The 144,179-nt window shown below is 34.1% G+C and overlaps 1 long non-coding RNA gene across 2 annotated transcripts; it reads left to right on the top strand.

The window, feature by feature from the left end:
• The first annotated feature begins 71,590 nt into the window (after window positions 1–71,590).
• LOC111093622 lies at window positions 71,591–139,588 on the top strand. Of its 2 annotated transcripts, XR_005382604.1 has the most exons (8): window positions 71,591–72,950; window positions 77,597–77,663; window positions 78,287–78,439; window positions 82,068–82,150; window positions 133,839–133,887; window positions 134,042–134,186; window positions 134,862–134,988; window positions 139,005–139,588. It is a non-coding gene; the product is annotated as an uncharacterized LOC111093622 (long non-coding RNA). The 2 variants fall into 2 exon arrangements; XR_005382603.1 differs by lacking the exon at window positions 139,005–139,588 and having other exon boundaries at window positions 134,862–135,785.
• Window positions 139,589–144,179: the final 4,591 nt, after the last annotated feature.

Genomic DNA, 144,179 nt, shown 5'->3' with positions numbered 1-144,179 from the left:
GAAAGTTTTGTTTTCAACTATTATATCTTCAAGTGCATTTTCTGCCTCCGTCTCTATCTCTTTTTCTGGGACCTCCAGATGTGAATGTTTGTTTGATGCTGTCCCAGAGATCCTTTAATGTAGTCTGACTTTTTAAAAATTACTTTTTTCAAAAAAAAAAAAAAAAAAAAAAAATTACTTTTTTCTTTTACCTGTTCAGCTTGGGTACTTTACATTGCTGTGCCTTCTAGATTGCTGATATATTTTCTGTATCCTCTAATGTGTTTTGATTCCATCTAGTGGATTTTCCACTTCAGTTATTGTATTTTTCAACTTTTACTGATTCTTTTTTTTAAATACTCTGTATCTTTGTTAAAGTTTTCATTGAGTTTATCCACTCTTCTCAAGTCTTCTGAGTGTCTTTATTATCATTACTTTGAACTCTTCATCAGGCATATTGCTTATCTCTATTTCATTTAGCTCTTTTTCTTTCCCCATAATTTTGTCTTGATCTTGCATTTGGGACATATCCTCTATCTCCTCATTTTATTGAACTCTCTGTGTTTGTTTCTATGTATTAGGTAGGCCAACTGTATCTCTTAGTCTTGAAAGTAGTGGTCTTGTGTAGAAAAGGTCCTGTGGTGCCCTATAGCACAATCCCTGCTGATCACCAGAACCAGGCATTTCTGGGATGTTGTGGTGAGCCACGATGGCCTTCAGCTCTACCTGCAATGACCTGTTTTGCCTGCTGTGGATATCCTGGGCAGAGTTTGCTCCCTGCCCTCTTGAGAGGCCTGACTGTGGTGGCCATTGTCTTCTTGGTGTATGAGACTGGCACTCAACCTAGCTGTCTGCAGTTTGCTTTTGACACAATTGGAAGCATACAGGAGGGCAGGGCTAGTGTCCTTGTGCTGTCAGCTAAGAGCAGGGGCTGCAGGACTTTCAAGTATGTGTACTGCTGTGTGGAGATCTCCACTCCCTGTATACCCAGGGCAGGAGTTCCTTTGAAATGGTGCAGGTTCTTCCTGGGGCTGTCTACTGGGTAGGAGTTACTTGGAGGGATGCCTCTGAGGTGGGCACATTGAGTGAGGCAGGTCTGCAGGGAAATGCCAGGGTGGAGCACATAGTGATGGAAAATATTTTGAGAGTGTTAGAACTGGCTTCTCTATGTATCCAATTGTTTAGCCTGAGTGATGGCAAGAAAATGACACTAGTCAGCATTTTTGTTCCTGGAAATATCTTCTGCAAATTCCTGCTCCTCCAGCACAGGTTCTAAGATTAATCTATAAATTTTCTTTGTATACACAAAGGCACTTTGTATACCTGAGGCACTTTTCACACTGTTTCTGTGTTGTTTTGGCTTCAGCTATTTAGTTTGCTGGCTTTTTAAGGGAAAGTACTCAATTGTCTATCACTCTGGATCTCTACAAGTTAAGTCCCACTGATTTTCAAAGCTAGACATTTAGTGACAGTTCCCATAGTCAGGGGTGCTTGATGTGGAGTATGATCCCCTCATTCCTCTGTTCTTGGTATGTCTCTCCTGTTTATGGTTAGTGTGTAGATTCTGACCACTCCTCTGCTCCTCCTACCCTTCTCAGGGTGACCTTTTCTCAATGACTAGCTATGAAAAGTTTGTTCTGCATTCTTCAGATCATTTTCAGAGTTGGTTACTCAGATGTAATTGTTGCCTTGGTGTGTCTGTGGGACCAATAAGCTCAGGATTCTTATATTCCAATAGCTTCTCTAGCTCTTTCTTAAGAATAGCCTTTTTTTTTTTTAAATCAGAAAACACTTATAAATATCAATTATCTACTAAAAATAAAATATAATCCTGGAGGAGGACACTCTTCTATAGCATTATCAAATCAAAATAATGAATCCTGTTGTAACCAACATGTTGTTGTAAAAATTCAGAGGGAAATTTGCTATTAATGATTTCTATAACATGTTTTAAAAGTTGATACATGTCAAAAAACATTCAGATAGTATACCATAAATCTACCAGTAGGCTGTAACATTCGTCATAATGAACTAACTATATGGAAATTTATTCCTTCTTTACTATGCCAGCTGGAAAAAATCTTACAATCCTGGTTAGAACAAGTTTTCTGCCAGAAATAATTTCCTGTTACCCGTGAATAAAAATGAATCTCCTGGATAATTTAAACAGAGTATGTTTCACAATATTAAGTTCTAGCTAGAAATATTGAATACATTAAGGGTTCATCTATATCAATTTACATGTTTAATGTTTTCTCTATGATTTAAGAAGGAACCTATAATGCAATATATCAGATCACTGAAACAGGTAGATTTGAGGGGAGAATATTTATACCGACCTATAATTTTCAAGTACTAATATATGCCTAGCTAACAATCTTTAGGGTTAATTTATAATTTAATACCACTTTACTTACTCAAGCCTGCAGATTTAATGAAATGAATAGAATGATATTTGTGTATATATATGCAGCTACCCACCTACCTATAGATGGTCACTGAGAAATGAACATAACCAAATACATATATGTGTCTATGTGTTCAATATAAATTCCCAAATCTGAACACCAAAATCTGTAAGCTTTACCCACTCACCATCACTCTTCATGCCACAAAATAAAGAACACAGTTAAGGGAAGGAAGGAAGGAATTTTTTTTTTTTTTTTAATGTTAGTCACACAGAGAGAGAGAGAAAGAGAGAGAAAGGCAGAGACACAGGCAGAGGGAGAAGCAGGCTCCATGCACCGGGAGCCCGACGTGGGATTCGATCCCGGGTCTCCAGGATCGCGCCCTGGGCCAAAGGCAGGCACCAAACCACTGCGCCACCCAGGGATCCCCAAGGGAAATTTTTTTTATGTGAATCTAATCAGATTCTCCAAACTCTGGGAAGATAATGGATACTGGAAATTAGAAACTGGGCTTCTATTTGCGATAGCAGTAGAAAAATGTCTTAAAGATTAAATCTGTAGTTTAAAGATGGACCAGCCTTCTTCTGGTATAAAACAAATAGTTATTCAACTTCTATTTTTGACACTGCAGACAGACAAAGACAGAGGGTTTGCCCTCAAGAAACTCTCCCTTAGCAGTTTTAAAAGCACTAGCATTTCCTGGAATAATAGTGTACCTCCCTACTTTTCTTCCAGAAAATAAATTCTAGAATTTTCCTTGGGAAACCACTTATCACTGTTATCTCATTTCTTTTGAGTAGAATTGACCACTTCCTTCTTATTTCTAAGTATATCTCATATTTTCTTAGTAAATGTTATATAAACTGAGCCATGGTAGGTGATTTAAGATATGAAATAAGTTGATCTCATTTGAGTGAAACTTAAGATTTTTCATTATAAAAGAAGGTAAAGCTCCATATTCTCTTTGGATTTGTTGGCATAAGGCTATGAATTTTTAAGTTGTCTTGCCTATGGAGAAGAAGACTTATACCTTTTGATATGGAAGAAAGGAACTAGCTTCAAGAATATAGAGCTGATAATGACTTTGATGTTACAAGGTGAGTCTTACTATTTTCTCTTTAGTAAAAGGTATTGGCTTTCCTGTGGAATATTCATTTCTTGAACAAATGAATTTTCTTTTGTTTAAGCCACTAGATGGATATCTATCATGTATATCTAAAAGAATATTGACAAGGGAAGTTTTCACCTGGGAGCCTGAAGAAGTGAAACATGCATAAAATTAGCAACCGAGTCACTCCCCACATAGTAAAATGTAGGGGTTAGGATCAATGAGCAAATGGAATATATATGCTGTTGTATAATAAACTTAAAATTTGGGATCCCTGGGTGGCGCAGCGGTTTAGCACCTGCCTTTGGCCCAGGGCACAATCCTGGAGACCCGGGATCGAATCCCACGTCGAGCTCCCGGTGCATGGAGCCTGCTTCTCCCTCTGCCTGTGTCTCTGCCTCTCTCTCTCTCTCTCTGTGACTATCATAAATAAATAATAATAAAAAATTTTAAAAATAAATAAATAAACAAATAAACTTAAAATTTATATAGAAAACACCATGTAAAAGGCAATGTTAATGAAAATTCTTAGGCTCTTGTTAAAAAACAAAATTCAACTGAGTCTATTTTAAAGATTGTATTACCTTTATTTAGTGATTCGTGAATTGGGCAGTATTCCATCTAGCAGATAGAAAGGAGCCCTGAAAAGCCCTACAAAATGCAAGGCTTATAGGCAAAAGGGAATGACACAATGAAGTCACCAGGAAAAAGTGAATCTTTTTGGTAGGTCAGCTTCCTTTAGAGCACAACAGGAATCTATCAGACAGATTGTTTAACTAGTGCTGACCAGGGGAAGTTTGAAACTGTAAGCTAGGTATTAAGTTTTGATTTAGTGATGTGGGCTTAACACAAGTGACTTTATTTTGTGTTTGTTGTCTCTTTTTAAATACACCAACATACAACTGGATAGATAGAAAAACATAACAAAAGAATCTCTACCACTTGTGCTATAAATACAACAAAGAAAGGAATGATCAGAAATTTTTTTTAAATATCCAGAAATAGACCATACCCAAGATCTCCTAGAACACAATGTGCAATTATATTTTGTTATTGAAATAGAGTAAAATATCAGTGTTATAAGAGAAATAGAAAAATTGTATATGTACAGAGTGAATTTCAAATTTGGAAACACGATTATGGAAAATACTGAGATTAGTGATTTATGTAGAGGAAGCAAAGTAATTATCCCTCTAGCCTTCTAGGTTTTTGGCTGAACCTGCCCCCACCCCCAGTAATAAAACATAAATTTCTAGGAAAGAAAATTAAAAGCATGTATACCTCCTATATGTAGGAGGCCATTTATGAGATATTACCAAGAAAAGCACAGTAAAAAAAAAAAAAAAAAAAGTATTGTTGCTATGCGGTTTAAGTCTTTGTCTTTTCCATTCATAAGGGTTTTTACCTAATCCTTACTACCTGGTACAGAAAGTCATCCCTTCTTCCTGTACAGAAAGGGAGATCTGCTTACAAATGGAGACTATTCTTATAAATCTTGAAAGTAATTACTGTTTTTCAGTGCTTTTTTTTGGTCTACTCTTTCTTAAAAGCAATATGCTAAAAATAATTCCTATGCCAAAGAGGCATATTTGGGGTGGCGTATTCTGCTCCTCTTCGTATATTTTAGAAATTCCAATCAAAATGGGGAAACAGTTAATGATTCTATTTAATAAAAGTCCATCATATATACGGAGATTGGGAGAAAATTAAAAGATTATTTGAATCTATATTTTGAGATAACTAAGTGAAGCTGAAGTATTTATATATTAGTCACAGTTTGTTTTTTAGGAAAATTGTGATGAATACTATTAAAGTATTTAATGCAAATATTTTGAGGCGCTTCCAAAGTCTTTGACAGGAGATATGCTTATGTGGTTATCTGGGGCAAAACCTTAGGTAATAAACACTAGTTCTGCATGTCTGTGTGTTTGTATTTATGGGAGTAATTATCTTTTAGAAGGATGAGATTTTAACCATGAGTAAAACACAGGGAAAAAATAAAAGATGAGTGCAAAATACTGCTTCAGAGAACACTAACAAAGAAAAGAAGGATAGAAAAGAAGACCTATAAATAAAAATAGGAAATATCAAAACTTAGGAAGAAATGTAGTTGTGATGTTTTGAGCAGATGTTGGTTAATATATTCTTATTTTATTTCAAAACATAGAAATGTAGTTCAAATATATGGCTATAACATAATTGTCAATGTACTTGTTTATGAGGCACTTAACTCTAAAATACCTTTTCAGGAAACTCTATAGGTAACTCTGTAGAGAGAGATTCTAGTGAGGTATGACATATGTTATTATTGACTAGATAATAGGGATAATTATAATTCATATATAAAATCTCTCCTAGATTTTTAGGAACATTTAATTAGAAAAATGTGAAGATGCAGAAGTTTATCACATCATAGTTATGTTTTTACAAAATATCACATGGATACTGCATAATAATTAATGCAAGCAGTTTGGAGTCTGATTATTAGTTACAATAGCACTAAGTTCACTACCAGCCAGAGAATAATTTTGATCTGACTTTTTTTTAATGATAAGGCACTTAACTATATTCTAACAATGCAGTATTATACACTTAACATTTATATTTTATGCACAGTATTATAACAGATCTCTAAAATATATTCATCTTTTATAACTGAAACATTATATCCCTTGTAAAGCAACTCCCCATTTCTTTCTATCACTAGCCCCTACCAAGCAACCACCATTCTATCTCTGCTCATATGAGCCTGACTATTTTGGGTAACTCATGTAAATTTCCTTTTCTGTGACTATTTTTTTTCTTTTTCATTTAACATAATGTCCTTCAGCTTCAACCATTCTGTCACATATCGCAGAAATCCTTTCTTTTTAAGACTTAATAATATTATCTTGTATGTATTATCATTTTCTTTACCCATTCATTTGTTAATGAACATTTAGGTTGTCTAATTATTTGGCAATTAGAATAATGCTTCAGTGAACACAGATATGCAAATATTTTCTTCAAGATCTTGTTAATTTTTTTAACTGGGATGGCTGGATCACATAGTTCTATTTTTATTTTCTGTAATTTTTGTTTCAAATTTTTATTTAAATTCTAGTAAGTTAACATAAAGTGTAATATTGGTGTAAGGAGTAGAATTCAGTGATTCATCACTTATATTTAACACATAAAATGCCCTCCTTATCACTCATTTAGCCCATCACCTGCCCACCTCCCCTCCATCAACCCTCAGTTTGTTCCCTACTGTTAAGAGTCTCCTGTGTTTTGTTCCCTCTGCCCTTTTCCCACCTTCCCCTGTGTTTCACTATTGTGTTTTTTAAATTCCACATATGAGTGAAATCATATGGTATTTGCTTTTCTCTGACTTATTTTGTTTAGCATAATATGCTCTTGCTCCATCCATGTCATTGTACATGGCAAGATTTCATTCTTTTTGATGGCTTAATAATATTCCAATGATATATAATTAATATATAATATATAATTAATCACATCTTCTTTATCCATGTCAAAGGACATCGTGGCTCCTTCCACAATTTGGTTATTGTGGACATTGCTGCTATGAACTTTGGGTGCAGGTGTCCCATTTTTTACCACATCGTATCTTTGGGGTAAATATCCAGTAGTACAATTGCTGGGTCATAGGGTAGCACTATTTTCAACTTCCTGAGGAACTTCCACACTGTTTTCCAGAGTGGCTGCACCAGCTTGCCTTCCCACCAAAAGTGCAAGAGGGTTCTCCTTTCTCCACATCCTTGCCAACATTTGTTGTTTTCTATCTTAATTATAGCCATTCTAACTAGTGTAAAGTGGTATCTCATTGTGGTTTTGACTTGTATTTCCTTGATAACTAGTGATGTGGAGCATTTTTTAATGTGCATGATGGCCTTGTGTAGGTCTTCTTTGGAGAAATGTCTGTTCATATCTTCTGCCATTTCTTTCTTTTTTTTTTATTTTCTTCTGCCATTTCTTGACTGGATTGTTTGTTTCTTGGGTGTTGAGTTTGATAAGTTCTTTGTAGATCTTGGATACTAGCTCTTTATCTGATCTATGATTTTCAAATATCTTCTCCCATTTTGTAGGCTGCCATTTAGTTTTGTTGACTGTTTCCTTAGCTATGCAGAAGATTTTTATCTTGATTAAGTCCCGGTTCATTATTACTTTTGTTTCCCTTGCCTTTATAGATTTATCTTGGAAGAAATTGATGTGGCCAAGTTCAAAAAGGTTGTTGCCTGTGTTATCCTCTAGGATTTTGATGGATTCTTGTCTCACATTTAGATCTTTCAACCATTTTGAGTTTATTATTGTGTATAGTATGAGAGAATGATCCAGTTTAATTCTTCTGTATGTGTCCAATTTTCCCAACACCATTTATTGAAGAGTCTGTCTTTTTTCCTTCTTTGTGGAAGGTGAGTTGACCATAGAGGTGAGGGTCCAATTCTGAGTTCTCTGTTGATCTATGTGTCTGTTTTGGGCTAGTACCATACTGTCTTGATGATCATAGCTTTGGAGTACAGCTTGAAGTCAGGCATTGTAATGACCCCAGCTTTGGTTTTCTTTTTCAACATTCCTCTGGCTATTCAGGTTATTTTATGGTTCTGTACAAATTTTAGGATTATTTGTTCCAACTCTGTTAAGAAGGTCCATGGAATTTTGATAGGGATTACACTGAATGTATAGATTGCTCTGGGTAGAATAGACATTCTCACAGTATTTTTTCTTCCAGTTCATGAGCATGGGATGTTTTTCCATCTCTTTGTGTCATCATTTTCTTTCAGAAGTGTTCTGTAGTTATTCAAGTATAGATCCTTTACCTCTTTGGTTAGGTTTATTCCAAGGTGTCTTATGGTTTTGGGTGCAATTTTAAATGGGATTGATTCCTTAATTTCTCTTTCTTCAGTCTCATTGTTAGTGTATAGAAATGAAGCTGACTTCTGTGCATTGATTTTTTTTTTAATTGCTGAATTGCTCTATGAGTTCTAGCAATTTGGGGGTGGGGTATTTGGGGTTCTCAAAATACAGTATCATTTTATTTGTGAAGAGTGAGAGTTTGACTTATTCTTTGCCAATTTGAATGCCTTTTTGAAACAACTTTCCTAAAATGTTATTTCTTGTAAAAATGTTTGGTAGAATTCCCCTGGGAATGCATGCGGCCCTGGACTTTGCTTGTTGGCAGGTTTTTGATGGCTGCTTCAATTTCCTTACTGGTTATTGATCTGTTCATGTTTTCTATTTCTTTCTGTTTCAGTTTTGGTAATTTATAGGTTTCTAGGAATGCATCCATTTCTTCTAGATTGCCTAATTTGTTGGCATATAGTTGCTCATAATATATTCTTAAAACCATTTGTATTGGTGGTGTATTTGTATTGGTGACCTTGGTGTCAGTTGTGATCTGTCCTCTTTCATTCATGATTTTATTAATTTGAATCTTTTTTTCTTTTTAATAAGTCTGGGTAGGGGTTTATATATCGTACTAATTCTTAAAAAAAACAGCTCTTGTTTTTTTTTTTTCTTTTAATCTGTTCCATAGTTATTTTGTTCCCTATTTTATTGAGTTCTGCTCTAGTCTTTATTATTTCTCTTATCGTGATATAGGCTTTGTTTGCTGTTTTTTTTTTTTTTTTAACTTCTTTTAGGTGTAAAATTAGCTTGTGTATTTGGGATTTTTTTTTTCCAATTTTTTTTAGAGAGGCTTGTATTGAAATTTGCTTCCCTCTTAGAACCACCTTTGCTATATCCCAAAGATTTTGAACAGATTTCGAACATTTTAATTAAGTTGAATTTTGAACATTTTCATTAAGATTATCTCTGAATCTTTTAAATTATTCCCTAATTTCGTGGTCACCCATTCATTTTTTAGTAGGATGCTCTTTAACTTCCAAGTGTTTGAGTTCCTTCCAAATTTCTTTTTGTGGTTGAGTTCTAGTTTCAAAGTATTGTGGTCTGAAAATATTCTGGGGATAATCCTGGTATTTTATTATCAGTTGAGACCTGATTTATCTCAACTGGTATTAGAATAGGCCCAATATTTGCTCTATTCTGGAAAAAGTTCCAGGTGCATTTGAGAAGAATGTATATTCAGATGCATTAGGATGGAATGTTCTGTACATATCTGTGAAATCCATTTGGTCCAGTGTGTCATTCAAAGCCCTTGTTTTTTTGTGTGTGTGTGTGTGTTCTTCTGCTTAGAATATCTGTTCCTTGCTGAGAGTGGAATGTTGAAGTTTCTTACTATTAATGTATTATTATCTATGTGTTTCTTTACTTTGATTATTAATTGGTTGATATAATTGACTGCTCCCATATTAGGTACATTAATATTCATAATTGTTAGGTCTTCTTGTTGAATAGACCCTTTAAGTATGATATAGTGTCCCTCTTCATCTCTTGTACAGTCTTTTGTGTAAGATCTAATTTATCTGATATAAGGATTTCTACCTCAACTTTCTTTTGATGTCCATTAGCATGCTAAACAGTTCTCCACCTCATTTTCGGTCTGAAGGTGTCCAAAGGTCTAAAATATTTCTCTTCTGGAGGGCATATAGGTGGGTCTTGTTTTTTATCCAGTATGATACTGTCTTTTGACTATAGCATTTAGACCATTCGCATTCAGAGTACCTATTGAAAGACATAAATTTAGTGTCATTGTATTACCTGTATAGTCCCAGTTTCTGCAGATTTTTTTTTGTGGGGGGGGTGGGGGAGGCTCCATCTTCACTTAATATTTCTTGCAGGGCAGGTTTGATGGTCACGTATTCTTTCCATTTTTGTCTGTCCTGGAAGCTCTTTATCTCTCCTTCTCTTCCGAATGAGAGCCTTGCTGGATAAAGTGTTCTTGGCTGCATATTTTTCTCATTTAGTGCCCTGAATATATCATGCCAACCCTTTCTGGCCTTCCAAATCTCTGTGGATATGTCTACTGTTAATCTTATATTTCTCCCCCCCATGTGTTAGGAATCTCTTTCTCAAGCTACTTTTAGGGTTTTCTCTTTATCTCTGATATTTGCAAGCTTCACTATTGTATGTTGGTGTGTTGATTGGTTTTTGTTGATTTTGGGAGGGGTCCTCCCTATCTCTTGGATATGAATGCAGGTTTCCTTTTCCTGATTGTGGAAGTTCTCAGCTATGATTTGTTCAGACATACCTTCTGGTCCTCTCTCCATGCCCTCTGGAATCCCAAAAGACAGATGTTATTCTTTTTCAAACTATCACTCAACTCTTAGAGCCTCTCCTCATGAGCTCTTAGTTGTTTTTTCTCTTTTTCCACAGCTTCCTTTCTATCAACTTTCTTCTATGTCCCACATTGTCTCTTCTGCCTCATTTACCCTAGCTGTTAGAGCATCCAGTTTAGACTGTATCTCAGAGTATTTTTAATTCCTACCTGATTAGATCTCATTTCTGCAGTAAGAGATTCTCTAGTCTTTTTTGCTTTTTTTTTAAAGTCCAATTAGTAATTTTATAATTGTAATCCTGAATTGTATCTCTGACATCTTACATAAATCCATATCCATTAGATCTGTGGCAGATAATATTACCTCTGGTTCTTTCTTTTGTAGTGAATTTTTCCTTCTAGTCATTTTGTCCAATGAAAAATGGCAGTACAAGTGAGCAGAGTAAAAAATATCAACCATGACCTAAGCAAAATACACAGTAGACAATTCTATTGAGGTCAAGTACCAGAAAATGAAAGAGAAAAGAGAAAGAAAAGAAAAGATAACAAAACAAAAAATAAGGAGAGGGAAGTAGGGAGGGAGAGAGAATGTAATCTCGCAGAGTAGACAAACATGGTGATCTACTTGGTTCTCAATGTATTTTGGTCTCTATGTTAAAAGGTACTAAATTTCAAAAGTATAAAAAATATATTTTGGGGCAGCCCGGGTGGCTCAGCGGTTTCGTGCCACCGTCGGCTCTGGGTGTGATCCTGGAGACCCGGGATTGGGTCCCACGTCAGGCTCCCCGCATGGACCCTGCTTCTCCCTCTGCCTGTGTCTCTGCTTCTCTCTCTCTCTCTCAGAATAATGAATAAATGAATAAGGTCTTTAAAAATATATTAAAAATATTTTTTATCATTTAAATTGAGAACTTCAATTACCTACGTTGATATTTCCCTACCCCAACTTTATTTTACTGATGTTACAAGTTGTATCTTTACATATTGTGTATCCATTAAATTTTATAACTTATACATTTTTCTTATTCTATACCAAAATAAATAGTGCCTTATATACCAGTGTTATATTCTCACATTATTTTGTATTTATCTAAATTTTTACCTTTACCAGTAAGCATTATGTCTTCATATGCCTTTGGATTGCTCTCTAGCATTGTTTTCATTTCATTTTGTAGAACTCCCTTTAATTCTTCTACAAGGGGTCTAGTAGTGATGAACTCCTTGCTTTTATCTGGAAAGTCTCAATTTCTTCGTTTTTGAAAGATCATTTTCCAGATATAATATTCTTGATTGGAAAGTTCTTGTGTTTTCTTTCAGCACTTTAGATATATCATCATATTTTCTTCTAGTGTGTAAGATTTTTGTGGGTAAATCCATTGTCAATTTAATTAGAGCTCCATTGTATATGAGGAGTGTTTTTCTCCTGCTATTTTCAAGATTTTGTTTTTGTCTTTGACTTTTGATAGTTTGATTATAATAATGTATCTTAGTACAAGCTTCTGTGAGTTCATCCTTCTTGGAATCCTTTGGATTTCTTAAGTTTTCATGTCCCTTTTCTTCAGATTAGGAGAAGTTTTGACCACCAGTTCTTCAAATAAGCTGTCCCTTTCTTTTTTTCTTCTCTTTCCAGAACTCCTGTAATGGTGTATATTGATCCACTTGATGTGTTACTGTAAGTCCTTCAGGCCTTCTTCACTTTGTTTCATTCTGTTCTGTTTTGCTTTTCTGACTGGATAAATTTAAGTTACTTGTTGATGAGTTCACTGATTAGTATGTTTCCTTCATTAAGTTTGTTATTGAACCTCTCTAGTAAATTTTACAATTCAGTTATTGTTTCTTGCTACTCTGAAATTTTTTGGTTCTTTTTTTTATAGTTACTATCTCTTTGTTGAACTTGCATTGTTCATATCATTAACTTGATTTCATTTAGCTGTCTGTTTTGTTTTTAGTTAGTTATTTTTTTGAAGACTTTATCTCCTACTCCTCTTCACCCATTTTGCACATTTCCTGACCCAGTTACCCTCTAGTAACGATCAGGGGTTTTTTGGTATTTATGAGTCTATTCCTGCTTTCATATATTTGTTTTGTTTTTTAGATTTCACATATCAGTGAATTCATATGGTATTTGTCTTTCTTTATCTTATTTTGCTTAGCATAATACATTTTCAGTCCATCTTTGTTGTCACAAATGGCAAGATTTCATTCTTCTTTATGACTGAGTAATATACCTTATTATACACACACACACACACACACACACACACACTACATCTTTTTTATCAGTTAAGGTCTTTGTGGACACATAAGAGGCTTCCATATTTTAGCTACTATAAATAATGCTGCAGTAAACATGGGGTAGGTGCATATATCTTTTCAAATTATTGCTTTTGTTTTCTCAGTAAATATCCGGTAGTGGAGTTGTTGGATCATGTGGTATTTCTATTAGTTATTTTTTGAGAAAGTTCCATACTGTTTTCTATAGTGGCAGCATTGATTTACATTCCAACAAAGTGCAAAAAAGCTTATTTTTTTCCGTATCTCCAACAATTATTTCTTATATTTTGATACTAGCCATTTTAAGAGGTGTAAGATGATATATCACTGTGGTTTTGATTTTCATTTCCCAGATGATTAGTGATGTTGAGCATATTTTCTTGTTTCAGTTGGCCATCTGTATGTTGTTTTAGAAAAAAAAGTCTTTTGCCTATTTATAATAGGATTATTTGTGTGTATGTGTGTGTTGAATTGTATAAGTTCTTTATGTATTTTGGATATCAATCCCCTACTGGATATATCACTTGCAAATATCTTTTCCCATTCAGTAGACTGTCTTTTTGTAATGGATGGTTTCCTTTGCTATTTAAAATCTTTTCAGTTTTGTGTAATCACAATAGTTTATTTTTGTTTTTGTTTCCCTTGCCTGAGGAGACTTAGGGAAATGTTGCTAAATCCTATGTCCAAGAAATTACTGCCTATGTTTTCTTTGGGGGAGTTTTATTGTTTTAGGTCTTACATTTAAGTCTTTAATCCATTGTGAATTTATATTTGTATGGTGTAACAAAGTGCTCTAGTTTCATGTTTCTGAATATAGCTTTTCAGTCCTCCTAGCACTATTTATTGAAGAGAGTTTTCCCTCCATTGTTGGGAAATGAGTTGCCTCATTTGTCATAGACTAAGCTTGGGTTATTCCTGGTCTCTCTCTTCTGTTCCGGTGACCTATGTGTCCATTTTTTTGCCACTATCATAGTGTTTCGATAACTATAGCTTTTGTAGTATATATTGAAATCTGGGATTTTGATACCTCCAACTTTTTTTTTTTTCAAGTATGTTTTGAATATTTGGGGTCTTTTGTGATTCTGTATATCTCAAGACTATTTTAATTTTGTGAATTTTTTTTTTTTTGATATTTTGAATAGGGATTGCAGTTACTCTGTAGATTGCTTTGGGTAGAATGGACATTTTAACAATACTTTTCCAAACCATGAGTGTGGAGTATCTTTACATTTATTTGTGTTATCTTCAATTTCATTGATCAGTGTTTTACAGTTTTCAGAGTATAGGTTTTTTTACCTCTTTGGTTAAGTTTATTGTTAAGTATTTTATTCTTTTTGATGCAATTATAAATTATTTTTTTCTTAATTTGTCTTTCTGCTATGTAATTATTAGTGTATTAAAATACAGTATTTTGTATCCTGCAACTTTACTGAATTTATTACTGCTAATAGTTATTTGTTGCAGTCTTTAGTGTTTTCTTTGTATAGTATCATACCTTCTGCAAATAATATCAGTTTAAGATTTTTTCTTATCCACTTGGATGCTTTTTATTTCTATGACCAGAACTTCTATATTACTATATTGAATAAAAGTGCTGAGAGTAGAAACCTGTATCTTATTCCTGATATTAGAGGAATGGCTTTCAGTTTTTCTTATCCACTTGGTTGCAGTTATATCCTGCAACTTTACTGAATTTATTACTGCTAATAGTTATCTGTTGCAGTCTTTAGTGTTTTCTTTGTATAGTATCATACCTTCTGCAAATAATATCAGTTTAAGATTTTTTCTTATCCACTTGGATGCTTCTTATTTCTATGACCAGGACTTCTATGTTACTATATTGAATAAAAGTGCTGAGAGTAGAAACCTGTATCTTATTCCTGATATTAGAGGAATGGCTTTCAGTTTTTCATCATTGAATATGATGTATGTTAGCTGTGGATTTTTCATATACATTATATTCGAAGTAAAAATAAACCCACTTTGTTAAGAGGTATTTTGTTTCTGTTTTTGTTTTGTTTTTCCCTGAACAGATGTTGAATTTTGTGAAATGTTTTTTCTGGCTTTATTGAGATACATCATATGATTTTTATAAATTGTGTTAATATGCAAATCATGTTGATTAATTTGCAAATGTTGAACCATATTTGCATGCTTGGATTAAATCCTACTTGAGGGAATGTGATGTGTTGAAGATATTTATTTGCATTTGTGTGCACCAGACATATTGGCTCTTTAGTTCTCTTTTTCTATATTGTCATTGTTTTTGATGTCAGGATAATGCTGACTTCATAAAATATTTTTGGAAGTGTTCCTTTCTTTTTTATTTTGCAATAGTTTGAGTAGAATAGGTATAAACTCTTCTTTAAATGTTTGGTAGAGTGGAGGAGGGGCAAAATGGCGGAAGAGTAGGATCCCCAAGTTACCTGACCCCACCAAATTACCTAGATAACCTTCAAACCATCCTGAAAATCTACAAATTTGGCCTGAGATTTAAAGAGAGAACAGCTGGAATGCTACAGTGAGAAGAGTTCACGCTTCTAGCAAGGTAGGAAGACGGGGAAAAACAGAAATGAAACAAAGGGCACTCAAGGGGGAGGGGCCCCGCGAGGAGCCGGCCCGGGGCGAGTGCCCCCAGGACAGGAGAGCCCCATCCCGAAAAGCGGGAGCTTCACTAATCTTCCCGGGAGGAAAGGCACTAGCAGGGAGGTAGAGCAGGAACCCAGGAGGGGCGGGGATGCCCTCAGGCTCCCTGGGACACTAACAGACACCTGCGCCCCTGGGAGAGCCCCACACCCCGCAGCCGACCTTCCTAAAGGGCTGCAGAATGCACACGGCTGGACCCGGGAGGGGCTCGGGCGGCAGCTCCGCGGAGGGGGCTGCGAGGCCATGAGCGCGAATCCAACAGCGCAGGCCCGCGAGCACAGGGCGCCGGGACACAGCCCAGGATCCGGCCTCCCCCTGGGACAGGCAGAGGTCAGGAGGGCCCAGGACAGCAAGGACACTCCTGTCCCGAGCTGAGCAGATCAGCGGCCCCGCCCCCAGAGCATCCAGGCCCTGCAGATGGAGAGCTCCGGAGTTACTGCGGGAGCTGACTCCAGGGCTCCAGAGCTGGCCGCCGCCACTGGGGTTGTTCCTCCTGGGACTTCACAGGGTAAACAACCCCCACTGAGCCTCACAGTGGCCTCACCGGATAAACTGGATAAACATTACTCACTGAGCCCTGCACCAGGCAGGGGGCAGAGCAGCTCCCCCAAGTGCTAACACCTGAAAATCAGAACAACAGGCCCCTCCCCCAGAAGAGCAGCTAGATGGAAGGGGAAAACAAATTATTGACCAAGCCGCACTGGAAGGTTCCAGGGGAAGTCAAGGGACTTACTTACAGTATACAGAATCAGAGGATATTCCCCCGTGTTTTTTTGTTTGTTTGTTTTTGTTTTTTTTTGCTTTTTGATTTGTTTGCTCCCCCCACCCCTTTTATTTCCTTTCTTTTTCTTTCTCTTCTCTTTTTTTCTTTTTTCTTCCTTTTTTCTTTTTCTCTTTTTCTCTTTTCTTTCCTTCTATCTCTCCTCTCTTTTTCTCCTTTTCGAATACAACTTGTTTTTGGCCACTTCTCACTGAGCAAAATGACTAGAAGGAAAACCTTACCTCAAAAGAAAGAATCAGAAACAGTCCTCTCTCCCACAGAGTTACAAAATTTGGATTAAAGAAATTTAGGAAGACACAAAGAGATGGAAAAATATTCCATGCTCATGGATTGGCAGAATTAATATTGTGAAAATGTCAATGTTACCCAGGGCAATTTACACATTTAATGCAATCCCTGTCAAAATACCATGGACTTTCTTCAGAGAGTTGGAACAAATCATCTTAAGATTTGTGTGGAATCAGAAAAGACCCCGAATAGCTAGGGGAATATTAAAAAAGAAAACCATAGCTGGGGGCACACAATGCCAGATTTCAGGTTGTACTACAAAGCTGTGGTCATCAAGACAGTGTGGTACTGGCACAAAAACAGACACATAGATCAATGGAACAGAATAGAGAATCCAGAAGTGGACCCTCAACTTTATAGTCAACTAATATTCGATAAAGGAGGAAAGACTATCCACTGGAAGAAAGACAGTCTCTTCAGTAAAGAATGAAACTAGACCATTCTGTTACACCAGACACAAAGATAAACTCAAAATGGATGAAAGATCTAAATGTGAGACAAGATTCCATCAAAATCCTAGAGGAGAACACAGGCAACACCCTTTTTGAACTTGGCCACAGTAACTTCTTGCAAGATACATCCATGAAGGCAAAAGAAACAAAAGCAAAAATGAACTATTGGGACTTCATCAAGATAAGAAGCTTTTGCACAGCAAAGGATACAGTCAACAAAACTCAAAGACAACCTACAGAATGGGAGAAGATATTTGCAAATGACATATCAGATAAAGGGCTAGTTTCCAAGATCTATAAAGAACTTATTAAACTCAACACCAAAGAAACAAACAATCCAATCATGAAATGGGCAAAAGACATGAACAGAAATCTCACAGAGGAAGACATAGACATGGCCAACATGCACATGAGAAAATGCTCTGCATCACTTGCCATCAGGGAAATACAAATCAAAACCACAATGAGATACCACCTCACACCAGTGAGAATGGGGAAAATTAACAAGACAGGAAACCACAAATGTTGGAGAGGATGGGGAGAAAAGGGAGCCCTCTTGCACTGTTGGTGGGAATGTGAACTGGTGCAGCCACTCTGGAAAACTGTGTGGAGGTTCCTCAAGGAGTTAAAAATAGACCTGCCCTACGACCCACCAATTGGACTGTTGGGGATTTACCTCAAAGATACAGATGCAATGAAACGCCAGGACACCTGCACCCCAATGTTTATAGCAGTAATGTCTAGAGTAGCCAAACTGTGGAAGGAGCCTCAGTGTCCATCGAAAGATGAATGGATAAAGAAGCTGTGGTTTATGTATACAATGGAATATTCCTCAGCCATTAGAAACGACAAATACCCACCATTTGCTTCAATGTGGTTGGAACTGGAGGGTATTATGCTGAGTGAAATAAGTCAGTCGGAGAAGGACAAACATTATATGGTCTCATTCATTTGGGAAATATAAATAATAGTGAAAGGGAATAGAAGGGAAGGGAGAAGAAATGGGTAGGAAATATCAGAAAGGGAGACAGAACATGAAGACTCCTAACTGTGGGAAACGAACTAGGGGTTGTGGAAGGGGAGGAGGGCGGGGGGTTGGGGTCCCTGGGTGATGGGCACTGAGGGGGGCACTTGATGGGATGAGCACTGGGTGTTATTCTGTATGTTGGCAAATAAACACCAATAAAAAATAAATTTATTATAAAAAACAATAAAAAATAAAATAAAGTAAGACTTCAAAAGAAAAAATACATGGTAGAATTTACCTGTGAACCTGTCTCGTCTGAACTGTTTTTGGCTAAGAATTTTTTATTACTGATTCAATTTTTTTACTAATAATTGGCCTGTTCAGATTTTCTCTTTCTTCCTGATTCAGTTTTGGAAGATTGTATGTTTTTAGGAATTTATCCATTTATTTAAAGTTGTTTAATATATTGGCATATAATTTTGTGTAGTTTTCTTTAATAATCCTTTGTATTTCTGTGGTGTCATTGGTTGCTTCTCATTTTTCATTTCTGATTTTGTCTCTTCTTTTTTCTTTGAGTTTGGCTAAAGATTTATCAATTTTGTTTATCTTTTAAAGAAACAAATCTCATTTTCATTTATTTTCTCTATTTTTTATTCTTTATTTCAGCTCTGATATTTTTTAAGATTTCACTTATTTATTCATGAGAGACACATAGAGAGAGGCAGAGACATAGGTAGAGGGAGAAGCAGGCTCCTCAAGGTAGCCCGATGTGGGGCTCAATCCTGGGACTCCAGGACCATGCTCTGAGCCAAAAGCAGATGTTCAACTGCTGAGCTACCCAGGTGTCCCGTGCTCTGATCTTTATTGTTTCTTTCCTTTTCCTAACCTTGGGCTTTGTTTTTTTTTCTAGTTCTTTTAGGTGTAAGAGTAACTTGTTTGAGATTTTCCTTCTTTCTTGGGATAGACCTGTATTGCTATACATTTCCCTTTTAAAACTGCTTTTGCAGTGTTACAGTGATTTTATGCCATTGAGTTTTCATTTTCATTTGTTTCCATGTAGAATTTGATTTCCTCTTTTATTTTTTTGACCTATTGGTTACAGCAGCATGTTTAGCCTCCATGTGTTTGTATTTTGTTCAATTTTTTCCTTGTGATTGATTTCTAGTTTCATACTATGTGGTTAGAAAAGATGCACAAAATGATTTCAGTGTTCTTAGGCTACAAAACCAGTCTCAATAAATTTATCATGTGACCTATCCTGAAGAATATTCCATGTGCATTTGAAAAAAAATGTTTATTCTGTTGTTGAATGAAATATTCTGTATATATCTTAAGTCCATCTGGAAAAATGTGTCACTTAAAGACACTGTTTCCTATTAATCTACTGCTTGGATTATCTATTTATGCAAATGGAATATAAAGTCCCATACCATTACTGTCAATTTCTCCTTTTATGTCAGATAATATTTGCTTTATGTACTTAGTTTCTGCAATGATAGGTGCAGAGATATTTACAATTGTTGTATCATCTTGTTGGATTTACCCCTTTATCATTATGTAATGCTCTTCTTTATCTCTTCTTGTAGTTTTTCTTTATGACTCTATTTTATCTAATGTAAGTATTGCTACTCTGTGTTTTTCTTGTTGCTCCTTCCATTTGCATATACCATTAATTATGGTATATGATTTCCATCCCTTCATTTTCACTCTGTATGTGCCTTTAGGTCTAACAGTAGTCTCTTGTAGGTAGTATGTAGATGAGTGTTATTCTTTTTGTCACTCTGTGTCTTTTGATTAGAGCATTTAGACCATTTATCTTTAATTATTGATAAGTACGTACTTATTGCCATTTTGTTTATTGGTCACTGTCCCTTTCTCTCTTCCTTCCTTGTAATTGATGACTTGTTTTCTTTTTAGATCATTTAGCTTCTTTAAAACTGTTGAGTTATTTGTCATGGAATCATAGATCTTCATTTTGTTGGAGTTAGTTTCTGGATTATTTTGTCCCTTTGTTTGGGTCATGTTTCTCTATTTTTTTTAATTGTGTTTTGTGATATGTGTATGTGTTTTATGCATTTGTAAAAATGGTTATTTATTCCACTTTTTATAGACTGGCTTTTAATGTACTGTAAGTACTTTCCTAATCAAACTAGAAATTCTGTTGGCCTCTGAAACCTATTTTGAGGAGTTTGGGGTTCTCTGGGCTCATGCGTGTAATTTCCCAAAAGGAGAGGTTTGCCAGTTTCTTTTTCAAGAGCTTACAGTCTGTTGCTCCCTCTGATATCTGTCTGTGGTACTGACAATTTTCTGATGCTACAGCAACAATTTGCCATGCTCTTCTTTGTTCTCAGCAGGCCAAAGATTTCCAAAGTATGCCAGCTCCCCATCAGCATAGGTAATCCAAATACCAATCCTTTGGGAAGTTTTCTGAAAATCTGAAACACAAGATGTCCCCTCCACTCTTCTCTCTCCCTTCTGATGTTGAAACCAAGTTGAGTGCCTTCTCCTGATCATGCCAAAGCCCATCAGCCTATGTTTATGGCACCACAGGCTCTCTAATCCTACAGCAAGCTGTCCCTGCTCTTCTGTGTATGCGTGTATGATGAGTTACATTATTTTGTCTTTATTTTTGAAATGTTATACCACTGAAAATTAATTTTGTACTATTAATAATTCTTTTTCATGCTATTCTATAGATTTTTAACAAAGCGTTGGGAACAGTGTTGGTAGTGAATAAAGCATGCAACAAAAAATGCATGAAGTAAAATTTTATTTAAAGAACTGTTAGTCAAAAAAAAAAAAGAACTGTTAGTCAAAATTTAGCATTCTGATCTTGTTGAATTACAAAGTGAAAATAATAAGTGTAAAGATGCTAATACCATCTTGTTCACTAAATAATTCAATATTTTTGTAAGTGAGAGATGAGAAATGTCAAAAGCTAGTGTGTGTGGTTGCACAAGTGTTATATTTCTGAGATACTGCCAAGATTTGAGTACTTTGAACCTATGACTATGGGGCTAAATAGAATATTTTTGTAGTTAAGAATAATACTACTACTTAAAGCATAATTGTATAAATACCTCCAATACTAAGGATTCAAAATACAGCTCCTAGTACTTGTTGACTGGTTTTAATTCATGAGGAATATAAAATGATGATGCTTGGGGTTTATTTTTTTTAAAAAGTTCCAAAAACAATTCTAATGGATATGAACAAGTACATTGCAAACTCTATTTTAGAAAAGATTATAAAGATAATTCATTTGCCACTGCCTCTCAGGATAAAAAATGCTGTATTTCAACTCATGAGAATGATGGGATTATTAACTTAGCTGCTTAGTATATTGCTGAAAGTAGTCCTCAATGAAAAATGTCTCTATAATTTTTAGATCTGTATTCAATTAACATATGCAGGATTTATAAGTTGTCGAACATTTGCCAACATTCTTCTGGTACACACTTATAAGGTAGGATATTACAATTTAATAGAAATGATTATTTAAAAAAACAAAATTAATGATTGTAGAGCCTTCCTTATAATTTATTTTTCATACCATAAACCAGATTTCTTGTCTGTTGATTGCACACAACTCTTTCACTTATTGATGTGACTTAGGTTTATTTTTTTAATTGATTTGAATCTTTATAAAATTTCACAAAATTATTAGCCTATTGATACATTAATTCAAATTGAGTGTTCTGTGCATGCCAAAATCTAAAATAATAATTCATTACTTTGTGAATTATATTACCTGAGGATAACAGGATTCATTCTGTTCCTCTTCGCAAAAAGCTGACATATTTTTGGCACGTAGTACTTTTTAAGCATTGCTTGAAATGCATCTATTTGATTTGACTAGAAATCTAATGAGATAATGAAAGGTTGAGGCATTTTTCCAGGAGAATAAATTTAAAAGAATACCTCAGTAATATAAAATACGTGTTGCCATATAGGAAAGTTTAGAGTTTATGTCATCATGCATACAAAAAGATAGAAAGCCTTTCATTGGCTTTAGGCAGAGTTTCTAAAATTATCAATCTGATGCAGGGATGTACAGGAAGGTAATAGAAACATAACATATATAATAAATATATAATCTCATGGAGGTTAGCTTGAATGACATTTCACAAAGACTTATCTTTGTATAGATAAAAAAAATACATAGGGAAAAAAAGGACACAGTGATGGTCATTACTGTCAGAGAGTGAAAATAAGGTCAATAAGGATTTTTGGCAGATGAAGACTTTGGCATACTCATACCTTTATTTGACCAAGTTATTAACGTATCATCTCCTTTCTCCTGGTGGAATTAGGTATCCAAATCTTGACTGTTTATCTATGCCAGACCAACATAAGGCACTGATTATACTTTCTATTCTCAGAAGAAATGTTGAATGAATATTCCGAAAGATTTATCTAACATTGAATAGGTCATAAAGATAAATAATTCCAATGGAGTACTTCCATAAAGCAATAGAATTATCTACAATACATTATATTTAAAAATATATTTATTTATTCATGGGAGATACAGAGAAAGTGGCAGAGACATAGGCAGAGGGAGAGGGAGAAGAAGATTCCCTTCAGGGAGCCCGAACCAGGACTCGATCCCAGGACCCCAGGATCACAACCTGAGCCAAAGGCAGATGCTCAACCACTGAGCCACCTAGGCACCTCAATACATTGGATTTTAAAATTATTTGAATAAATATGTATCTTGTAAATACAACATACATAAAAATAGAATTTAGCAGTATAGTTACTTAATCATGTAAAACCTAGAATTGTAATTCTTAAATTTTTAAAAGTAACATGCTCACCACAAAATAAAATGAAATGCAAAGGTGAATGAAGAAAATGTATAATAACTACTCATCCTGATGCAAACTCATCCCATCCAGCAACTTCTACACACCAAATAATAGATGCAACCGAAACAAATAATAATGAAACTGAAGGAAAAAGAAAAAGAATTTCCTAACAGCATGCAGTTACCAAAGCTGGTATGTTAAATCTGAGCAGTTTTTAAGAATCATGTTTTTTTTTTATAAACCTAACTCATTTGTTTAGCTGAACTATATGTCGGGTATGCATTTTATATCTTAGTAGATATTAGAAAATGTTTAACTCCACCAGAAGTGCCCACTTCTCCCTGTATCTATTGCTGTGGTCTGTTCAAAATCATATAATAGAGGACAATGATTATAATATACACAATTTAAGTATTTAAAACTTACAAAAATTTAGACAACTTCATAGAAACACTAACCAAAAAAAAAAAAAAAGGTTAAAAATATACTCTTTCACAGGCAAATTTAAATAGCTAAAGTACATCTGAAACAATGAGATATGACTTTTATTCTATTGGATTAGTAAAGATGAAAAATCAGTAATGGAGTCTGAGAATGTAGAATACAGAATTTGCCCATACATTATTGGTGCAAATATAAAAATTTTCCCCAGGAACATGTAGTAAACCTTTTCTATCATCTGCCTTCATTGGTATATGTAATTAATTGCAAAACAATCCCATAGAAACTTTAAGAGAAAAATTACTCTATGCGTATAGACCAACACACAACCTGTTTGTTTTTTTCTTATAATTTATTCAAGTTGGACAATGATGTCTTTTCCTGCTATGACAACAAACTTTCAGGTCATTTCAACATGTTTCAGGAAAGGAATGGTTGAAATTCAGAAGGGGAATTAGCCTCAATGCAAGCCCTCAAATAATTTATATTAATACTAGCCCAGAGGGATCTTTTAAAGTTGTTTAAAATATGATAAAGAGAACAAAAATAGATAAGATTTTTGTCCACCTTTCATGACAAGAATTATTTTTTAAAAGATATTATTTATTCATGAGAGAGACAGAGAGAGAGAGAGGCAGAGACATACATAGGCAGAAGGAGAAGCAGGCTCCATTCAGGGAGCCCAATGTGGGACTCCATCCCAGGACTCGAGGATCACACCCTGAGCCGAAGGCAGATGTTCAACTGCTGAGCCACCAGGCATCCCAAATTAATTTATTTTAATGCCCCCAGAGATATATATTGAATGCAATAGGTAGATATGTTCGCGATATTTTTGATAGGCTAAAGATTTTTACTAATGGCAATGTGGAACTTGCCATTAGTGAATATTCCTAGAAATATTTAACTAAAATTTACTTTTCTTGAAATATTAATTCCTGGGACAAAAAGGTATACAAATCCAAACATCTAAGTACAAGCTTTTTATTCAATCTTAAAAGTTTTCAAACTTGAAAATTTTAACATTGATAATTCAAAACCTTCCCTTCAGGTTATATATTAAGTATAGATTAGTTTTTTCACTGAATTTACTTCAATCAATTAGTGGCATAATTTGTATCTTTCTCACGAATATCATAAAGGAATTTGAAAATGTCAAACATTCATTAGGGAGTTTTCTAAGTCTTTTTGTTGCTATGTTTTATCTATACCTTTTCAATTATTTCTCATTCTGCTCCCTTAAATTTCTTTGGGTTTCTGACTAAAATCCAGCCAGCTGTAGGAAGAAATAGTTGATAGAACTGAATTGGAATGTAACAGAAACATCAAGTTGGAATGGAGAATGACAAATCTTTGAAAGTAAGACTTCTACTCTGGTCCACTTTCATAAACAGACTGGACTCAAATTAACAACAGATTGTTTATAGACATTGCTTTCTTAGCATGAACTGTGACATGTCTATATCAGATAAAAAATTGATGTAGAAATTGTCCTATAAATGATGACAACTGATACAAAATTGACATTTGTGAAAATAACCTAATTCAATATGAGCACATAAATTCAGAAGTTTGTCAAAAATATCTCTAAAATAATTCAATATTTGTTGCATCTTTCTCTTTGATTGAATATTAAACAATAATTAAAAATCCACTTTTGAAAAAACTATGTGTTTAATTATTTTGTAGATTCCTTATAATTTAATACATAATTTAGCTCTGCATCTAATAAATACACAAACTTAGTTATTTTTACATTATACAAGTACTACCAATTCTGGTAATGTCACTCTTGAGTTTCCCACATATAAATATACATGATTATAATATTGTTAGGATGACATTGAGAAATTAGGTGGAAGCTAGTTCATGAAGTTGTTCTCTCTCATTCTCCACTGTATTTTTGTCAGGTACCTTCCTGCCATTTGAAGAGAGTAGTTTTAGTTAGGGATTGAACTGAAATTTAATAACTTCAGAGAGAAATTTGATTAGTCTATAATGAACATTGAGGTCTGTGTATGTGATGCCTCGGCACAAGGAAACTTCAACATTTATTTCATTAGACATAAAATGATGGCACATGTAAATACCTGCTAATAGAGTCTGGATTAAAATGAGTAAAATTTTACTTTATTGCATTTCATTCCCTTTATTCACACTTTTCTAAGCTTCTGCTGCGTCTATCTAGCAATAAAAGCCTGCTCCTTTCTGATAGAAGTCCTCATTTCATGTCCACAAACTTATCCACTCACTCTCTTTTCAAAGAACTGAAAAGTTGTATCTAAAACTTTTTACATCAAGTCTCTTCCAAAGACAAGATTTTCAATTCTGTTTGTGTTTAATATTTGCAAGTTTAAAAAAAAATATTTGCAAGTTTAAAATCTGGTTATTTTATTAAAGTTACACAGATGGATGAATGTGGTTTAATCCTCCTTGGGTCTATCAGAATGTTTCAAAGAAGTGCTTTTTAGTAAAATGTGAGGAGTGAGGATTAATAGGCATAAAAATGGCAGCTCATGATTTCTCCTGATTTGTCTCTTAAATATTTCATTTAACAGAAAAGTATGTGGAATGTGCATATTATTTCAGAGTTTGCATGTAAGTATCATTTCTTTCCTAGGCCTCTCATTAATGTCCTATAACCTTAATTCCAGGGATTCTTGGAGGTAAAGCTCTGTGTAATGATGAACTAATAATAGTTAAATCTAACTAATATAAAAAACAACCAACTTTTCATTTTTAGCTATGATTATGATGTCTGTTCCATCATTATTTCTTATGACTTATAACTGTGACTATTCAAAAATTAAAAAGTAAGATATCTTTAACATAGCTGACCTAAGAAAATAATAAGCAAAAGAACTCAGCTTTCTCAGAACTATTTCAGAAAGTATTCACTATTTAAAGTTTAATTTAGATTTTAAGTTCTCGAATGAAGACCAAAACTGAGAGGAGAATCAAATCCATACTTCATTGAAAAATATCAACAAATGTTAGGACTTGTGGGAAAACTTTTAGATACATGAAATTGAATGATAGTAATTTTCCCTTTGAAGGAATACAAAATCTGACAATAGCAATTTATTATTCCATTTGGAAATTGCAGAAATCTGTTTTTTCTTCCCAAATAAGATCACTTTAATTTCAGAAAGTTAAAAAGGTACATGTAAGCCTTGATCTAAAAATATTGATAAAATATCATCCTTCATTAAAATAAATTATATTAGTAGTCCCACATTTATATCTGAGATCTCAAAATTTAATTTAAAAAACTGCAACAAGTAGTAAATTAAATCTCCTTAAACCTTTCAAGGAATATGTCACTTAAAAATAAATCTAATACATTAAACATTCCACAAATAATAAGGATCTAAATATTTAATTTTTTATTTTTTAAATTATAGCATCTGGCTATTAATATGGCTAGAAAATTAGCACTAGAAATGGCTAGAATTTCTTCTAGCACTAGAAGAAATTAATATGGCTAGAAAATTAGCACTAGAAATGGCTAGAATGTGCAAAATGTTAATTGCATGGGGCCAATACCAATACTATGCATGCAATTAACATTTTGCACATTTAGTAAGCTTCAAATATGCTAATGACCTGGAACAGTCTATACACTTTAGGTCACATTGGACCATCTATTTCACCCATTAATATTGATTTTTAAACAATCACTTCCTGTGTGTTTAGAATTTCCCTCCTAGCTCTTGAGATCTCCTTTTGGTGTCCTCTGCTACCTGCTTATTATCTGAACATTTCGTAAATATTATGTTCTGCTAAGTTTGATTCTAGGTCATTGTCTTCTAATTCTAGGTAGTCCTCTTGGATCATGTAATTCTTCCCAATTAAATTGCCTCTATGTGCTAAAATATTTTCAATTTCCATTTCTAGTGCATAATGCTTTCCTGAGTCCTAGACTCCAGACAGTTGTGTCTTACTGTCACCTAAGCACTTAGGCTGTGAGATTCCACAGGCAAATATCTAAAATGCCTTCGTTAGTGTCTTGTTTTTCTCAACCTCTGCCCATTTCTCAGAAATGCAAATTAATTCACATGAAACCAAAGTCAGTAGTCTTGCTGTGGCCCTTGATCACTTTGTTTTCCTCAGACCTAGGATTGAAACCGTGTTTACCAAGTAGTATCAGTTATAAATTGTGGAGTTATTTTGAGAAGTACTGCTGCTACTATCCTCCATATTCTGTGCCTATCTATCCTTTTGGCAAAATGTGGGAGTAAAACATGAAGCCACACTAAAAATTCTTTAATTTCTTGCCTATAGACATCCCATGGATCCTTTCTGCACAGCAGGCATGCAGAAAGTTGCTAGTCCATTAGCTCTACAGCTATCCTACATAATCATTTTATACTTCCTCCTCTCCACTCAAACCACATTAGCTGTTTTACTGTTGTCACTCACCAATTGCTTTTCTTCCTACTTCACTGAGAAAATTGAAGCCGTAAGAATTTCTGCAGACTCTAATAATTACAACTATCCAGTTACCACCATAGGCAAACGTTCTCTGCTTTGTAGCCTTTCGCTGCACATGCCATTACCATTCTCTAATGAAAAAAACTCCACTTGTGCAAGAGAGTCAATCTTCTCTTTACCTATTTAAAGACCGTGATTTAGGACTTCTTCCTTATCTTTACTACAATAGGAAAATTTCATTTTCTACCATATAACCACGTAAGCGCGTATAAGCTCTTGGTAACATGCTCCTGTCACAAAAAAAAAAAAAAAAAAAAAAAAAAAAATTCTCTGGTCGCTGTGCTGTTTTCTGACTCTTAGCAAACTTCAGGTGAGGTTTTTTGTTTGCTTTGTTTTGTTTTGTTTTTAGATTTTATTTATTTGCTTGATAGAGAGCAAGCAAGCAAGAGAGCACAAGGGCAAGGGCCAGAAGCAGAGGGAGAGGGAGAAGCAGACTCCCCACCCAAAAGGGAACCTGACATGGGGCTTGATCCCGGGACCCTGGGACCATGACCTGAGCTGAAGGCAGACGCTTAACTGACAAAGCCACCCAGGTAACCCCGGGTGGGTTTTTTAATACATTCTTCCTCCAGTTTCTCTCATTTCATGCTCTCAAACCCAATTTACTTTATCAGTCTACAGAGACTATTCTTGTCAAGGTCAACAATTACTAACTCTATTTTGGAAAATCCAATAGTCAATTTTCAGTTCAGATTGTTTGAACTACAGGCAGCCATCAACACAGTATAGAGCCTATTCCCCCCTCTTTCATCCATTTCCCCATTTGGCTTCACTTTATTTAAGTGTTCACTTTACCTCTATTTCCTTTTGGATTCTCCCCTTTACTCAATATGTTTCATTTTTGTGTATTTTCTATATATATACTTTCTAATATGCTAATATAATAAGGCATTTTCATGAAATATCCTTTGAATACTTATAATTAATATGTCAAAAGTTGCAGTCATTTATTAAATGAAAACATGTCAAGGTTAATGAGGAATTAAAAAACTAAATGTTATCTTAGAAAATGAATTTTTATGACCTTGTCATTGCCCTAAATAAAAAGTTAATTTTGTAACATAATCATGAAGTAATTCAAAATTGCTCCATTAACACATCAAAGTCATTCAATCAAACATATGCCCAAACTGTTTCCAATATAAACTGGACTGAATTGATAAATTAGGGCTTGAATGCCTTGCTTTTTAGTATCAAATCAATTCATTTTCCCAAGCTTCACCAACAATAAAATCATGTTCTCAAAACATTATATGAGTGGGAAATATATTTGAACTCTACCCACTGGGACTTCATTTAATGGTATTTGTATACTTAAAATAATTTCCATTGTAGCATCCACATTTAAAGATGAAACAGGAAATTTATTCAACCCTTGACTATTTATAAATTTTTTCAGTGATATAATCCATCCATGCAAATTAGAAGGCAGTATTTCTGAATGTGTTCATCAATTCATTAATTCAATTCAGTTCAATTCACCAACATGCTGGAACATACTGTGTAGTGAAATTCCATGTGTTTCAGATTCAGTCATAACTCCCCACTCGTCAAGAACACATCTTCTGGTGAAACAGACTCCATTTTAAAAAATTCTTTAGGGAAATATTGAAAAATATTTCAGTTATCTTGGTATGATATCACTTCTGTAGGCTAACAATCTTCTGGGAAAAAGGTCCTGCTAAGGTCTTTTACTGCCTTTTTTATATTCTTTATTTATAGGACATACAACTTTTACATCTACAATCTCCAGATATGTTTCATACAATGCAATATCTTCTGAGGTTTTGCAGCTCCTAATTAGAGCAATTTTGCAGGAATAATCCAATAACCAGATTTCTGTTTGTAAGTGGTGATTCAGCAGACTGTACCTCACACACTTCAGAGGGTCAAGGCCTAGTATATACAACCTCTGGACCCGGCTTACCCCACCTCTTTCCTGCCTCTCAAAGGTGACTTCTGGCAAAGAAATTATATATATTCCTGATCTTTTGTTGTTAGAGGTCCCTCATGTCTTGGTCTGTCTCCATTCCCTTAGTTGATCTCAACCAGTCCGTATCTCAATATATGTGCTGACTCCTAAATTTATATCCTTTGACAAAATGTCCCTCTTGAACTTCATACTCATATGTCAAACTGACTAGTTGACATCTCTTCTAGACTTTGAAATAGACACTCAAATTTGTCATATCCAAAACTAAACCTATGATTTCTTCCTAAAACATATTTCACATGCCCCCTTAACGACCTCCATGGGAATGTACAGTTGTACAGGCAAATAGAGCCATTTTTAACTACTCTTTTCCATACCACTTACCATACATCAAGAAATATTTGTTACTCCTAATTAACTTCAAAATAGAGGCATTGTCTAATCACTGTTTACTACCTCTATTGTTGTCACCTCTATCTACAGATTGGAGTTACTGTAACAGTTTCTTAACAAGATCCTCCTGTTATGAGATCTACCCTCTCAGTTTCTTTCCAAAATATTACAGTGATTTTTTAATACCAATTTGCCAGTCCTGCTAGAGCTGCAATGATTCTCCTTCTCACTGAGACTAAAAGCCAAAGTCCACACAATGGCCTACAGCCATCACACTGTCTACCTAAACCCTAAACCCTGACCTATTCTAGTGTTTCCATTCACACATTCATTCCAGCTTCATTACGTCCTTGTTCTTCCTTGAACACTTTAGGGAAGCTCTCACCTTAGGACCTTGCTCTAGCTGTTCTTTTTTTTTTTTTTTTTTTTTTTGTAGTTCTTGTGTTATTTCCAACAGAATATGCAATTTATTAGTTAAGTGTACTTCTGAAAATTCCTGAAGAAATGGATGATAGATCTCTCCTAGTTGATAGGTAAGATTTAGGTACTATTAGACATAATTAATTTCAGTTAATATATATAATAAAAATTACTTCAGCACTGACAAGGCTAATGCCTTACATGTAAAATAGAAGGAGAACCTCATTTCTGTGAATAGTCACAGCTAACTCATTTTTTTCCAAAAGAAAGAAAGCATATAAGGTCTTGGTAACATTCTCCTGTCAGTTACTGTTCTGTTTCTGTCAGTGCTAACTTTGTCTACAACTCCCATTTTGCGTCCCTCCATACCTCTGCCTGACTGCCTCTTTTCCAACTCCCCCCAAAAGTCTGTTTTGAGTTAGATAGGGATTTGAGGAGGTATAGGTTTTAAAAAGGAAAAATTTGGGCACAGAAGATAAAGTGACAGAATTTAGGGTTGATAGGAAAGAAGGAAGGCTTAGTGCCAAGTTCAAAAGTAGTTCTGTATTATCATGCCTATAGGAAGGAAAAGAGATACAGTCCTAAAAGTGGAAGATGAAAAGCCAGCGTTTTTGTGTTTTGTTTTGGAAGGGAAACAGATGAAAAAACTTCAGGTAGAGCTGCCAAGAGTGTTGAAATGGATGAAAGGTAAAATAGAATTTTTTAAGATGCTGTTATTGACTAAGAAGTTGGCTCACTTACGAGGAGTTCTTAAAAATACCAGTAAGGATTATTATAGTGTAGCATAATTTTGAGTTGTAACGTTTATTTTTGTATTTTAAGTAATTTCTTGATATCTTGGATGTAGAGGGATTAATTCATCTCATAATTCAGCTAATAAAATTTTATCATCAGTAGTTTGTATAGAATTCCACTCAGGTTTTATTTACTTATTTTAACTTTTATTAATTTTATTCCCAATTCATAAAGCTGGAAATCCTTCTATCATATATATGCTTAAAATAAGGAGCAGATTAATGTGTGTTGTGTAAAAGTGATTTTTTATAATAAATTTATTTTTTAATTGGTGTTCAATTTACCAACATACAGAATAACACCCAGTGCTCATCCCATCAAGTGCCCCCCTCAATGTCCGTCACCCATTCACCCCCACCCCCCACCCTCCTCCCCTTCCACCACCCCTACTTCGTTTCCCAGAGTTAGGAGTCTTTATGTTCTGCCTCCCTTTCTGATATTTCCCACACATTTCTTCTCCCTTCCCTTATATTCCCTTTCACTATTATTTATATTCCCCAAATGAATGAGAACATATAATGTTTGTCCTTCTTCGATTGACTTACTTCACTCAGCATAATACCCTCCAGTTCCATCCACGTTGAAACAAATGGTGGCTATTTGTCACTTCTAATGGCTGAGTAATAAAAGTGATTTTTGTATGGATTTTATACATCCAGTGACTAAAATGTGGCCATATAATCTTTCTGTATATCATCTCTTGTGCATATTATATATTTTATATTATACATGAATACATATGCATATTATACATAGTATTAATATACATTATCTATTATATATAGTTATGTATATTACATATTCTACATGTTTTCATCAACAAAAATGCTATGATTTGAATTTTCTGCTTTCTTTTTAAGTAGATTACTCTGAAATCTGTTTCCTTTTTTTCTGTCCCTGTACTTCTTGAGGACAGTCTTTTTTTATGTTCAGGGTGTCTCTTTTCAGTCACTATAGTGAAGTACAATTTCTTTACTGAACAATTTGGTGGTAGGTAGTAAGAGAATGGCTTGGCCTGTATTCTATTTCTTTTATATTTTTGCAGGATGCTTACATTCTCTCCATCCTTCATTGTCATTCTTTTTCTACTTATTTAATTATTCCCCAGAATAAAAGTTTCTATCAGGCTGCCACCTTCATTCCTGGGCACTTTGAAGCTTTTTTTCTCCTACCAAGTCCTATTATCTTCATCTGACATTCAATCCTCATCTTTGTCTTACCGGAGGTGGGTTTTCTGGACTTTTTGAATTCATTCTCCAACCTTAATCCCCTCCCCGACTTTAAAAACAGCCTCTTAAGCCTCCCTTTCCCCATCTGCCTTGCAGTAAGACTAGAAGTTCTGCTATAATTTAAGGTTATTTTTCCATATACAGGTAATTTTAAGTTTTTGGTATTGTATCTCTACTATTGTTGGAGTTATAAATCATGTGTGCACTTGGATTGCTCTCAGGCTTAGATATTTTGAGGGATGGATACATAGAATAAAGTTCAATTTAAGCAGCTACCATTAAACTCTAGAAATTATTTTCAAAACTGTGTATGTCAGTATTTAAAGATTTCAACGTGACAAATGAGCTCACTTCTCGTCAAATTATCTACTCTAGGCTACATTAATGGCAAAATGACTCAGAGAGGATAATACATACGTTGTGGATTGAATATTTGTATCCCTCCAAAATTAAGTTGAGGCCCTAACCTCAGTGTGGCTGTATTTGGAAATGGCCTCTCTGAGGAAGTAGTTAAGGTTAAGTGTGGTCCTAAGGGTGGAGCCTTAATTAAGTGGATTAGTGTCTTCATAAGAAGAGATACCAGAGCTCACTCTTGCAATTTCTCTCTGCACATGCACAAAAAACAAAAACAAAAACAAGACACCCCAAATTAAGGAAATAGCAAGAAGGCAGCCAACCACAGGTCATAGAGAGTTCTCACTAGAAATCTATCTGGCCAGAACACTGATCCTGGACTTTTAGACTTAAGGATTAGGAAAAAATAAGTTTCCAAATTTTATTTGGGAAGCCAAAGAATATCTAAATTATATATTTATTTTAATAACAGCATGATAAATCATTCTCCAACAGTATACTGAAGTGAACAAAAGTTTTTAAAGAAAATCAAGATCAAGATATTTATATTTAATTACTAAAAATATAGCATGTGATGCTGTTTTCAATATTCATTTGTAATTATTCATCACTTGCTACTTATAAAAGTTTATTTTCTAAAGGTATAGTTAAAAGTAAGTGAAAATCCAATTAGATAAAGGGTTTCCAAACCTGGAAATTTTCAATGATGTATCTTTTTCATATAGAAATTAAATATATTTATAAAATTATGTAAATTGTTACTTGAAATTTTTTGTAGTTGAAAAGTATCAAGATTATCACCTATCACATTAATAATTATTGCTAAGTTACTTATGGTGTCATATAACATCAGTAGAAATAGAAAGATTTTTTTCCAATTTTTTCTTTAATTTTTGTACTGCCATTGAGAAACACATTGCATTTATTCTTTTCATGCAGTGTTAAGATTATTTTCTGATGTATTTGAAATTTTTTTTATTTTATTTTATTTTATTTTATTATTTTATTTTTTTTTTGTATTTGAAATTGTTAACTCTGCTGCCCATATTACACTTTTTGATAGTTGGGACCAACCTGGCTTCTTATCTAGCAGATACAATTAATAATCTATTGGTTGATTAGCTTATATAGTATGGATACAATGTCAATTTATTTATTTTTAAAAGATTTATTTATTCATTTGAGAGAGGGAGCAAGCAAGCAATCACATGGGGAAGAAGGGCAGAGGGAGAGAGAAACTCAAGTAGACTCTGCGAAGAGCATGGAGCCTGATGTGGGGCTCAATCCCAGGACCTTGAGATCATGACCTGAGCTGAAACCAAGAGTCAGTCACTTAACTGACTCTACCACCCAGGGGCCCCACAACATCTATTTGTAAACTGCCATTATTCAACACCTTTTTTATGTTAGCATGAATTATAAGTGAGGTTATGAAGCTTACTGCTTGTTAAATCAATTATATAGTTTCAAACAGAAATAAATTTCAACTATTACAAGTTTCATGAATAATGAATGTCATTTGAAAAACAAATTATTTCAAATTTAAAATATTCTACTTGCTACAATTTATGCATTTTTGTGTGTATATATGCATATTTTTAAATATAATTTGTATTGCTTTTTAAAGGAACAGCATTAAACAAAATTACAAAAATAGAAGTAGAAAAAAAATTTTTATACTCTTCTCCACTGTGGAAAAAGGACTTATGAAGCCCTCACCATTTTTTTTAGATAGAACTTTGGGTTGGATATATTGTAATAAATAAGACTATTACACTCCTTATGGATTCCACAGTCTATGGGAAGAAATAATTAACCTTATGCCTTATGCCTTATGCCTCTGCTAACCGCAGTCTGATCTTTTTTTACGAGTCCAGTTTTTTTTTTTTTTAAGTATATATAAGTGAGATGATAAGATATTTGCCTTTCTCTGGCTGACTGATGTTACTTGGTATAATGCCCTCAAGTTCATCTACATTGTCACAAATAGCAAGATGTCCTCTTTTTTTATGGCTGAATAATATCCCATTATCTATAAATACAACTTATTTATTCATTTATTGATGAACCCTTAGGTTGCTTCCATGTCTTGGCTATTGTAAATAATGCTTCTATGAACATGAGCTTGCAAATATCTTTTGAAATATTCCCAGATGTGGAGTTGCTATGTCATAAGTAGTTCTACTTTTAATATTTTGAGAATGCTCCATAATGTTTCCCATACTGGGTATTTTAGTTTATAATCCCATTAACAGTGCACAAGAGTAAACTTTTCTTCATATCCTTGCCACTATTTGTTATTTTTTGCCCTTATGATAATACTTATTTTTAAAAGGCATGAAGTAATATCTCATTGTGATTTTGATTTACATTCACTTAATGACTAGTGAAATTGAGTATTTTTTGTGTACTTGGACAATCATATATCTTCTTTGAAAAGTGACTATTCAGGTCTTTTGCCTATTTTTAATTGAATTGTTGTTTTATTTTTTTGTTTGCTTGTTTGTTTGATTTGGTGTTGAATTGTATGAGCTATTTATAACATTAACCCTTACCAGATATATGGTTTGCAAATATTTTTCCTATTCTATAGGTGATCTTTTGACTTTGTTGATTTGTGTGTGTGTGTGTAGTTCCACTTATTTGTTGTAGTCATGCTTAATTAAAAAAAAATTATTGCTTGTGATTTAGGTGTCAAAAAAAATTGAAAAGACCCTTCCAAGGTGATTTTTTTTTTAGGTTTTCATCTAAGAATTTCATAGTTTCAAGTCTTACATTTAATTCTTTAATCCATTTTAAGTTAATTTTTCTGAGTGATGTGAATGTCCAATTTTCCAAGTACCTTTTTTTAAAAAAAATTAATTCATGAGAGACAGAGAGAGAGAAAGAGAGAGAGAGAGGCAGAGACCTGGGCAGAGGGAGAAGCAGGCTCCATGCAGGGAGCACCCATATGGGACTCAATCCCAGGACTCCAGGATCACGCCCTGGACCGAAGGCAGGTGCTAAACCACTGAGCAACCTAGGGATCCCCTCCAAGCACCTTTTATTGAAGAAACAGTCTTTTCTCCATTGAGAATTCTTATCTCACCTATTAAATATTAGTTGATCAAATTCACTCAAGTTTATTTTTGGGTTCTCAATTCTGTTGCATTGATCTGTTTTGCTACCTTTACACTAGCACCATACTGTTTTAATTACTATAGCATATAGTATAGCTTGAAATCAGGAAGTGTGATGTCTTTCACTTTGTTGTCCTTAGGATTCCTTTGGCTATTCAAGGTCTCCTGTGGTTCCATATGAATTTTAGAATTGTTTTCTCTACGTCTATAAAAATTGAATCTTCATAGGGATTGAATTGATCTATAGATGGATTTGGGTAGTATTGACATTTTACAGTACTGATTCTTCTTATCCATGAACATGGAGTGCCTTTCCATTTATTTGTGCCATCTTTGATGTATTTCATCAATGATGTGTTTCATCAATGTTTTCAGAGTAAAGTTTTTTCACCTCCTTGGTTAAGATGATTCTTAAGCATTTTATTGTTTTAGATGCTACTATAAATGGTATCATTTTTTCCAGATAATTCATTGTATAGAAATGCTACTTATTTCTGTATATTAACTTTGTATCTTGTAACTTTACTGATTTAATTGATTAGATTGAACAGTTTTGGGGTGGAGTCTTAGGTTTTTCTCTATATAAAATCATGTCATCTATATATAAACATTTTCACTTCCTCCTTTCCAATCCTGATGCTTTATAGCTCTGGGAAGGACTACTAATATTATAATGAATGCAAGTGGTGAGAAATGGGCACCCTAGTCTTGTTCCTGATCTTAGAAGAAAAGTTTTCAACCTTTCATCATTAAATGTGATATCAGCTATTTGCTTGTCATATATAGCCTTTATTATGTTGAGATAAGTTCCTTCTTTACATAATTTTTTAGATTTTTATTATGAATGGGTGTTGAATTTTGTCAAAGTTTTTTTCCTGTCTACATTCAGATATTTCTTTTTTTTTTTTAATAATGTGATGTATTACATTAATTCATGTACATTGAACCATCTTTTCATCCCAGGTATAAATGCCACTCAATTGTGGTGAATGATAATTTTTTAAAGATTTTACTGAGAGAGAGAGAGAGAGAGAGAACATACAAACAGGGAGAGTAGCAGAGGAGAGGGAGAAGCAGGCTCTTTCCTGAGTAGGGAGCACAATGAGGGGCTCCATCCCAGGACCCTGGGATCATGATCTGAGCTGAAGGCAGATGCTTAATGGACTTAGCCACACAGGTGCCTAAGTGATTTTTTTTTTTTTAATGTACTGATTCGGTTTGCTAATATTTTGAGAATTTTTGCATGTATATCTATCAGAGATACTGCAGTATGGTTTTCTTTTCTGGTGTGTCCAAAATTTTCTTGCTTTGATATTAGGATAATGCTGGCCCCATTGAATGAATTTGGGATGGTTTCCTCCTTTTTGATTTCTTGGAAGAGTTTGTAAAGAATTGGTGTTAATCCTTCTTTCAATGTTCAGTAACGTTAATGAGTGAAATCATCTGGTCCTGGTTTTTCCTTTGTTGGAAGATTTTTGATTACCGATTGAATCACCTTACTAGTAATTGGCCTATTTGGACTTTCTATTCTTCTTGATGAAGTCTGGTAAATTGTATGTTTCTAAAAATTTTTCCATCTTCTAGGTTACGCAGTTTATTGGAGTATAGCTGTTCATAGTAGCCTCTTCTAATCTTTTGTATTTCTGTGGTGTCATTTGTCATGATCCTACTGAATTTCATTTATAATTTTGTTGATCTGTATCCTTTTTTTCTTCAGTTAATCTAGGTAAAGATTAATCAATTTTGTTGCCTTTGTAAAAGAACCAACTATAAGGTCGGTTAATCTTTTCTATTTTTTTCCTATTCTCTGGTTCTACTCTAATCTTTATTTCCCTCCTTCTGCTAACTTTTAACTCAGTTTATTCTTTTTCTAGTTCCTTAAAGAGTAGATTGTTTATTTATGAACTTTCTTGTTTAATATAGTTGTTTATTGCTATAAATCTCTCTTTTGCTTTTGTTGCATCCTATAAATTTTAAGAGTTTCATGAGCTTTTCCATTTTTGCTGTCTCCACACGCTTTTATAATTTTTCCTTTAATTTCTTCTTTGATCCATTGGTTGTTCATCACAGCGCTTAATTTTCATGTGTTCATGAATTTTCCAGTTCCCTCCTGTTATTTTTAGTTTCATACTATTGTGGTCAAAATAGATACTTCGTATAATTTCAGTCATTTTGAATTTGCTGACTTGTCCTGTGGCCTAACAAATGATTTGTCCTAGAAAATGTTTCATGTGCTTTTTAGAATTTGAATTATGCTTTGGTTAGATAGAATATTCTGTATGTATCTGTCTGTATGTATCCATTTAGCCTGTTGTGTTGTTCAAATCCCTTATTTATTTGAATGTCTGGATGATCCATATATTGTAGAGAGTGGGAAATTAAAGTTCCCAATTATTGTATTACTGTTTAGATCTCCTTTTTGTTCCATTCATTTTTGCTTTATATATTTAGGCACTCCAGTGTTGGACACAAAATTTACAATTGTTAAATCGTCTTGATATATTGACTCCATCATAATATAATGACCCTGTTTCTTTTTACCATTTTAAGCCTATTATGTCTAAGTATAGCTACCCATGTTTTAATTATCATTTTTAAAAATATATCTGTTTTATCCCTTTACTCTTGGTTTGCTTGTGTCTTTTAGGCTTATTTGAGTCTCTTAGAAGTAGAAAATTGTTGGATTTTGTTTTGTATCTACTTAGCCATTCTGTCTTTTGGAGAATTTAGTTCATTTATATTTGAAGTAATTATGGATAGTTAATTAAGGCCTTACTATTGCTATTTTTTCATTGTTTTCTTATTGTTGATCTTTTGTTCCTTATTTCTTATCCTACTGTTTTGTTTTTGTATATCTCCATATATTTTAGTATTAATATATTTTGGCTTCTTTATCATGTCCTTTTATATAATTGCTACAGGTTTTTTCTTTGTGGTTACTATGAGGCTTACATAAAATATTCTAAACATAATACTATTTTAAACTAATAACAGCTAAATTTAATAGAATTATTAATCTTTACACTTCTTTCCTTCATATTTTAATTTTAGTGTGTGTAACTAATAACAGATTATTATAGTTGTAGATATTTTTATATTTGATTTTTAACTTTGAAACTAGAAGTGTAAGTGAATTATATACCACTGTTATCATATTACAGAATCTAACTTGGGCTATATATTTATCATTACTAGTAACATTTATGTTACCTTAAGTTTTTATGATAATTAACAACCTTTTATTTCTACCCAAAGAACTCCCTTTAGCATATCCTGTAAGATGAGTCTAGTGGTAATGAGTTTTTTCAGGTTTTGTTTGTTTGGGAAAGTCTTTATCCTTTATTTCTGAAGGAAAGCTTAATCTGGTATCTTTTCCTGACATTTCTATCTTTTAATATTTTAGATATGTCATCCCATTCTCTCCTGGCCTAAAGTTTCTGTTAAGAAATCTGATTATCTTCTGGTGGTTCACTTACATATAACTTCTATTTTCTTTTGCTGCTCTTAAAAGTTTTCTTTGACTTTTGACAACACGATAATGTTGTGTGTTGGTGGAGCCTTATTCAGGATCAACTTATTTGGTGTCCTTTGCAGCTCTTGGGTATGGATGTCTCTTTCTCTCCCCATATTTGGAGAGTTCTCACCATATTGCTTTAAAGATATTTTGCACCCTTTTCTATTCCTCGTCTCCTTTTGGAATTTCCATAATGTGAACATGTTTCTTTTCACTGTGTCTCATAAGCAGTATAGACTTTCCTCACTCTATCTTTTTTTTTTGTCACTTGCTCCTCTGACTGGATAATATCAGATGTCCCATCTTCCAATTTGTTGACTTATTCTTTTGCATGGCTAAGGCTGCTTTTTGAAGCATTTTATTGAATTCTTCAGTTATGGTATTTTTCAGCTCTAGAATTTGTTATTTTTTTATTATTTTTTTAAAGTTTTAAAGGATTTTATTTATTCATTCATGAGAGACACAGGGAGAGAGGCAGAGGCAGGCTCCATGCAGGGAGCCCGATGTAGGACTCGATCCCGGGACTCCAGGATCACACCCTGGGCCGAAACCACTAAGTGGGCACTAAACCACTAAGCCACCCAGGGATCCCTAGAATTTGTTAATTTTTTATGCTAACGTCTTTGTTGAACTTTTCATTTTGTTCTTGTAACTGTTTTCCTAATTTTATTTAAGTGTGTGTTCTTAGAGCTCACTAAAATTATTTGAGAGTGATTTTGAATTTTTTAAAAAGATTTTATTTATTTATTCACGAGAGACACAGAGAGAGAAGCAGAGACACAGGCAGAGGGAGAAGCAGGCCCCATGCAGGGAGCCCCACGTGGGACTTGATCCCGGGTCTTCAGGGTAACGCCCTGGGCCAAAGGTGGCGCTAAACTGCTAGCCACCCGGGCTGCCCAGATTTTGAATTCTTGAATAATTCATAGATCTCTACTTCTCTAGGGTCAGTCATGGCTTTATTAGTTTCCTGCTGGTGTCATATTCACCTATTTTTTTTTAACCTTTATTCCTCCTCATGTTGGAATCTGTGTATAAGAGTAATAGAGCTCCTCTTTCAGACATTGTAGGTTTATTTTGACAGAGATGGTTCATCACCAGTTAGCCCAGTTTGTATTTTTGGACATGCCTACTGGTAATGTCATTGAGCAGGTTGGGCCTACTTTAGGATCTATTTTTAGGTGATGCAACTGTTCAAAGTGAGGGGTAGGAGGGGGTGTAGAACTGGCTTAAGTACTGCTGGATAGCACTTCTGGCTTGATTCTCTGCCCATCTGAAGCAGTAGGACTGGTTCCACAGTTCCCTGGATTGTCTCGTTAGGTTTACTAGATGATCAGGACTAGGTACCATACAGAGGGGTAGTTGGAGCTATGAATTAACTTCCCTTCCCTGGCCAGGCAGCATGATGGGTCCCAGGGCCTGCACAGCTCATTGTTTGAGGACCTAATTTAGGCAAGAGTGTGCACTGGATATACTAGTCAGGTGAAGCCAACAGTTTTGTTCTGCAGACAAGAGAAGCTTTGGGGTATCTCTTTTCCAGTTCCAACGTAAGCAGGGATACGGCTATACAGCTTCCCCTGTGATCTGGTAAGGCTTTCTGGTTGGGCAGGCTGAAGGCTTTATTCCAGTGAGTGAGGCTACAAATTAGTTTTCCTGCCTGAGTGCAACAGAAACAGCTCCGTCAGGAAGGCTTATTATGTGTGGTCTTGACTCAAGCTGACCTGTACCCCACATTCCCTGGAAGAACAGGGCCACAATTAAAAAGTAATCCTATAGATGTGTTCTAAGATCTTAGTCAGTTTTACTGAGGCTTTCAGTTCTATGATATAGCCTGCTGCTGATCAAGAGCATTGAATTATACCTTGATGTTGTTGCAATTTAAACCTGGATTCAGAAAGAGCTAACCGATTCTGACTATAACATCCAAGTTAATTAGAGCTTGTTTAGTAGTTGCAAACTGTTAGGCAGTTAACCAAACTAGAGAAGACAACAAGGGTACCTAAAGCTGTGAGAAACGGAACTTGTCCTGACTGATCTCATTACCTATTAAGAACATGTTATCCAAACTAGCACCCAAAGTAATCAAATGCAAGATATACACTAATAAAGTACATGTTCTGATTTGAGAAAAGGAAAAGAACAGATAATTTTCTGTCCACAAGTTATGCCTGACAACAGGTCAACAGATTTTCAATGTTCAAGGAGTGTGTGTGTGGTGTGTGTGTGGTGGCGGCAAGGAGATGGACCCTGAGTGACAGAGTCTGATTTGTAGTAATGGAAAAACCCCCATGACTGTCTTCACTGTGACAGTAAACATAAGTCATCAGCTAGTTCTCTGGCTATCAGATTATCTAACAAAAAACACAGGTGTCACTTCTTGTTTGCAGCATATCAAATATTTTTATCATATTTTTATCATATGGGACATGGATGCAGCTACATTTAAACATTAGCATTGTTTATGTCACATAACAATATTCAAATACCTGACAGAAAAATAAGCTGGCTTATCATAAATATGTTTGGTCACATATTTCTCAGTTTTTAAAATAACAGTATTATGAAAACAAGATAATTTTAATAAATCTGGGGTAAACACCCTCCCAATGTAGGCTCACTGTCATTGAAAAACTTAAGGGTTTGTTAAAAACTATGTGTCTGTTTTCCTTTCAACTAAGCCTATCTTCAAAAGAATGTATTAAATATTCTTGACAGGCTTAAAAATATGCTTGTGATTTATATATTTTAGTAACATTCTTTATGAAACAACTAAAGTTTTTTTTAATAAAGTCAAAGATCCAAAATGAAATCATACATGAATGGAGAATGAAAGAGAAATGCTTTTATAAAAGAATCAATCCTGAAAGTCTTAAGACTTCTGTGCCTAGCTGCGTAACCTTGGATAATTTCTCCATTTTATGTAGATAGACCTGGTGTTCTTATATGTAAAATGAAAACGATAGCAGCCTTTGTCTTATGGAAGTATTTCAAGGAAAAAATAACTCATATGAAGCTCTTAGCATTGTATCTGACATATAATAAATATGTAAAAGGTAATCAATTTTGCTGCATTACAGGAGAGTGAGGTACTTCTTGAAAAGATTACGTTCAGTAAGAGTTATTGTTGGATGTGTCAAGTGGGAAGTAGTAGATAAAATCTTGTAGAAATTGTTGCATTCTGTTTTTTAGAGTTTCAAACAGTTGATAGTGGTCACACAATAAGTCTAAGGGTTTGGATTATGTGTTTGATAAATTATAACAAACTAATTTCTGGAAGTTAAATTGGCAAAATAATTTTTATCAGGCACTTTTAATCAGATACAGCTTAGAGAAATAAAGTGTGTCAATACTTATACAATGCAGTATTCATTCATGAAAAAGAATACTCACATGCTACAAAATGGATGAGCCTTGAAAATATTATGGTTAGTGAAAGATGTCAAACACAAAAGGCCACATATTGTAGCATTCTACTTAAATACTCAGAAGAGGCAAATCTCATAGATACCAAAAGTAAACTAGTGACTACCAGGAGCTGGATAGGGGATGAATGAAAAATGATTGTTCTTGGGTATCAGGTTTCTTTTTTGGGTGATGAAAATATTCTGGAATTGGATAATGGTGATATTGGAAATTTTGGTAAAATATTTTATCTGAATTAAACCTTAGTTGTATGAAAAATAAAGGCAAAAAATTCATAAAAACACAAAATAGCATATCAAAATCTATTACTGAGGGGCGACTGGGTGTCTGTCAGTTAAGTGGCTGACTCTTGATTTTTGGCTCAAGTCATGATCTCAGGGTCCTGGGATCTAGCCCTGCACTGGGCTTGGGGCTCAGTGGGGAGTCTGCCTCAGGATATTCTCTCTCCCTCTGCCCCTCCACCTGCTTGCTGCTCTCTCTCGCTCCCTAAAATAAATAAATGAGATATATACATATATATATTTATATAAATAAATAAGATATGTCTGTTATACATTTATATAAATATATATCTGAAGAAAAATTGAGTAACCAGCTATATTTTAAGTTATTTGCTTGTTGCTTGTATCTTTCCATTTGCAATAACACTGATGGAGCTAGAGAGTATAATTCTAAGAGAAATAAGTCAGAGAAAAACAAGTATCATATAATTTCACTCATATGTGGAATTGAAGAAACAAATGAGCAAAGTGGGTGGGGGAAGAGAGGGAGGCAAACCCAAGAAACAGACTCTTCACTTTAGAGAACAACTGATGGTTATCAGGGGAGGTGAACAGGGGTAGGGGGTTGGAGAAGTGGAGGTGGTGTTGGGTAAAATAATTGATGAGGATGAAGAAGTGCACTTGTGATAAGTGCACTTGTGATAAGCACCAGGTGATGTTGAAATTGTTGAATCACTATATCATATTCTTGAAATTAATATTACACTTTATGTTAACTAACTAGAATATAAATAAAAAATTTAAAAATTATATATTTCGCCTTTACCTTTTTTTAAGATTTTATTTATTTATTTATGGGAGACACACAGAGAGAAGCAGAGACATAGGCAGAGGGAGAAGCAGGCTCCCTACAGGAAGCCTGATGCAGGACTCGATCCCAGGACCCTGGGATCATGACCTGAGCCAAAGGCAGACGCTTAACCATTGAGCCACCCAGATGCCCCTGCTTTTATATATTGTTAGCTTCATGGACTTACATGTCCAATTCCTTCCCCAAGTCTGTCAGCTATTCTTTAAACTCTGCCTTCTTTCTGTGGTGTACCAATTATTCTTATATTTGCCTTTCTGATAAAATCTGATAGCTCTTGTGGGATTCCCTTTTTTTTTTTTTTTTTTTAATCTCAATTCTCTTTCTAAATCAATTATTTCTAGATCCTCATTCTCCAAGTCACTTATTCTTTCATCTCTTCTGCCCTGGTACCAGTGCTCGCTGATACATTCTTCATCTCATTCATGGAAATCTTCAGCTCTAGAATTTGGTTCTTTTTTGTAATTTCAGTATCTGGTCAAGAACTCCTGTTAATTTCATTCCTGAGTTCATTGAATTGCCTTTCTGAGTTATCTTGTGGCTTACTGAATTTATTCGAATTATTTATCAGATGGCAATATCACATGCCTTTGAGTTTAAATTGTTGAGGAACCACCATTTTCTCTTTGTGATACGTTTCCTTGATTTTATAGTGTTTGATGATAAGGGCTTCTGCTTTCACGTTCAACTAGCCGACCTAAGGGTTTGTTTACTTTGATTCTTTCAGTTCAGCAAGCCAGACTCTAGAAAGCTTTCTTTCGTGTTCCAGAAGGTGGTGCTATAGTTCCAGCTTTCAGTTTCTTTTACTGGAGATGATCCTGACAACTGCACTTGAGAGTGGGCACAAGAACGTGGCAGCAGAGTGGGGGAGGTGTGGGTTTAGCACTGGGGTTTGGGGTGTGCCCACAGATCATGTAGGGGGGATCCTTGTTTGGGGAGACTCTTCCTGCTGAGGTCCACTTCCTGCTGGGATACCAAAGCAGACCATAGGAAACATATTCCTTCAATATCCTTTGCTAGTCTTGGCTGACTCTTCCCCTTCCTTCTCTCCTGGCCAAGTCAGAGGTCCCTCCCGAGAAATCAAGATACTGCTGGAGAAAAAGAAATTCCTCCAGATGCAATCCATACGGTGAGGCTGTCACTCACCACTTTAACTTTCCACTTCCTCTGCCACGGCCACAAACCTAGTTCATTGTAATGTCTTTCTTGGGAGGAGGGGTCACCTTAGAAAGTTCTTCCCACTCTTCTGCCTCCAAACTTCTCTATCCCCCCATAGGCTCCCCTATCAGTAGTCTATACCTCCACAAATTTTCTCTCCCTCCCATAGGTGTCCAGACAATTTGCGATGTAGAGAATCCCCTTTTCCCCTAGTTGTGGCAATAGGGGGTGGGGCAGTCTCATCAGGTCCCTTCTATCCACAGCCCTCTCCAAAGTCCTATCCACCCACTTTTGGATGCACAGATGTAATGTGCAGAGGCATTTTTGTTCAATTAGCTGTAAATCACAGGGGAAATAAAAAAGGAATGACTCACATTGCTATGATGCTGATGTTACTCCTCTACATTTTCTATCTTGACTTCAGTGTATTGGTTGGTATCCGAAAGTGAACAACTAAGGCTTTTTTTGTTTATTTTGCTTTGGATCTCTGTGGAACATTAAGTTTAATATGCTCCTCACTTTTATGGCATTTTTTAAAAATAATTTGTAATAGGGGCCACTCTCTGTTTATTGTGATGTTATATCTTAAAAAATCAAATTGTAATTTTATTGGCATTTCTCTCATTACTGATTAGTTTGAATGAATTTTAATTTACCAACTCTTAGATGTAAAATTCCTATTTATAACCATCACTCATTTTAAAAATGATTTGGGTCACTTTCACATTTCTTGCATTTTCAAAACATATACTGAACATGGTGGATGGTATGTTGTAGATATTCTGAATTCCGTTAATGTATTTTGGACAGAGTGATTTTTATAAAATAGTGATTTTTATACTATTTGCTGTTTTACTTTAGTTTATGCAGTAATGAATTTAGACCTTTATTAGGAGACATTCCTAATATTTTTATTTTGCTTTTAGCATAGGCATAAATTAAATCCACCTGTAATGAATATAAAACTAAATGAACACCATATAAGCACATATGGAAGCTAGTGAAGTTTCTTATTTAAGGGACTGAAGGAGGCTTAACAGTAAATTAATGGCTTTTAAATCAACGAATCTATGACAAAGTACTAAAATGGAGCAAATAGTCTTTTCATTAAATGATGCTGAACAACTTAACATTTAAATACAAAAATATCGGGATTCCCTGGGTGGCGCAGCGGTTTGGTGCCTGCCTTTGGCCCAGGGCGCGATCCTGGAGACCCGGGATCGAATCCCACGTCGGGCTCCCGGTGCATGGAGCCTGCTTCTCCCTCTGCCTGTGTCTCCGCCTCTCTCTCTCTCTCTCTGTGACTATCATAAATAAGTAAAAATTAAAAAAAATAAAATGTTTAAAAAAATAAAAATAAAAAAATAAATACAAAAATATCTAAACACAACTGTTATACCCTTTGCCAAAACTAAAATGCATCACAGATCTACAAGTAGGATGTACAACTATTAGACTCCTAGAAGATAACAGAGGAGAAAACCTAAATCACATTGGGTATGGTGATAACTTTTAGATACACACCAAAGTCATGATCCATGAAAGAAAATATTGACAAGCTGGACTCATTAAAATTAAAAACTTATACCATTTGAAAGACAATGTCAGAATAAGAGGATAAGCCATGGTTTGTGAAAATATTTGCAAAAGACACATTTTATAAATGACTGTTACCCAAAATATGCAAAGAAATCTTGGCAATAAGAAAACAGACAACCTGATTAAAACATGGGCCAAAGACCTTAACAGACACTTTACCGAAGATCTGTAGATGGCAAATAATCATGGGAAAATATATTACTTGCCACATGGCATCAGGAAATGCAAATTAAAGCCAATGAGATACTTCTACACACCAATTACCATGGCCAAATGCTGGAGAAGTTGGAAAGTAACAGGAACACTCATTCACTGCTAGTGGGCTTATACAATCCTGTAGCCCCTTTGCAAGACAGTTTGCCAGTTTCTCACAAAACTAAACATATTCATTTTTTCTTTTTAAAAATTTTAGTATTTTTATTTAAATTCAATTTGCTAACACATAGTTTAACACCCAGTGCTCATCTCATCATGTGCTCTCCTTAGTGTCCATCATGCAGTTACCTCATCTCCGGCCCCCCACCCCAACTTCCCCTTCTGCAACCCTTTGTTTGCTTCCCAGAATTAGGAATTTCTCATGGTTTGTCTTCCTTTCTATTTTTTCCCCACTCAGTTTCCATCCTTTCCCTTATAGTCCCTTTCACTATTTCCTATATTCCACATATAAGTGGAATCATATTATAATTGTCTTTCTCTGATTGACTTATTTAGCTCAGCATAATACCCTCCTGTTCCATCCATGTTGAAGTAAATGGTAAGCATTCATCCTTTCTGATGGCTGAGTAATATTCCATTGTATATATACATACCAATTCTTTATCTATTCATCTGTCAAAGGACATCATGGCTCTTCCAGAGTTTGGCTATTGTAGACATTGCTGCTATGAACATTAGGGTACAGGTGTCCTATGGTTTCACCACATCTGTATCTCTGGGGTAAATACCCAGTAGTGCAATTGCTGGGTCATAGGGTAGCTCTATTTTTATCTTCTTGAGGAACCTCCACACTGTTTTTCTAGAGTGGCTGCCCCAGCTTGCATTCCCACCAACAGTGTAAGAGGGTTCCCCTTTCTCTACATCTACATGAAATAAATCTATCTTCCATTTAGTTTTGCTGTGAAAATAAAAAGTCTTTAATTTTTTCCTGTTTTATTGAGATATAATTGACATAAAGCATTGTATAAGCTTAAGGCATAAAGCAAAATGATTTAACTTACATTTATTATAAAATTATTACCACAATAAGTTTAGTTAGCTTTCATCATCTTATACAAAAAAATGCAAAATAGAAAATACCAAAAAATGTTGTGTGATAAGAACTCAGAATTTAATCTTAATTTTTATCTATGTGTGTATAAAAAATTATATATATGTAATTTATATATATAAACATATAATATATATATTTATTTATATATTATATATAATTTTTACATATATTAGTTACAGATCAGTGTTGATATAGTCATCATGTTGTTCATTACATTCCTAGTACTTATTCATCTTATAATTAGAAGGTTGAACATTTTGACCACTTTTATCCAATTCCCTCAGCCTCTACCCCTAGTAACCAAACATCTGACATCTTTTTTCTGAGTATTTTTTCTTTTTTTCCTTAAGATCCCAAATATAAGTGAGATTATACAGTATTTGCCTCTCACTGTCTGACTTCACTTAGCATAATGTCCTCAAAACCCATCCGTGTTGTCACAAATGGCAGGACTTCCTTCTTTTTCATGGCTGAATGATATTCTAAGATGTGTAAATATATATATATATGTATATATATATATATATATACATATATATATATCTCACCTTCTTTATCCATTTATCTCTTAATGAACACACTTAGGTGGTTTCCATATCTTCACTATTGTAAATAATGCTGCTATGAACATATAGATACAGATATCTTTTTTACATAGTATTTCAACATTCTTGGGATAAATCCCAAGAAGTGAAATTGCTGGATCATATGGTAGGTCTATTTTTTAATTGAGCCTGCATACTGTTCTACATAGTAGCTATTCCAATTTACATATCCAGCAACAATGCACAAAGGTTTCTTTTTTCTAGGTGTTTAACAGCATTTGTTGTTTCTGGTCTTTTTGATAACAAACATTCTAATAGGTGTGACAGGATGTCCCATTGTGGTTTTGATTTGGATTTCCATTGTTATTAGTAATGTTGAACACCTTTTCAGGTTCCTACTAGCCATTTGTAGATCATTTTTGGAAAATGTTAAATTAGATCCTTTGCCCATGTTTTAATTAAATAACGATAATAATAATTATTGTTCTTGAGGTATGAGTTCTTTGTATATTTTTTATCTTAACCCCTTATCAGATACATAGTTTGCAAATATTTTCTCCCGTTATATATATTGCCTTTCATTTTGTTTCCTCTGCCATGTAGAGCTTTTTAGTCCGATGTAGTTCTACTTGTTTTATATTTTTTTGTTCATGCTTTAGGTGTCATACCTAAGAAATCACTGCCAAGACTCATGTCAAGGAGTTTTTTCCTATGTCCCCCCCCCCCCCCCACCCAGGGATGTTATGGTTTCTAGGAATTATATGGTTTATGGTTTTCTACACTTAGGTTCAAATCCATTTCAAGTTTATGAGTAGTGTAACATAGAGGTCTAGTTTTATTTTTTTACATGTGAATATCCAATTTCTAGTTTTCTAGAAACATTTCTGCTAGTTTTTTTAGTACTGTTTATTAAGTATATGGTCTTTTCTCCATTGAGCATTTTTGGTTCCCTTGTTGAATATGAGTTGATTTGATAATATAGATGGGTTAATTCTGGGGGTCTCAGTTCTGTCCCATTGGTCTTTGTGTCTATTTTATGTAGTATTACACTGTTGTGATTACTACTGCTTTATAAAATAGCTTGAAATCAGGAATGTGATGTCTCCTGCTTTGTTCTTTCCTAGGATTCCTTTCTGTTCAGAGTCTTTTGTGGTTCCATACAAATTGTGGTAGTGGCTCTTCTACTTCTGTAAAAATTGCAATTGAAATCTTAATGGATATTGAATCTATAGATGGCTTTGGGTAGTATGGATAGTTTAACAATACTAATTATTCCAATCCTAATGAATATGGGCTATCTTTCCAGTTTATTTGTGTCTTTGATTCCTTTTATCATTGTCTTATAGTTTTTAGAGTAGAGATTTTCACCTTCTTGGTTAAATTTATTCCTAAGTATTTTGATGTTATTGTAAATGGGACTGTTTACCTTTTAATTTGTTGTCAGTAACAATAGTAGCATTAGTACAGAAATGCTACTGATTTTTCTATATTAATTTTGTATCTGCAAGTTAACAAGTTTTTTAATTAGATCTAACAGTTTTTTTTGATGGAGTCTTCCGGATTTTCTAGATATGAAACTACATGATCTGCAAATAGAATACAATATGAAATAGAGATAATTTTTATTTATTTTAGTGACAAAGGAAAATGTTGCATGAGGTGAAGTCTAGGAAATACTTGGTATAAGCTTCCAAGTGTCCCCTCCCAGTAGATTTGCATGAAGATGTCCTTACTTCTCCTAGCAGTGATATATGAACATTCTCAGCTTGCCTGTGCCTTAGTGTCCAGGGTTTTGTTGGGAGTGAGTCATGTAAGCATGCAGTGCCTATATGACTTCAGCTACTTGCATTCCAATCTAACCTCACAGAAAGAAAACGTTTGTTCACCATAAATCACATTTTAGGATAAACTTGTCAATTAGTACAGTATGGTCTCAGAATGACAAAAACAAAAACTCTTATCAGGAAAAATAAAATGTTCCAAGGGCTCAAAGTTTATGTCTTAGAAACTGATGAAGCCATCTCTGGAATGAGCAGGGTTTAAGTAAACAACGCCTGGTGAGTTATTCCTTTTCTGCCAGAAACCCTAGCAAATTATATATTTCCATATGCCACTGTCACTCATTTTTAAAAAATGGGAGCACTAACTATATTTTATACATAAAATTATATTTCAGTAATGAGCTAGTTCATGTAATAGAGTTTGCATGATACCGCAACATCGTGAAAATGCCAATAGCCATTAGATGGTATTATTAGTATTACTATAGCTATTATTATTACAACTGGTTTTTATGAAGTGTTCAGTGGCATCACATAAACCCCTAATGGATCCTCCTTTATTCAAAATTATTTGTGAGAAATATAGTAGTAATTAACTATGAGTACTTATCAGAAAATTGTGCTTGTATATCTGAACAACTCTAGTATACACATTGCTGTCAATGTCCTCACCTCATGAGTGAAATTAAATCCAAAATATTGAGATACATACTTAGTACATACATTTAGGCATCAAAAATATGTACAGTGTTTAACAAAATTATCCTATAATATTTTTGCTTCTAAAAATAAGTCAGTTTTGTGTAGTAAATTTCAAACTGTAATAATGGAGCATCTTTAACATATGTGTTATGTTTTAAAAAATTAAGTCACACAAAAAAGCCTAATTTTAGAAAGAAAAAAATATTGTATTTTTGTGGTAATTAGCTTATTAATACACTCAAGTCTAGAAGCATTTGGCAATACAGACACGTGTAAATGAATATGAGGTCATCTCATTTGATAATTCTAGTATATTTCCTAGAATATATCAAAATTGACTTTTTAAGGTTCACTTTTTATTGTAACCAAATCAACTGATGAGAGCTCACAAAGTGCCCTCTTTTCCTTTTCTCTAATATGAAAAATAGTCTGTGATAGGGATTGTGTTCTGAGAGTCCGCCTGTTTTGTAAAGCAATTGAGCTATGATTTCTCAATTGGTGAGCTGACATTTCACATTAATTCAAACACATTGTCTGAATCTGATTTTAGGATGTTGGCAAGTTCTATCAAACATATTCTAACTCATTTGCTACTTTAAGCTAAATCTTATATTGCTTTTAGAATTTCTGTGCTGAGAAAAAATTCAGAACTGCTCACAATCATATTATTCAAAAGCTTTATTATAAACATTTAAGAATACATTTAATTCAGACACAGATTTTAACACAATATGATGCCCTAAAACTCTGTCTTCATTAAAAAATAGTAAGTTTGTTTATGTTTTATAAGTCAGACTTATAACATTATCTATATTTCAGAGTATCAAAAAGTATCCAACCAAAATGCCATATGCTTGGCTATCTTTTTGAGACATAGGTAACACATAATTGCATTAAAAAATGAAACAATTATGCAATTAAGAAAAATTCACTCACATTCACATTGCACAGCAGTACATTTCCCAATGTCCCTTTCACATTGAGTTCTATTTCAGCATCATTATAACTGACAGATAGTGTTAAACAAGGCAGTACTTGCTTTCAGGAATACATTATACATTACTAATCCATTATTTACAACCTCCAAAGGCAAAATGACTCTTCTAAAGGCATATAGAGTTTATCAAAGCTTTAGCTACTGAGGCTGCTAAAAGAAGTTAGGCAGAACATAAGTTTAATGCTATTATAAACTTAAATTATAACTTGCCTTTCTAAATTGGAAGAATCTTCTTTGAGCTCATGATTTTAAATTTAAGCTAAATGTTACCCTTTGAAATTTAATTAATCACTTAGGGAACAATGGCCACTAGTAAAAATTAAGAATCTGTAGTTATATATCTAGCTCAGAGGTATTCTCACTCTTAGTTTTTTTCCATATTATCTTCAAGAAGTCAAACGCTGAAAGTGGTTTATATTTGTTACTGTATGTTGGTGAATTGACCACATCCCAACAGGCAGTGTATTAATCAGGGACACAGATTATCTGGCTTATTAATGGTAGGTATTTTTAAAATTTTCTCACCTTTGAGAAAGGAGCAATGTATGAAGGTTCAACATTCTCAATGAGACATACATAGTGAAAAATTTGAAAATAGGCATATATTTTTAAATTAACTTTTAATTTTGTTTTACTCAATATAGTAGGGTGTGTGTGTGTTGTATGTGTGTAATTTCACAAGGGTGTAAAATGGCTTTTCAAAAAATATTATCAAAAATATATATGCATTATTAGCAAGGTGAGTATTTCAGGCTTTTAGTACTTCATAATATAAACACCAAAATAAGTTTCATAAGGATAAAAAGGACAGGGAAGGAAGGGGGAGAGATAAAATCCAAAATAGGCTTTGTGCCCAGTGCGGAACCTGAAGGAGATATCGATCTCACAACCCTGAGATTGTGACCCAAGCTGAAATCAAGAGACGCTTAACCAGTTGAGCCACACAGGCACCCCTGTTATTTTTTTTTTTTTAAGATTTATTTATTATGATAGACACACACACACACACAGAGAGAGAGGCAGAGACACAGGCAGAGGGAGAAGCAGGCTCCATGCCGGGAGCCGACGTGGAACTCGATCTCGGGACTCCAGGATCACGCCCTGGGCCAAAGGCAGGTGCCAAACCGCTGATCCACCCAGGGATCCCCATCCCTGTTCCTTTTTTAATGCCAGTTTCTTCCCATATATAATTTAAACAAAAGGATATTCTGATGGGTTAATGACACTGAAGGAAACAGGCTGAAGGTAAAGATTTAGAACACTGAGTATAAAAAAGTAAAGTAATTAAAACAATTTTGTTTCAGATTTTAAATTTAATAACTTGCACATATATTTGAAATTAGGCAGTGACTAAAAGTACTTCACACTTTAATGTACTCACAATTATTCCAACTATACAACTATCAATGAAACGTTGTTATTGCTACTTTTTAAGAATATGCAAAGTTTATTATGTTTAAATATACACACAATTTCAACAGTGTCCCAATGTCCCAAGACAGATTGTAGAAATGGAACCTCAACTGTATCTTAAAAGGTCAAAAACAAAATTCAGTACATTTTTAAGACTGATATCTATACAGGAAAGAGTTTCTTATTAAGTATCTCCTTACCCTAAGCTCAGCTGTTGACAAATTTTGTATACAATATAAGATGATAGCTGAATTATCCAGCATGAACTCTTTCCAAAAAGTTATTTAAATAAAAAATACCGTATTTTTAATGCAATCCCTATAAAAATACCATGGACTTTCTTCAGAGAGTTAGAACAAATTATTTTAAGATTTGTGTGGAATCAGAAAAGACCCCGAATAGCCAGGGGAATTTTAAAAAAGAAAACCATAGCTGGGGGCATCACAATGCCAGATTTCAGGTTGTACTACAAAGCTGTGGTCATCAAGACAGTGTGGTACTGGCACAAAAACAGACACATAGATCAGTGGAACAGAATAGAGAATCCAGAAGTGGACCCTGAACTTTATGGGCAACTAATATTCGATAAAGGAGGAAAGACTATCCATTGGAAGAAAGTCTCTTCAATAAATGGTGCTGGGAACATTGGACATCCACATGCAGAAGAATGAAACTAGACCACTCTCTTGCACCATACACAAAGATAAACTCAAAATGGATGAAAGATCTAAATGTGAGACAAGATTCCATCAAAATCCTAGAGAAGAACACAGGCAACACCCTTTTTGAACTCGGCCATAGTAACTTCTTGCAAGATACATCCACGAAGGCAAAAGAAACAAAAGCAAAAATGAACTATTGGGACTTCATCAAGATAAGAAGCTTTTGCACAGCAAAGGATACAGTCAACAAAACTCAAAGACAACCTACAGAATGGGAGAAGATATTTGCAAATGACGTATCAGATAAAGGGCTAGTTTCCAAGATCTATAAAGAACTTATTAAACTCTACACCAAAGAAACAAACAATCCAATCATGAAATGGGCAAAAGACATGAACAGAAATCTCAGAGGAAGACATAGACATGGCCAACATGCACATGAGAAAATGCTCTGCATCACTTGCCATCAGGGAAATACAAATCAAAACCACAATGAGATACCACCTCACACCAGTGAGAATGGGGAGAATTAACAAGGCAGGAAACCACAAATGTTGGAGAGGATGTGGAGAAAAGGGAACCCTCTTACACTGTTGGTGGGAATGGGAACTGGTGCAGCCACTCTGGAGAACTGTGTGGAGGTTCCTCAAGGAGTTAAAAATAGACCTGCCCTACGACCCAGCAATTGCTCTGTTGGGGATTTACCCCAACGATACAGATGCAATGAAACGCCGGGACACCTGCACCCCGATGTTTCTAGCAGCAATGTCCACAATAGCCAAACTGTGGAAGGAGCCTCGGTGTCTATCGAAAGATGAGTGGATAAAGATGTGGTCTATGTATACAATGGAATGTTCCTAAGCCATTAGAAATGACAAATACCCACCATTTGCTTCAACGTGGATGGAACTGGAGGGTATTATGCTGAGTGAAGTAAGTCAATCGGAGAAGGACAAACAGTGTATGTTCTCATTCATTTGGGGAATATAAATAATAGTGAAAGGGAATATAAGGGAAGGGAGAAGAAATGTCTGGGGAATATCAGAAAGGGAGACAGAACATAAAGACTCCTAACTCTGGGAAACGAACTAGGGGTGGTGGAAGGGGAGGAGAGTAGGGGATGGGGGTGACTGGGTGACGGGCACTGAGAGGGGCACTTGACGGGATGAGCACTGGGTGTTATTCTGCATGTTGGTAAATTGAACACCAATAAAAAATAAATATTATAAAATAAAATACTAGTTATCAATTTAAAAAATACCGTATTATTGGGTCGTAGGGCAGGTATATTTTTAACTGTTTGAGGAACCTCCACTGCCCTACGACCCAGCAATTGCACTGTTGGGGATTTACCCCAAAGATACAAATGCAATGAAACGCCGGGACACCTGCACCCCGATGTTTCTAGCAGCAATGGCCACGATAGCCAAACTGTGGAAGGAGCCTCGGTGTCCAACGAAAGATGAATGGATAAAGAAGATGTGGTTTATGTATACAATGGAATATTACTCAGCTATTAGAAATGACAAATACCCACCATTTGCTTCACCGTGGATGGAACTGGAGGGTATTATGCTGAGTGAAGTAAGTCAGTCGGAGAAGGACAAACATTATATGTTCTCATTCATTTGGGGAATATAAATAATAGTGAAAGGGAAAAGAAGGGAAGGGGGAAGAAATGTGTGGGAAATATCAGAAAGGGAGACAGAACGTAAAGACTGCTAACTCTGGGAAACGAACTAGGGGTGGTAGAAGGGGAGGAGGGCGGGGGGTGGGAGTGAATGGGTGACGGGCACTGGGTGTTATTCTGTATGTTAGTAATTTGAACACCAATAAAAAAAAAATTAAAAAAAAAAATACCGTATTATAAGAGACTTATAAATACAATATTATAAAAAATATATGCTGAGCAGTAATAATATATCTACTGTTACTAAAAACTACTGGAGGGGATCCCTGGGTGGCTCAGCGGTTTAGCGCCTGCCTTTGGCCCAAGGTGCGATCCTGGAGTCCCGGGATCAAGTCCTGCATCGGGCTCTCGGCTTGGAGCCTGTTTCTCCCTCCTCCTGTGTCTCTGCCTCTCTCTCTCTCTCTCTCTCTATGTCTATCATAAATAAATAAATAAATAAATAAATAAATAAATAAATCTTTATAAAAAATAAAAACTACTGGAATTTTTTTTTAATTCTTGCATTTCTGCAGTGTTTTGCTTTCCAAAGACTTCTCAAAAGTACCATCTTATTGGAATTATCACTACACAGCAAGGTGGTATGGAAATGATTATCTGTTAAAAATGAAAACTCAAGAAATGTTACTCATGTAACGTTTGAAATTACAAGAGAAAAAATAACATAATTCTCAAATCAGACTTGTTGATTTTTTAATTATTCCTCGCTCCTTGGTGGGAGACCAGGATAGAAGTTTATTTCCTGTCTATCCATCCAGTATTCTTTTTGAAGATATAGGATTCATGGGGTCTAAAAATAAATATACACCTCTAAAGTGTTGATGTTTTGACTAGAGCTCTGCAATGTTCAAAAAGATTGGGTCCACTGAAGGATTAAAAAATAGGACTATAATATCAATATCATTGGCACTATACAGATTTGAGCTACAGTCTCTCTATGCAATGTCACTGACATGTTGGAATGCCAGTCAAAACTGACACAGAAAAATGACCCTGGAACTTAAAAGAAGCCTCACACAGTGACATCAGATCACTATTTTCTGGAGTCATGGTTATAAAACAGTAGAGAGCCACTGGGTCTTAATACATGATATAAAAATTCTCCTCAATAAAGTATATATTACTGGCTTCAATGTACACTTGAGCTGCACTTTGAAAACTCTAACTTGGGGATCCCTGGGTGGCGCAGCGGTATAGCACCTGCCTTTGGCTCAGGGCCGATCCTGGAGACCCGGGATCGAATCCCACATTGGGCTCCCGGTGCATGGAGTCTGCCTGTGTCTCTGCCTCTCTCTCTCTCTCTCTTTCTCTCTCTCTGTGACTATCGTAAATAAATAAAAATTTTAAAAAAATTAAAATATTGAAAACTCTAACTTGAGGACCTGAAATGAAACTGTATCCTGTTGCTGCAGCTTGTTTCTGATGTATAAATACTTCCTGGTAATCATGCTAACCAAAAAAGTTAGCAGCACTATAGCCAAAATACCGATTCCAACACAGAGATCCTTAGTGCTGACCATTCATGGATTTTGTGCCAGAGATGCTTGAGTTTGATTGTTTTGCCAAAGGCCCTTTGAAGTCTCTGTCCTCCTGCCATTCCCATCTGTTGAACAAAAGTGCAATGCTGAGCTGATGGATTTCTTCTTGTTTCCTGCAGTATCTTGGGCAGCGTTTTCTGCTGGCTCTGTTGGGGAAGGTGATATAGCTACCAGTTTGTGATTTTTCTGTCGGTGCTGGCATTACAGGAGCAGAGGTAGATACCCTAGGTGGTGCTTGAGCACTGATGTTTCCAACTGGTCTAATCTCTAATGGTAGGATGTGTTTCAGATGATAAACTAGCCCTTGTGCTCAACATGGCAATGATTCAAGCCACTATCTGCCTTGATGTTATTCTCTGTGTGTCTCAGACACATTCCCTTTGCCTTATAATACCTATGCTTCTGAAAAATGGGATCATGGTATCAGTAGGTTAGGAGGGATTTTTCTCAGCTTTTTATTTACTATCTGTGATCTGTGTAAAAAAATCAATTTTTAAAAATTACCATATATGATTTTTTGTTCACAATTAAAATGATAGTCTGTGGTGACTGTCAAGTTACACACAAATCTTGGTTTCATCATAAATCAGTTATGTGGTTTTATGTTACTTTCCTCTTGAAACTTCATACATTAACAGTGGATAATAATGTCATTTTCTCAATAGAGTTGTGAGAACACAGTATATAGAACAGTGAAAAACTAGAGCGTAAGGTATAAATTATAATTATAAATATAATCGTAAATTATAACATGTTTATAATGCTACATTTAGAACAAAAAATATTACCATTATTAGTAGTAATCGTCTGCTATACTTGCACGTTTATCTTACATCCTCATTTATCTAGCATGACACACTGTTTCTTACATTTAATTTAATTTAATTTTCATCAAATATCATTTGTATATATCTAGGAGAATTTGAAAAGCATTAAACTCTTTTATACAAAAAGACTTAAATGAGTCATTAAATAATATTGTTATCACTGTAATTTCATAGGCAAAGTAATTTAGTGATTTGTTCTATAAAATTTTACCAAACTTTAATAAGAAATTCCTTAGACAAAAACCAATATTTGATTGGGAAATCATGAGTTAGATATTTAAGATTAAGGTTATTTCATATTTCCTGATTCAGAGCTAACTAGAAATACATACATATCAAATTACCATCACTACTTTTGAATATGTGATTGGAAAGTGGTATATGAAGTAACCTACATGAAAAAGTTAAATTTAAACACAGGGTAATATAACTTCCCAGGATGTGTATTCTGTTCTATAAAGGATATTATTGTTTTCATGTATCTTTTACTTATAGATTATTTCTTTTGACATATATGAATTATAAGATGTTCGTGATCTTTTCATTTTCCTATGTAAAAATGCTTTCAGCTCCTGAAAATATTGGAAAATACACAGTTCTGAGGCTCTAAGTGAAAACATTTATAATTTTTCATTTTCATCCATTTGGAAATCATTTAATTCTTAGATAAAATTAAACTTCCTAAGTTTTACTAAAAATATTATTTTAAAATTAATTTAAAAACAGCAAGAAAAGATTGACACAAACTGCTGCTGGGGAAGCTGTCTACCCATCAACAGAACTAACAATTCCATCTTATGTTTGAAAAGAAAATTTGCTGCATAGAAGTGATTGCATTTGAAATTATTGGTATATTTGAATGCAACTACCAAACCATGAAAAATGAAGCTTCCATTTGCTGTAAAAATAAATTAGGAGGCAATGCTTTGCTAAAAAAAGCCATGTGAACACCACAGTTCATAAGTATTCATGGTACTATTAACAGATTTCTTTGCTTATACTGTGAGCTGCCTTATGATATGGTATTAAGTATAGCTTTGTATCTACAGTGAGCATAAGCAGCTTGTGCTAGGATTTAATATAAATGAAGCCAGATTAGATATCATATGGAAAAGTATAAAATAATCTTAACTAATTTTTTTCTGATAAAATCATGCTTCCCATTGCACTTGTAGAGCTATTGAAAGTATTATTTAACATCACCATTTTCCTGTTAATATTGTCGTAAATCCCAAAAATATAAAACAGTGTAGAAAGTAAGACATTCTGTTGAGAAAATTTTTTGCGCCTATATTAAACATTAGTGCCCATCACAGCAAATGTTCTGTTTAATTCCCATCACCTATTTCACCCAACTTCCCAGCTTCCCATCCCTCTGGTAACCATCAGTTTATTCTCCATAGTTAAGAATCTTTTTTTCTAACAAGATAGTATATGAGATACAGGAAATTCACATGAAGTAATTAGGCTATGAGACAAAATACACAACCTAGAAGAGAAAGGTCTGGTGTAATTAAGAACTGTAAGTATGGGACAAAAAGCCAGATGAACAAAATAGAAAATAACTTCAAAGAAGATGCAAAGAAATGTGATTTCAGGTGAAATAATATTCCAAGAATACTTCAAAAATTTAAGAAACAACCTAAAAGTCTTGCTATCATGAAATTAAATTGATATTTTTCTTTTCCTATCCTTTTCAACAAAGCCTCTTTTGATATAAAAAGAGGTTTCAAAAATTTATAAAGTAAAAGATGCTTCTGAATTTGTTACAAATCTGTTGTGATTCTAACTATAAAATTTATGCTTTTCTTTTTTGAAATACGTTGACTATAGTATCTAAAATTTTAAGTAGAAACATCTGGAAAACTATTATAAGGAAGTACATATAACTTAGAAAAAAAACTTGCGTCTTTAAAATCATTTTAAAATACTTAAAATAATTTTTTGAGGAAATAATATTTTCAGAGCTGTAAAGAAACTATAACTGAACCCTGGCCCTATAACTGAACTTTCAAATTATACATATGAAAAATCTCAAGTGGAGAAAACAAATATTTTGCCCCACCGTGTCTGATGTACTTAGCAATGGAATTAGATTTAGAATCCACACAATCTAGCTCAAAGTCTAGAATATTTATATTGCATTTTATTCTTCAACCAATAAGATTTTAAGTTTTAATAAAAGTATTAACACACACTCATCAGTTGGAAATGTAATTAGCAGTGTATTTCTTGTACTACAGTAAATATTTAATATGCTATAACTCATTTCACTTGCTATCATACTTCTTAATGTTTCTTAATGATGCACTGATTTTATCAAAATCCCAAAAATGGTTAAATGTAAGTATACCAAGCTCAGTTTAATTTAATAATACGATATTAAAATATTTAAAATTAAAAAGAACTTTAATTCTATTTTCCTTTCTTTATAAGTATTACTTCATCACCACCAACAAAACCCCACAGGCATTCACAGTGGCCCACTGTGTTATATGATGAAGTGAAAATGTCTAATATAGGTACTTGTTTTTTATTTTAGATTTTTTTTTAGATTTTTTTTTAGATTTTTTTTTTTAGATTTTTACTTATTTATTCATGAGAGACACAGAGAGAGAGGCAGGCTCCTCACAGGGATCCTGATTCAGGACTAGATCCCAGGACCCCAGGATAATGCCCCAAGCCAAAGGCTGATGCTCAACCATTGGACCACCCAGGTACCCCTATCTTATTCTTCTTATATATGTGTTTGTATATGCTTTATAATATAGCAGGTGAATATATTTCCATATTATATAAACTCAGTTATTTACTTATTCTTACATCCAGTAATTATTTATTAATGTGCAAGCACTCTTCTGTAGACTTAGGATCTATTAGTGAAAAAAACTTCAATCTCTGTGCTCAACATCCTGGAAAGGCAGAAAGTAAAAATAGTGTAATAAATAATACAGTATATAATAAATATAAAATCATTTGTTACATAACAAACTATATAGTGATAAATGTTATGGAAAAATTAGGATAAATAGCATCGAGTGAGTTGAGGAGAGCATAAAATCCAAGGTGATTGGGTTGGCATCATTAAGAATGTGGTTTTTGAGTAAAAAGGTCAAGGAGGTGAAGTTAGAGAAAAGGTTTTATGGAGGAAGAATATTCCAGGTGGAGGCAACAGAGAACAAAGATTATATGGCAGGATAGATAATGCCTGGTGTGTTCTAGACTTAGCAGAATTAGTGTTGCTATAGTAGAGGGTATCTGGAAGAAAGAAAGGAGATAATGCTAGAGATGGCTTACAGGTGGGTAATATTCAACCACATGGATTTAGTCTTTGTCCTGAGGGAAACAGGAAACCACTGGGGAATTTGGAACAGCAATGTGGAATGATTTGCATTTTGTAAGAATAATTCTTGTTATGAGTATGAAGAATAGAGTGGAATTTGAAATACCAGTTAAAAAGCTCTCAACATGATCCATACGGCATAGACTAAGATATTGCAGTTGAGGTGATTTAATTTTGAACCCTGAAAACAATTCATGTATGTGTTGGGAGAAAGAGAGGTATGTAGAATGGTTTGAAGTTTTGCAACTGAGTAACTAGAAGGTGAAGTTATCATTGGTTATGAAGGGGAAAAACTACAGATGGAGTGAGGTTGAGGTCAGGATGGTGTAATATAAGCTTTAGACATGTTAATTTTGAGATGTTAATTGTACCTCCCAGTTTCTATGCTGAACATGTTTTGTGTTATAAAATTTCATAAATCAGGAGATAGGCCAGGACTTGGAAATAGAAGTTTGAAATCAAGACATAGATGATATTTAAATCTAAGAGACAGGACAAAATCCCCAGAGGAAAGGATGAAGAAAGAGAAGCAAGAAAAAATGAGTACTGAATCCTAGAATTTTCCGATTGTAATAGGTTGAAGAGAAACTGAAAAGGTGAGGCAGAATAGTGTGGTGGGCTAGAAGTAAAGTGGGGAACAAGTATAAAATGAGTGGAGTATTTTATGTACATATAATGGTCTTTGAGGAACTGGACAGGAACAGTTTTGCTGACACTATGTGGATAAAGCTGGATTAGACAAGAAAATGTAAAAAGAGGTATTGCAGACATCAGGTGGAGCCAGTTCTTCCAAGAATTTTTAATGAAGAGGGGACAAAGAAAAGGGATGGTGTGTAGAAGATAAATTAAATCAGGTAAATGTTATTGAAAAGTAGAACCAACATGTCTTTATATATTAATGGAAATGATTCAGTAAAGAGGAAAATAAATGATGTAGAAAAGTAACAGAAGATTTGTAAGAATGATGCTCTTCAGTAAAAGAAAAAAGAATGAATTTCAATATGTATGTAGATAGATAGATAGATAGATAGATAGATAGATAGATAGATAGATAGATATAATATTATACATATGTTTTTGATAGGACCTGGTGGAGATAGGAACATGAACAATTAACATAGTGAATCTGGAAGCAGAAAATAAAATTATGGACACTAGTAAGTTGTCATTGAGTGCTGAGAACATGTGGAGTTCCCTTCTAATTATGTATTAACAAAGTTGTAAATTAAGAAGATGCACAAAGAAAGGGTGGAAGTTTGAAGAGACAGAAGGTGTGAAATAATTGTCAAGAAGGGAAGAGTAGCAAAGGAAACAAATTGCTCAACAGCAGTACAAAATTAATATTCACACATTTAAAGTTTAACTTGCATCCTTGATCCTCTTTCTTCAGGATTGTTCCCTCAAAAGTGTTCAGTGATGCCACATATTTGGCACTTATTAACCTCAATAATCTATAATTTGCTTTCTCTATGTTAAGTGCCTATCTTAGCATCTGTCACTTTAGTTGATTTTTAACATAAAGATCTTCTTTCCTTTCTTTATAGAGACAATCTCTAAACTAATTATTTCCTGTCAATGCTATTTAAGATACAATTATAGGCTAATACAAGCTCACCCAAATGCTACCTCTTAACTGATTGACACATTTCAGCCAATGCCTAGTGACAGTAATTTTATATTTCATAAAAATGAAATTATTTTTAGATTTGAAAAGTTTAAAATGTATCAGCCAAATAATTCTAGAGGTAATTTATGTATTGTTTATAATAGTATCTTGAAATAGCCTAAATTTATGCTGGTGGTTTTTATTATTTTAATTTTTACTGGAAATTTCCATCATCCAAGCTATCAAAAGTGTTAGAATCATTTCTGCCATGACCTTGCCTTTCCTCCATACAGTGCCACCTCAAGCTATGTATACATATTTTCTTTGCTAATTAAATACAGAATTTAATTAATTAATTTCATCACAGAAATATAGTTATAATTTAAGTACAAAAATTCCAATTCTTGAAATCTTACTAGTGCTAACAAAAACTATGTTTGAAGACTATTATCGGTTATTCTGTATTAAGAAATATATCTGACAATCTTCATTTCAGTCACTAAAGTAACTAAAGAAAATGAGGCTGTTCAGTCATAATCTTTAGAAGCAATAGTTTTTTTATATTTGAAATATTGACTAATATCAGTTACTAGTAGGCAAAAAATTCTAATACCTTTCTGATGAGTTTTAGTCAATAAGTACATTTTAATCAGTAAACTAAAACATTTTTGTTACAAGATACTTTGTCTTATAAAGTGAATTTAATAAGATATCCAAAGTTGTTATTTACTAAAACTAATTCTGAACTTTTTCTTAAATGTTATTTAAAAATACTGACATATAGGAAAGAATCATGCCCATGGATGCTGTTATTTTAAGATCTATAGAGAATACATGGAATCTATAATATGAATGTATGCAATTAAAAGTTAAATATCTGATCACATAATAAAATGCATTACTAATATAGTACCTAGGAAATTGACCTTCTTTTTTTAATTTTATATATTCATGAGACAGAGAGGCAGAGATGTAGGCATAGGGAGTAGTTGCCTGAATATTGTTTAAGAACATATTTATTCTTACTTTCTGCAGCTTAAAAAAATGTAGCAAGTTTTACTTTGAATTTTCTTAGAGAAAGAAATGAAAGAATTCGTAGTATCTTTAGGATCAATTTTGCAATCATTAACTCCTTTAAAAATCATATTAGTTTAACACACTTTTGTGATAAAATCATTCAACAAACCAGAATAGAAGGAATGTGCCACAACATAATAGTCTATAGAAGAAAAACCTAGAGCTAATATTATACTTACTGATGAGACTGAAAGCTTTTCCTTTAAGATCAGGTACAAGACAAGGATGTCCACTTTCATCATTTCTATTCAAGATAATAATAGAAGTTCTCACCAGACCAATTAAGCAAGAAAAAGAAAACTCAACTCAATTGGAAAAGAAAAAAAATATATTTATCTCTGTTTGCAGATGACATGATCTTACATGTAGAAAATATTAAAGATTCAGAAAAACAAAAAAACCCACCTCCTAGAACTACTAAATGAATCCAGCAAAGCTAAACATTGAAACCTACATAATATAGCTGGAAAAAGCTAAAGATACACAAATTAATGGAAAAACATCCTCTTTTCATGAATTAAAGACAATACAGTCAAGATGTCAATATTTGTAAAGGAATCCACAGAGTCAATGCAATTCCTATCAAAATCCTGTTTAGTGTATAAACTACTTCATAATTCTGCTTCCTCAGAATCCATTTTGTTTGATAAGTGGCTAGCTGAACCGACACTAGCCCATCTCCCAAGTGCATGCCCTAGAAAATAGCCCAATGATAATTTAAGTATGGGCAACAAAACAAGAAAGCTTAAGTTCCTGATATAACTCCCTCAACATTTCTGGTGATACTATCCCCTGCTTCCCCACTCCTTTCTCCCTATCCTCAACATTTCTGGTGATACTCTCCCCTGCTTCTCCACTCCTTTCTCCCTATGTGCCTCTTAAAAGAAGACCCCCATCTGAGTTTACCAACCTCCCATTATTTGATTTGAATTGCCCAATCCAGCTTTACTCCAGGAAACCCTAGAAACACTCCTCCTTTGAATGCTAATAAAACCATATTCCCCAGGTCTTGCCCCTACATTCAGCCTTTACCTTCCCATATGGCCCCTCAAGACATACTGTGTACTTCTTCCAGGACCTATGAGTAATAAACTTCTCTATTTTACTTTCCTTTGTGGTCTTTGTTGAATTGTGCTTACTATCTGACACCTTACCTGGGGCTCTACCTAAAGTATGTTAATTTAAGAAAGTCATTACAAATCTAAATGATATTTCTTTGCAGAAATAAAAATCCATTCTAAACTTCATGTAGACTCTTAAGAGACCTCAAATAGCCAAATCAGTCTTGACAAAGAACAAAGTTGGAAATCTTAACACTTCCTGACTTCAAAATGTACATTATTTTGATTTCTATATTGTTTTAGTATTACTGACATAAACCTAGACATATATACCACTAGAATGAAATGGAGAGCTGAGAAATAAACCCTCATATATACGGGAGAATGATTTTTGACATGGATTTCAAGCCTATTCAATGATGAAAGGAAAATGTTTTCAACAAATGGATGTGGGAAAAACTGGATGTCCACAGGCAAAGAAATGAACTCTTAAAACACTTTTAAAAAAATAACTGAAATGCATTGAAGACAAATGCAAGAACTAAAATTATAGAACTCTTAGAATAAAACAGGAAAAGCTTTATAGCATTTAGTTTAGCTGTCATTTCTAAGAAATCATTGCCAAAGTATGGGCAACAAAACAAAAAAACAAATTGTACCACATTAAAATTTGAAACTTTTGTGAATCAAAGGACACAATCAATAGAACGAAAGGGCAGCCCACAGAATAGAAGGAAATATTTGCAAATTATATATCTGATAAAGGGTTGCTAACAAAAAGATATAAAGAACTCCAATAACTCCATAACAATCCTATTAAAAAGTGAGCAAGGGATTTTATTGTTGGTTTGAATTGACCAATCTAGTCTTAGCCTGGGAACCTGAGAAACACTCCCCCAGGAACAGTAATAAATTTGATATGGATAAGATATTTTGTGCCTTGTGTCTTTTCTATATTATTTAAATTCAAACATCTGTGTTTAATGATAGGATACAACCAAAGTTGTATAGTTAAAATTGGAGTCCTCAATGGAAATAATAGAATTACTATGCATCACTAAACTAAGATTCAACTCTTGACACTCAATATAATTACAAGAGTTATCACCTCATATGATCCCTTATTATTATTTTTAAAAATTTGATTCCATTGATAATAACTAACATTTATTGAGGTTTGTACTCTTTATCAGGCACTATATATATTCACTTAAACTTCACAACAGCCACAGGAGGTAGATATTACTATTATCAGTTGCAGATATGAAAATTGAATTTTATATATAACTTGTCCTAGAAATGAGTGGAGCTGAAATTTGAATTCAGTCAATGTACTTCCTGAATTGTAATTACTGTCTTACCGTTAGCCTGGGGATATTCTCTGATGTGTCCTCTTCTACTTACCTGTAAGCGTTTGCTCAGTAAGAGGTTTTATTAAACATTTTATAGATAATATACATCTTGCATATATTTTTATATAACTATTTTTGTACTAGTGATAAAAAGCAGTATGTTTGTAGATAGCACCTGTTCACCAGTATGAACTTGTATTTAGAAATTATCTGATGCTGAATCTTTTGGCTTTTGACTCAGAGGCTTTTGACACAGCTCTCTTTGATGCCCCGGAATCTGGTTTCATCCAGCACATTCTGCCTCCACCATGCCACCTAAATTCTACCTCAAAGAGTTGAAAGTTCTATACCTGAGGTGTGTGGGGCCAGAACTTGGTGCATATCTGCACTGGTGCTGAGGATTGGCCTCCTGGACCTGTCTCCAAAAAGATTGGTGATGATACTACCAAAGTATTTGGTGATTGGAAGGGTCTGAGGATTACAGTGAAATTGACCATTCAGAACAGACAGATTCAGATTGAAGGGGTACCTTCTGCTTCTGCCCTGATTATCAAAGCCCTCAAGAAATTACCAAGAGACAAAAAGCAGAGAAACATTAAGCACAATGGAAATATCACTTTTGATGATATTTTCACATTACCCAACAGATGCGTCACCAATCTTTAGACAGAGGGCTCTCTAGAAGCTTTAAAGAGATCCTGGGGACTACTGGATCTGAGGGCTGCAATATTGATGGCAGCCACCGTCATGACACCGTAGACATCGAGAGTGGTGCAATAGAATGCCCAGCTAGTTAAGAACTACAAACAAAAATATTTAATAAAGGATCATTTGACAGTAACAAAATTTGATATTATCCCACATTTTAAAAATTCTCCAATGATTAAAATGTTTTATAAAGAACTATTATCAACATATATTGCAATCTGGGATCACAATAAAATGGAATTTTATTTGTAAATGCCAACTTTAACCAGCTTATTAGTGTTATTATTTTAATAAAGATTGAATTTTTATGATCAACGTAGAATTATTTAATCCCCAACAAAATTAGTTCATTCTGGTGTATTCTACAGATAGTCAAAAATTCTGTAGATCTAAGACCAACATTTCAGATATTATCTTGTCTATTATTTTGAAGGTAACTAAAATATGCTTAAAGTGAGTAGTATATCAAAACATTTTATGTTAGAAATAATGTATATACTTGGGCCACCTTGGTGCCTTGGTTGCTTGAATGTCTGACTCTTGGTTTCAGCTCAGATCATGATCTCAGGGTCATGGTATTAAGCCCTGGGTCAGGCTTGCTTGAAATTCTCCCCCCTACCTCCTACTCACTCCCCTAGGTTTGTATACACACACACTCTCTCTAAAACAAATGAAATCTTTAAGAAATAATGTATATACCAATTTATTCCTTAATTGGGGAAAATAATTCATAGTATTTTTCTAGTTTATAAATATTCTGCTCTAGAAGTCTGGAATTCTAATTCAAAAACAATACAAGCAAGAATTATAATCTATAGAATCTGTTATTCATTGATTCATTGTGACAGATTGGATAAAATACATGGGATACAACATTTATAAAAATTGAAATTCCATTCTGTCTCTGATCTTAGTGACAATTAGACAAACATGCTAACATAATTTGTACTGCTCATAAGAGCACAGTGCTTTATATATCAGATTTTGCATTTATATTTTTACCATGAGTCTCCCATCTTAGTATAAAAAGAAATATAATGATTAATGGTATAAACCATCGGACTTCCAACTGAGATAAGCCAGTGTCTAGGAGTAACACAAACACATAAAGGTAACTGAGCAAAGAATTTTGCAAAAATCGACTTTCATATACATTGCATTCTGCTACAACACGTGTTCCTAAAACAACCTAGCAGTGACTAGAAAAAGGGAAAATTATGTGCATTAAAATGGACATATGTTGGAGTATGAACTATTTTCTGCAATAAAGACAGCCAGAATGTCATAAATAGAATTCTAATATTCAACAAGAAAGGAATAAAAGCATGGATACTGCCCAGGGCGGAATGCTACTGGTTTTACTTTTTATTGTTGTTTTAGTGATAAAGTGCTTGCAAAGTATTGTTTCATAAAGTCATAAATACTGCTCCCTCCTTTATGCAGTTCTAGGTTCCTGGCAGCTTGTACCTCCCTAATGCTTACAGGTCCCATTGCAATCTGCATTATATCGAGGTCAGCAAGCCAGTATTTTCACTTTAATTTTCATTTTGGGGGTGTAATTTTACCATCCCTGTAGGAAGTCTAAAGCCATAAATGAGCTGCCTGCCTTTGGTGGCGAGTTTACGCCTCAGCGTCCCAAGGATTTTGTTTGTTGTTGTTGTATGTGTGTATTTAAATCTGTTACAGAATGATGCTAGTTTCAAGAGCACTGGTTCAACCCTATTACTCTAATAAACCCTGTGTATTTTAAGATTTTGCAGAATGCAAGGTTTTCATGGAATGCATTTATTCTACCGTAGCAAAAATCCCCGTGTATGTTGTCCCCAAATGGTCTGCACCTGAACGACGAGTTGGAACAGCAGCTTTGATATTTATTTCCCTTTTCCCATGTACTTTTACCCAGCCCCTGATCTCATTGCTTAAGGGAAAGTCATACCTCCCATCCATCTTGAATTCAATTCTGTTTTCCACTGACATTAAAACATATTTGAAACAGACTTACAGTCAAGCTGAAATACTGGTGTCAGGAACGGAACTAAACAATACCTAGTGAATGACATCGCAGGTTGTGGCAACGACAGAAGGTATGTTTTATAGATGGTTAAACCCACAGGTCCTCCTTCTTATAAGGCCAGTTAATAATTTTTTTCCTAGAGCCAACAAATGGACCTCACTGATGAAATCTCCCTGAGAAAATTGTCACTTAAACACTTGGTTAGAAATGGAAGTGAAGAAATTTCACTTTTGAGCAATCGTATTTCATTTTGTATTAGTGCCCAGGATGGGGTCAGGACAAGCAAAACTTAAGGTGAGAATCAACTAGTAAAAGGGCATTGACTACGCAATGAGGCAAAGAAAATTCTAAGGAATTAAAACAATAAAAATAGAGGAGAACCACTACCTTTAGGGCTGGTGGAGAGTTAAAAAGAAAGGACCAAACTCAAACCTCTCCCTAAGCCTACAATTCTGACCCCACTGGGAGTGAGAGGCTGGAGTCACTGGATGACAAAGTTTTGTAATGGGGTACAGGCAAAACCTTGGAAGAGTGGGCAAGCACTGGATCACCTTCTTGCTGTTGACAAAGCAGCTGCCTACAGGGATGCCAGAGACCTTGCTGCGAAACTGCCAGCTTGGTTGCTGCCAAATGTATCTGTATTAAGCAAAGACAGTCTGAGAAAACTGGAGGGGAGGAGAGTAGAAGACCATGCCGAAAATTACTCTAAAACACTGGCAGAAAAATGCTAGGCTGAATGAGAAAAGAAACTGTCCTGGTACAGCAGAGCACGGACTACAGAAAAGGGCTAGGAAGCATATAATTTATGTAAAATATAGAGATTTTTTTTTCTGTTTATGATATGAAAGGATTTTATTTAACTTAATGTTTTAGTTACATTATAATACATTTTAGCCTTTTAATCTCTGAAAATCCAGTACAGATACAACTCTAAATGTGTCTAGTTTTTAGTATCCATGGATGCATCATATACAAGGAATAGCACTGTTCCCTCCATAGCAATTTTTTTAAATAGTTTATTTATTTATTCACGAGAGAGAGAGACAGACAGACAGAGGCAGAGACATAGGCAGAGGGAGAAGCAGGCTCCATGCAAGGAGCCTGACGTGGGACTTGATCTCGGGTCTCCAGGATCAACCCTGGGCTGAAGGCGGCGCTAAACCGTTGAGCCACCTGGGCTGCCCTATAGCAATTTTTTAAACTGCATTTTATATATATTTTTATATGTGCATGTGTTTGTGTTTACATATACTCATTTTAAAAGTTCTGAAACAATCTTGGGAAAAAATATATATATTAACCAAACTTTTCACTAATTATGATCATAACTAATTTATGAAAGATAATCTTTGCTGCTGTGTTTAGAAAATACCTAAATGTATAGTAGATATATACTACCTGATGGAATGTTAGATAATATAATCATTTGAAAAATTTTAGGTCTTCTTTAGTTTTTGTCAAAAGTGCAATTATCAAATTGGAAACTTTACATAATTTTTTCTCTGGTACATTAAATAATTTTAGTCTGAAAATTATGCTGAAGTGAAAACCTCTTTAGTATAGTTAAAAATGGTTTAACACCGAAGTACTTGAGTTAATTCCTAAAACTTTAAATTGCTTTTGTAATTATATATTTTTCAATTTTTCATTGTTCTTTAAAGATTCCCACTTTTCTGATGTTGGGACTATCACTACTGTTCTATTGTCTTTATAATTCTTCCTAACATCATGATGCAGTCTGAATTTTTGAAGAATATCCTCAAATTGAGATTATTCACCACAAAATGCATATGCTACTTTGTGATCTGCATTTCTGCATGATTAAAGCTTATCATGTTTTCTCTAAAATGTAAGGAAAGGCCTAGGAGTCAAAACAATCATGTTATGAACCTATTCTACCTAGTAACTGTGTGAATTAGGAGTTGACATAATCTATTTGTGCCTGATTTTTGTCACTTATAAATTGGGGAACCGTTTTTGATAGTGTCAGAATTAAATGACATAATCACTTTAAAGACTGGACTCAATAAATGATAGCTATTATTATCTATCCCCCAAACCATTCTTCATACTGTTATATTATATGAATATAAAACATATAGTTCAATTTATTAATTTAGCTAATATTTATTGAATGTCTATTATTCCAGGTATTGTACAGTGCACCATCCTGCATCTCTTTCACAGTCAAGTGGATCACTGGTCAGATGCTCTGTTGTGTGGGATTTCATGCTTATGGACTGGGCATTTCATAAATAAGCCCACAGATGATTGTGGGTGACCCTTTATGGACTAAGAATGCAAATCTAGATTCAGAATAGGTATCTGACCTTGTGAGAACAAAATACTAGATCTTCCATGACAGCAAATGCCCAATGTATTCAATGTTGCCAAGTGGATTTTTTGCCTATCCAAGTAGTAAGTAGTAGTGTTGTATCACTGTCTCAGCATTGAGCTTCATTGCAGACAGGTTGGATACTCAGAAGTATCTGTGGCTAGATTGAACTTCATAAGTGGAAATCTGTGCTTTCCAGGCCATATATAACCTTTATTTCTGCTACTTTGGCCACTCTGTTAACATGCTCATGTACTAGTTCTATTGTTGAATAATGGTAAATACCAAGAAGATTTAAGACAGGCAAAATATTAATAGAAGGATATGGCAGTGATGGGTAAAAAATAGGAAGCAGGCATGTGCAGAATGAATCTTCAGAAGGCACTGCATATCTACTAACTGTGAAATTAGTAAGGTAGTAAAGGACAACTAGACAGGACATGTCTTATCCTGAAGTACACCTTTAAGAACATTTTGGCCAGGATAAAAGGGAGCCTTTTTGGTATGCTGAAAATGCCCCCCCCCCCCCCGCCCAAATATCAGGCCCAATCCTGGAACCTATGGATGTTACATTATATGATAAAAGATACAATAAAATTAAGGATCTTGAACTGTAGATATTATCTTAAAAAAGCATGCAATCAGATGTGTCCTTATAAGACTGGTAGAGGGAGATTTAACACAGAGAAGACCACACAGAAAAGAAGGCAATGTGACCACAAAGACTGAGATTGGAATGATGCAACCACTAGTGTCAAGATGCCAACAGTCACTAGAAGCTGGAAGAAGCAAAGAATGGATTCTTCTCTAGAGCATCCAGAGAAAACACTCCTTTGCAGACTCCTTGATTACAGCTCAGTGCCTCTGATTTCAAAATTCTGGCATCTAGAACTGGTTGAGAAAGAATTTCAGTTGTTTAGAGCCACATTTCTGGCCATCATTATAGGCAACGAATACAGTTCTCAAGCCAGAGTTGTACAGTAGAGGAGGTCCACATAATACAAGAATGAATCTGCATGCATATGATACCATGCTCAGTCATTGCCTGGAAGCACCCTGGGGGAAGTGTGGCTTGGCATGAATGCAGCATGGATCAAGGAAGGCAGCAAAGAACCTGCCAGTCAATTGCCCTTTCCAGAATAAGAAAAGAAAACGGCACATTTCTATCACAACCAAGTAAAAGGTAGACTTTACTTTTTTTTTTTTAATTGAAGCATAGTGACGTACAACATTATATTGGTTTCAGGTATATAATAAAATGATTTGATTTGACATTTATACACATTACAAAATGGCCACAACAAGTCTAGTTACCCTTTGTCATCACACGTAATTATTTTATCATTACTATAGTCCCTATGCTGGAATTTATTCCCTGTGGCTTATTTATTTTATAAATGAAATTATACCCTTTCTAATTCTCTTCACCTATAGCATCTACCTATGCAATTTCACACTCTCCGGCAACCATCAGTTTTGTTCTCTGCATATATAAGTCTGTTTCTGATTTGTTTGACTTGTTTTTTCGATTCCACATATGGGTGAAATCATATGCTATTTGTATTACTGGGTCTGACATATTTCACTTACCATAACACTCTCTAGGTCCATGTATGTTGTCACAAAGAGAATTTCCTTCATTTTTAAGTCTAATATTCTATCTTTGCGTAAAATATCCTTTATCCATTCATCTATTGATGGGCACAAGTTGCTTCCATATCTTGCCTTTTGTAAATAATGCTGTGATGAACAGAAGGGTGCATAAATCTTTTCAAATTAGCATTTTCTATTTCTTCAAACACCCAGAAATGGTATTAATAGATAGTATGATAGTTCTATTTTTAACCTTTAAAGGAACCTCTGTAGGATTTTCCATAAGGTTATACCAGTTTACAGTCCCACCAGTAAATAGTGTATGAGTGTTCCCTTTTATCCACAGTCTCACCAATACTTGTTATTTGTTGTCTTTTTTGATTCCAGCCATTCTGGCAGGTAGAAGGTCTATTATTTTCCAGATAAACGTTACATATATGGAATTTGGCCATCTGCAAGGTAAAGCAACAAGCGCCAATCAGGGCAGCCCCAATGGCCCAGCAGTTTAGCAATGCCTGCAGCCTGGGGTGTGATCCTGGAGACCCTGGATGGAGTCCCATGTCGGGCTCCCTGGACAGAGGCTGCTTCTCCTTCTGCCTGTGTCTCTGCCTCTCTCTCTCTCTCTCTCTCTCTGTGTCTGTCATGAATAAATAAATAAAATCTTACAAAAAACTATATAAAAAAGAGCCAATCAAAGGAAAAAGCACTGGTATACATAACACCTTCTCTGAGCATAAATAATATACAGAATATTAATAAATATATTGGATGCCCATTATATCAAAATAAAAGAAACCCTACAACTAAAAAAAATGGAAGAAGACATAATTAATAATGCTTGATGAGAATACTTAATATAAAAAATATAGGTTGAGGGATGCCTGGCTGATTCAGTCAGTGGAGCATGAAACTCTTGATCTGGGCATCATGAATTCAAGTCCCACGTCAGGCATAGGGCTATTTAAAAAAAAATATAGATTGAAGCTAAAGTGAGTGGAAACATATTTACAGAATGGCTAATATATAGCTATCTAAACATCCAATTTAAGAGTCAAAAAATTTAATGGAAGGAATAAAAGGAAAATATAAAAATAATGAATGAGAGAGCAAATATAAACTAGATGAAATATTTTGTCTTTTTAGCAAACAAAATAGCACAAGCATCTAGAAATATAAGTTAATAAAATATTAAGACAGGAAATGTTAAGAATAAGAAAACATAGCTGCCAATGCTGGCGAGCTTGATTAAAAATCTTATGGGTAACATTATGCTAATATATTTAAAAATTTACTTAAAATTAGTATCATCTTTTCAAAAAAAAAAAATTAGTATCATCTTACAGAAAATACCACTTACCTAACCTGACTCTAGAAAAAAATAGAAAAAAAAGGTATAATACAGTGTGCCCAGGTTGAGTTTATGTAAGAAATAATTTCATTAATATGTCACTATAATTTAATATAATAAATAAAAGATAAAGACAGAGACAAAATTTTCTTTGTCAAAGAAGGTAAGTCTTTATCAGAAAGACAAAGGTGCCCACAAACTAATAAGTCCACTGGCTTAGAGATAATAGCCAATACAACAAAAAAGAAAAATAAATAAAACGTGTTAACACTGCAAAGAAAAAACAACTTTGACATTATTTTTGAATTATACTTAAGATCAAATGGAACTAACTTAACTTCCATTTATAAATGTAATTTCAAAGTAAATATATGAAAAGTAAAATTTTAGGTTAATTGTATTAATATCTTTGATAGTGAAATTAAAAGCACCTAGAGAGTGCAAAACCAATTTGTTTTTCCTGATTTTCATTGAGATTAGGAAGCTTAAAATTAAATTGCTGATTTCCATTTATTTTTTTTAGGTAGAAAACCTTAATCTAGTATTATTTTGATCCCACAAAATTTCTTAGGCCTCTACTTATGTTTTAAATTTTGTCTTATGCTATAGAATTTTAATTTTCAGTTCATTAAATATGAAATATTAATAGTGATTTTAATTGTTATGAGATTATATTAATATGTTTAATCAGAGGCAGAAGTTTGAAAATGTGAATTACATGTTTAAAAGAAGTAAAAATTTCAAGTGAGAACAACAGAAAATAAAAATCAGCAAAAAAGTGTATGTCCTGTACAAAAAATCTTCACAATGGAAGATGGAGTTTTGAAGTGACAATTGGATGTGCAATCTGCAAATGGCATATTATAAAGCTAACCATGTCAAATTATCTGTTGTGGTGAACTTACAAATCATCATGTTCTATTATATAATCTGGAAGAATCCTTGGTGTGTTCCCCTTATGGCTTCATTGTAGATATACATTTATACATTCCATATGTAATCTAATTCTTTATCAGGCCTTATTTATCCAAAGCTAGAAAAAATACAGCTTTTATAAGTCTAGTTGAGTTTGGCTGCTAAAGGCCAAATGCTAATTTTCCCCAAGCAATTATGAATTAATGTCAGAGGCTTGTCATGAACAGCAGGTGAGCAGGTGACTGAGCAGTTGTGACAAGCTTGTCAAACTAAACAATTGTGAAGAAATGTTAATAAGCTCTGCTTAACGTTGTTTTATAATGTATAAAAGAACTGTGACATGCCATTCATACAACAACACTGACAGAATGCTGGGTTTTGTTGTTGTTGTTACAAATGTGCTTACACAATGTCTCTTGAAGGTTAATAAGAGCATTTTCATTAACTGAGCTCTTAAAATTAGACAAAGAATATATCCCAAGGCTTATAATGCAAGAAATTTTAAAATAGTTGTTAAAATAGTTGTTAAAATGTTAAAATTTTAAAATAGTTGTTAAAAAAAGTTGTTAAAATTGGCACAAATGCCAATTTTTTTCACTGTTTTCTTAGGTAGAGATTTTAAGGGTGATCACAAAATGAATAATGATGATACATAACACAGTAACATTTAATTACATATGCTATTTTGTATAAAATAAATATTTCTTTACAAGACTAGTCCAGGCTCATATGTCATAAAAGGGTATTCAAATTCATCAATCTATTATGAAAAAAATGCTTTAGCAGCTTTAGAATAAATAGAATATGGTTATAAAGCATTAAAGTTATCCTTTTTTTAGAAAATGATATAACTGGAAGTCCATAAATGACATTCTCTTTGAAGTAATGTTCTTTAGCCAACACAGAAAGTCCCAATGTGGCAATAGAAATAACAAGCAAAAGTGAAAAAACGATAAGTGTGTTTACTATAGTATAGTATAAATATATGAAGAAATAAATATCTGACATATAGCTAGATAATATATCTGTTGCCATAAACTTTGCCCCCTTCCCAAATATTTTTTTTCTGGTAGCTACAAAATCCTGGAGTTAGCAAACTGGTTTATGAAAATACGAATACATACACTATGTTTCCTCTTCTAGAAAAAACATACATTTCTAAGTCCTTTTTAATATTCTCTTTCATCTCTTTAAAGATCTGCTAAATGTGTATGTACATGTATTACATAAGAATATTCTATATAATGTAGGTTTGATGGCATGTTACATAAAATTTCACCCTTATTGCATGATACAATACATGAAAACACCTTCACTAAATTCTGAATATATATTTCTTTTAACCAAATTATGGCTTGTTTACCTAAGAGCACTAACATGTAACATCCATTCATAGTATATGTGCACATAAATAATAAATATCACATTAATCCTCTAAATACAGCAATATCTGAATCTTAGAGAATGATTAGGATTTGATGGAAAAAGAAGCATACAAATGAATACTCAGGCTAACATGTCCACAGGGAAGGAAGATGAGGTAAAAGTGTGTCATGATGCCCAGAAAGAAATCAAATTATTTAAAGACTGGAGATAATGGTCATAACAAATAGGCAAGTCAGGGCATCTGTGGGTTGCATTTTTGTGTTTTATGTAATGAACACAGAGAAAAAGGTTTTATCTTGAGTTCCCATGGATGCAAGGTAATGATCCAATTGTCATTAATGTTGATCGAATTTTTAAACATCAAAAGCAATTTATTTGAAGTCATAAGGGTTTGTATCTCCTCCACAATAGATGCTAAATCAACTTTTAAAAGTAATCCTTTGCATCTGTTTCTCTGTATTGTGGAAATCAAAATACATTTACTCACTAAAGAAAATATATTGGTAGTCTGATGCACCGTTCCTCCAGATAAAAATATTTAATGTTTTACACATATTTCAAAAATAATATGAAGAATTTCTATATAGGTCGTGAATGTCTCCCTTTATTGATATCAAGCAATCTCATGGAAGCTGATTGGAATGTGCCACTGTGGTATGTAATGCTTTTCTCTGATTTTCTTAGGAAATGTAAACTCCAGCCCCTGCAGCATGAGGCCATCTTATTTAAAGAATAGTTTCTATATATTATTTTCTGGTTTTATTAATCCCTTCCTCTTCTTTCTTTGGTGTTCACTTTAGGGGTCACTCTTATATTAAGTGGTGGAATATTTTAATATTTTTTAAATTTTATTTATGAGAGACACAGAGAGAGGCAGAGACATAGGCAGAGGGAGAAGCAGGCTCTTTGTGGGGACCCTGATGAGGGACTAGATCCCAGAACCCCCAGGATCACGACCTGAGCCAAAGGCAGGTGCTCAGCACCTGAACCACCCAGCTGCCCCATAATTTAATATTTCTGAACAATACTGTCAGAAAATGTTTTGCTCAGTCACCAGCTATTAATGGTCAGTAAACCTTTGTGTTTTCTAGTCTGCTTTATATTTTCTTTGCATGGCTGACATATTTTGATAACAGTTATAGTTTCACAAAAAGAATGCAAGTTTTCCCTTTTTTGCAGCCTGTGGAAAAGTTTATGTAGCATGTAAAATACAGAGTTATGAAAAATTTATAGTTCATCTGCAATAAACTGTAGACCTGGCAATTTTGTTTACACAGATACACAAATATTCCTGGCCAGAATATTCACCAGTGCTTTTGAAAATACTGATTCCAAGGTCCCATCGTCCTTACTAGGTCAGAATCTCCATGAGAAAATTTCCAAGTATTTCTGAGGATTCATGTGATTAGGATAATTTGGGAACTACTTGGGTAGGTATTTATCAGTATGAACTTTACATTTTTAATGTTAATAAATGCTAACATTTGTGTTTTCTTAGAGAATCAGTCACTTCTTTTAAATTTTCAAGTATTTAACATATAATTTTGTTTTCCATGGTTTGTTTAGTCTTCTCAGATTTGCAAATGTATCTCTTTTTTCATTTGGTACACTCATAAACTGCAGTATATTTATTTATTTTTTATTTTTATTTTTATTTTTATTTATGATACAGAGGGAGAGAGAGAGAGAGAGAGAGAGGCAGAGACATAGGCAGAGGGAGAAGCAGGCTCCATGCCCCGGGAGCCCGACGTGGGATTCGATCCCGGGTCTCCAGGATCGCGCCCTGGGCCAAAGGCAGGTGCCAAACTGCTGCACCACCCAGGGATCCCAACTGCAGTATATTTAAACTATGGGAGATAATTTTCAGTAGCGTTCTTTTTATAATTCAGTTTCGTTTACTACTATGTATAAGATCCTTCTTATAGTTTTCCAAAGATTTTATTCCTCCCATTTCCATGGATTAGATCCATGTTTCATTTTGTTTATTTTATATGCTGGATGCTTTTAATATTATTTATAGATCTCATAAGTTTCAGTAAGTTGATTTCTTATTTTAAAACATTATAGCTTTGTAATTTTTATTTTTCTTAATTTAAATTCAATTAGTTTCAGATATAGTTTTCAGTAATTCAGCAGTTGTGTATAACACCAGTGCTCATCCCATCAATGTGTCCTCCTTAATTCCCATCATCCAGTTACCCCATTCCCCCCCACATGTCCTCTTCAGCAACCTTCAGTTTCTTTCCCAGAGTTATGAGTCTCTCATGGTTTGTCTTCCTCTGTTTTTTTCCCTTTCAGTTTTCCCTCCCTACCCGTATGGGCCCCTACACTATTTCTTATATTTCACATATAAGTGAAACCATATGATAATTCTCTTTCTCTAATTGATTTATTTCACTCAGAATAATATCCTCCAGTTTCATCCATGTCAATGTGAATGGTAGGTATTCATCCTTTCTGATGACTAATATTCCATTGCATATATATACTACATCTTCTTTATCTGTTCATCTGTTAAAGGACATCTGGCCTCATTCCACAGTTTGGGTATTGTAGACATTGCTGCTGTGAACATTGGGGTTCAGGTGCCCCTTCATTTCATTACATCTGTATCTTTGGGGTAAATACCCAGTAGTGCAATTGCTGGATCATAGGGTAGTTTTATTTTTAACTTCTTGAGGAACCTCCACACTGTTTCCCAGAGTGGCTGTACCCAGTTCACATTCCCACCAACAGTGTAAGAGGATTCTCCTTTCTCCACATCCTCTCCAACATTTGTTGTTTCCTGTCTTGTTAATTTTAGCCATTTTAACTGGTGTAAAGTGGTATCTCTTTACAGTTTCGATTTGTATTTCCCTGATGCTGAGTGATGTTGAGCATCTTTTCATGTGTCTGTTGGCCACTTGTATGTTTTCTCTGGAGAAATATCTGTTCATATTATTTTGTTTTAATATGAACTTAAATTGTTCATGCTCACCTAACAATTTTTAAATATTTAGGACTTGTTTATTTTAAATTTTATTAAAACATGGCTTAAAATACTTAAAAATTTCTATTTGCAGGATTTATGCATCATGTGTCACTCAATTCATCATATATATATATGCATTCACAAATATATATGCACAAGCATGTGTGTATACATGCCATATTTATTTATTGCAAATATAAACTGCAATGAATACATTTTCTGCTATATATTTTATGAAAAAATTTTAGTTTATTTTGATGCTATTATATTATATATATATAATACTTTTTTAGAGTATTCTACATTGAACCAGTAAATTAAGATCCTCTCTTGTTTTATTCTTATTTTTTTATTTCAAAATTCAACTTTTTGACTTATGGTTGTTTCCCAGCAATTAATTATCAAATGCGATCCTCTTAATGATTTTGTGTGCTTCAAAAATAGAGCTCATTTTGTCTGTGGAAAAATCTTTACTCACTATTCAGACTTTAGATACAAATCTCTTTCCAGTTGGCACAAAATCTACCTGGGAGTGTGTGTTAATATGCCTTTACTTATCTTTAACTGATGGAGTATAGTTGCTATAAAGCTGATTGTCTTTTATGTTGCCCCTTTTCTAGTCATACCAAAAGCTGTTACTTGCAAACATAATGAGTGTACTGTGTCTTCACTGAGAACCATATCCACTGCCACTTTGCCATGTGTATGTACATATATCTTCTTTTAGTGCCATATGTGCTGTCATTTTACAGTGGCAGATAGTTTCAACTTCTATAGCCAGCCCAAACATTCTGCTTGCATTATACCAAACCGGGAATATTGTAGTCTTTTTTCCCCCCCTGAGTAACCAATCTAGTCTATAAAATTCATGTCTCTGCTCACTTACTCTAGATCAATAATGATCAGTACTCTCTTTCCTTAACTTAGACAAATTGCAGTGATCTTAGGACACTTTATATATGTTGTTTATATTTTACATGTTATTTTATTTTATTAGGTATATGGGATTTCATTTTCTCATTCTTGTTTGCAGTTTTGGAGTATTCAAATGATTGAGATTTCTTTATTGTACTTCTTTGAAATTGGAGTCTAGCACCCTTATTTGCAGGTTGGAATTCTGTAATTTTAAATACTGATTTAAAGAAGAGGAAAAGAAGAAAAAAGCTAGTTAGTGTCTGGTGTTGGATAAGAATTTGGGTTTACTAGATCCAATATTCAAATATATTTCCTAATGTGACACTATATTTTCTTAAAGATATACTTGTGACCCTTCCCAGTTTTGTAATAATCTATATATATATTCTGTTTATATCCATTAAATAGTTATGCATATCATGTTATTAGAGTAATACCATCAAAGCATTGCAGCCCATCATGAAATTACTAGGGGTAACTCAAAGTCAAAAAGTTTATCTTTCAAAAAAATATTCTGATAACTCTGATCAATGATTTTAATTTTTGAAATTGTAAAGATACTTTCACTCCCTGCATAGTGTCCATTTCCCATTTCAATAATGGTTTTTCGGTTTTCATTTTGTTATGTACTCTCTGGCCATACAACCCATGTCCCTCTTTTCACTTATTTATTTATCATTCATTCATCCATTCATTCACTCATTTATGAGACACACATGGAGAGAGAGGCAGAGAAACAGACAGAGGGAGAAGCAGGCTCCCATGCAGGGAGCATGATGTGAGACTCAATCCCGGGACTCAGGGATCACACCCTGAGCCAAAGGCTCAACCACTGAGCCACTCAAGCGTCCCTCCATGTCCCTCTTAAAGCAGGTTTCTGCCCCATATCCAGAGACAGAACTTACTCTTAAGGATAAGACTTTTTTTCTTTGCTAGTGATTCATGAAAGGACTCAGGATTAAGAGAATTGGATGATGGCATCATACTCCACAAGGGACTATTTCAGATAATTATGTGCTCAATTCAGTCCAATTAAAAAGAAGTATTCTAGAGAGATTTCAGATTCTTCATGTATTTTCTGTTAAAGATTGTTGGTAAATACTGCAAGAGATAGCTTTTTCTCTGTATAATATCAATACCTGTATGAAGAACTGCAACCATTTTACTTCCAGACAAAACTGAAATTGCAAAGAAGCCAAGGACAGAATTGAGAGATTTGCAGAAAGAGGCTGAAGCCATAACTGACTGATCACCGGTAGGCCATCTCTCCAACACGTGGACTCTTTCAGTTAAATATATCAGTTTGCCCTCTATTGATGAACCAGGGTAGTTTTCTGTCATATGTAATCAAAACCACATTAACTTAAATGTGAATGCATGTTTATTAAAAGATAAGGTAAATTTAATATATTTGAAATAGTCTACATTTGCCTGAAAGTAATTCTGCATATATATTATCAGAGGCCCATTCTTCCAAAATCATTTCAAAATACATAAATAATTTGACCCATTGTTAGACTATAAGTGACATTAAAATGAAGCATATTATTGAAAATGTTTTCAGTCTTTCCCAAGGAAAATAGAATGTCTGAATCACTGAGATTTTTTTCTATTGAAGTATAGTTAATATACAATAATAGTTTTAGGTGTGATTCAACATTTATATACATTATAAAATCACAATAAATTTAACATCTGTAACTATACAAAGTCATTATGTTATTGACTATATTCCCTATGCTGTACTTTACATCCATTTATTATTAATTATTATTATTATTATTATCATTATTAATTTATTCTTTTAGAGAGTGAGAGTGAGTGGGGGGATGGGGAGGAGGGACAGAGGGAGAGGGAGAGAAGCAGGCTCTACGCCCAGAGTGGAGCCTGTTGTGGGGCTCAATCTCTTGACCCTGATATCATGACCTGAGATGAAATCAAGTCGGATGCTAAACTGACTGAGCCCCTACATTATTTATTTATAATTTATAACTGGAAATCTTTACCTTTTAATCCCCTTGGCCTATCTCATCCATTCTCCACTTTTGTGTCCTTTGGCAACCATGAGTATGTTCCTTGTATTTTCAAGTCATCTTTGGTTTTATTTTGCTTGTTCACTTGTGTTGATATTCTACATATAACTGAAATCATATTGTATCTGTTCTTTTTCTTATTTCACTTAGCATAATATGCTCTAAGTCTATCCATGTTGTCACATATGGCAAGATTTCATTTATTTTTATGGCTAAGTAATATTCCTGTGTCTTTGTGTGTCAGATCTTTTTAAATTCATCTGTTTGGACACTTGGGTTGCTTCTATCTCTCAATTGTAAGTAATACTTACAATGAACATGGTGGGGGGAATCTATTTGAATAGCACCCAGAAGCAGAATTGTTAGATCTTAATGATAGTTCTATTTTTAATCTTTTGAGCAACCTCCATAGTTTTTTCTCATAGTAGCTGCACCAATTTCCTTTCTCACCAACATTGCACAGGGGTTCTGTTTTATTCACATCCTTGTAAGCATTTGTTGTTTATTATTTGTGATATTAGCTATTACTAGGTTTATTTCTAGAATCTTTATTCCACTGGTCTATGTATCTGTTTTTGTGCTAATAAAAATGTGTTTTGTTTACTATGGCTCTGCAGTACAATTGGAAATGAGAGGGAGTGATACCTCCACCTTTGTTCTTTCTCAAGATTGCTTTGGCTATTCAGGGTCTTTTGTGACTCCGTACAAATTTTAGGGCTATTTGTTCTAATTCTGTGAAAAATGCTATTGGTGTTTTGATAAGTATTGTATTAAATCTGTAAATTACATTAAGAGGTCTGAACATTTTAATAATATTCATTCTTCAAATCCATGAGCGTGATATATCCTTCCATTCATTTGTTTCATATTCAATTTCTTTCATCAATATCTTGTACTTTTCAGGATACAGGTCTTACACATGCTCAGTTAATTGTATTCCTAGGTATTTTATTCTTTTTGATGTAAATGTAAATGGGATTGTCTCCTTTTTAAAAATAATATTCTTTTTTAAATATTTTTTATTTATTTATTGATGAGAGAGAGAGAGAGAGAGAGGCAGAGACACAGGCAGAGGGACAAGCAGGCTCCATGCAGGGAGCCCAACATGGAACTGGATCCCGGGTCTCCTGGATCAGGCCCCGGGGCTGAAGGTGGCGCTAAACCGCTGGACCACTGGGGCTACCCCAGATTGTCTCCTTTTTAATGTATTCTTATTTTTTATTGAAGTATGATTAGCATATAGTGTTGTTCAGGTGTACAGTATAGTTATCTGACAGTTCTATGCATTACTCAGCTCTTAAAATAATAGGACTACTCACTGTCTGTCACCAGACATTCTAGAATGTTGTCAACTATATCACCTATGTTGCCTATTCATCTCCATTATCTATTTATAACTGGAAGTTTCTACTTCTAATCTATTTTTTCTATTTCACCCATTCCACACTTTCTTCCCCTCTGGCAACAACCAGTTTTTTCTCTGTATTTAAGTGTCTGTTTTTTTTTTTTTAATTTTATTTATTCACAAGAGACAGAGAGAGAGGCAGAGACATAGGCAGAGGGAGAAGCAGGCTCCCCACAAGGAGCCAGATGTGGGACTCAATCCCAGATCCCAGGATCACACCCTGAGCCAAAGGCAGACGCTCAACCGCTGAGCTACCCAGGCACCCCGTCTAATTATTTGTTTGTTTATTCCACATATAAGTAAAGCATATGGTATTTATCTTTGTCTGAATTACTTCACTTAGCATAATACCCTCTGGGTTCGTACATGTTTTCACAAATGGCAAGATCTCATTCTTTTTTTATGACCATAATATTCTATACACACATAACATACACATAGCACATCTTTATACACACACCTGTCAATGGACACACGGGATAGTTCTCTATTATATCCCTCCCTTTTTTTGTTTAGTTTTGCTATGACCTTGGTTCCCAAGGTCTCCTTCCCTCCTATACTTTTTGAATATGGGCTTCCCTCACAATTAACTATAGATGTACTGTTCAGCCAGACTTCAGGTCATTTTCAGAGTTAGTTGCTGAGATATAGATGTTATGTCTGTGAGCTCTGCATCCTCCTCCTATTCAATCTTCCTACCTCCTTGAGCAATAAAGTCTGGGGTTGTTTTCTTAATTTCTCTTTCTGCTAGTTTCTTATTAGTGTGCAGAAACACAACTAATTTTTGTTTATTAATTTTATATTCAACTTTACTGAATTCATTTTTTTTAGTTGTAATTGCTTTTGGTGTAATCATTGGGTTTTCTATATAGAGTATCGTGTAACCTGCAAACAGCAACTGTTTTATTTGTCCATTTGGATGACATTTATTTCTATTTCTTGTCTGATTGCAGTGTCTACATCTTTAGTACTATTTTCAGTAAAAGTAGCAGGGATGGGTGTCTTGATCTGGCTCCTGATCTTAGAAAAAACCTCTTAGCTTTTCACCATTGAATATAATGTTAGCTGTGGGCTTATTGTATATGACCTTTATTATGTTAATATATGTTTCTTCTATGCCTATTTCATTGAATATTTATTATAAATGAATGTTGAATTTCGTCAAATGTTTTTTCTGCATCTATTGGCATGATCATATTATTTTAATATATTCTATGAGTTGATTTGTAGATTTTAGCCATCTTTGCATCCCAAGGAGAAAAAAATCCCACTTGATTATAACATATGCTCCTTTTAATGTCTCGTTTTATTCACTTTGTTAATATATTGTGGAGGACTTATGCATCTATTTTCATTGGGAATATTGGCCTTGCACATGTGTGTGTACATGTGTTTATGTGTGATGTCTCTGTTTAGTTTTAGCTAGCCTTGCAAAATGAGTTTGGAGACATTCCTTCTGGGTTTTTTTTTTGGGGGGGGGTTAATTTGAGAAGAATAGGTACATTTTTAAATTTCATTTTATTTAAATTCAATTAATTAACATGTAGCATAGTATTAGTTTCAGAGGTAGAGTTCAGAGATTCATCAGTTACATATGCCACCAGTCCTCATTAGCATCATGTGCCTTCCTAAAGCCTATCACCTAGTTACCCCATCCTCCCCCATCCACCTCCCCTGAGAAAAGTAGGTACTATTTAAATATTTGATAGAATCCATTTGTGAAGCCATCCATCTCGTCCTGGACTTTTGTCTTTTGGGCATTTTTTATTACACGTTCAATTTTATTGCTAGTAATTGGTCTGTTCAGGTTTCCTATTTCTATCTTTAAAAAAAAGATTTTATTTATTCATGAGAGACACAGAGAAGGAGAGTCAGGGACATAGGCAGAGGGACAAGCAGGCTCCATGCAGAGCGCCTGATGTGGAACTCAATCCTGGGACTCCAGGATCACACCCTGAGCTGAAGGCAGGCACCCAACTGCAGAGCCACCCAGGCATCCCATCCTATTTCCTTCTGATTCAGTCTTGAAAGGCTGTATATTTCCATGAATTTATCCATTTCCTTTAGATTGTCCAGTTTGTTAATCTACAATTGCTTATAGCAGTCTCTCATAAACCTTCCTATTTCTGTGATGTTGTTTGTAACTTTGCCTCTTTCATTTCTCATCTTATTTGGGCACTCTCTATTTTTTTATTGATGAGTTTGACTAAAGGCCTATCAATTTCGTTTATCTTTTCAAAGAACCGGTTCTTAGTTTCACTGATCTTTTCTTTTTTGTACTCTGTTACATTTATTTGCACTCTGATCTTATTTCCTTTCTTCTGTAAACTTAGAGCTGTGTTATTCTCCTTTTAGTTCCTTTAGGTTTAAGGTTAGATTGTTTGAGATTTTCCTCGTTTTTTGAAGGCAGCCAGTATTTCTATAAACTTCTTTCTTAGAAATAAATGCTTTTGCTGAATTCATAGATTTTGGAATGTTGTGTCTCCATTCTTGTTTGTCTCAAGGCATTTTTATTATTTTTTTAGCTTTTTTTTAAAGACTTATTTTTATTTATTTATTTATGATAGACATAGAGAGAGAGAGAGAGAGAGAGAGAGAGGCAGAGACGTAGGCAGAGGGAGAAGCAGGCTCCATGCCGGGAGCCCGACGCGGGACTCGATCCCGGGACTCCAGGATCGCACCCTGGGCCAAAGGCAGGCGCGAAACCGCTGAGCCACACAGGTATCCCCTATTTTTAAAAAATTTCCTCTTTGATTTTTTTTTTAATTTTTCATTGGTTATTTGGTAGCATGTTGTTAGCCACCATGTGTTGGTTTTTTTTTTTTTTTTTTTTTTGCCATTTTGTGGTAATTGATTTTCAGTTTCATACCATTATATTTGAAAAAAATACTTGATATGATTTTAGTATTCTTAAGTTTATTGAGACTCCTCTTTTGGCCTAATATGTAACCTATCCTAGAGAACGTTTCGTGTGTACTTGACAAGAATGTATTCTTTTTTGGATGGTATGTTCTGTATGTATCAATAAGTCCATCTGGTCTACACATTTTTTTAAAAGATTTATTTATTGATGAGAGAGACAGACTGAGAGAGAGAGAGGCACAGACATAGGCACAGGGAGAAATAGGCTCCATGCAGGGAGCCCAGTGCAGAAACTCGATCCTGGGACTCCAGGATCATGCCCTGGGCCCAAGGCAGGTGCTAAACTGCTGAGCCACCCAGGGATCCCCCGTCTAGACATTTTTTTTTTAATTTTTTTAATTTTTTATTTATTTATGATAGTCACAGAGAGAGAGAGAGAGGCAGAGACACAGGCAGAGGGAGAAGCAGGCTCCATGCACCGGGAGCCTGACGTGGGATTCGATCCCGGGTCTCCAGGATCGCGCCCTGGGCCAAAGGCAGGCGCTAAACCACTGCGCCACCCAGGGATCCCACCGTCTAGACATTTTTTAAGACCAATGTTTCCTTATTGATTTTCTGTCTGGATGATATATTTATTAATGTAAGGGCTGTTAATGTCACCTATTATTGTATTACTGTCAATTTCTTCATTTATGTCTGTTTATGCTTTCTATATCTATATCTATATATATAATATATATATATATTCCTATATTGAGCACGTAAATATTTACAATTGTTACATCGTATTGTTGGATTCATCCCTTTATCTTATGCAATGGTGTAATTTATCTCCTGTTTCAGTCTTTGTGTTGAAGTTTACTATGGTGCCACAGCTTTCCTTTTGATATTATTTATATAGATTATCTTTTCCCTGCTTTCATTTTTAGTCTCTATGAGTCCTTACTATTGAAGTGAATCTCTTGTAGGCAGCCAAGGGTGGGTCTTTCTTTTTTCTTTCCATGTAGTCACCGATGTCTTTTGAAAGAAGCAATCAGACCATTTACATTTAAAGTAATTTTGAAAATCATGTGTTTATTGCCATCTTGTTAATTGTTTTCTAATTGTTCTTTGTTCTTTTCTTGCTCTCTTCCCTTGTTACCTAATGACTTATTTTTATTGAAATATAATTAACATGCAGTGTTATTAGTTTTAAGTGTACAATGTGATACAACAATTCTATACATTACAGTGCTCACAATGATAAGCATAACCAACATCTGGCACCAAACTATGTTTCTTTTTATCTCTGTGACTTATTTTGTAACTAGAAGTTTGTATTTCTTAATCTCCTTTATCCATTTCACCCATCCTTCCCCACAACCTCCTTCTGGCAAATACAATATTTTTTTTCTCTGTATTAAAGAATCTGGCTTTTGTTTGTTTTGTGCTCTTTATTCCATATATAAGTGAAATCATATGAAACTTGTGTTTCTCTTATTTCACTTACTGTTATATCCTCTGAGCCCATTGATGTTATTGAAAATGTCAATATTTCATTTTTTAAAAGATTTTATTCATTTATTCATGACAGATATATAGAGAGAGAATGGCAGAGACATAGGCAGAAGGAGAAGCAGGCTCCATGCAGGGAACCCAACGTGAGACTCGATTCCGGGTCTCCAGGATCACACCCTGGACTGAAGGCGGCGCTAAACCGCCGGGCCACCGGGGCTGCCCGCAAGATTTCATTCTTTATGTCTAATATTTCAGTGTTTCATGTGTCTGTTGGACATCTTCATGTTTTCTTTAGAAAAAAAGTCTATTCAATTCCTCTGTTTTTAATTGGATTATATGTGGGGTTTTGGGTGTAGTTATATAAGTTCTTTGTATATTTTGAGTTAATCCCTTTTTGCATATATATTATTTGCAAGTATCTTCTCTATTCTCAGTAGGCTGCATTTTTGTTTTGTTGATGGTTTCCTTTGCTGTACAAAAGCTTTATATTTTGGTGTAGTTGCTATACTTTTTTTTTTTTTTTTCCATCCATTTCTCTTGCCTGTAGAAACAGATCTAGGAAGAATTTGCTAAGACAGATGTCAAAGAAATTACTATGTATTCTTTTAGGGATTGTATCATTTCAGGCTTCACATTAGGTGAGATGTACATTAGGTGCATTTTAAGTTTATTTTTGTGTTGGTGTTAGAAAGCAGTCTGGTTTCATTATTTTGTAATAATGAAATTTTCCTAACACCATTTGTTGAAAAGACTATCTTTTCCTTAAGGAATATTCTTGCCTCTTTTGCATAGATTAATTTATTTATTTCTGGGTTTTCTATTCTATTCTATTGACCTATGTGTCTATTTTTGTTCCTGTACCATACTCTTAATTACTACAGCTTTGTAGTATAATTTGGAAGCTGGGGAATTGTGATGCATTCAACTTTGTTATTCATTCTCAAGATTGCTTTGGCTATTTGAAATCTTTTGAATTTCTACACAACTTACAGCATTATTTATCCTAGTTCTGTGAAAAATACTATTGGCATTTTGATAGAGGTTACATGAAATTCATAGATTGGATAACATGGACATTTTAACAATATTAATTCTTCCAATTCACACACATGGGATTTATTTGTGTTGTTGTCAATATCTTTCATCAATGTTTTACAGTTATTAGAATGTACATCTTTCACTTCTTTGGTTAAATTATTTCTGGGCATTTTTGTAGATTGCACAATTATAAATGGAATTATTTTTAAAAATTTCTTTGTTATCGGTATATAGAAATGCAACTAATTTATGTATATTGATTTTATATCCTGCACTTTACTGACTTTATTTATCAGTTCTATTTTGGTGGAGTCTTTAGGGCTTTCTATATGTAGTATCCATGTCCTCTGCAAAGAGTGACACTTTCACTTCTATCTTACCAATTTGGCTGACTTTTCTTTCTTTATCTTCCTTTTTTTTTTTCTTCTTTTTCTTTTTCTTTTTCTTTTTTGCATGGTAGGTTGTGATTGCTGCAGCCAGGACTTCCAGGACTATGTTGAATAAAAGTGGCAAAAGCGGACATCCTTATCTGGTTCCTCAACTTAGAGGAAAAGCTCTCACTTTTTCACAGTGGAGTATGATGTTAACTCTGGACTTTTCATATGTGGCCTTTATTATGTTGAAGTATGTTCCATCTAAACCTACTTTGTTTAGAGTTTTTATCATGAATGGATTTGTTTGTCAAATGCTCTTCCTTGTATATAGAAATGATCCTATAGTTTTTATCTTTTGTTAATGAGATGTTTCACATTGATTTGCAAATATTGAACCACTATTGCAACCCTGGGATAAATCCTACTTGATCATGGTGAATGATTTTTTGAAAATGTATTGTTGAATTAAGTTTGCTAATATTTGACTGAGAATTTATGCAGGTATGTTCAGAGATATTGGCCTGTATTTTAGGGGGAGAGGTGTTTGTTTTTGCAGTTTTACTATCTGGTTTTGATATCAGGGTAATGTTGGTCTCTTAGAATGAATTTGGAAGTCTTCCTCATTTTCTAATCTTTTTTTGTTTAGTACAATTCACCTGTGAAGTCATCTTTGGTCCTGGACTTTAGTTTGTTGAGTGAGAGTTTTTGGGTTACTGATTCATTTTCATTGTTGGTGATCAATGAGTTCAAATTTTCTATTTCTTTATGATCCAGTTTTAAAAGGTTATAAGTTTTTAGGAATTTATTTCTTGTAGTTCGTCCATTTTTTGGCATATAAATTTTTCATAATATTCTCTTATAATCCTTTGTATTTCTGTGGGATTGTGGTTTCTCCTTCATTTCTAATTTTTCTTGAGTGTTCTGTGTTTTTATCATAATGAATTGGGCTAAAGGTTTACCAATATGTTTATTTTTTCAAAGAACCGGCTCCCAGATTAATTGATCTTTTGTATTTTTTTAGTCTCTATTTGTATTCTCATCTTTATTATGTCTTTCTTTCTAAAGCTTTAAACTTTTTTTTGGCTCCTTTAGGTGTAAGGTTATTTTTAGTCTAATTATTTTTAGACTTTTAAAAAGTATTTTATTTATTTGAGAGAGAGAGAGCACACTATTTTAACTTTAAATTATATATTGTGATATTAATATTGCTATCCCAGTGATTTTTGTTTCCCTTTGTTTGCATGGTAGATGCTTTTCATCCCTTTACTGTCAATATGCATAAGTTTTTAGGTCTGAATGAGTCCTTTGTAAGTAGCATATAGGTGGTTCTTGCTTTCTTTATCAATTCAGTCACATTATGTCTTTTGATTGGAGCATTTAGTCCATTTACATTTAAGGTAATTATTGATGGATATGCATTCGTTGCCTTTTTTACTGCTTGTTTTCTGTTTTTTTTTTTTTTTCTTTTAGTTTGTTTCTGTTTTGGGGGGGTTGTTTGTTTTGTAGTTCTTCTCTATTCCTTTCTTCTTTCTCTCTTCGTGGTTTGATTGCCTTGTTGGGTGTTATGCTTGGATTCCTTTCTGTGTGCACCTCTCTTATAGATTTGTAGTTAACATTAAGTTCATTTATAACATCTTCTGCATATAGTAATCTATATGAAGTTGTTAGTCATTTATGTTTGAACTCATTTTAAATGCACTAAGATTTTACCCCCACCCACACAGTACATTTATGTTTATGTCTTATTTTACATACTTTCATTTTGTGAGTCCCTGGACTATGTTTGTAGATATTCTTGATTTTGCTACTTTTGTGTTTTAACTTCTATAATATTTTGATTAGTTTGCTATCTTTATTATACATTTGCATTTACCTGTGAAATTTTTTCTTTGATAATTTTATTACTTCTAACTGTGACTTTTTTTCCCACTTAATGAATTCCCTTTAATATTTCTTGAAAGGGTAGTATAGTCGTGATAAACTCCTCTAACTTTCTGGAAAATTCTTTATCTCACATTCTATTCTGAACAATAACTTTGCTATGTAGAATATTCTTGGTTGCAGGTTTTTTGTTTTGTTTTTCCTTTCAGATATCATGCCACTCTCTTCTAGTCTACAAAGCTTCTGCTGACAAATCAGCAGATACTTTATGGAGTTGTCCTTGTATTTAACTGCAACTGCTTTTAAAATTATTTATTTATTACTATATGCTGTCATTTTAATTAGTATGTGTCTTGGTGTGGACATCCTTGGGTCCATCTTGTTAGGGACTCTCTGTACTTTCTGGATCTGTATGTCTGTTTTCTTTCCTAGAATAGGGAAGTTTTCCACTATTTCTTCAAATAAGTCTTCTGTCTCCTCCTCTCTTCAGGGATCTCTATGTCACAAATTGTATTGTGCTTGATGATGTCACTGAGTTCCCTTAACCTATTTTCATTTTTATTTTGTTTTTTGCTATTTACTTGGTTGCTTTCCATTACCCTGTCTTCCAGATCACCCATGAGTTCTTTTATATCTTCTAATCTGCTGTTGATTCCCTCTAGTGTACTTTTTGTCATTAAGTTCTTTTTTTTTTTTTGAAGTTTCTTTTCTTTTTCTTTTTTTTTTAATTTTTATTTATTTATGATAGTCAGAGAGAGAGAGAGAGAGAGAGAGAGAGGCAGAGACACAGGCAGAGGGAGAAGCAGGCTCCATGCACCGGGAGCCCGACATGGGATTCGATCCCGGGTCTCCAGGATCGCGCCCTGGGCCAAAGGCAGGCGCCAAACCGCTGCGCCACCCAGGGATCCCTGTCATTAAGTTCTTAATCTGTTTTTTGACATTTGTCTCTGTTGAAGGCCTCTCTGAAATCTGCCCTCTTCTCAAGTCCAGCGACTATTGTTTTGAATTCCTAAGCATGTTGTTTATCGCTGTTTTGTTTAATTTAATTATTTTTCTGTGATTTTTTTCTTATTCTTTTTTTCTTATTCATTCTTTCATTTTTCATAATCCTCTGTCTCCTCATTTTGTCCAATTCTCTGTTTCTTTTCTTCTGTTTTTGTTTCTATGTATTACGAAGGTCAGTTATGTCTCCTGTGCTTGAAAGTAGTGGCCTTTTGAAGAAGAAGTCCTGTGGTGCCCTGTAGCACGATGTGCCCTGGTCATCAGAATCAGGTACTTAGTGGTGTCTAGCGCATAGTGCTAGCAAGATAGATAGAGGGTGTTTGTCCTGGTTCCCACAACTGTCTGGCTATCAAAGCTGGGGGAACATAAAAGAGATAGTACTCACCAGCACTTTTGTTCTTGAAAAGTCTCCTGAAGATCACTGTACCTCCAATACACTTTCTGAGATTAGTAAATAAATACTCCTTCAGGTATATCCCAGGCCCTTTCCAAACTGTAGCTTTCTTATCACCCTTTGGGTCTCCTAAAGCTAAGCCTACTGAGTTTTGAAGTACCTGAAGCTACCCCTTCCGGATTTTAAAAGCTTTTAAAATTAATCCCTACTGGTTTTCAAAGCCAAATATTAGGGGGCCTTATTTTTTCAGTGTGGGTCACTAATGCCAGGAGTGCTTAGTGTAAGGTCTGATTCTCTTACTTCTCTGTGCTTGTGATGTTGTTCCATTTGTGGTTAGTCTCACCAGAGGTTTGGTCCTCAGATGCCTCTCTGCCCTTGCTACCTATATGGGTTTACCTTATTTGGAGCTCTCTGTGCTTTGTGGACATAAATGTCCATTTTTCTTATCCAGGTTAATAAAATTTTCAGCTATTATTTCTTTAACTACTTTTCTACTGTCTTTTCTCTCTCCTATTTCTGGGATCCAGATAATACAATTGTGTTCCAGAGATCCCTAAAACCATCCATACATTTAATTCTTTTTTGTTTTTGCTCTTCAACTTGGACAATTTCCGTACCCTCTCTCCCAGATTGCCAATCTATTTTATTACATCATCTAATCTTGTATTCATTCTCTCTAGTGTATTTTTCATTTACTGTATTCTTTTGGTTCTTTTTAAGATTTTCTATTTTTTTGTTGAAGTTCTCACTGTATTCATCTATTCTTTGGAGTTTGATGAGTATCTTTATCATCATTTGTTGTACTTTACCTGGTAGATTATTTTTTAGATTTTTTTTTCTTTCATTTAGAACTTATCTCCTCATTTTGCTTGGTTCTTTATGTTTATTCTTATGTATTGGGAGGATTAGTTACACCTTCTGGACTTTAAAGAGTAGTTTTATGCAGAAAATGTTCTATGGGACCCAGAAATACAATACTCTTGGTTATTAGAACCAGGTGCTCCAGGGGTTGTCCCCATCTGTGTCATGCATGGATTTCCCTGTTATAACTACACCATGACTGCAGTGGGCACACTGGTAGGTAGAGCTAAACCCATGTTTGTCTGTCTAGGATTCCTGGCCACAACTGCTGCTGGTGTACTGGTAAGTAGAGTTGGCCACCAGTTTAGCAGTCTGAGAGGCCTAGCTATGGGCATGCTAGTGGGTGGGGCTACCCCTGTTGTGGCTGGCTGTGAGGCCCAGGCAGGGCTATTAACCGGTGTGCTATTCCTGTCCATGTCTGCCCAATGGATGTAATGGGGCAGGAGCTGCTTTAGAGGGGTCCCTTCTGGGGTGGACAGGTTGGGTCTGCAGGGAAATGCTAGGATATGGTGTGGTGCTAGCAAGACAGATGGGAAAGCAGTCTCAGTTCTTATACCCTCCTAGCTTTCCTGGATTTAATCCCTGCTCATTTTCAAAGCCAGATGTTATGAGATTGTAGAAATATGGACAATACTGACTCCATCTTTGTCCCTACATCCTCTTCATGTTCATATAATAATCTCCCTTGGAGATATGAGTTCTGAGCCAATTGGAGGCTAATGTATGCCCTGTCTAGACAACAAGCAGGCTTGTTGTGATCTTCTCTAAAGTTGTTAAGATAACTAGTAGAGATAAAACATAGTTTCTTCTCCACCTTCCCTTCTGGCACACAGGTGGAACTGTGAGATCCCATAAATGTTAAATCCTTTGTCTTCACTACAAAGACTCTGCAAATTCCCTTTCTTTATAAAATATGAGAATTAAGGTACAGAGTTTTGGAAAATGGCTGCACATCCCTCGACTATCATCCCTCAGATTATCCCTGTAGATAGGTTACCCTGAATAAAGCTATGCAAATGGTATAAAGTGGCTTGCTTCATTTCTTAGTCTCAAAGTGTCTTCTCAGTTTGGAAGATACTTTTGCCCCCTGCACCTCCCATCTACCTTCTAACATGGGATGATCTTGTCTTTCCAATGCAAGTACCCTAGGAGGGGATTCCCTGATCCAGGGCTTGAACCCCTCATTTTTCAGGAAAGGCCTCTGTGCCTGTGATAATCCTTCTGTTTGTGGGGCACAAGGCCACATTATGGGGCCTAACAAGACCCTCTCTCTGCATTTCCTACTCCTCTCTATATGGCTTCTTCTTTATATGTTTAGATGTAAAAGAATTGGTCTGCTAGTCTTCAGGTAGTTCTCAGACAGTTGTGCTATAAGTAATTATTGCCTTGGTGTGTGCAGGGGAGGAGGTAATCTCAGGATCCTCCTACTCTGTAATCCTCCTACTCTGTAATCCCCATTATCTTCTGGGATTTTTTTTCTAGTTATAGGTTAAATATAGCCAATGTGTAACTTAATGGTTTCTCAAATACAACATGAAAATGCTGGACATTTTGTAATCAGATTTCATCTAGAATTTAATAATTTCTCATAAAATTCTCTACAGTTTTTAGATATTACACATTTTAGACTGTTTTTATAAAAGTGATTAAAAAATAAATGTTGCCTTAAAGCAGTTCTAACACTGTGGTAAATCCAAACCACACAGGATCTTTCCTCTTACATTATTTTAGTGTTAATACTGAACTCCTTGGCAACACATGCTCATAAGCAAAGGTAAAAGGAACAGAAGCAGGAAATTGACTTTACTAGCTATATGACTGATATGTACCTAAAGGCAGAAATGCAGTTTCAAATCAAAGTTAATGCTCAGGGACAAACTAGGAATTTTGCTTAAGATATTTTCTTGAAAAAAAAAAAAATCGGCAGCCCGGGTAGCTCAGCGGTTTAACGTGCCTTCAGTCCAGGGTGTGATCCTGGAGACCCGGGATCGAGTCCCATGTCGGGCTCCCTGCATGGAGCCTGCTTCTCCCTCTGCCTATATCTCTGCCTCTTTCTCCCTCTCTATGTGTGTCTCTCATGAATAAATAAATGAAATCTTAAAAAAAGAAATCCCTGTGGCTCCTAGCTAGCTCAGTCAATAGAGCATGTGACTCTAAATCTCAGGATTGTGAGTTTGAGCCCTACAATGGGTGCAGAGATTACTTAAAAATAAAATCTTAAAAAAAAAAAATCCCTGAAATCTTATTAGTGTTTTACTATGAACTATCAAAATGTAATCAAATAAGGTTGAAGACTATTCAGAGTAGATTCAAGCTAAGTTAACTTGGTTTATGAAGCAAGTACAATTTGTGTTTTTAAAATTTGAAAATAACTCTAAGGTATTCATTTTTTAGTGTTCTTTTCGAAGTGGTACTAACTGCTATTTCTGTATTTAGTTGTAGAAAACACTGTATTTTGATTTATTCATTTATTTTATATATTCCCCATTGAGGTCTCTGAAATTTAAAGCTTTTACATTTTACACTATTTTAGTTAGCTTAGATACAAAAATTATAAAATTACATAAAATTATGAGAACACTGTTTTTTGTATTTATCATGTAAATAGTATGGATAATAGTTCTCCATTGCTTTTAAATTCATCCTTAATTACTTATTTAAAAGTTTAATTAGTATTAGCATTTTATTTTGTTAAATGTACTGTCCAATTGCTTAATTGATTGAAAATATATCCTTGGTAAAGCAAAAGTTGAAAAATAAGGTCAATATAATAGAAAATTCCTGTGAGTTCAGTAGACATATGCTCTAGCTTAAAATGAAGAGGATTTATGGTGTTGAAAATTTTAAGTAGCAAGGGACTTCAGTTAACTGGAAACTTCCATTAACCAGAGTACAGGTTAAATAAGAGTATTATAAATATTTATATTCAATAGTGCAACTAGTGCCTTCTAATTAAATGTTTTATGATAGAAATATTCTCTACATCGTTCAATATGTTAGCTACTAGCCAAATGTGGTTATTGAGCACTTGAAATATAAATACTGTGGCTGAAGAAATGAACTTCAGGTTTTATTTAACTTGTAAATAAAATTGCATTTTGAGATAACCGTATACAAACATGGAATTGTAAGAAATATGGATATCATATTTATCTTTTACCCACTTTCTCCCAATAATCACATATGCAAAGTAATATTACAAAGAGAATGCTGACTTTGATACAGTCAAGATACTGAATATTCCATCACCAAAATATCGCTCTTATTGTCCTTTAACCATTAATCCAATAAATGGAATCTGAGTTGTTTGGAGGTTATGGATATTCCTAATGAAACTGCTATAAATGTTTGAATACATTCCATTTTTGTTTTTCTGGAATAAATGCCAGTTGTTCAGTTCCCAGTTCTTATTATGTATGCCTTAGGATTTGTTTGTGATGTGTTTGCATGGTTCTGGTATTAGGGAATGTAATTAAAAGGATCAGAATGCATCCCTTCATCTTCAATATTTGGAAGAGACTGTGTAAAATTGCTATTAATTACTTTGGATATAAGATTCTTCAATTTTTTTCTATCTCACCTTACTTGACTAACATACTTTGGGTTTTTTAGAAATTATTCCATTCTCTATGTTGTCTATTTTTAAGGTAAGGTTCATAGTATTCATTTATGTCTTTTTATATCTGCAGGATCTATAGTGTTGCTTGTTCTTTTATTCCTGAAATTGGAGATTGGTATCTTATGAATATTTTTTATAATCTTGCTAATGGTTTATCAGCTTTGATTTTTTTGAAAAGTTTTATCATATCTTTATTTTCAAATTCACTGATTTATGCTCTGTTTCTTTAATAATTATTTCCCTCCTGCTTTTTTTTAATTCCCCCCCCCCTTTTTTTTTTGTATTCCTGGTGAGGAACTCACATTTATTTTTAGGAACTTGCTTCTTTTCCAGTTTGATAGCAGACATTTTCTAAGTACTTCTTTTACCTATATATGTATATTTGATATATTTTTAATTTTCATTCAGTTTCATGCATTTTTAATTTTTGAGATGTCCTATTTGACACATGGGTTATTTAAAAGTGTGTTCTGTACTTTCATGTATTTAGACATTTTCTTGTTTTATTTCAATTACTGACTTTTCAGTTCACATAATAGATGAATATAAATCATATCTTAAAATATGTAGAAAAAGCATTTGACAAAATTCAGCATTTACTTATGGTGATAAAACTCACAGCAGTCAGTATATAGGGAACATGCTTCCTAATAAAGGCCATATATGACAAACTCACAGCTAACATCATACTCAATGGTGAAAAACTGAAATTATTTACTCTAATTTCAATAATATGAAAAAGATGTCCACTATCAACACTTCACATAGTATTAGAAGCCCTAGGGGATCCCTGGGTGGCTCAGTGGTTTGGTGCCTGCCTTTGGCCTAGGTCGCGATCCTGGAGTCCCGGGATCAAGTCCCACGTTGGGCTCCCGGCATGGAGCCTGCTTCTGCCTCTGCCTGTGTCTTTGCTTCTCTCTCTCTCTCTCTCTCTCTGTATGTCTATCATAACTAAATAAATAAATCTTAAAAAAAAGAAGCCCTAGCCCAGAGCAAGAAAGATAAATAAATTATAAAGGAAATTGGAAAGGAAAAAGTAAAACTGTCATTATTTATAGATAACCTAATATGATATATAGAAAACCACTAAACTCCACCAAAAACTATTAGAATAAAAAATTCACTAATGTTGCTGGATACAAGATTGATATACAGATATTTATTACATTTCTGCACAGTGGTAACAAACTATCAGTGAAAGAAATTAAAGCAAAGCAATTCTATTTACCATTGCATCAAAAAAAAAAGATACCTAGGAATAAATTTAAACAAAAAGATGAAATACCTATACTCGGAAAACTGAGACATTAAGAAATTGAAGGTGAAACAAACAAATGGAAAAATATACTATGCACATGAATTGGAAAAATATTGCTAAAATGCCCATACTACCCAATGTAATCTATAAATTTAACGCAATACTTACCAAAATACCAATAGAATTTTTCACAGAAATTAAATAAAACTAAAATTTGCATCCAACCATTAAAGGCTTTGAATTACCAAATCAATTTTTAAAGATTTTTATTTATTTATTAGACAGAGAATGGGGTGGAGGGCACAGAGGGAGGGTATCTCAAGCAGACTTTGAACTAAGTGTGGAGCCTGAGGTGAGGCTCAATCTCTCAACCCTAAGATCACAACCTGAGCCAAAACCAAGAGTTGGGTGCCCCTCAAAGTAATCTAGAGAAAGAAAAAAAAAAAACTGGAGGCATCATGCTTCCTGAGTTCACACTATATACTACAAGGCTACAGTTACCATAACAAAATAATACTGGCACAGAAAAAGATAAATAGATCAATGGAACAGATAGCCCAGATATAAATCCACGCTTACATGGTCAATCTACAACAAAGAATGCAAGAACATCCAATGGGGGAAAGGACAGTCTCTTCAATAAATGGTTTTGGGAAAACTGGACCACTTTTTTACACCAGGTAAAAAATTGAACTCAAGTTGTGTTAAAGACCTACATACAAAACCTGAACTCATAAAACTAGATGAAAATACAGGCAGTAACTTGTCATCAGTCTTATATATTATCTTTAAATATATATATATATCCTCAGGCAAGGGCAACAAAGCAAAAGTAAGCAAAAGCTTTACACAAGAAAAGAAACCATAGAAATAAAAAGGTAATCTACTATATGAGAGAAGATACTTGAAATAATGTATCTAATAAGGGACTGATATCCAAAATATATAAAGAACTCATACAGCTCAACAACAGCAATCCACTTAGTAAATGGGAAGAAGACCTGAATATGCATTCTTTTTTCCAAAGTCTTACAGATGCCAACAGATATATATAAGATCACTATCAGGGAAGTCCAAATAAAACCACAATGAGATAACACTTCACAGCTGTTTTAATGGCTATTAACAAAGAAGTAACAAGGGTTGACAAGGATGTGGAGAAAAGAGAACCTTCACTGCTAGTGAAAATGTCGATTAATGCAGCCACTATGGAAAACAGCATCAAAGTTTCTCTATTTCTTCTTTAGATACTCTTTTTTTTTTGTTATGATTGTTTTATGCATTGCTGTGGGTAAACATTACATTTCATCTTGAGTAATTAATAGTATTTTTTATGTATGTATGTCTTCATAGCACATAGAAATAAAAAAAATCTCGGGCACCTGTGGCTCAGTTGAACCAAAAGCATCTGCCTTCAGCTCAGGTCATGATCTCAAGGTCCTGGGATGAAGCCCCATGTTAGACTCCCTGCTCAACAGGGAATCTGCTTCTCCCTCTACCTATCCCCACCAGTCATGCATGTTCTTTCTCTCTCCTATAAAATCTTAAAATACCCACCATTTGCTTCGACGTGGATGGAACTGGAGGGTATTATGCTGAGTGAAATAAGTCAATCGGAGAAGGACAAACAGTGTATGTTCTCATTCATTTGGGGAATATAAATAATAGTGAAAGGGAATATAAGGGAAGGGAGAAGAAATGTGTGGGAAATATCAGAAAGGGAGACAGAACATAAAGACTCCTAACTCTGGGAAACGAACTAGGGGTGGTGGAAGGGGAGGAGGGCGGGGGGTGGGGGTGACTGGGTGACGGGCACTGAGGGGGGCACTTGACGGGATGAGCACTGGGTGTTATTCTATATGTTGGCAAATTGAACACCAATAAAAAGTAAATTTATAAAAAAAAAAAAACAAAAAAAAAAGAAACCAAAAAAAAAAAATCTATAGATATGAGTGCTCATATGTGAAAAACATCTGTAAAGACAGAAAATAGTAACGCAAAAGTAGAAAAATTTTAAAATTGCATATCTGTAGCAGATGCAAAATTTTGTTGTACTAATCTTGTAATCTTTTTTATAGTTTGAAAATATTTCAAGTAGAGTTTAATATTTAAGCATTGAATTAGGCATTTTAGTGATAAACTCAGTGCTTCATTATTCAAAATATTTCTAAGTTAATTAGAATACAGAAAATAAATGAATTTTCACTTCTCTTTTTTCAGTTATATTCTTTATGAGATAATGTTTAGATACACCTTTTTTTGGTGACTGAGTTATGTTATTTAGCTTCCTAATTCATAACCATGAATTCTTAAAAATTTATATATATTCATTTTAGAGCACTAATGGGAGGGGCAAATGGAAAGGCAGAGAGAATGTCGAGCTGACTCTGTGCTGAGTGCAAAGCTCAAAGTGGGTCTTGATCTCAGGACCCTGAGTTCACAACCTGAGCCAAAACCAAGAATCAGATGATGCTTAACCAACCAACTACACCTCTCCAACCATAAAATTCTTATTTAGCCTTTTATTCCCTAAATTTTTTATAAAGAAATACTTTATATTTCACATTAAAGCTGTCTAATCAGCAATAATATGCTATATGCAATGCAGAAAATATATTTTTCCTTTATTGTATTTAAAGTACACCCTATGGAACAGTGTAGCATTTAACAGAGACAGGACTCCTGTTTAAGGTAACTAAATTATTTGTGTCACTTTAGAGTAAAATATCATGTTATTTCCTTGTATATACATTTGGAGGGATATCAAATTAGGTTATAATTTTAATGCAAAACTGTTTTATTGTCTTGAATTATATTTAAATACAGAAATATGTTACTTATATTTTCATGACAATTAAAAGAATTGTATCATTTGACTGTTGAGCACATAGCCCTGTATTTTTACTCTTTTCATCCCTCATAGTATATACCTGAAGAATATAGATAAAGAAGTCTTTGTTTTGAGACTGGTTGGAACTTGATTTTTTCCTTCGATATTGACTCTAGTTAATATCATCAATAAAGCAGTCATTTAATATAAAAAATGAAAATTGATAAATATATGAAAATGAGTAAAATTCCAGTGGTTTTTCATTTTCAATTACATATAATAATATCCTAATTAGATTTCAACATATCTACTGTTCTGGTCTTATATATGTTTATAAAGTATTATAAGCTCTAACACTATATAAAATCAATGTTAAAAACTTCCATTGAGGATTCACTTCAACTGACTAAAATAATCCTAATAGTCTAGAAGTATGCCCCTAATTTGCTTTATTTTTTTTCCTAATTTGCTTTATTTAGAAATTCTGAGAATATTTGTATTCTGGCACTTAAGGTATCCTTTTTTTTTTTAATTTATTTTTTATTGGTGTTCAATTTACTAACATACAGAATAACACCCAGTGCCCGTCACCCATTCACTCCCACCCCCCGCCCTCCTCCCCTTCTACCACCCCTAGTTCGTTTCCCAAACTTAAGGTATCCTTATATTGGATTGAGACCAATATATGGAATGTTTTAAGCTTATGTGGACATAAAAGTATTATAATTTGTAGAACATAATTTCTCTGCTAAAAAATATGTATGTTTTGAACTTACAGTGTTTTATTTCTTTAAATTTCAAAAAGAGAAAGTTTCTTACTGCATAAGAGCTCTTCAAACTGTTGGCTTAGTGTAAAAATTTTAGGATAATATAAGATTACATACTGAATTATCATAAAATTAATTTTTAGTCTTGGTACATTACCATTTATTAGTATTATGATCCTTGTTAAAAATTCTTTGAGCTGTAGGTACATAAAAAGGTTAGTAACACTTTTTATGGTTATTGTAAAGATTGAACAAGATTATTTAATAAGGAATTATAGATATCACAACATGTTATTATAGAAATAAAAACTGTATTTCCAAAGCATTGATAGAGGTTAAAGTGCAAGATGTAGAAAATACTAGAAATTCTTTTTTTTTTTTTTTTTTTTATGATAGGCACACAGTGAGAGAGAGAGAGAGGCAGAGACACAGGCAGAGGGAGAAGCAGGCTCCATGCACCGGGAGCCCGACGTGGGACCCGATCCCGGGTCTCCAGGATCGCTCCCTGGGCCAAAGGCAGGCGCTAAACCGCTGCGCCACCCAGGGATCCCAAAAATACTAGAAATTCAAAGGCTGTAGAGCACAAAGACAATAGGATAGGATTCATTTTTGATGGATAATCATCTGGTAACAAAAGTTTGTTTTTCAGATAAATATAAATAACTTCTTATCTTTGAATTTCCAATATGATTTTTTTCATTTGATAGTTAATAGCACAGCCTGGAAAGTCAGAATGTGGTTTAATTCTGTGTGAGCTTGAGCAAGTTAAAGTTTCTCAAGTTCTATTTTCTAATAAAATTGAAAATAACCATATATTCTTATTGTGTTGTAATAAATTTTTAATCGTATATAATACATGTAAACACCATAGATAGGTATCTTGAACAAGGGGGTGCCCAAAAGATATTACTTAGCATTACTAAGTATTATAAATAACTTAAAACTCTTCTACTGAAGAGAAACTTTTTCAAATTGCTTCATCTTTATTTTTTTAAAGATTTTATTTATTTTTTCATGAGAGACACAGAGAGATGCAGAGAGAGAGGCAGAGACACAAAGGGAGAAGCAGGCTCCATGAAGGGAACCTGATGTGGGACTCAATCTCAGGCCTCCAGGATCATGCCCTGGGCTGACCGCGGTGCTAAATCACTGAGCCACTCAGGCTGCCCATAAATTGCTTAATCTTTCCTTGAATTACTTAGGGGCCTGCTATACCTTAATAACACCTTTTAATTGAACTATTTGTCAGTTTCATGCAAACCTATAGTTCTGGTTTGCTTAACCTCTCTTTTACTATCAAAAGTGTTTCATTTGAACTATATAAGGACACCTTGTCACTTGCATGAATGATCTTTGCATGAATGATCTTTTCCTTTTAAACTCTCCCATTGATTGAACCTGAATATTGCTTTGAACATATCACAGTCACCCTAACACAAAGGTGACTATTTCCATTAATATTTCCTCAAGTACTTTTGTGAAACTTTTTTTCTGGGCTGTATTTCCAATAGAATTGTGGTGTCACAGTGTATAAATTCAAGAACATTATACTGAATTATCTTCCATGACAGTTGTATTGGTCTAAACTCAGCAGCATGCATTTTCATGTAATCCACAACCTTTTCAGCAATTGCATTGACAGTTTTTTAGTGTTTGTAAATATATGAATAAATCAACTCCTACTTGTTAGCCTTCTGTATTTTCTTTGCTTCAAATTATCTGTTTATGGGAGGTACTTTTTGACATCACATCTATCTATACATAAATTTTATGCATATTAACATACTTTTATAAACACATATATGTTTAAAAATGTTGACTGAATTATATGAGTCTGCTGTGTATTTTGTTGAGGATTTCTGTGTATATGTTCATCAGGGATATTGGTTTGTAGTTCTCTTTTTTGGTGTCTTTGTCTGGTTTTGGTACCAGGGTAATGCTGGCTTCATGGAATGAATTTGGAAATTTTCCTTCTTCCATTTTTTGGAACAATTTGAGAAGAACAGATATTAACTTTTTAAGTGTTTGGTAGAATTACCCTGTGAAGCCATCTGGTCTTAGACTTTGCTGGGAGTTTTTTGATTACTGATTAAATTTCTTTGCTGATTATCAGATTGTCGAAATTTTCAATGCCTGCTTAGTTTTGTTAGTTTGTATGTTTCTAGGAATTTATTTTTTCTAGGTTGTCCAATTTGTTGGCATTTAGTTTTTCCCAAGTGTCCTTCAATCGTATTTCTGTGGTATGGCCTGTTATTTCTCCTGTCTCATTTGTGATTTTATTTGGTTTCTCTTTTTCTCTTCATATGTCTAGCTAGAGGTTTATTAATTTTTTTTAAATCAGCTCCTGGATTTCATTATTTTATTATTATTTTTTTTAGTTTCTACATCATTTATTTCTGCTTTAGTCTCCATTTCTTTCTTCTGCTAATTTAGGGTTTTTTTTTTCAGCTCCTTTAGGTATAAAATTAGGTCATTTGAGATTTTTCTTGCTCCTTGAGGTAGGCCTATACTGCTGCAAACTTTTCTCTTTGAACTGCTTTTGCTGCATCCCAAAGGTTTTGGACTTTTGCATTTGTTTCTTATTTTTTAAGATTTTATTTATTTAGTCATGAAAGACAGAGAGAGAGAGAGAGAGAGAGAGAGATTGGGATAAGCAGGCTCCATGCCTGGAGCCCAATCAGGACTTGATCCCGGGTCTCCAGGATCACACCCTGGATCGAACGAAGGTGGTGTTAAACTGCTGAAACACCGGGGCTGCCCTGTTTCCATGTACTTCTTAAGTTCTTTTTTTTTTTTTTTTTTATTTCCTAGTTGAGCCATTCATTGTTTAGTAACATATTATTTAACTTCCATGTATTTGTGCTTTTCCCAGATGTTTTTCTTGTGGTTGACTTCCAGTTTCATAGTGTTGTGGTCAGAAGAAATGCATGGTATACATATATTTTTTTTTTAAAGAACAGGACCAGCAGCTGTAGCTTCTTCTCTTTTTTTAAAATTTTATTTATTTATTCATGCGAGACACACACACAGAGAGAGAGAGAGGCAGACACAGGCAGAGGGAGAAGCAGGCTCCATGCAGGGAGCCGGATGTGGGACTCGATCCCAGGTCTCCCGGATCATGCCCTGGGCTGCAGGTGGCCCTAAACCACTGAGCCACCCGGGCTGCCCAATACATGGTATATTTTGATCTTCTTGAATTCAGTGAGTTTTATTTTGTGGATAATAAGTGACCTATTCTTGAAAGTGCCCCAATGTGCATTTGAAAAGAATGTGTATTCTGATGTTTTAGGATGGACTTTTCTGAATATATCTGTTAAATCTATCTTTTCCAGTATAACATTCAAAGATAATTTTTTTTATTGATTTTCAACTCAGATAATCTATCCATTGATGTACATGAGGTGTTAAAGTCCCTTACTATTGTTCCATTACTATCAATTATTTCTTTTATGTTTATTACTGTATTTATGTATTTGAGTACTTCTATTTTGGGTCTATAAATATTTACAGTTATTAAAGCTGCTTATTGGAATACCCCCTTTATTATTATATAATGTCTTTCTTCATCTCTTGTTACAGTCTTTGGATTAAAGTTTACTTTGATAGAAGTATTGCTACTCTGGCTTTATTTTGATATCCATTTGCATGATAAATGCTTCTCTATCCCCTCACTTTCCATCTGCAGGTGTCTTTAGGTCTGCAATATGTCTCTTATAAGCAGCATATAAATGGATATTGCTTTTTTACCCATTATATCACCCTATGTCTTTTGATTGGAGCATTTAGTCTTCTTACATTCAAAGTAGTTATTGATATCCTTTTATTTTATGCATTTCTTGACTCATTTTTTATAGAAATATTTATTTGTACTGCTTTTGTGTTTCCTGACTTTATACTGTCACTTTGGGTCTCTCCTTTCCAAAGGGTGTCCTATAATATTTCTTACAGGGCTAGTTTGGTGGTCATAAGCTCCTTTAGTATTTTTTTCTGGAAAATTTTTTATCTTTCTATTCTGAATGATAGCCTTGCTGGAAAGAGTATTATTGACTGCATTTTTTTTTTCTTTTTAGCATGTTGAATAGATCATGGCACTCTGTTCTGGCTTACAAAGTTTCTGTTGAAGAATCTCCTGCCAGCCTTACAGGTTTTCCCTTGTAGATTACTATCTTTGGTCTTTCTGCTTTAAAAAAATTTTATCACTGTATTTTGTCTAATTACAATGTGTCTTGGTGTAGGTCTGCTTTTGTTGACTTTGATGGGACTTTTTTTTTAATGCAGATATCTGTTTCCCTCTCCAGGTTAGGAAATTTCTCAGCTATTATTTCTTACGATAATTTTTTTGTCCCCTTTTCTCTCTTTTCTCCTTCTGGAACTCCTATAATACAAATGTTATTATGTTTGATGGAGTCACTGAGTTCCCTAAGTCTAATTTCATTTTGTATCTTTTTTTATTCAGTTTGATTCCTTTCCTTTAACTTCTAGGTCATTAATTCATTCCTTTGCTTCTTCCATCCTGCTATTTATTCCATTAAGCATGTTTCTCACTTCATTTACTGAGCCCTTTATCCCTATGTTCTTCCCTGTCTAGATATTAAGGGTCTCACTCATGTCTTCCACTATTTTCTCAAGCCCACTGGGTATTTTTATGATCATTACTTTCAATTCTCTATCTGGCATGTTAGTTATATCTGTTAGATAAAATGAGAAAACTGAGGAATTTATCCCAAATGAAAGGACAGGACAAGACCACGGCCAAAGATTTAAGACTCTGTGCCTATTTCTGTGTCAGCTATGTCTCCTGAGCTTAAGAGTAATGTCCTAATGAAGAAGAGGCCTGTAGTGCACCACAGTATAGTGTCCTCTGTTCCCCAGGAACTGGGACTTCCAGGAGTATATCCAAGGTGTGCTGTTTATGCTCTGCTGTTTTGTCTTGGCCACTTTATCCTTCAGGCCAGTGTCTACAGAGCCTCTATTTGCCTGTTGTGAGTAGTATTTGGTTTCTGGCCTAAGTGTGGCATGTTTTAACTGGTATCCTCTTGTCTATTTGTGAAATGAGACCTATTGCCACTTTATCAGAACTGAGTCTCCACAAAACTCTCATGTTGGGAGACATGGTATGAGCAGGGGTTTGGGCCATCCTTCCATACACCACGTCACCATACAAAGAGCCTGACGTGGGACTCGATCCAGGATCTCCAGGATCACGCCCTGGGCTGCAGGCGGCGCCAAACCTCTGCGCCACCTATCAATTCATTTTAGTCTGTAGCCGAAACTTTATCAAATGAGGGTGGCACAGCAGTTTCATAAAAAGTGCCAACTAAGGGGTCCCTGGGTGGCGCAGCGGTTTGGCGCCTGCCTTTGACCCAGGGCACGATCCTGGAGACCCGGGATCGAATCCCACGTCGGGCTCCCGGTGCATGGAGCCTGCTTCTCCCTCTGCCTATGTCTCTGCCTCTCTCTCTCTCTCTCTCTCTCTCTCTCTCTCTCTGTGTGACTATCATGAATAAATAAAAAAAAAATTAAAAAAAAGTGCCAACTAAAAAAAAATCATTCAATTACATTGTCATAAATATAAAGAATGAAATGACTTTCATGAAATTATTTTCAGACTGGAAAGATTAGAAAAGTCATTATATATGTCAAATACTTGACTTTGTTGTTTGTAGAACATTGTAACATCTTAGATGGGATCCATTAAAAAGTACTGTCATTTAATATATACTTTAAAATATGTTAAACTGTTTACACTTGATTCAAAATAAGATCAAGTCATAAAAAATTTTCAAGATTGTTTCAGGTTAAAACTTGCATTTTATAGACATTTCATAGAGAAAATGTTGGAATTTGAACTCCACTTTTGTGTGTTCAAATATTCACTACCATCTTCACTACCATGCCAAATTTGACTTTGGCAATTTTCTTAATCTTTCTGAACAGTTTTTTTTGTTTGTTCTTGGTTTGTTTGCTTTTTAAAATAGTAACTTGATTGATTTTACTAGTTTTAGGTGATGACTAGGTATAACTATTTTAAAGTATCCTGCAATATTTGTTGTATTCATTTAACATTAACATCTGGTACATATTACAGTCTTCTTACCCTTCACTTACCTACTCCATTAACTGACACTCTCCAATTTTCTTATAAATCCAGCCCACTGACAGCAGCTCTCATACGACATTATTAGGCTATAATCTAATATTCTTACATGTCTGCTTTCATCAACTGTCAAGTTATATTTCAAACCTATTTGTGTCAATTATATTTATTGCATAAAGTGGTAAAATATGACTGTAAAGAAAGAGTTTTGCATTAATGCAAATAGTTTGGAAAAGCTACTGGAAAATATACATTATAGCATTTCATGTGAATATGACAACTATAAATGGCAGAAAGCTCTTTAAAAAATCATGAATCAGGGATCCCTGGGTGGCGCAGCGGTTTGGTGCCTGCCTTTGGCCCAGGGTGCGAACCTGGAGATCCAGGATCGAATCCCACGTCGGGCTCCCGGTGCATGGAGCCTGCTTCTCCCTCTGCCTGTGTCTCTGCCTCTCTCTTTCTCTCTCTCTCTCTCTCTGTCTCTCATGAATAAATAAATAAAATCTTTAAAAATTGATATATCTAATGGATATATCCAAAGGGATACAGATATTTCAATAATTTTCAAACATTTTAGTAATTTTATCATTATTATCATGAGTTCTATCATTCCAAATTCAAAATTTCCATCCTGAATCCTAAAGTTTTAAAATACATTACATTCTCAAATATCCTAGAATTCTCTAAGACATAATTGTGTAAAAGCATCTGATCTCAATTCTACTAATGGTAGAAAATTATGGAAAAATATTTTCCTCAATGCCAAAATACAAAAGAAGCACATAAAAGTAATTTCACAACTCCTCTAATTTCTTGTACTACTCATTACAAGAAAAATTTAAGATGATAATGACCCTTAGTCTTTTGTCAGCATGGAAACCATAGCTGAGAGGGGTTTGCTGATTTCTTTCTAAAAACCTACTTTGAGTTTCCGAATAAAACATTCTTTCTCTTACACTGCATTTCCTTCCTCACCCCAGAAGTATAAAACAGCATCAGGCCCTAGATCTTAAATACATATTCTGTACAGAACTTCATCTTCAATAAGTAATATTTTATATATTCTAAGATGCAATGGGGATAGTACCTGTAAGTTGCATACATCATCAGAAACTTAATAAGGCTCTGACAAATTATCTTATAAACTAGTGATAAGGGGATCCCTGGGTGGCTCAAAGGTTTAGCGCCTGCCTTTGGCCCAGGGCGCGATCCTGTAGTCCCGGGATTGAGTCCCACGTCGGCAAGGAGCCTGCTTCTCCCTCTGCCTGTGTCTCTGTCTCTCTCTCTATGTCTAATCATATATAAATAAGTAAAATCTTAATAAAAAACTAGTGATAAAAATAATATTTAATAATGTAAAACATTTTAATACCTAGACATGAATACTGAATTAGCCCAAAAATGTTTTTAAAGTACTTTCTTTTAGAAAGCAGGCATGAGGGCCAGAGGGAGAGGGACAGAGAGAATCAAGCAGATTCTGCACTGAGCATGGGGTCCTGACATGGGGCTTTATCCTATGACATGGGCTGAAACCAAGAGTTGGACACTTAACTGACTGCATGACCCAGGCACAACCCCCTACCCTGCAAAAATGCTCATTAAAAAAATGCTACACTACTAAGGAGATTGGAAGATAGTATATTACATAAAGATAAATCACAAATGAAGTGATACCTATTTTCCCCTTAAACATCAGATAGGCACTATACAATTTAAAGTGAAAAAAGTTATAATTTAGCCTTTTTGATTAAATTTTATGATTGACTTTTTTCCTACAATTTAATATCTCAATTAAATCTTCAACTATTTTCATTTCTAAATACTGTTTCATTTTTTAATATTCTATAACTAACTAAATCACCAATTTATTTTTCCATCCCAATATCTGGTAATAATTTTAATACCATTTCTATTTTTTTAAGATTTTATTTATTCATTCAGACACACACAGAGAGAGAGAGAGAGAGAGAGAGAGAGAGGCAGAGACACAGGCCGAGGGAGAAGCAGGCTCCATGCAGGGACTTGATACCAGGACTCCAGGATCACGCCCTGGGCTGAAGGCAGGAGCTAAACCGCTAAGCCACCCAGGGATCCCCTCTACTACCATTTCTAAATGAGTTAATTTTAGGATTCCATTTAAACTTTGGGAAGAAAAAAAATGAATAAAAACTCAAATCCCTGCTTGAAGATTTATACTGTGACATCTGTGAATACAAATAAGGGAAAATGAAAAGTCAGTAAATGGCTAGAAAATGATTTTATTTTTAGTGCTTTTGTCAGCAAAGATGTGTGTTTTTGGATTTGACACTCATTCACTGCTGTGTTTCCATCACATAAGGTGATTCCTGGCATGTATTAACCTGTGCTCATTGATAAATGCATGTTATACCATATAATATGGAAACTAAGTTGGGTTAACACATGTATTTTCTTTGTATTATGAAAACATTTAATATATTAGGACATACTTCAGATATATTGAAACATTTTTAAACTTCATTGTAAGAACTACCATATTAGGAAGTCATTGAGAATGATGTCACTAAGATGGTGACATAGGTCATTCTTAAAACTACTCCCCCTCACAACTACTATTCCTGGACAAGATACAACTGGGAGAATTCTAGAATATGGGGGTGAAGCTGAAGCAAACTCCTGTACTACGGAGCCCAAAACAGACTGCGTTGGAAGAGTAAGAGGAACAACTGCACAATCCTGACACTGTTCCTTCCCGAGGCTGCTACAGCACCACACAGGTCTCCTCTGAACTTAAAATTCCTCTAATGAGAATTAGAGCCAGTGGTGACATCCAGCCCTACTCCAGTATTGTGGGTCACTTTGTGGAAGCCCCTACTCTGATCTAACTCTATGGATATCATAAAAGTCTGTGGGGCTCAACCACTGGGAAGATTGTGATGATAAAAGGAGAGGAGCTTATAAAACCCTGCACTTGAATCTTGGCAGAACAAATTTCCTACCTTCAAAGCCCAAGTAGTAGTCCCAACCAGTGGCTTTGCACATCTGTGAACCAAGTCAGTGACACAATCTGGCCAGGGAATTTGACAAGGTGCAGATCTGTCTGATTTGGGTCCCCAAATGTGGAGTTTTGTACTCCCACAACAGTCTGCCCAGGTGGAGAAACTGAGACCTAGACTCTGCCTCACCCACTGTGGCCTCATTTCACAGCAAGAACTAGCAAGAATTCCTGGAAACTGCACAACTCAGCATGGAGTAGGCAAAGTTGACTACCCCAGAGCAAAGCAAGTACCAGGTATGCAGGCTTAATTTATAGAAATATTCACTTTATGAGTATGGCACCTAGCACTTCCTGGCCAGAAATCCTATTCAGGAAAGTCTGGGAATTGTCTGATGTGGACCCTGCCAGTCCTACTTGGGCAGGAGAATGTAGTCTTAGCCCCTTGAGCCGGGGGAACATGGTTCAGAGCCCCATCTGACAGGAAGAGTTTGATGGAAGCTGATGCATAACTCTGCAATGCTTAAGCAAAGAGGTGGGTGGGAAGCAAGGCATTAATAGCTAGATGATCAGAAGTTTAAAATTCCTTTTGTGATAAAAAAGCAAATTTTGACCATGAATTTCCCTTTATACTTGTTCGTAGCATACTTTATTTGAAAGATTGTTCGTTCCTTTTAATTTTGCTGTATAATTTTTTCTTTGCCTCTTAATGCCATTCTGTTCTTAATTATTGCTACATTTGTAATTCTAAGGTATTCATCTTGTTTTTTTTTTTTTTAATGTGTTGACTGTATTTGTATCTATTTCATGATTCTCTCTTCCACATTCTTTGCATGTGTGTTAATTGTCCTTTTAGGGAAAATTCAGATTCCTTGAGGAAGGAAAGCATTGCTGTTGCCTTTAATTCAACCTGCATGTGATTGAAATAAAGACCAGGGCATATATATAATGACTGCCACTCCAATCACTGGGAAATAAGTATGCTTATATAAGTAAGAATGCCATTACATAGTCTAATGATAAACTTGATAAGAAGTGCTGGATTTCTCCCCTAAGTTACAAAGAAAAAAAAAAAAAGAAAAAGAAAGAAAGAAAGAAAGAAAGAAAGAAAGAAAGAAAGAAAGAAAGAAAGAAAGAAAAAGACTCATTCCTACACACTTGCCCAATATAAAGATCCCAAGAGTGATTATTTGTACCTGAAAATGAAACCGAAATTGGATATGTATCAAAGTTCAATGGAATACAATCAATTAAGCATACTTGGAATTAATGGCAAAGAGTAATCTCTAATCAATGAGACTATAGTTCACTCATAGCTAAGAGGAGATATAAGAACCACATCATTATATCCAGAGATGCTGAATTTTTCCACAATTAATAGGAAAGACTATTTCAAGATCCTTGATTTCTATTCCCAGCAGTATATTTTGTATACTTTGTTAGTTCCCCAAACTCTAATATTCTCCTTGCCCAGTAAAACTAACACAAAAAAGTAAGCTCAGAGATCAGGTTGGGGATAATGTAGCCACCTCATGGTTATGGGAAATTTACATTACTTACATTTTTTCTTTCTTTTAGAACTCTGATTAAAAAGATTATGCTAATTCCATTTTTCTTTCCACATTATGCATGATTTTGTTAATCATCTTGAGCACTTGTATTACATGATTTTGCATGAATTACATCCTGAATGCCCAAAACAAATGCATGCTCTTATGGTGAGGTTTAGTTTTCTAGGTAAAGACCCTTTTACAAAGGTCCATTTATATTATATTATAGCACAGCTATATAGACCAATGATTAGCATTTCTTTATATTTCTATAGTTATTTTAAGAATGTGTCAAGTGAAGAGTAATTGTGTAAATACAGTGTATCTAAAAAAGAACAAATGCAGAATTATGTCAGCTTATAGTTCATAAAAATTGAGAGGTAAAAGCTATGAAGTATTACTGTATACAGAGGGGAGAAAGATAATCCAGAAGACATGATAGAAATAGAACCTTAGTAAAGCAACTATTTTAAGTTTTACCATAGAATTTATAAGTGGCTTAACTAAATTATATTAAAAATTAAATGCTTATTTAATTTTAAGTAAATTCTACCCCCCACATGGGGCTCAAACTCAAAACCCTGAGGTCAAGAGTCATATATGTTCACTGAGCCAGTCAGGCACCTCAAGAGTTTTTCAGTGCAAAGAAACGTTATATTGAATTAGAAGCAACAGTTTTCAAATGATTTTAAATTACAGTAATTAGCTTCTACAATCCTAAAAGTATGCATATAAGAATATATCACATTTACATCATATATGTATATTAGAACATTTATATAGTTTCAGTGATTATTCTTAATATTGGTATTCAAAGATTATACATAGAATTAAAAAAAACATTATTTGTTGTTGTGAACCGGTATTTTCAACATTACAAGTAAAAATTTCAACATGGATAAGACTAAAATCCTGTATTTCTTGTTTTAGAAATATCAATTGGAATTGATGTTGTAGTTCCACTAAAAACTCTATCTGTCCACTAAAAGAGCTGATGAACAATGTCCTAGTAAAAAAGGGGCTGTTCAGCAACACCTAGATTATTTTTGGTCTCTAAATATATCTTATCATTGAAAAATAATAGAGATTCTTGGAGAAATTGTTAAACCCAGGGCAGGGTCAGGAAAACTCAAGAAGTACCTGGAACATCTAGTCATCAAAGAAAGGAAATATATTTTTAAGTCTTCTGGAAGCAGGGGGATTATAGGTTTAACCAGAATGTCCAGGATTCAATAAATGACTATAGGGTTAATTATTTTATATTCTCCATGTTTTACATTTAAAAAATCTGATAGAAGATATATTCCAATTATTGAAGCTTATAATCCATAAAACATCAAAAGCATAACTGTGGATAACAGCTTTAAAAAGATTATATTTAAAAATTATCATCAATTATTTAAATTGATCATATTGGTTTTAGTTTATTGTTTTCACCACTTACAGTTGCCTTTATTTTAAATAGTTTCATCACTCATGTTTAGATAATCAAATATTTACATGAACACATGACGCTAGGATACATTTCCATATTGTGCAAGAGTAGTGGCATCAACAACAAACATTCATCAGGTGCAATACTAGTATTAATTACATTTAAAAATCTCACTTTCTAGTTCTTCAAAGACAGAAACAAAAAAATTGTCTTTCTGAAATGTACTATGGTTCACACATAGAACCAATTCCAAAATGAAAATGTTAGTTTTCTATACTTTATGAAATAACTAGGATTATTAGAAATAAGGGGGGATCCCTGGGTGGCGCAGCGGTTTAGCGCCTGCCTTTGGCCCAGGGCGCGATCCTGGAGACCCGGGATCGAATCCCACGTCAGGCTCCCGGTGCATGGAGCCTGCTTCTCCCTCTGCCTATGTCTCTGCCTCTCTCTCTCTCTCTCTCTGTGTGTGACTATCATAAATAAATAAACATTAAAAAAAAAAAAGAAATAAGGAAATGTTATCCTATAACTTGTATTGTAGTCTTTACTATCTAACTACAACGTTTCCCTGATTTATTGATGATTGTTGATTGTTTAAGCATTATAGAAAACACCAGTAGCTTCAATTTTGGGGAATGGGGGAAATACAGATAAAAGATAGAAAAGATTATACTATTTCTATTCAAATAAAAAAAATATTTGGTTATTATCAAAATATTTTTTCTAATTTTTAAGGAATAAAGCATTTCAATTGGAGCTTTGCACATTTTAGGCATTAAATTGTTATATGGTAGATATTGCTATTATTGTTAAGAAAACTTTAAAAGGTAGATTTTATTCCTCTAGTAAACATTTAGGAGTCTGGGGTCCCATAGACATTATTGGCCTTAGAAGTTTTATTACCCTCAATTAATAAATGAGCACCAGAGCTTATTCTTAGAAACGTGGGATTTATCTTAAGGTTTCTCAGAGGTCTATTATGCTAATTTTCTTCAATATGAACATTCTATGAAACAACTTTAAAAATATTTCAAAACATAGTCTTGTCACAGAATTTTAATGTATACTTTTTTTTTTAATTTTTACTTAAAAGTCTAGTTAGTTAACATAGTGTAATATTGGTTTCAGGAGTTTAGTGAAACTATTTAGTGATTTATCATTTAGTGATTAAACCATTACATAGAATACCCATTCCTCAACACATGTCTTTTGTTTTTGTTTTTTTAAACATCATGGGTTGATTTATAAAGAAGACCACAGGATGTCTCAGATGTGACAGAGACTAGACTGACCACATAGGAAAATCTCAGTTCCCAGTTTCCTTACAATGAAGCTGGAGCTAGGTAACTGAGCCTGCATGTGCCTTAAAATTCCTGCACAGACCTGTCATTTTGAGTGATCTCAAGGCAGAGGATCCTATGAAGAACTTTGTTGAGGCTCTGAGGGATAGAGAATCACAAGCTGTAAAGAGCTCAGATGCCCAAATCACCATGTAGAAAAGTCCCTAAAAGCAATATACATCAGACTGTGATGTAGACAAAACAACACCAAAATCAAAAAACAAAAAAGCAAAAAAAACCAAAACCACATGGTATTAAGCCACTGAGATATGAGACTGTCATAACAGGAGCAAATATTCTAACAGGCTGGATAAATCAAATTTTTGAAAATCAATGATTATGTATATAAATGATTATACAGTCTCTTAAAAACATATTGTGCTCAAATATAATCTCAATACTTATGCAGGAAAAAAGCAAAGAATTTAAAAGAAATATAGTGCAACCAGAAATCATTAATATTTATAATAAGCATGTTATCTTTGTAGCGACGCTAGCATCAAAAACGTATATATATATCTTTCCTGATAGATAGGATATCTAAATATGAGATACAATAGGTTTTGTGAGAGCAGGTACCCAGACCATGTTATTCATTGTAGGATCCCTCGTATTTAATACGGTTCCAGCACGCCATAGGTTCTCTAAAACACCTAAGTTATCTACTGAATAAAAAGAATTGTGGTGATCCTTTTTGCAATATTGATGTTTTGCCTGCTATATTAAACAGCCACCATTCAGCTGGGTTTACTGAAGATAATTCACTGCAGTAGGTTAGAACCTACCCAGATGGAGGATACAAGACAGGAATATTCAAGTAAAACAAAGCTTTCCAAGGGTCAAAAATAACAGCTAACCAAAAAAATACAAATGATTATTTTTCATTCTTATTATGTAAATATTTTTCTGCATTAACAATCTCATGTTATATATCTAAACCTTTAAGCTGTAAAATTTTTAGTGAAAACACTGTACTATTATAGAATTTTTATACCAAATAGACATTTTCATTTTATTATGACTAATCAGCAACTTAACATCTGATTAAAATCTGATTAAAATCTAAGATTTATTTGTGAGAAATTTTTTCATAGGTAATTTATGATTTATGCAAAGGAAAATGTTCTGATCTTGCGATATTTGAATCTTGCTTTTTGAAGTTATTTTTAGCCTTATTTTGAGGAAGTGTTTTTGATAGCGTAATTCTGTTCTTTAACATGAACTCTTTGTCTAGCCCATAAACATCTATAGGGAAGATCAGCTCTATCTCAGCCACAAAGTGTTTATGTTCTCATCCTCCCTTATAAATGATTTCTTAAGAGACACTGACCTTCTTAAAATTTTTCTATATAATCTAACTCTGTATCCCAGCTGATAAGGTAGCAAATAGTTCAAATATTGTAAGGAAAATGAGTTGAAGGTACATAAAAGCAAATCTGAGGCAGCATTTTTTTTCTGAAGTTTCAGGCATTTTTTTCGTCTGTTTATATGTTTAAGCTGAAGAAGCATTTGGTTCCTAAGCACTCAGAACAGCAGAAATGAAGGAAATTCAGGCGATTATTGAAAAAAGATTAGTGGTAAAATTAGTGAAACTGTTTGCCTCTGTACTTGCAGATTCCTCCACACTCTGGACTGCCTGAATGACAAAGATAAGCCCACTCTGTGCTGAGTCTTGTGGAGCCATTGAGGGACCCAGAGCTGTCTCAGTGAGCTGACTGGGCAAAGTAACCATTAGTGAAGTAATAAAGTATGATGGCTGTATGGGTTTTCTCCCCTACACAAAAATATCCGTGTATGAAAAACCCAGTAGGTGGATCTCTAGTTTAGCATTATCAGCAATTTTTAGACAAATAGTTCACAGGTTTTAAACTTTTAAAACAGCAATACTATTTAATAGGGCTGCTATTAAATCTAGTATCAGATAATATTTTAATCATTCTCCTTCAGTATATCTAGAGAAGAACTCTAAAGTTTCTGTCCCCAAAAGCAAAACCATTGTTAAATGAGCTAGAAACAAATTCCTGAAAGGTCGAAAGGAAAAACAAACAAAACTAGGTTAAATTACACATAGAATACGGACACAGTGCACGTGCTATCTTAGATATTAATTCAGTCAACTCTAAAGCAGACATTATAGTCCTCATTTTACAAAGGAGGAAACTGAGGCAGATAGTGGTCAAGTAACAAAAGTTACAAAGTTTGTCAGTTTCTTTCCACAAATTTCCTTGCATTTTCTGCTTTGCACCTATGTTATCAGCTCCTTTCCACTTTATTTAGGTGGCCTCTGACAAACTTTTCTTTGCAATCATAGAAAAGGCTTTTAAATATTCATTCATTCATCCACCTATCTAGTCATCACCCACTCAGTTATACTAACAGAACATGTGAGAATAGCTGAATACCTGCATTACGTTTAGTACACATATATAACCCAGGTTATCACAACAGCAAAGACACCCAACAAAGAGAGAGAGAATAGCCCCTACAATTAGAAAGCAATTACATGCCCACCAATGACAGATCACAGGACACAAGGATTCTCCACAGAATAGATACAGTTCACATCAAGGAGAGAGAGTCCATCGAAACCCATTTTAAGCCTGAAGGAAAGCATGGGAACTCCAACAGTGAGAGGGGTCGCACGCGGTGGACACATAGAGAAGGCACCTGAGAACTTCATTGTGAGAAGTCCTAACAGGGGTCTCCAATAAACCCACCAAGGCACTAAACCTGCTTCAAGTCAGAATTTTTCAAAACTATTCGTTTGGTTATTTCCCTAATTTGGACCCTAGTCAGGTGAAAGTCAGCTCTTTAGCGACGGATGAAGAATTAAGGAAGCAGGAACCTTACACATCTCTCTTAGAAGGTAGGCAAATGCCATCTACATTTGAAAGACACCGACTACAGATGGGAAAGTTGTTAGAGTAAAAATATGTTACTTAAGATCTTAGATGAGACATTTTCTTTAAAAAAAAAAGGATTTTATTTATTTATTCATGAGAGACACACACAGAGAGAGAGAGAGAGAGACAGAGACACAGGCAGAGGGAGAAGCAGGCTCCACTCAGGGAGCCCCATGTGGGACTCGATCCTGGGGCTCTAGGATCATACCCTGGGCTGAATACAGGTACTAAACCGCTGAGCCACCCAGGCTGCCCAGATTAGACATTTTCAATTTCTATGAGAAGCTGTGTTTCAAGAGTTAAATTACGTATAGAAATGATAGAATACCAGTAGCATGGAAAAAGCATTCCCCTGGGAGTAAATTTTTAATGAGGCAGTAAGAGACAAAATGCTTTCATACATCACATGTGTGTCAAATTGCATGTTTGTTTAACTACAGTCCTTATAATTGATGTCTAAATTATTGTTAATACATGTAGATTCTATAGTGTTTACATTTAATATTTAATATTTTAGTTATGCTTTTCATGAATTCGACTTTTCTAATTCTCACAACCATTTTGTTTTCTCTTGAGTTCCCCCCCTCCCCCTAATGTACTCAAGTTAAAGATCTATTACTTTTCCAGAGATCTGACAAGCAAATCTACTTCAATAGTTTTGGGAAAAATACGACTCGCTCTGCTTTATGCCTAGGATATAAAACATTTTATAAATTTGTTATTACTTGTATTTTCTCTTTGAGTTTTATTTTAAGAGAGGGGAAGGAAAGGTGTCAGTTACTTTCGCATCAGCAGAAGCTGGTTGTGTAGTCAACAAATTGACATATGGGGGATGCTGGAAGAAAATTTCTATAAACTGCGATGCTCAGGGCTTTACCCTCAGCATTTTTTTGACTCTTCTATCAGCTCTTGGGAGGTGTATTAAAGTCTCTCGTTGTGACTATAATTTTTTTATTTGCTTTTATGTTTTGGACTTTGTTTTTCATGCACACAGATTTAGATTTGGAAAATCTTGTAGGATATATCTGTTGGTACTATAAAATGGCTTTCTGAATGTATGTCTAGAAATGTTTCTTGCCTAACAGAACTCTTTGCCTGGTATTAGTTACACTAGCTCTCTATTATTGTTTGGTAGGATTACTATGCTTTTATTTTTAACATTTTCATGTTCCTTTACTTAATGTGTCCTTTATACAGTATGTATAAATGTAATCTGATATAGGTAAGTTTATGCATTTTGACTATTGAAGACATGCGATTATTGTTTTATATAGTCACTATTTCATCAATATTCATTAAAAATTTCCCAAATATTTTTCCACGTTTTGGCCTTTATTCTGCACTGCAATTCAGTGTTTTCCCTGAAGATTACTTTTATTACCTTTATTATTTAAGTACACTTTTGCTAGTGATAAATTGCACAATTTAAAAATTTCTGAACAGGTTTGTGTTTCTCTTAGCTTTTGAAGGATATATTGACAAGATAGAGCATTCTAGGATAAAACCTATTCTTTCTGAATTTAAGTTATTTCATTATTTTTTCCAGGCTTCCAGCTTTGATTATTGAAAAATTAACTGTCTGTTGTTTGTATATATTCACCAGTCCTGATTTGTAGATTTTTACCTAATTATAATATTATAGTTTTCATCCTGAGATTTGGTCCTTAGAGAACTACTGGCAATGTCTATAGAGACATTTTGGTTGTCACAGTGGGATATCGCTACTTGCATCTAGTAGACAAACACCAGGAATACTGCTAAACATGTTCCCACAAGGCACTGGAAATGCCTACACAACAAAGTTTTCAAGCCCAAAAAGTCAAAATGCAGAAGTTGAGAAACCCTATTATAGTAGCTGCCATATGTTTTATTTCCTATTATCTAGGTTATCTGAATCCCTGGGAAGTATAATGTATATATTATGATGTAATTTCAGCATCTGTAGGGACAATACTTAAATGTAGAAAATAATTTTGAAATTTAGTTTGGGCCATAGATGAATGGATTGTTGATTTGTCATTGAAAATTACTATTCTTTCATAAGAATTAGACCTTTTATTATAAATACATCAATATCTGGGAGGCTAGACTATATATCAATTATACATATTTATTGAAAAAACATACGAATTTTAAGAATATAGTCATGTATTAATATTTATATTTAAAAGACCACAATGATCTTTTTGCCTTCAAAGGAAATATTTATGACACATTATCTGATTTGTGTGAACTACTTTGCCTATGTCATTAATTTTACTTAAGCCATTCTGTCATCTTAGAACCTGGATAACTTTAAAAGGGTGTTTTCAATTAAACCAAGTGCTACTACATTATTTTGATTAATAGAAAAATGCCATTATTTTCGTCGATAGAATTGTATTATAAAAATGTGCTCAATTATACATTTTAAGTTGTCAAAAGTTATGGAAATCTTAATTTTCTTGTTATGTAAGTATATAGATAATTGTACTTCTGGGCCTAATAAAACCTAATATATATATATACTGTCTATCCTTTTATAGAAAATGTTTGCAGCCCTTGAAATAAAGACATGCAGTCCTGTAAGCCACGGAAGGTTTTCTAGGGAATTTACATTTTGAAAAGTAATTTTCTTCCTTCAAACAGAAATAATTTGTCATTCATCACCAATAGAACAGCAGTTTAGATTGGAATTTTTAAAAAGGATTCTAGAATAAAGCTGGAAGATAACGTAACCCAGGGAGTTTCTTCACTATGTTAATTTGCCAGCTATTCAAGGGAAGAAGTTGAAGTCAGAAGTGTAAATTATGTTACAGGATGTCACTTCTGTACTCACTTTTCTAAAATTGAGATTTTAAAATATAATAACATTGGGAAGTAACCATGAAAATCTTTTATAAACCCAAAGGTTCACAGGTCACTATTTTGTAATTATTTTTAGAGGACTTGTGAATTTGTTGATCTCCCTTAGGTCAAAAAATTATCTCACAAGCTCCCTATCTTGCAGATAGCTTAAAAAAATAAAAATAAAAATACTTAATTTCCTTTCATGATAAGGCTAACCTATAACAACATGTGAGAAAGTCATCACTTTTTAAAACAGAATCAGGCTAATAATTTTCTAATGAAAATTTAGAAATATGAAGTAGTGTATTAATTTTTTGTATGATGCACGTATATGCAGTTTTAGAGATAAAATGCTATAATTTTTAAAATTGTAAATTTTTAAATTTTAGCTGATGGTCAGAAAGATGGACATTTAGTAGTTGAATTTCAACAAATGCAATAACATAATTTTAACGGTGGAAATGATTGAATTGTATATTATAACTACATAGGGGCTACAAACAATCACTACTTCTTGGATATACCTAATTGTGTGCTAAATTATTCCTCAAAGGTAACGATTGAAATCATATTTTAACAGATAAATTTAGTACCAGATATTCAAAGCCACCACATGAAGAGTTTCATTGATGATGAACATATTCAATCTTGTTTCTCTTATTTTAGTAATAAGACAAATGTTTCTATGCATTAATAAGCATTTGGAAATATTTTTATGAAGTTTATAGTTTTATCCATGTTTGAAAATTTGCACTATTAGTTCAGTATCTCTACTGTATTGGATATATGTATATGTCTGTAATAACAAGTTTAACTTATAAAGGTGTGTTATCAGATCACCAAACTTAAACAATGAAGAACATTCAGGCTGTGAGAGTTATTTAAAAATAAATAAAACTTTTCAATACTACTAAGGCCCACCTTGTAATTTCCTATTTGTTTACTTTTCAATTGTGTTAAAAACCAAAACTGTATTTACAGTCTATTCACTGTATATTTTACTATGTAACTTAAAAATTCAACTGTGTTTATGTGTGTTTTCTCTGAATTTTTTTCCCTCCATAAAGGAAGTTCTTTTATATTCTTAATCTTAAACGGTGTGGGATTTCATACTTCTAGAATGATTAGATAAGAAAATTTTATATTTAAAATGACAGAAGCTTAGGATTTATTGAAGTAATCCAGGCAGAAGTAACGAAGCTACTAAAGGAATACGGGATAAAAGGTATGGAGGAGAAGGACATTAATGTGTTATAAAGAAGCAAAAAATAGAGACATGCTTATGAATGAAGAAATGACTATTTTTGAAGATAATTTCTGCAATGATAGAGGAGAATTTTCTTGGACAAATTTTGCATCAGTATTCAACCCTGCAATGTACAAAAAGAATTATACACATGTGAGGATTTATCCCAGATATGCAAGTCTAGTTCCACATTTGAAAATCAAATAATGCAGTCCATCTCATCAACAGACTCAAGAAAAATCACATAATATGAGCAATAGATAAATAAAAATTGACAAATGTCAACACTCATTCATGAGGGGAAATAAAAAAAATCCTCTCTGCAAACTAGGAATGGGAGACAGAACTTCAACTTGAATATCTACGAAAACCTAAAGCTAAGATCATACATAGGTAAGATACTTGAAACTTTCTCAGTAAGATCAGATAGAAGATGTAGATGCCTCCTTTCACTCTTTTTCAGCATCATAGTCTAAGTCATACCTAATGCCCTAAGAAATAGAAGGTATACCGATTGTAACGAAGAACTGAAATGGACTTTGTCTGCAGATGGCATGATTGTCCAAGTAGAAAATCCAAAGAATCAAGAGGAAAAAAAAACCCTCCAGGAACTAATAAGTGATTGTAACAAGTATTACAAGGATACAAGGTTAATATATAGAATTGATTATTTTTTTATGTTGAAAATGAACAAGATATTTGAAATTTAAAACACAGTATCATTTACATTAGCACTCCCAGAATTTAAATATTTAGATATAAACCTGACAAAGTATGTATAAGATCTACTTTATAAAAACTAAAAAAGAAAAGAAAAAGATCTATGATAAAAGATGTCAAAGAAAGCTAAGTAAATGGAGAAATATTCCATGTTCATGGACGAGAAGATTCAATATTGTTGAGACATCAGTTCTTTCCAAATTGATCTGATTCAATGCAATGTTGAACAAAATTCCAGCAAGTCATTTTGTGGATACTAACAAACTGATTCTAAAATTTTCCTTCAGGTAAAAATTAATAATAGCCAATACAATATTGAGGAAGAGTAAAGTCAAAGGACTAACATTCCCTGATTCTAAAACTTACTATAAAGGTAGAGTGAGCAAGACCGTGATATGGTGAAATCACAGACATACAGAACAATGAAACAGAATAGCAGTCAGAATTGGATCCACATAAATTTATCAACTAACTTTTGACAAAGAGGAGTAAAGGCAATACAATGGAGCAATCTTTTCAACAAATGGTGCTGGAGAAACTAGATCTCTACTTGTAATTTTTTTTTAAAAGATACATATTATAGATAAAACTCCTAGAACATATGAGATACCCTTGATGACTTTGGATATGACAATGACTTTTTAGATATAACACCCAAAGCATTATCCATAAAAAACAAAAGAACTGATAAGCTTGAGCTCATTAAAATTGAAAACTTCTGATATATGAAATACATTTAGAATAAAAAGACAAGTAACACACTGCAATAAAAATATCTGCAAAAGACTTACCTGACGAACTGTTATCCAAATGTACGAGGAACACTTATAACTCAATAATAAGAAAACCATCAACCTGATTTTATAATAGTCAAAAGATCTGGACAGTTAGCTCACCAAAGAAGACACGAGATGACACATAAGCACACAAAATGATGCTAAACATTTTATACCACAATGGAAATACAAATTAACACAACACTGAGGTTCTACTACTCGCCTATTGGAATGGCAACACTGTGACACTGATAGCATGAAATACTGACTAGGGTATAAAGCGATAGGAACTCTACACATTGCTGATATGAATGCAAAATAGTACAGCCGATTACGATTTAGTAGTTTTTGAGAGAACTAAACATATGCTTACCGTATGATTCAGAAATTTCATACTTAGTATTCACTCAAAAGAGTTGAAAGATTATGTCCATACAAAAACCTACACATGGGTGTTGATGGCAGCTTTATTCATAATTGCCAAATCTTAGAAGAAACAAAGATGCTCTTCAGTAGATTTATGGATAAATTTTGATGCATTCAGACAATGGGATATTATTCAACACTAAAGAAAAATGAACTGTCAGTCCATGAAAAGACATGGAGAAACTTTAAATGTGTATTACTAAGTGAAACTTCATGTATTGTAAGATTCTGAATATATAACATTCTGAAAGCACAGCTGTGGAGACAGTGAAAGAACTGGTGTTTGTCAGGGGGCAGCAGTAGGATAAGAACAAATGAGGGGATACAGAAGATTTCTAGAGTCGTGAAAATACTCTGTATGACACAATAGTAGTAGATAACACGTCATTATACATATGTCAAAACCATAGAATGCACACCACCAAGAGTGAATCCTATTGTAAGCCTGGTTGGCTGATAATGATGTATTCGTCAGAGTTATTGATTATAATAGATGTACTTTTCTGTGTATAGGGAAAGGAAATGTTCCTACTTCTACTCAGTTTTGCTGTAAAACTAAAACTTCTCTTTAAGTCTATTTAAAGAAAAACAACAAACGAATGGCAGGCTACATTTAACAGCTGGCCATAGTTTGTTGATTCCTGATCTAGAAGAAGACCATTGTTGAAGGAATAAATGAAAGAACACCAAAGTGAGTTCCAGTTACTGTTGATGTACAGTAATTTAGCCCAAAACAAAACAAAAATTCCATTGCAATGCATTACAATACAATAAAAAGGCAGAAGTAGTGATGTTTTCAGGAACGTTCTAGCTGAAATAATTTGCTGCCAACAAAACTGCATTATATAAAATATCAAACAAAATTTTTAAGAGAAGATAAATGATTTCAGATACAAGCAAGAGAATACAAGGAGAAAAAGCAATGGAAAATATTAATAAATATAAATGAATACTGATTATAAACAACAAAAAAAGAAACTAGTAATATCTAGAGGAGAATTAAACAATATCAATACCTTCAAAGGCTAAATGGGGCAAATGGATTTATTGTTGGGTTTTTTTGGGGGGTTATTGGATAAGTATATAAGTAATTGGTTTTAGACTATTTTAATGGCAATAATGTATAGAGATATTTCTAGGCTAACCATACGAAAGAGCACTAGTAAATAAATACAAGCACTTTAACACTTTTTTAAAAGGAAAAATATAAAATAAAAATGATTGGATATTCTAAAAAAGTAATACAGGAGATTTAAAAATTAATTAATAGTTAATTTTTAACTAAATTAACAGTTGAGTAAATACAAAAATAAAACCAAAAAAGAAATGGGAGAACGGTAGGTTTAGTATTTAAAAATCTGCGTAATTCATAAAATTAACTGAAAAAAATGAAAGAAACCATTTTCTTAGGGAATGTAGAAAAAGCATTTGATTAAGTTCCATCATTCATTTATGGAATAAAAAAAAGTACACTTAGCGAAAAAAGATAATCCTCTATTGGCTGAAAATATCTTCAAGAAGACCTACAGCTACTACTACAATTAATGATAATTAATGGGGTATTATAAAAAACTCCTCCCCTTTCATAAAAAAATACAATTATGACCATTATTTTCAGTTCTATTCAATCTGCTCTAGATGTCCTAGCCTTAGAAACAAGGTTAAACAGACAAAGACATTTTTAAGAATTTAAATGTGTAAAAGTCATTAACAGAAGACATAGTTGTTTCCACTGAAAATCCAAAAGAATCCAAAATAAATAATTAGAATAAGTAAATTTTACAAGGTGTTTTGTGCAAGGTCAATATAAAAAAATATGTTGTATTCCTACTTACCAAAAACATACAACTAGGAAATGAAATTAATGCTTCATAACTCAAATATTTGAGAACAAATTTGGCAAAATATTTTAAGATTTCTGCACTTAAAACTACAAAACTAATGAGAGAGTTAAATAAGACTGTTTGAATGAATATGTCATCATGGATTGGAGTATTAACACAGACATGTCAGTCATTTTCAAGTTATCTGTTGATATAATGCAACTTGAATTTTTTTTTTTTTTTTTGCAACTTGAATTTTTAAAAACGGAGATTTGTGGAGATTCTATAATTTATATGAAAATATGTAACACTAAGAATAACCAAAGCACACTTATACCAGAAAAAAAAAAAGTATCATGTTATCCTAACAATCCAATTGTTAATGGAGCAGGGAATACCACCCCAATGGTTTACAAGTAAGATATTCAGAAAGATACTCAGAAATACATTCATATGTGCTGATTTTTGTGATTCCATAGTACACTGGATAAACAATATTTTTTTGAAAAGACAGTAAGTCAACTTAATATCTCCATAAAAAAATAGTCTTTACCGTATATCAATAATCACCACACAAATATACACATACATACACACACACACACACACACACATATATATATATATACACACAATAAATTCTAGACGGATTGTTGTTGAACTAAAGTAAAAGGTAAAATAATGCAAATTTCAATAGAAATTAGGAGAAATGGCAGAAATAGCTCTTAGTGAAGGAGGATATCTCTTTAAGGGCACACAAAAAAGTCCAAACAAATGCAAAACTATGATATATTAAATTGCATTAAGAAACTGTTTTCCATGGGCAGCTCCAGTGGCTCAGCAGTTTAGCGCCTGCCTTCAGTCCAAGGCGTGATCCTGGAGACCCAGGATCGAGTCCCACGTCAGGCTCCCTGCATGGAGCCTGCTTCTCCCTCTGCCTATGTCTCTGCCTCTCTCTCTCTCTCTCTCTCTAAATAAATAAATCTTTAAAAAAAACTGTTTTCCAAAAAACAAATAAAATATGTAAGCAAGCCATAGCAGAATATATGTTAATGTGTACATATTATGATACATGCCATTAGTTATCAGCCCATCGTAGATATGTACATGGGTCGTTTCATATATCTGATCATAAGTCAATAACTAACAGCAGAAGTAACAAATTTTCCAAAGTTTAGAAATACTTTCACAATGAAGGTATTTAAATGACTATGATACATAATATACATAATACACTAAACTTATTAGTCCTCAGAGAAATGTAGGTTAAAAAATCACCATCAAATGTTGGTACTTGGGGCAGCCTGGGTGGCTTAGCAGTTTAGCGCTGCCTTCGGCCTGGGGTGTGATCCTGGGGACCCGGATCCAGTCCCACATTAGGCTCCCTGCATGGAGCCTGCTTCTCCCTCTGCCTGTGTCTCTGCCTCTCTGTGTCTCTCATGAGTAAATAAATAAAATCTTAAAAAATAAAAAAAAAAACAAAATAAAGACTTAATTTAAAAAAATGTTGGTACTTACTACCAGAATGTTTACAATAAAGAGCTATATAATACCAAGTGTTAGCAAGGATGTGGAACAATAGGACTTTAATTCATAGCTGGTGCGAATATTGATACTATCTATTAAAACAAATATAGCGACTCAGCCCTTACCTTCATAGATATCTAACTAACAAAATTTGTTCATATTGTCTATTTCCTCTAAACCACACACATGCCACACACACATACACACGCCACAATCTCAATATGTGCATTATAAATAAATTATAATAATAATTATAAATAATAGCATTATATTAATAGCATTAATATAATAGCATTATATAATAAAATAATAGCATTATAATAAAAACATTAATAGCATTATAAGTAATATAATAGCATTATAAATAAAAACCCCCAAATGGAAGGATATAGAGTTTCTCAAACAAAAATTGAAGGAGTTCATGACCATTTCTGGCTCTACCAGAAATATTAAAAATGACTCCTTGAATGGAAAGAACAGAAGTGAGAGTATGAAAAATAGGAAACACAAAAGCAGTAAATGTATTTTTGAAAATAAAAATCTCAGTCAAGTCATTCCCAAAACAGAATATAAAATATGACACCATAACTAAGATGTGTGTGTGTGGTGGGGAGTGAGGAGTAAAGAATGGATTCAAATTTAATTAACCATCAATTTAATATAGACTGCTATATGCACATGATGTTACATATAAACTTAATGGTAATCACAAATCAATCAAACCAAGCAAACAAAAACCCACTAAGACATGTAAAGAATGAAGAGAAAAATATCCAAGTGTAGCACTAAAGAAACCCAAGAAACCATGAAAGAGAGCAAGAAATGCACCAGAGAAAAACAATCACAAGTAACAAAATGGCAATAAATACATACCTACCAATAATTACCTTGAGTGTAAATGGACTAAATGCTCCAATCAAAAGAGGTGACAGTGGATTAAAAACAAAAACAAAAACAAAAACATCTATAAACTTCATACAAGACCTATTCACACCTAAAGACACCTGCAAGTTGAAAGTGAGGGGAAGGAAAAGCATTTATCATACAAATGGGTATCTAAAGAAAGCCAGGGTAGCAATACTATTTATAATCAGAAAAAGAGACTTTAAAACAAAGACTATAACAAGAGACAAAGAAGGGCACTATATAATAAAGGAAACAATCCAACAAGAAAATATAACAATAGTAAATATTTATGCACCCAACTTGGAAGGACTCTAAAACATGAAAAAGTTGATAAAAAACAAATGAACTAATTGATAGTAATACAATAGAAGTAGGGGACTTTAACACCCCATTTACATCAATGGACAGATTATCCCAAAAGGAAGTCCACAAGGAAACAATGGCTTTGAATGACACATTTGAACAGATGGATTTAACAGATATATTCAGAACATTCCATCTTAAAACAGCAGAATACAGATTGTTTTCAGAACATAGATTTTCAAGTGCACATGGAACATTTTCTGGAACAGATCACATATTAAGCTACAAAAGAATCCTCAACAAATACAAAAAGATCAAAGTCATACAAAATATTTTTTCTGATCACAACAGTATAAAAATAAAAATCTACTACAAGAAAAAATCTGGAAAGACCACCAATGTATTGAGGTTAAATAAGATGCTTCTAAACAATGAATGGGTCAACCAAGAAATTAAAGAATAAATTTAAAAATACATGGAAATAAGTGAAAATGTAAATACAATAGTCCAAAACCTTTGAGATAAAGCAAAGGTGGTTCTAAGAGGGAAATTTATAGCAATACATGAAACAATACATGAAAAACCCACAAGTCTACCTCAAGAAGAAACTAGCAAATAAGCTAACCTTACAACCTAAAGGACCTAGAAAAAGAATAGACAAAACCCCAAACGAGCAAAAGCAAAGAAATAATATAGATTAGAACAGAAATAAATGATGTAGAAACAAAACAAACCAATAGAATAGATCAAAGAAACCAGGAGCTGGTTCTTTGGGTGGGGGTGGAAGGGGTCAACAACATTGATAACCCCCCTAAGCCAATTCAAAAACAGAAGAGAAAGGAGTCAAATTTCCAAATCACAAATGAAAGAGGAGAGAAATCACCACCAGAACAATACAAACAATTGCAACACAATTTTATAAAGAACTCAGGTCAACACATTGGACAAAAGAAATGGATAAATTCCTAAAAAAATATAACCTACCAAAACTGAAGCAGGAAGAAAATTTGAATAGACCAATTACCAGCAAGATTGGATCGGTAATGAAAGAAAGGGGAAAAAAAAGAAAAAGAAAAAAAGGAAATAAAAGGAAATTAGAAGAAAGAGAAGAAAATGGAAAAGAGAGAAAAAGAATTCTCAACCAACAAAAGTCCAAGACTAGAGGGCTTCACAGGTGAACTCTATGAGACATTTAAAGAATAGTTAATACTTATTCATCTCAAACTACTCCAAAAAATAGAAAAGGAAGGAAAAATTTCAAATTCATCCTATGAAGCCAGTGTTACCTAATACCAAAACCAGATAAAGATACCACTAAAAGACAGAGAGAGAGAGAGAGAGAGAGGGAGAACTACAGGCCCATATCACTCATGAACATACATGCAAAAATTCTCAATACCAGCAAACCTAATCTAACAATACATTTAAAAATCATTTACCACAATCAAGTGATTCCTAGGTTCTAAGAGTGAGTCAATATTTGCAAATTCAAGTAACATCACATCGATAAGAGAAAGGGTAAGAATCATATGATCATTTCAATAGGCAAAGAAAAAACATCTGTCAAAGTAGAAAATCCATTCATGATAATAACCCTCAATAAAGTAGGATTAGAGGGAACATAAATCCATGTAATGAAAACAATACATGAAAAATGTACAGCGAACATCATAATAAAAACTCTCAGTTTTTCCCATAAGAAAAAGGAACAGGACAAAGATGTCCATACTCACCACTTTTATTCAACATGGTACTAGAAGTCCTAGCCACAGGAATCAGACAACAAAAAGAAACAAAACCTTCCAAATTAGAATGGAAAATGTAAAACTTTAACTATTTGCAGATGATATGATAATATAGAAGAAAACCCAAAAGACTCCACCAAACACATAAATAAAAAATGAAATTTTTATAGCACTTAAGAAAAAGAATTCTAATGAAATGGTGAGGCATTGAAGATAACCTAAATCAGTTAATAAAGCATATATCTTAAAATGTATTTAGCAAAATTTATTGTAAAATATGAATTTATTATAATTAGTAAAAATTGTGGTCCATATTAATAAGCATTTGTAAAGTAAACTCAGTGTATAAACTCCCCCAAACAAATGTGAGAGGGGAAATGATACTTTTCCCTTTTTTGGCCCCTGAAAAATATTTTTAAAAGTATTTTACCCAATGTCCTTAATATATTACTGTTCTTGAGTTGAGTTTTACTACAAACGAATGATAGAATACCTGGAAGAAAATTGAAAAATTAGGGCAGCCCGGGTGGCTCAGCAATTTAGCGCCGCCTTCAGCCCAGGGCGTCATCCTGGAGACTCCGGCTCAAGTCCCACGTCGGGCTCCCTGCATGGAGCCTGCTTCTCCCTCTGCCTGTGTCTCTGCCTCTCTCTGTGTGTCTCTCATGAATAAATAAATAAAATCTATAAAAAGAAGAAATTTGAAAAATTAAAATAGTCAGGAAATGCGTAGATATCATATATAGACTAATAGTATTTGATGTATTAGGAATAGAGGTTTTCATTATTTGTCACTTGTGCTATACTATAATTATGGAAATCTATATACAGTTATATAGTGTGAACAAAAGCCTTTTTTCAGACTGAATTTGGCTTATGTGTGGTGTAATACTTCAAAGGCTTTGAATTCTGGCAGCGATCTGAGGTAAAACCTTGTCTCTACCTCTAAATAGGTGATACTTGGCAGTTTATCCCTTGGGTCTCATTTTCATTTGTAAATGGAGAATATGGTAATCCCTACCCTAGCAGATGCCATGGATGATGAAATAACAATTTAAAACACTTTGAGGGATCCCTGGGTGGCGCAGCGGTTTGGCGCCTGCCTTTGGCCCAGGGCGCGGTCCTGGAGACCCGGGATCGAGTCCCACGTCGGGCTCCCGGTGCATGGAGCCTGCTTCTCCCTCTGCCTGTGTCTCTGCCTCTCTCTCTCTCTCTCTCTCTCTGTGTGTGACTGTCATAAATAAATTAAAAAAAATTAAAAAAAAATTAAAAAAATAAAAATAAAATAAAACACTTTGAAAATAACACGCAATGAGGGCCTCACAAATACGGCATGTACTACATAACCAAGATCATGAAAAGCAGGAAAGAAAGTGTATCACTTCTAATGGATACACAAATGTTTCAATATAAAAATCAACCATATAAGCAAAGTCATTACATTAAATATTAGCTGGAAACGCACCTTCAATAACAGAACTTGATAAAGGACACACATACAAACCTAAAACTAAAAATCCTAAATGCAACTCTAAAGAATAACTGAAAAAATTATTTGAAAAAGTGTTGTCATTAATTTACAAAAAAGAAAAACAATCTGAATAAACTGCAAAGATGAGAACACTCTATCCCGTTGCTTTCTCAACATATACTACATGGTAAAGCATGTCATCTTCTATATTTAATAAGCTCAAAGGGCTTTCCTCAAATTTTCCATCATTCTTCTTTCCCACATTATCGATCTTTTTTTTTTTTTCTGTAACAGTATGTTTCAGTGGTTTTCTCTCCAATTTCTACTCAGTCACTCCACTATCAGAAATTCCTTTACTATTGTGGTTACAAATACAAGTTTTCTAATTGCTGCATAGGGTAGACACATTTTCTTGTCACAGCTCTATTATCTCTTATAAAATGAAAATATCCTTTAAGGAGATTGCTTATCTGATTCTTCCATATACCTGGACAATGAGAATACAGTTAAAAATAGCACATTAGTGAACAGATGTATATGTGTGTTATATTACACTTACACATATGAACCAATATGTTTATAATCATAATAACTGACTTTGTGGAGATATTTACAGATTTTTTTTAAATGTCAGTTATTGCAGGAAGAATGAATCCTGTTAGGAAAAGTACCTATTTTTTCTAGTCACAGAAAAAAAGAATGCTGGAGTGTCTCCTTGGCAAATTACTACTATGGTATGTTAGGCTGGTCACTAGGATACCTGTATTGATGCTCATTCATTTCTGAGAGAGTGATTTCTGAGCTGCTTGACTAGTACACATCCTAAACCACCCTCTGCATTTACAGAGCATGTGCCTAAATCAGAATAGTCAATGTCAATATATGCTTACTAGAGAAAACAGCATGACTAATAATGTCCCCAAAGGAAAAAAAAATAGTAGTATATAATGCCAACTTTAAAAACGCATTCAAGGTTTTCCTCTGTAAATGCATTCCTCATTTTGGATGTGATGTAAAATCTTATTCAGTGTTTTGTTTTTTTTTCCCCCCACAGGTCTCAACAATTAACATGGGATAATTAATCTTTGGAACAAAATCAAATGGTAAGAATAGATGTATCAGCTTCAATGTTTATCTAAGCAATAGGTTCTATGGCAAAGAAAAAGCAATATTACCTATGTTTATTTACTTATAATACATCATGGTACAGTATATTGTATTATATAAATGTTATATATTTATTTAACACTGACACAGGCTTGATCCTAGGTCCCTGAGATCATAACCTGAGCCAAAATCAAGAGTCCAACACAGAGCCTGACTCACTACTGGATCTTATACCCTGAGATGGTTACCAGAACCCAAACAAAGAGCTGGACACTTAACTGACTGTGCCACCCAGGTACCCCTATACTTATATAAAGTTTTTGAAGGTCTTTGCTAGTAATAGTATTTTTATAGTTCTCAGTTTTCTGTAAGATAGGATCATGTTAATCACATGGTTAAATTTCCTAAAAAACAAAACCTTTTTAATCAGTATGATGTGTTATATGTCAAATTTAATGTTTGTTAGGTTTACATAAGGCAAGCAAAAAAATATCTCTTGAAGGTATGAAGTGTAAAGGATAATTTTGAAAAGCAATCAGATAGAAGAATTTCATTCTAATGTTTAATATTTTTGTATATCAATATTTTGGGAAAGAAATTCTCTATGTACTTACTTACAAATAATTTTTAGAGACTTGAAATAAGCTGAAATGTGTGAGATAAAGTGTGATTAAGGGGATCCTGGGTGTCTCAGTCAGTTAATTGTGGGACTCTTGATTTCAGTTCAGGTTATGATTTCAGGGTTCTGGGATTGAGCCCAGTGTCTGGCTCTGCACTCAGTGGGGAGTCTGCGTCAGGATTCTTTCTCTCCCTCTGCCTCTGCCTCTCCTCTGGCTCAGGCTCACTCTCAAATAAAACTTTAAAAAAAAAAAGGTGTAATTAAGCTTTGGAATTTAATCTGTTGTGTTTGGATTATGTTGCTTAAACTGTTTTCCTTATACTTTCCCCCCTAACCTTTTCCTTTGCACAGATTTCATTAGACAAATGAAATCCAGAGTGATCCCAAGAGCCTTTCATTTCCATGGAATTTCATGGAACTAATAACTTCTAATTTCTTCCTGAAGGACTTATCACTCTTCGCTGATATAAGTGATTAAGTAAGTAGAAAAAAGAGAATTCCTCTATGCTGAAGAATTCCAAATAATGCAATCATCTACCCTCAAGAAGTAGAAGCAAAACTCCCACTCACTACCTAAGTATTAGCTACACTTAGTGATTTTCTCCCAAAGAATGCTATATGAAAAAAAGGGAAAGAAGAGTAACTCTACAGGAAAGAAGGCTGACAAGCAATCCCACCAGGGAATCTAGGTCAACATGAACTTTAATAAATCATGTTTGAATATTATCCCGTGATATTAAATGATTAAAAGGTGCTTTATCCTCATGATCTTCTTACTCAAAGTTCATACCACCTAATTATGAGAAAAAATCATACCAGTCTTAACAGAGTGGCATCCTATAATATGCCTAGCCAGGACTCATAATGATCAAGGTCAACAGGAACAAGGAAAATCTGAGAATCTGTTATACTCAAGAGGAGCCTACAGAGACATGAGAACTTAATGTAATGTGGTATCTTGGAGCAGAAATTTGAGTGAAAAATGGATTCTAGTTGAAAACAGTAATCAACACTGCTTATTATTAATAAACGTATAAGATGTTAATAATGGGGAAACTGCATTTAGGGTACATGTGAACTCTTTCAAATTCTGGAAGTCTAAAACTGTTATAAAAAAAGTAAATTGGGCTGATCTGATAGTTCTCATATTAGTAACTTTCTCAGACAGGAGTGGAATGTTAGTTGATAAAACAAAAGCATACAATGAAGAAGAAAAAAGGATGCTATGAATTTGAAGATAAAACCAAGATCATACAATAGTTTTTAAAGTTTTTGTCTAGGGGATCCCTGGGTGGCGCAGCGGTTTGGCGCCTGCTTTTGGCTCAGGGCGCGATCCTGGAGACCCGGGATCGAATCCCACGTCGGGCTCCCGGTGCATGGAGCCTGCTTCTCCCTCTGCCTATGTCTCTGCCTCTGTGTGTGTGTGTGTGTGTGTGTGTGTGTGTGTGTGTGTGACTATCATAAATAAATAAAAATTTAAAAAAAATAAAGCTTTTGTCTATGGTGGTTAAAGTGACATAATATTTTTTGGTTCTAATTGGAATACTCTTTGAATAAAGCAAGAGAAAATGGCTTTACCCATGAAAACATATGAAATATGACATATGCATACTTTACTGAATTATGTAACTCTAAAAAGTTTAGCAGCTAGTGTGCTTTATAATGTCTTCTATTGAATCAATAAGACAATATGATCCACAAAGTTGCTGGTGGCAGACTATGGAGAAAATCTGCCACAGTTTTTTGCCTATCATAATTTACATATGCCACACATGCAAAGTATATCTACTTTCTCCAAGACTCCCAAAGTATCATTTAATCATAGTATCAGGATTTCATTATCTAAATCAAATATGGATATGGATAAGACTCCTAGGAATTCTTCCTCTTGATCTGGAGACTTTGTCAATTAAGACTAAGTTAACTGCCTACTTTCTACCCACCCAATATATAATGATTAACTGTAACATGAATATTACATCTGAGTCTTATTTTAAAGACTCAGACAACAATGCTGCTATGTTGATATTGCCAGTGTCCTCAACTCTGGGAACAAAGAATGTTCCTTTAGGAGTGATGTATTCTGACCTCTGGTACTGGACATTTAATTCAGTTTTATCCAAGGCTCTTGGTTTTGGCCCCTGTTCTCTTGACTTTAGATCTCTGTATCATCATTCTTTTGTTAGAAATTGCCCAACTTATAGTTAAGGGCCCATTTTTAACTAATTCTGTATATATGCAGGCTGACAGTGCATTCCTCATGTTTACCTAACACTTTGTGGACTTTTAATGAATATTATCTGGATTTAAACAAAAGTATTGTACAATTGCAAAATCTTAGAAACACTCTCTTCAAGATCAAAAATAGGACAAGCATGTCTCTACTACCACATTTAATATTAGACCAAAAAAAGTGATGTAATTTTAAAGTATAGGGTCTACAAAGAAAAATACCTAATATCCAGACCCTTCCTATGCAGTTTCATATCCTCATTGAGGCAAGAGACTTTTGGGAAGATGGACAGACCCCATTGCCATTGACAATTTATACTGAGAACTTTCCTATTCCTGTTTCCCAACCACCCCCTGCCCTCAAATACCTAATGTACTTAGCAATCTGTTTTTGCTGAATTCTGCTGTCTTTGCTAGGGAAGCTGTAACAAAGCATCACACACTGAGTGGCCTAAACAACAGAAATGTATTGATTGTCACAGTTCTCAAAATAGAAGTCCATGTTCAAGGGTTGGTTTCTTCTCAGAGCTGTGAGGGAAATCTGTTCTAGGTTTCTCTTCTAGCACCTGGAGTTCGGTATCCATCTTTTCTGTATCACCACACTCTCTTGTCTCTTTCTTCACATGGAATTCTATCTTGTATGTGCATGTGTCTAAATTTCCCCCTTTTTACCAAGGTACCAGTCATGAGGGGTCCACCCTACTGTGGTATGACTTTATCTTAACTGATTACATCTACATAAATAAGGCCACATTTTGAGGCGGGAGACAGGAGGTGAGGGACAGTTTCCTATCACATATTGCTAACCTGGGAAAAGATCAAAATTCAAAATATGATTTCTACTGAATACATATTTTTGTTCCATTACAAAGTCAAAAAAATGGTCAGTTGAACCCTTTTAAATCAGGGACCACCCGTGTGTGTGTGTGTGTGTGTGTGTGTGTGTGTATGTATATAAGAAAAAGGCTTAATGAATGATCTCTAAAGTTGTTAGAATAAACATAACAAGATGAATAGTAGCATTAATAATGGAGAAGGGAATGAATTTAAAGTATGCCAAGTTAGGTAGATTTCAAAAGCTTAACTTTGAAAGTATAAAATTAGAGAACCTAAATTCTGCTCTCTCTTAAAGACCATGGTTGCAACTTGTTAGGAAGCTAAATATTTCATTATTTTTCCCAGAAGGATCATGTACACAGGCAAGCAGGCTTCTTGCTGCCTCAGAATCAGCAAAGTCCTTTCCCAGATATTTGAGAAATTTATTCAGTAATTAGTTTCCCTATATTGTGTTTCAAAGCAAAAGTTCAACTTCATTTAAATCTAACCCAAACTCAGTCCTTTCTTCCAAAATCTAACATAATCTCTTTTATTCAGGAAGGCTGAGTTTTCACATTGGGTTCTGTACATGAACAGGAATTTTGAAGATCAACTCATATTTTCAGATTTGAGTCAAGTGTGATATTCTTAAATATCTTCTCGATACTTGGTTATACATCCAATTGGAGATTTAAGCAATTGGATATGAAACCTGTGTATACTACTGGTATTGAAAGCCAAGGGATTGGTTAAGTAAAACTACAGAATGAATTTAGATGATAAAGGAGAATGGTAACTGAGTTCTGACCATTCTCAAAAGCACATATTGCATGTAGAAAAGGAGATCTAACTGGAGTGAACTGTGATATATTAGTAAAAGTAGAATAGGGTGATATCCTCTTAGAGAAGATACTATTTCCAGAAGGAAGAAAATAATCCACTGGGTTTCTGCTGCTGAAATATTGGTTAAGATGGTTATTTGATGTGGAGATCACTGGGGACTTTGGCAATTGAAATCCAAGTGCTGGGAAAGGATAATATGGAACAGAGGCATTTAATCCAGTATAACAGAAGGGAAGGCAAAGAATGTACCTACAGATGCAGATAGGTCAATGACTTTTGTTACAATCCAACTGGATAGTTTTATCCTGTTTTTCTTTTCTTGTGAAATAAGGAGGAAAGCCATTTCCTTAGAATGAGAAGTGGGGAAAGGGCTTTGAAGACTTGAGAGAGGTAGTGAAATTGTGCCATAGCTTTATGGCAGTAGGCAAGTGAGTAGGGAAATTTGCGAGGCAATGCTTAGGGCCAATTTCAGATGTAACTTCGTAAATTGAAAATAATACACAGCAAAGTTCTCAACTTTTCTCTATTCATCTTCATTTTATGGCTGAAACAAAAACAACATGGAGAGTGAAGATTAATTGGTTTTTGTTTGTTTTTTCCTAGGAAGGCAAGAAGGTGGAGAAACTGGCAAGCATATTGAGTCCAGTGATTGTAGAATCTAAATTAGGTAAAATGGGAAAGGAAGATAAAGAGCAGGGTGAATGTTAAATTAAAAATCTTATAGGTTTGTGGACTTTGAGATGAATAATGCTACAATAAGTGAGCTGGAAAGAAAATGTGGTAATAACAGAACACGAGGCTTTAAAAAAATGAATACTATAAAGGTGTTGTGGTTATTGCTACCTATCAAATCTTTGGCATGACAATAGGAGTCATCAACGGGGGTGAGTGAGAGGAAAAGATCGCTGGAGAGTTAAAACTCAGCCTCAAAGTCCAAGGTTTGGGGCTGGATGGTTTTATATTTGTTTATGTGATGCTTACATTTAATTTTGATTTATATGATCAAATACTTCTTAAAATTATAGTTTCTCAACTTATACAAAGTAAGAGTAAACAGTTTATAATAACATTTTTGGGGAGTTAATTTTTGAATGACTCCTTTGGTTAATCATTATTTTTCTAAGATTTTATTTTATTTTTAATTTTTAAAAGATTTTTATTTATTCATGAGAGATAGAGAGAGATTGAGAGAGAGAGAGAGAGAGAGAGAGAATGGCAGAGACACAGGCAGATAAAGAAGCAGGCTTCATGCAGGGAGCCCGACGCAGGACTCAATCCCTGGCCTCCAGGATCATGCCCTGGGCTGCAGGCACCGCTAAACCATTGTGCCACTGGGGCTGCCCTCATTATTTTTTTCAATGTAACTAAGTTTTAGTTGACATGAGTCTTGGACAATCATTTATTGTTGCTGAAAATAAATTTTAACTTATTCAAAGTGGAAATAGGACTCATTCTATGGACATTTCTGAATTTCACAATATTCCTAAGGTTCTTCCTTTTTAAATGTCAAAGCTGAATTCTTTTAGTAAAACTTCAGCAGAAAGATTTCTTTGAATTGTTGATTAATAATTAACATTTCTCATACCATGCTGGCAGGTGTTCTCTTGACAGAGTCTTAAAGGCTTTATTCTTCTTTTCCCATTAGCATATGGTCTACGTTCTAACCAACACTTGATGGCCCAGATGTGAGAAGTTTATGGTAGATTTTTCTCATAAATGTCTACTATGTCTCGTGAATTCTCAAGGGCATCATTTCAAACTATAATTGATGAAGGAATAATTAATGAAAAAAATTACCAGAAAAATTTAAAAGTTTGGGAGAAAAAACCCTACATAATAGGCTGTTAATATCTTCTTTAAGCACTTAATGTTACATTTTAAAAGATTTAGTCGGTCTACAATGAAAACCTCTTATTTTAATCCGGTAAAAAGATCTTAAAGAAATTTTATAGAGAGCATACTTTTAGTTTTGGAAAGAAAATTTGAATACAAAGGAAGCACTGAACTGAGAAATTCAGAAGACATATTTTATGTTATTTTGGTAATCCCTCCTTCAGAATGCTAAGTTTTTTAATTTAGAAATGCTTCACTTCAGAATATAAACTATAGAAACTCAAATTTATGATTCAGAAATAATTAAAAGATTAAAAATTGACTGAAATATAAGTATTGTACTGCTGAGAAATTTAATACTCTTTCCTCAAAAGCCTTTTAAGATTAAAAATCATTCCAACAACTAATTTTGAAGTTCCAGTTTGATAGAATTTGTTTAGAAAAATAGCATATTCCTTCAACACTGTTGAGCTTACATGTGTGTGTGTGTATATATATATATACTCCCTCTCTCAATATATATATGTCTATTATATATAACATATATGTCTATATTATATATAACATATATATAATTCTTACATATGTATGTATGTGTGTATATTACATATATATACATAGATATAGATATATAGATATAGACATGGATATAGATGACAGGCAGCATGCCAGGGTTGGGGATACAAACTGTTTCAGAAGGCATTTCTCTCAAGGACCTTAAGTATAACACTATACTCTTACAGCTCTTTATCTATAAATCTGGTATCAGAGAGTATTAGGAACTTTAAGTGTAACATCATTTTCCCCCTGTAACTAATGCTCATTGTTGGAATTTAGTTCATGCATAACGTTGTGGTTGTTATCTCAGAAACTATCTAGGTGGTTTGTTCTCTTTGGAAAATGATAGCCTTTTGGTAAAGGCAGAAGATTTCTTAAAGGCTTTTGCAAGAAAAATCAAAACAATGATACAGTTTTTACTGTCAGTAGATTAAGTAATAGCAAATCCTACTCAATGACAGGATAGGATGGGACCTAGGGTGGGAGATAATGACCATTTTAAATAATATATTAAATCTTAGCTTTGGTTGAGATCAGGATCCTGGAAATAAATACTGAGAAGATAAATCCAGAAATAATCTCTATGATGGAACTGAAGTGAAGACAGGATACACTGGGAAGTCTTGGACTGAATTGAACTGTCATATATATTTGGAGTTTTAAGCTGTATTATATAAATCTTGGGGTTTTTGTAGAGTAATTGGACAAAAAATAAAATAAATTGAAAATAAATAACTTTATTTTAGAGAAGCATTAAAACATGAATTCAGAGAAGAGCAGACATGAGACTGAATTTTGTGGCTTCTATTCACTTTTTTCTTGGAGTTGGGCCACATTTTATTGCTCAAGTACCCCTATATTTGAAAGCTAGTTATGGTTGTTTTCCCATCCGAAATAAAAGAATCCTAAGTAAAAAGGAAAAAAATGCCCAGAATAAGGTACTAATGCTGTAGATATTCAGCAAGTATTTACTGAAATGAGAAAAATTCCCAGACTTCTGAGGCATTTGGAAAAAAAAATTAATAGTTTTGAAAAACAAAAAAAAATATTCCTATAATTCAATATTGTCTACGGGAATCATGGGTTAATTATTTAAAAAACCATTGACCTGTTTACTATAAATTTAATTGTCAGAGATGACACATTTATAAATAAATAAAAGTGAAGAATCTGTAATATAATCATGATGAATACTTTTCATTAACCTAGAGGAATATCTGGCAGACTCCCTGGTAATAGTTCCTATATGCTTGAAACAAATTTTTTATCACAAAGGCAAAAAAGGCAAAAAGGCACAAAGGCAAAAAGGCAAAAAGGCAAAAAAAAAAAAATAGGTTTATTTACCTTTTAAAAAAATAATAATTTCAGACTTCACCTCTGACACCAGACCCTGCAGAAAAGACAGCCATAGCCCCTCCTTCCAAGGAAATACATCATGGTAGCAACTGATCCAGACATGAAATTATAAGTACCTCTGATGGCACCACAAGGTTATATAAGGAAACCTGATGCCCTGGCATTGGGGATCTTCATTTGAGTACAAGGAATAGTTTGCCTTATGTTATATTTTGGACAAGCAGCTTGCAAATGAGCATGTACTAGTCTGGTATAAGGGCATATGCTATGGACTGAATTGTGTTCTCCCAAAATTCACATTTGATTATATTTAGAAACAGGAATTTTAGGAATTCAAACTGGATGAGGTCATAGGGTAGGCCTGATGGAATCAGGAATTCAAACTGGATTAGGTCATAGGGTAGGCCTGATGTCCTTACAAGAGGAAAAGACCTAAGGGGTATCACTTCATGCTTTCTCTCTCTATTTCTCCCCCTCTCCCCCCTCCTCTCTCTCCCCTCTCCCCACCCTCTCCACACAGAGAAATGTCCAGGTGAGGACAAAAGCAAGAAAGCAGCTGTCTACAGGCCAGGAAGAGAAGACTCACCAAATACAAATTGATGGCACTTTAATGTTCGATTTCTAGCCTTCAGAACCATGAAACACAAACTTCTGTTGTTACAGGTATAGAGATTTCCCATATACTTTCTTTCCCCACACATGAATAGCCTCTCATATTTGCAGAATTACTCACCAAATGATACATTATTCTTTACCAAGTATGAACCTACACTGATACATCATAATCATCTAGATAATGTGAGATTATTTACCTGTAGGATAAGAAGCTATATGGGAAATCTCTATATTTTCTTTTTAATTGTTTTAAAACCTAGAACTGTTCAAAACTAGTATTTAAAAATTAGTTTTAGAAAACAATGATAATATTGGCACAAAGCCTATTGTTCTCTTTTTAATGTCCTTAACTTTTTCTGGTATTTCCTAATCCCTTGCAATACCTGTGACCTTCTAAACTCATTATCAAGTCCTGGAATCCTGGCAACATAGGTAACAGAACAGCTGGTATTTGTTTTTTCCCTTTCAACTTATCCTCTCAATCTTTCTCTATGAACTTTAAGTTCATTTGCATAGGGCAACTGCTTTGCTTAAAATAAATTATCTAAATTACTTTAAAACACAGAGGGTAGCATAGTAACAAATTAGTGTCCTAACTTTGATCAAATGTATCTTTTCTTCCACCAATTTAAAAGCTAAACTAGAGAAATGGTTGTAAAAAGAAAAAAAAAAAAAAAAGAAAAAAGAAAACTAGGACTTAAATCTGAACCTTTTTGAATACCCAAAGCAATAATACTAAGAATATGAAAACTAAGAAAAAGGCTAATGGTATTCCTAAAAGAAACCTAAGTCCCATTCACACCATGTAAGATCCATTTCCTTGTTAGAGCATTCTAATAAAATTAGAGGCAAAGATATCTTAATTGGCCATGTATTAAAAGAGCCAAAAGAAAAGAGCATAAAAGAGAAGTCATTACTTGTTTCAACCATGTCCTTGGAGGAAAAAAATCCAATGACTTAATTTATCAAGAGTAAATATTTTTATAGATTTTATAGAAGCTTATTTTTAAAATATCATGGGAATAATTTAAGATAAACTAATTTAAAAAGTCAAATTGAAATTTGTTGTTTTGAACATTTATAAGACTTAGATCTATAAATGTTCTTACCTAAAAATATAATATTTGAGGGTCACATAAAAGTGATTTTTTTCTTACTTTTTATCTATATTGGCTAAGAAAAATCCATATGGTAGGTAAAGAAAAATAGGAGGCCTTTATCAAATTATTAATATCCAATAAGACCTGCACTGAAATAACAACTGGTATTAGTTACACATGGCTTCCACATTGCCTCATCATTTTTTCTGAATATTAAAAAAAATCTATTTGAAATGTTCCAGTCTGAAGTTTTACATGTAAGAAATTTTGAAGTTGTAAAAAGCTGAATAAAGTAAGAATAACAACAACAACAACA

This window comes from Canis lupus, chromosome 32 (genome assembly GCF_011100685.1).
Source record: "Canis lupus familiaris isolate Mischka breed German Shepherd chromosome 32, alternate assembly UU_Cfam_GSD_1.0, whole genome shotgun sequence".
Lineage (NCBI taxonomy): Eukaryota > Metazoa > Chordata > Mammalia > Carnivora > Canidae > Canis > Canis lupus.
The sequence above is the reverse complement of the archived record's forward strand: the minus strand, read 5'-3'. Positions and strand labels throughout refer to the sequence as shown.